This window comes from Calypte anna, chromosome 5A (assembly GCF_003957555.1).
Source record: "Calypte anna isolate BGI_N300 chromosome 5A, bCalAnn1_v1.p, whole genome shotgun sequence".
NCBI lineage: Eukaryota > Metazoa > Chordata > Aves > Apodiformes > Trochilidae > Calypte > Calypte anna.
This window is the reverse complement of record NC_044251.1, coordinates 40,320,772-40,463,445: the sequence shown is the minus strand read 5'-3', so window position 1 is coordinate 40,463,445 and position 142,674 is coordinate 40,320,772. Positions and strand designations below refer to the sequence as shown.

Below are 142,674 nucleotides of genomic sequence, written 5' to 3'. Positions count from 1 at the left end.
GCCTTTCCCCCTTTCTCCCCCTCCCCTCCCCTTAACTCAAACAATAGTATCGTTTACCAACTTTTATACTTAACAAGTTTGAAGATCTTTAGTCAAGTTCTGCTACAATGGCATAAAGGGAAAAAACACAACTCCTGAGAACACCACCATAAAGAGAGAGGGAGGGGAATCTGGCTGCAGGAACGTAATTAAAAAATCCAACTGCCGAAAGATAAATGAAAGGAAGGGGGGGTGGGAATAACAGGAAAGGCTGCATTTTCAGGAGAGATTTAAAGTTATTTGTTCCTGATTGGGGGAACTGCTCATTCTTTTATCCCTTGTTATTTTATCCATGTGATGCCAAAAGAACTTTCTTTGTTAAAATGTTCTCAGAACGGATAAAACTAATTTGCTGGAATGTGAAATAATCCAGAAAGTAAGAGGACTGTGCCTAATGTTCACAGACTGAGAATGGCAAATTAACTGGCCATGGTTTCCAGTCCCTGGGGCACAGGACTGGAATTTAAAGCTTCCGAAGAGAGCCCTGGTGCTAATGGATTTGCATGAAGCTCGGCATGCTAATGGAGATTGTCTCTTGTAATGAGCTTTTAATTAGGTCTGCTTGGTGCTTGACCTTCTTGTAATATGGGGCCACTCCTCAGATGACAGCATTTCTAACCCCCAGGTGTGGATAAACAGGGCTTGTAAACAGACAGGACTTCCCCAGCATTCTCCAAATCTCTCCTTCTTCCCCTCAGGTTGCTGACCTCTTCCTCAGTTCTTATTTTTTCCCTCCTATCAACACCCATGTTTCCTTGATTATTTTTTTGAGAGATAATTTGAGTCCGTTGTTTTCATTTTCTTGTCTGCTTAAAGATAATGTTCCCAGCCAACTGGAAAACAAAACAAAACCAGCAACAGGAGCCTGGTGGTGTGAGCAGACGTGGGCAGCCCCAGCACTGCAGAAGGTTGGGTCACAAGTTCTCAGAATTCACAGAATCCCAGAATCAGCTGGGTTGGAAGGGACCTCAGAGATCATCAAGTCCAACCCTTGATCCACTCCCACTGCAGTTCCCAGCCCATGGCACTCAGTGCCACATCCAGGCTCTTTTGAAATCTCTCCAGACACGGAGAATCCACTACTTCCCTGGGCAGCCCATTCCAATGCCTGATCACCCTCTCTGGAAAGTTTTTTTTCCTAACATCCAAACAAAACCTCCCTTGGCAGAGCTTAAGCTCATGCCCTCTTGTCTTACTGAGAGACAAGTCTCTTACTGAGAGCTGCCTGGGAGCAGAGACCCCCCCCTTGGCTCCAACCTCCTTTCAGGGAGTTGTAGAGAGTGATGAGGTCTCCCTTGAGCCTCCTCTTCCCCAAACTAAAGAGCTCTTCTGATTCCCACTGTCTTTCCAGCAAATAATTCCAGGGAAAAGCCTTACTTTGCTAAACAGGCAGCCAGAACAGCCACCACAGACACAGAAGCCCAGTTACTGAAGGCTGTACCTCCCTTGATAGTCCAAATAGCCCTGAACACAAGAAATAAATGTATTTCTGTGTTTTCATATTCCACCATAAAGGGTTTCTTAGCACTGACTGTGGTTCTCTGAAACATCACTTCTGCCTTTCATGCTTGCAGGGTGCCCTTCAAATGCTGCCAAGATGTGGTAACATGCTGGAAGGCAGTGCCTTTTGGGAGCAGTGTGAATCACTTCTCACAGCATCAAATTCTCACAGTGGAGGCTACCAGTGCCCAGGCTTCCCCAAACACCCCAGCTCCCCTTACAGCCCTTGGAAAACAGGAAAATTTAAGAAAGGAAAGAAGCTGGGTGTGAACCAGCTGAATATGTAGCTAAAAACAATGGATACCAGTGAATAAATTGAAATCCTTCTTTTGAAGCAGCCTCTGCCTATTCCCCTGCTTAGCAATATAATTAGCAGCCAACCTCAGAGGATACATATTCATAGATTCATAGAGTGTGAGGCCAGAAGAAACCATTAGATCATCTGGTGTGATTTCCTATATATCACAGGTCATTAACTTTCACTGGGTTACCCCTGTGCTGAACCCAATAATTTGTGTTTGACCGGAGAGTCACTTGGAGCTGACACAAACCTTTCACACAGCAGCCAGTCCTGGGCTGGTGACATCAAATGATGGAGGATCTATCAGTCCTTTGGCTACAATCTCTGGGTTGCTTTCATGATTAGGAACCCCTTTCAATAAAAAAAAAAAAAGTCTTATTTTCAGTTCCCATGCTAGCAAGCAGGTTTCAGTAGGCATTACCCCAATAGATTAAAACACACAAGTTTGCTAAGGAGTTTAGGTATTTATACTTGGAGGTGATTTACTATCAATCAATTTCATTTTAATTTAATCAAATTACTGTTTTGACAAGCTTATCTAATTGGAATTAGAAGTCCTTGCTTGATTTATACCTATTGGGAAAGACTGCAGAGCTACTTCCCAGCCATGAGAGTGCAAAGGCTCTGAAGAACAAAATTTACCAAACTCCTCCATAATGGAGGAAAGTTATTAAAGTCATTTTAGATACCTACATTGGAGATATCTGCCCCTCAGCTTGCCAGGAAAACACATGGAATGGACAGTTTAGGGAACAAACAGTCCACGTTGCTTCGGGCAGCTGTTATGGGGAGTGACTGATACACCTTAATTCTTTTAATTCATTAGTTTGGAAGTTAGATAAGTAGCTCAGGTGTAGACAACTTGCTGTTAATATCTGCATGTGGCCCCACTGTGGGTATTAGATCCACGTGCAAATGACATCTCTTCATGCAGAAGAAAATTTGTATCAACCAAAGATTGAATAAAACCAGCTTTCCTCTTTAATCTTTATGGAAGAAGGTGGAAAAGCCTGAAGAGCCTTCCTCACTACCCTGGCTCTATCCAAAAGAACTCTTAAAATCTTATTACTGCCCCAATATGGAGCTTCCCTTCTGTTTCTGGAGAAAAGGCTTCAGATGGAAAATCTGAAATTTAATATTATCATTTAAGCAAAAATCAGACACTCCTCTTGGCAAACACTTTGGATGAAGATAAAGGACAAGTATAAGACAAGTTTGTCTTTGTGGAATGAGTCATGGGAAGATCAGCTGTCAAGGCCTACAACTCATTCAGTTCTTCTTACAGATGTTTTTACAATTAAGAAAAGTGACTTGAATGTCAAGTGGGAAAAAGAGCATTCCCCCAAGATTCATCCATTAACTCTGTCAGCAGTACCCCAAGCCTCCACATCAGAGCAGGTTCCTTGACTGTTGACAATACAATAAAGAATGAGGATTTACCACATGGTAATTAGAGTTCAAAATGTGTTGTCCACATGGATTCTACTCCTGCTTCTCATGTATCCATACAGGCAGTTGAGGTCTCTTGGATAGCAGTGCCTACAGAAACATCTTTATGGCTGGATCTGTATTTCTTGTCTCCTCAGGTGAGCAACCATGACCACAAAATACCTGGTGAATGCTCCAGGGCTGGGAAAAGGTCAAAGAGAAAAAGCCATACTAGAATCCTTGTGAGATATCCTTCTGGAGAACCTGAGGTATTTTCTGTAAAGTGAATGATTGAGCAAATGAAAGACAATATCTTGCCACCAACTCTGTAATGAGGTATGAGGGAGGAGTGTTGAAAACACGTGGGAAGTTGTTGAGATATTCAAAACCCAGATGGGGATGGTAAATCTTTTTTGGGGGGAGTGAAAAAATAGCAGGAATGAAAAAAAGAAAAAAAAAAAAGAAAAAAAAAAAAAAAAAAAAAAGAAGAAAGAAAAAGACATAAAGAAAAAGAAAAGGAAAAAACCCAAGACCAAAACAAAACAAAATCCTTATCAGAAACTCCAAGGGAACCTCCTCTAGACCTGTGAGTTATAGTTTAGGGGACTGAGTCCATCATCAGCAAATTTACAGATGACACTAAGCTGGGGGGAGTGTGGATCAGCTGGAAGGCAGGAGGGCTCTGCAGAGGGACCTGGACAGACTGGAGAGTTGGGATGATTCCAATGGGATGAGATTCAACACAGCCAAGTGCCGGGTCCTGCACTTTGGCCACAACAACCCCATGGGGAGCTCCACGCTGGGCACAGAGTGGCAGAAAGGGACCTGGGAGTCTGGATTGCCAGGAAGCTGAACATGAGCAAGCAGTGTGCCCAGGTGGCCAAGAAGGCCAATGGCATCCTGGGCTGGATCAGGAACAGCGTGGCCAGCAGGTCCAGGGAAGGGATTCTGCCCCTGTGCTCAGCCCTGGGGAGGCCACAGCTTGAGTCCTGTGTCCAGTTCTGGGCCCCTCAGCTCAGGAAGGAGATTGAGGTGCTGGAGCAGGTCCAGAGAAGAGCAAGGAGGCTGTGAAGGGATCCAGCACAAGTCCTGTGAGGAAGGGCTGAGGGAGCTGGGGGTGTTGAGGCTGGAGAAGAGGAGGCTCCCTGAAAGGAGGTTGGAGCCAGGGGGGGGTTGGGCTCTTTTCCCAGGCAACTCTCAGCAAGACAAGAGGGCAGGGTCTCAAGTTGTGCCAGGGGAGGTTTAGGTTGGAGATTCGAAAGAATTTCTTTCTGGAGAGGGTGATCAGGCATTGGAATGGGCTGCCCAGGGAAGTAGTGGATTCTCCGTGTCTGGAGATCTTTCCAAAGAGCCTGGATGTGGCACTGAGTGCCATGGGCTGGGAACTGCAGTGGGACTGGATCAAGGGTTGGACTTGATGATCTCTGAGGTCCCTTCCAACCCAGCCAGTTCTATGATTCTGTGATTCTATGATTCTATAGTAGAGTCTACAGTGGAGAGAACTGAGAGCAACCTAAGGAGAGATTTTTGTGTAATTTTGTGTACAGCACACTGTTGGGAGTCACAGTTACTACACAACAAGGAACTGTTTCCTTTTTTGTACCAATGAATCTAAATTACAAATATTCTCCTCTGCATACTCTCAAGCGTTACAGCAGCTGTAAAACTTTCTTCTCTCTCTACAAGTCTGTAGAGTTTGGAGGCTTTGATGATGATATGACATATATAAATGTATTAAAATTGAAAAAATAACAAAACTAGATTTTTTTTTTCAGAATTATTTCCCCAGGTGGCCTTAGTGCTACTGGTGAAACAAGCAGCAATGTTCCCTGGATGTCTGGAAGTCCAACAGGTGACATCCACTCCAGATACATAAGGAAGCCAAAATTGAGATTCTCAGCACTAAAAAAGGCTTGATCTGTCTTATCTTCCAACAAGCAACATGGGCAGGGTCTAAAATGCACAATACAGTTAATTAAAGTGATGGTGTCTCACACATGAAACAGTTTATTAAACTTGCTCCTGTCATCTGTGTTTCAGGAGAAATAGCTGACAAACTTGCTACTTGAATATCTAAGGTGGAAACCTGTTAATTTGTTGGACAGGAATTCAGGATAATTCTTAATAAAATGTTTTCCTTGTTAAAAACCAACATGAAATAGATCTACAGTCTGATTTTCCCTCCACTCTTCCTTGTTACTGCTTAGAGAAAACTTGAATTGCTGGACTGAAGGGGAACAATGTAAAAAAAAAAGGTCTGCTGGGTAGTGTCAGAACTCAGGTAAGGCTCAGAGGAGAACAATTCCTTTGCAGGTAAGTAAGTCCTCTTTAAGCCTTTTATTGACCTTCTTAACAGAGGTGTGAAAATAGTGAGGATTTCTCAAGGACCTGCCAGCTGAGTACTGACTTCACCAAAGGCTCATTACACCTTGAGGTATTCTCAAAAGTTTGGAATCTTCCTTCGAGATGGAAACGACAGATGACAGATGCCTGGATAGGAAATTTTCTTACTTATTTTTAAGATACCTTTCCAGCTGAGGAAGATATTTTATGCACTTGAAAAACAAGCTTACTTGGCCTCAATTGCTATAGTCCCTTGCTGGCTAAACTCTGAAGTAGAAACCTTGCAAACGGGGATGCAAAGCCCAGCTCTGTCAGGGTGATGTGACATCCTCAGAGAAAAGAACCAGCACTAGATGGATTCCCAGGTTCTGCAGAGCAGAAAACTGATACAGTTTTAGCTAATAAAGACCCTCCAAATCTTCTTAGCATGTTCTTGTGCCAGCATTCTGAATTAAGAGGAATAGGAGGGAACATGGATAACATTTCCAGTCTCCATGAGGAGAAGAAATACACTGGTGAAAGCAGCCAGGATGCAAAGGACTTAAAGTTTGATCCTGACACAAAAGCAGAGATATTTTCAGTTAGGTCCCATTGTAAATAAAGGTGCATCAAAAAACTGTTATTTCAAGAATACTGACCATACTGTCCTGTTTAACAGAGATAACATCCTTTGAACTTCCTCATGAGGAAGTTCAATCATATTTATGCACATGTCCACCCTTTTTCACCAATTTGTCCATACAAACACCTGTATTACAGCTCTGTAGTTTCCTGGATAGAGCCTTTTGAAAGACCATTTGACCCATTTATGTTGGAAAAGACTGGTGAAGCTGGAAGTCTCACACAAGTGACCCACAGAGCACTTGTTAAGAGCCTGTCTTGTTTTTACAGCCCTCAGAGATGGCCAGAGCTCAGCGAGACTGCTGAGTTCAGGCACCAGAGGAGTTGATTGCCATGACTGCTGTTGTCACCTGCATTGTGACTTCATTTACAAACACTGTACAACATCCAAACCCAGAAACCCACTGCTTTACCCAGACACTGCCAGTTTACTCCCCAAATTATTTAGATTTTTGTCAAAGCAGACAATGAGGACTTTTTTCCCAGAAAAATACAAGTAAACTAAAAAGTAAACAAGACAAAGAGAAACCCTGGGGACAAACAGTTCAGTTTGGGACATTCAGAGAGTCCTTTCATTTAACAAGCCCAAGTGATGCTGGTGAGGAGGGCAGGAAATGTCCCTGCAGCCACCTCAGTGTGATACAGAGAGCAGTCCCCAAACCCACAAGTCCCTCTAACCCAGGAATTCAAAATAGTGTTCTTGATGAAGTTTTTCCTCAAAAATTAGTTTTTTTCCTGGGGGGTTACATCTCCTGCTCCCCCACTCATTCCCCTCAGTAGATCTCCAGTTCCAACACCCTCTTTTCCTGCCTGCCAAATGTTTTGCAGGAATCACATCTCCCTGCCCCACCTTGTCCATACCTCCACCCCTTTCACCCACAAACCTAAACTACCTCATCCATTTACTTCAGTCCTTCCCAATTAGTTCATCTCCCCAGGGCAGGTACTGCATTCCCTTGGGCTCTCAACACATTAATGGCTGATTCTCTTAACATTTCTTTAATTTATTTTCTTTTCTGTGCATTAGTGATGAAAGGTCAGGTTATTACCACTATTTTACACGTGACACAGAATCAGAGTCTAAGTTACTGAGGTTCACAAAGAAAATCAGTCATACAGCAGAAAACTAAACCCACGTCTCCCAAAGGTCCAGAGGAAATGCCCTACCCATGGACTGGCTCTCCTGCCTCAGGTGCTGAGCCCATTATGGAAGCAGAGATGGCAGATGACAGGAAGAAATGAATTGTACTGAATTCACACACCTCACCCTGGTCCATGTTCAGACCTCTGTAGTGGTCATATCCCAGATCTCTTCAAGGTGCAAAGGTAGGGAAAATGGAGCAGTTGCAACTCCATCCTGAGATGAACTGCTGCCAGGACTCTGTAGCTAAGCTAAATTGTGTTGAGATTGTGTGAGATTCAGCACAGCTCGGTGCTGGGTCCTGCACTTGGGTCACACCAAGCCCAGACAATGCTCCAGGCTGGGGACAGAGTGGCTGGGAAGTGCCCGAGGGAAAAGGACCTGGGGGTGTTGGTCAACAGGAGCTGAACATGAGCCAGGGGGTGGCCAGGGGGCCAAGAAGGCCACCAGCATCCTGGCTGGGACCATCCCTGGTGTGGGCAGCAGGAGCAGGGCAGGGATCATCCCCCTGTGCTGGGCACTGGGGAGGCTGCACCCCAAATCCTGGGCTCAGTTCTGGGCCCCTGAGGCCAAGAAGGACATTGAGGGGCTGGAGTGTGTCCAGACAAGGGAATGGAGCTGGGGAAGGGTCTGGAGCAGAAGTCTGCCCAGGAGCAGCTGAGGGAGCTGGGGGTGTTGATCCTGGAGCAGAGGAGGCTGAGGGGAGACCTTCTGGCTCTCTGCAACCCCCTGAGAGGAGGTTGGAGCCAGGGGGAGTCGGGCTCTGCTCCCAAGGTACAAGGGATGGGAGAAGAGGAACTTTGGGCCTCAAGTTGTGCCAGGGGAGGTTTAGGTTGGAGCTGGGGAAGAATTTCTCCCTGGCAAGGGTTGTCAGGGCCTGGCCCAGCTGCCCAGGGCAGGGCTGGAGTCCCCATCATCCCTGGAGGGGTTTCAAAGCTGTGTAGATGTGGTACTTAGGGATATGGTTTAGTGTTGGCTTTGGCTCTGGCAGGTTAACAGATGGACTCAATGATCTTATAGGTCCTTTCCAACTTAAATGATTTTATGATATACGAAAGCATCCAAAAGAAATACATTTTCCAGCAGAGCAGGGCAGTGATTTTGCTTAAAATAAGTCTCAGCAGTGGGTAGCCCAGCAGCCCTGGCAGCACCAGCCTGTTTGTGCTAATGATGACAGCTGCACAGAAGAACTGGGAAAGTTTTTCACTTTGAATGTTTCCGACTCATCTAGTTGCCCTTTTCAGGAGTGCTGTCCAACTGGAATGGCCCGAGGCCTTGTCTCACCCCTCCCTGAAAATGGAAAGGCAGCTGGTGTATTCCACACTGTGTACCAACAGCCTGTAAAAATTAATGTTCTCCAGCTGGCCACGAACAGGATGATTTTCTATAGCTGGAGTCACACTGGGACTGGTGCTTTTGGCTTTTGCCTCTGCACTGAAGGGAAGATGAGTTTTAGCCTCAGGACTTCCCTCCTGCTCGTGGGTTCCATCCTTGGGCATCACTTGTTGTGCAAGCATTCCCAGACAGATCAGGGAACAGAGTGTCAGGCTTCCTTAGATTACTCACACGAGCCAAAAAAGCAGGATTTGGCCTGAATACAGGAATCAGTCAGCTCTCCACTGCTAAAATATAGTGGATAATTGAAGATGAAAGGCAGCTATAAACAAACAGTAGACCAGAATATTACAATATTTGACAACAGTAGGACTGAGCAGCTCATGGAAAAGTACATTCCTATCCATATGAAATGGCAGGATAAACTTTGATAAACAGGACGTCATTATCAAATTATGAGTGTGCTACATCCTCAGATATAAAGGGCTCAGAGTCTTTATTCATATGGAATCCTTTATCCTCAGATAAAGTGTCCTCTGCCCCACAGATGAGAGAGAATGTTGTCACCCACAGAGCAGAGTATGCCAGGAACTATCCCCTCCTGCCTGGCAACAGAGGTAGAGCTGAAAGGCAGAGAGCAGAGAAAGGGTAAAGAGCTGTGAAGAATTTGGTTTGCTCTTTCTGCAGCTGGGGGAGAAGGACAGCAAGATAGCTGCTGGGAAAGGCCACCTCCTCCATGCACCCCAACTTCTCCTGTGAAGCACCAGCAGAAGACCTGGCTCTCCAGGTATGCACCAAGCAGGTGGCAGGGCCAAGAAGAGCCTGATAATTCCAAGGGAATTTGTTTGTCTAGAACTAGGACCTGCCCTGCTACAATTCAGTACTCAGACAATATCTTTGGTTATGCTGAGGACCAACACACCCTGCCCCTGGTTCTTCCTGTCCCCAGCAGAGAGCCAGAGCCAGCATCAGGTGCTGGGGGATCCTCATCTCTCCACTTGCCCACTCACACCCAGGATATCTCACCCTGTGGTTAAACACAATGTACCTCAGGCAGTCCTTGCCTTTACAGCATGTCCAGGAGCACAGAAATACCTCCTGACATCCCCTGATGACATCCCTGTCCCTTCCTGGGGCACAGAACATCTAAAAACTACCAACCTGCCACACGAGACCAGCAGGTCTGTCTCAGGTCCTGCAGAGTCCTGGTCACAGAGCAGCCAATTTGAACAGGAAAAGAGAAGTGTCAGCTCCATTTACCAGGAATGACACAGCCAGTAGGGTGAGATGGAGTTTTGGCACAAAGCCTTGAGTGTGGTCATTCCTACACCACCCCCAAAGAGCTGAGAGAAGGATGAACCCTTCCCTGCTCACCACCTGTTGCAGAGTTGAGGAGAAACACAGCAGTCCTGTGGCCTGGACAGCTGGCTTTTCCCTCATTCCATAAAATAACCTGAGTTTCTTCATGGCCTTCTCTACCACTTGCTCACTCAGCTCTGGACATCCTCTCCTGTCCCCTCATTTCTGGGTGAAGTGGGGAACCAGAGGCTGAGATTGCTGGGTGGGACATTGCATGTCCTGGGCAGCTGTGCCATGGTGCTGCAGTTCAGCACATACTACAGAGATGATTCAGTCACAACAGACTCACCACAATCTGCCTTTTCCTTTTTAAAACATTATCATCCAGTTTCCAAGAGCAGACCAATAGCTTTTATAAGCCCTACAAAAATACTCACCTTTAAAAATATGCTCCTCCTTTCTTAGAAATTACTTTTATGTCTGGTTTTAAAGTACAAGGCAGTTGTGGTTCTCCATGCAGTTTTGCAGTTTATGGTCCCACACACTTTGCAAACTGTAAAATGTGGATGTTTCCCTCATGGAAAAATTTCACTATAAAAAAATCCTGGAGTTTCCTGTTTTCACATGGGGCTTCAGTATTTTCTCTTTAAAAAACTATCACCCCTATGGAAGAATCTGGGAGAGCTTAATGGCAAAGAAGCAGCATGTTACAGATGTGGTGTTTGTCAAAATGCAATGGAAAATTATAATTTCTGTTAACAAAGCCAGAGAGTAATTCAGAAGTCCCTGTTACTGTTTTCATTTACTGATCTGTACCTTTCCATAGGAGGTTGTTTTTCACTGCAAATTGTCTGGTTTCAACCTTATTAAATCTTGTTTTCCACTGCAGTAGAACAGGGTAATACAGCACAGGACAAAGGGGTGTCTGGGACACTGACATACACATTCCACAGGGACAGAGACTTCACCCTGAAGGCTTTTCTGTACTGGGATCCCAGTGTGTGCAGTACCTGTGATAGTGACTTCAGAGTGGGGTTGACAAGAGGGACCAGGGAAAGGAATCAGCAGTATGGGGAACACTGGAATCACAGCACCTGCTGCATAGGGTCACATTAACAGGAGCATCTTATCCCTTCCTCAGGAAACCTCTCCAGGTTAGTAATGGCTGGAGGAGCCTCTGAGGGGCAAAGGAAAAAAATATGCCACAGGAGAGTAATCAAGGACCTGAGGTCTCCTAGGATGTCTGGGTGGCTGAAGAAACTTAGATATCACTCCTTACCCAGGGCTTCAAGATAAACCCTCACTCTGCTCAGCTGTCACTTCCCACTCTTCACACTTCACTCACACACAAGAGTGGTATTTCCACTTCTGGCTCTCCATAGCCACCCTGTAAGAGCATTTTGTGCAAGGTGAGGTCTGCTCCAACAGCCCAGAGAGAGACACAACAGTCTGCCTGCAGCCCATGGGCAGAACTGGCAGCCTCTCTTCCTCCTGGAAAGCAAAAGCCCAGATGACAGTCATGACACCAACACCAGTCATGCTTAGACCGGGTGTTTGAAGGCCTGCTGGTTTTTTTTTTTCTCTCTCCTAGCTGCCCAAATGGGCCTGTTGACAAATATTACTGCTTCACACTGACTTCCCTTGTATCAGTAAATCACTGAAGCTGCAGCAAAGCTACAAGTATTTGTTTCACAATACAGTCTCAAGCTGAGCCCTCAGAGCAGCCTTTTTCACTCTAGTTATTTTGCTTTCAGCAGTGCAGGGATACCTGTGCAAAGTTATGGCCTTGCTTACCACACAGGGTTTGTCTCATAATGCTTATTAGATAACATTTATCACATAACATTTATCACATAACATTTATCACATAACATTTATCACATAATGCTGTTGTCATTTTCAGTGTAACACATTTGGAAAGCCCACCCACTGGATAAGAAATCTTTTCTAGAACTTTTTGCACTTGGAAGAATATCTTCAAGCCTCTACAAAACCTCTTCTGAAAGGGATTCTTTTGTCACAGAAATAACAATGTTTTGGCCTGACATCTCTGTCATCCCAGGTGGAATTTGCCAAGTCAGAAAATCCAGCACTGCCAGTGGAGACCTTCCCAGTTCATTTCAAGACTTTCCTTCTAGGATCAGTTGTTGGAATCTGCAGAAAATATGAGGCTGCTTGCAGTACCCCAAAGGAACCCAAGCAGCCAAACTCACATATCTCCCTTCCCTATCAAAAAATCCTGGAAATTTAGGTAAGGTGAAAGAGAATTTCAGAGACTTAGTACAGCCACACAGCCAGACAGTGGAGAGACATTAATTGAGTAATCCTTTTCATAGAATCATAGAATTGGCTGGGTTGGAAGGGACCTCAGAGATCATCAAGTCCAACCCTTGATCCACTCCCACTGCAGTTCCCAGCCCATGGCACTCAGTGCCACATCCAGGCTCTTTGGAAAGATCTCCAGACACGGAGAATCCACTACTTCCCTGGGCAGCCCATTCCAATGCCTGATCACCCTCTCCAGAAAGAAATTCTTTCTCATCTCCAACCTAAACCTCCCCTGGCACAACTTGAGACCCTGCCCTCTTGTCTTGCTGAGAGTTGCCTGGGAAAAGAGCCCAACCCCCCCCTGGCTCCAACCTCCTTTCAGGGAGTTGGAGAGAGTGATGAGGTCTCCCCTGAGCCTCCTCTTCTCCAGCCTCAACACCCCCAGCTCCCTCAGCCTCTCCTCATAGGGTCTGTGCTCGAGTCCCTTCACCAGCCTGGTTGCCCTCCTTTCATCCTTTTTTTTTTAAATTTTGAAGTATTCTCTGCATTCCCTCTGCAATTCCCTGCTTTTCCATCCTGTCTCAAAGACTGACCAGGGACAGGCATTTCTCTGAAGGTTCCTCTGTACATACACAGGCTGTCATGGCCAGGCTGAGCTGGAATGTGGTGCATGAGCTGGTAATTGATTTATCCACACCCAAAGCCTCTACAAGGTTTCTCCTTGGGCTGAGACAAGACAGCTTCACAACCCAGAATTCAAACTCAATTCACTTCCTACTCCCCCTCTATATTCCACCTCCTCTTTTTTTTTTCTTTTTCTTCCTTTTCTTTTTTTTTTTTTTTAACTGAATGGCCATAAACTTCACCAACAGATTCCATACGGGTTATGTTACACCACCACCTGACTCCAAATCAATTACAGTCCAAAGGGATAGAGTTGCAGAGCCTCTGTGAAGCCCAGCCCTGGGGTTTCCATGAGGGACAGAGAAACTACAGTGTTAAGAACAGAGCCTGGAGACCCAGCTGAAAGAACTGAGTGATTTCATGATGAAAGCATGGGGCTGGGAGGCAGGAAAGCCAGGTCTGTGTTCTTGCCCTGCTGCAGACTGCCTATGTGAGATGGATCTCTTCATTTCATGTCTCTATCACTCCTGGAGCACCAGAGTCCCCATCCTCAGGGCTTCTCATGCTGTTGTAACACTGATGTTTCATGAGAAAGATGCAGAATGATTCTGGGAGACTAAGGCACTGCAAGGGGCTGAGATTCTGCTTCACCAAAACATCAGAGATTTCCACTGTAGTTCTAAGAAATATGAGCACACTCATCAGTAAGAACTACTGGAATAAACTGTATTCTTCACTGATGTGTGTCAGTAGGAGGGAAATAAAAGGCATTTGGGCCTGGTCCTTAAGGACATGGTTTAGGGGTTGAGTGTGATGTTAGTCAAAGGTTGGACTGGATGAGCTTGGAGGTCTCTTCCAGCCTAAACACTCTGTGATTCTGTGAAAGAAGATGAGGGTGGAAGGGCCTTAATTCACTAAGTTCTCTTTCCTGCTCTTACAAGCAGCCATGTCATGTAATCCTCTTTGTAAGTCCCACGTGTTTGTTTGTCAGGTGCACCACACTGGGCTGAACTGAAGGTGTGGCATAAGAAAGCAAACAACACTTTTTCTGCAAGCCAGGAAGGATCCAGTCACAGAGGTAAGAGATCAGGCAGGTTGCAGCTGCTGAGCATCTCACACATGAAGCCCTCCACCCTCTTCATGGGATGGCAAACTGCTTCACACCACTGCAAAAACACAGGCAGAGCACTGTGGCTCTGGCATTGGGGCTTAGAAATAGGAAAGGCTGAGCATAAGGATTGCTCATCTCTCCTTCCTTCTCAAAGGAGGCTGGAAAAGGGATAGAAAAGACTTTCAGCCCTGGTACACACCATGTATCATGCAGTATCTTGTTGAGATATCAAAGATATCTCTGAGAGAGACACAGGATTTATTTAGCCAAGGCAGAGCCCTTCTGCATTCAAGGCTCTTCACTAGAGGTTCTCTGGGTACTGCACTCTGCAGCAAAGAAATTATTCTGAAGGCTGCTGCCAACAGGGAGGAATAAAGAGCTGCTTTGCAGTGTCTGAAGATGTGCATGTCCTAGACCTGTTGTTTGGGAAAAGATACTTCCAGTACAGAAACTGCAGCTTTTAAGAAGTGTTGTAGACAAGACACACTGTGCAGCAGCTGTGAACAATGTGAATCACTGCTGAAGGCTGCTGCCTGTCAGCTCATGTCTGAAACCTTTGGGGCTCGTGTGCTTTCTGCTGATCTCAGCAGAAGCTGGAACATTTCTAGTGAAATAAAGTTCAGCTCCTTTCCACTGAAGTCCTCTTTGGCTGTGCCAGCTTAAGGCTGAATTCAGCAAATCAGGAAAAATCTCAGAGACTCACAGCTTCATCTATAGATTATCTCACTGAATTGAGGAAAAACAGCAATTACCAGGCACTGCTGTAAGAAAGAAACAGATACAGAGCCTGGTGTGCACCTGTGTGTCCCAGTGGGCCCCAGCCTGAAGTCCTGGCTCAGTTTTTAACTCAGCACAACTTGGAAAGATATTAAAGAATGGGTAACAAAAGAAAGAAGTGAAGATTGCTGGATAAAGCAGTGGAAGATGCTGTTGCTAAGCACCTGTTTGATAAGCTAAATAAAAGAACATGACACACACAGCCCTGAAAGCCCGAAGCCAAATTTCTTTCTGGTGTAACTCTACTAAATCAATCAAATTACAAGAGGAATGAACTTAGTTCAACACACCTCTGCCTAGCAGCCACTCAGGATTTGCCCTTCCCAGTTTTAGCGCTGTTTCTCCAAAAGAATTGTGATGTAGAGCAGGGAGTTCAGTGGGAAGTCAGCCTTTGGAGACCTGAAGTTATTTGGAGGGGGATTACTCTTCCTCTCTTACCTAACCTGCCTTGAACTTTTCTGCAGCAGGAGCTGAGAGACCAGCACATATGTTAGCACCTTGCAGTGCATTCACACTAACAGAAGCACAGAAAGAAAGAAAAAAAAATCATAACCTTCACTCCCCAGCTTTCGATGCAACCTGGAAAACAAACAGCTTGGAAGAGTTCCTTTTTTCCTCAGCAGTGAAAATCGTGGTAAAGCACCATCTTGATAGTTCCCAAAGAGATTCATTTACAAAGATCAGCATAGGAGAGGCTTGTTTGGTCTCCCGAGATGTATCTCATCCTCTGACAATTGACTGAGACCTTTGCTGTATCTAGCTATATGTGTATAATTATCTGCTCTGATACCTGAGCTTCTATGCAACAGTCTTACCCCAAGTAATCCAAACTATCCCCAAGGCATGGCACACACAGAATGGTCAGGGGAGAGAGGGGAGGAGGGGCAGTGGACTTCCCTCCTTTGCCGCTGGAAATCGGAATTTTAGGGCCTTGTAGTCATTTCCTTGCTAGTGTGAGGAAACTTTTTGTACATTTATATAAAATAGGAGGCCAGAAGTGCACACCCCCATCTTACTTCCTAATATATTATGTCCTCCCCTGCCGAGTCCTGGGACTTAGTCTGGATTTGGTAACTGAAGTAATATAAATGTTAGCTAAGAAGTATTCCAGCAATATGGTTCCAATTTAAGCTTGTTTTGAAGTCTAAAGGACTAATATGTCTCTGAGATTCTCCACTGGACGTTCAGCTCTAATGTGATTTGTGCAGGAGTGCACACTGCTCTCTAGAAGCCCTTCTGCCACGCTCCAGAAAACAGGTTCCTTCCCAAGCAGGATGCAGAGCAACCAGGAGCCCCAGCCCTTCCTTACAGCTCACTCTCCTCATCCTAATTTTGGGGCTTCCCTCAGGAAAGCAGTGCTGGATTTCCCAGGCCTTGTGGATAAAAGCAGGCAGGGGGGGCACCGCGTTTCACCGCCACTTTTGCTCCTCTTCTCCTCTAGCAAAGCCACCTCTGATGGAAGCCATGCTCCCTGCAAGCTGTTTGCACTTTCCTTCAAACCATGCTTCTTGCAAGTCTGCCTTTATTTGTGTAGACATGCATTCTCAAGGTTTGCCTGCCCCCTTTTCCTCCCCTCACACCCCTACGGAGCCCCTGCCTGAATCCAAGTAATGAGCTAACCCATGGAACTCATTGCCCTTTATCTTGCTGGGGAACGTGCACCTTTTGAACTGCCATCTGCAGATTGTGTTGATGCACTGACTTGTTAACTGTGCCATACTGTGAAGGAAATGGCATGATTTAGATCAAGTGCTCTGGACGGCTGTTCATAAGAAACACTTGAGCCAAGCTGTTACTGCTCAGGATGTGCCCTGGGGAGAGGGGTTTCGTTTCGGGTCATGCTCTTGCCTTGTATGAGGGCAGGCGCAAAGTACTGAAATCACAGTCCTGCCCTGAAGCTGAGGGGAGGGGGGAGGAGAAACATTATGAAACCATAGAAGCGAAGCTGCCAAATTAACTTCTCACCCTTTCAATCACACTCCAGAGGATAAAAGCCTAACGGTTCTGCCTCAGAAACAGGCTCAGTTTACACCAAACAAGTTATTTCTCTAATTTATCAGACTTGCCAGCTATCATTCTAATTATTGGGAACCTCGGACTTTTTATGAAGTCAGACGGACGGTGTTATTTGTGGGGTTGTAACGTGGCACTAGGTAAAGAGGTTTTGGGGAAAGAAAGGCTTTTGAGAAAGGAATCTGCAGGTTTCTTTACACGGTTAGGGGCTTAAGAGCACCATCACTGGAAAAAAAAATGGTTCTGGATTTAATTTTCTTAAAAAAAAAAAAAAAAAAAAAAAGGCAGCTTCCAACATAGTGTAACATAGCTGAAATCAACAGGAGAGGAGGAGACTGTGATGGAGAGCTCATCAAAAGCCTCCCATTGACTTTCACTGCCTTTGCATCAGCCCTCAGTTCTTTATCTTCCCTTGCACAGGAGTGTAATCAGGGAAACAACCTCACACCCAGCAGTCAGGCCAGGAGGGAGGAGCAGACAGAAAGAGCCATCCAGACAGACTGCTCACCCAGCCTTTCAAAAAGCAAACACTGATTTGTCCATTATATGTAAATGGATGATTAGAGTCATTCTCTAAGACAAATTTACTTTTCTGCACACTCTAAATCTGTTTAGTCACTTTAAAGGTGTCAATTATTGGAGCATGCTAAGACTATGAATTTCTTAGTAATAGCTTTAATAACATTTTGAAATGAAAAGCAGATACCTTGAAGTTGGCTTACTTTGAAAAGACATATGAGTAGATCTGGTTTTAATTTATGTCCTATTCTACATCTGGAATCCCTTATAATTAAAACTAAAAGCTGGACTACTACTTCCACCTGTCAAATGATGAAAAGATGAATGCACTAATAGCTTACTAAATAGCCCAACATGATAGAGTTTACTTTCCCGTTCTATACAGTAAAAAAGGGGTTTGGACAGGAGGCTAAAGGTCTTTGGTCATTACTAATAACACACTTTCAGTATTAACCTACATACCCCACTACCACCACCACCACCACCGAGGCCTTTTAGCACTGAGATCTCTAAACTGCACTTTGCATTTTGGTTGGATCTGTGTATTCATCTCTGCTGCTGCAGCCTTTCAAGCTTCCCCAGTCAACAGGTTGTCTGCCAGGTGGATTCTTTCTCCTATAACTATTTTCAACCACTCCATCTTTCTTCCTCTCATTTGATTCTCTCATTAACTACTTCAATCCATCAAGTTTTCCACCTACATTTCTGAAGCACTCCCAGATGACAGCTTTCCCATTGATGTGAGCAGCTTGGGGCATGTGATAACTTGGACTCTATTTTTCCATGGGGTTTTTTGTGCCATTCCTTTATGATCCCTTCCCCTCCTCTTCCTGTTGATCCACCTGTCTCATCTTACCACACTGCAAGAGATTTTCAGTGCATGCATTTGTAGGGAATCAAACAAAACTGAACCCTCAAAGGATAAGCAGGGCCTTGAGGTACAGACACAGTATAAATAAATTACTCTTGTTGGATTTACAGGTTAAAACACAATAAAAATATTCTCCTAGAGAAATTCTGAATGTTTTTTCCCTAATGTGTTGACACACCACCTCTGAGTCTTTATAGATGCACACTCAGATTATTAATTTTTTATAGGAATCTGTGAGATTCCAGCTCTCCAATGTGAGCATAAAGCCTCTCTTGGCCCTTCAGAGCACTTCTCTCCAGTAGAAGCTTGCCCATTTATACTAAAAACATTATTAAAGATGTAAAAAAAAAAAATATATATATATATAAAAAAACAGCAAAGAGGTGAATCCCTTTGCAACATGATACATTCATTTTAAAAATAAATGAAGCCCAAAACTGTTGGTTTCAATGGAATAACTTTGATTCTGTCCTTGCAGAATCCTCACAACCAGCCAGCTGCGTGGGCAGTCTCTGAAGATTAATTTTCTGATCACCTGCTCGTTTCCTCTGCTCATAGAAATATGAAAATATCCGATCTGGAAAACAGGATTTTACTCTGCTTGAATAATAGTTTGCAATAGTCCAAAATGTGAAGGTGTCTCCTCCAGATGAAGCTGTCTTATTAACTCTGCTATAGATATTATTGCTATCCTCACAGCTGCTGCTATTTCCAGGGAACAAAAAACAAATCAGAAAAAACCCCATCAGTAGTTCTTACAGTTCTGAATATTGCTGAATAAAGTATTTTCATAGGAGTGTGTTTCCTCAAAGGAAAATAGAAGTCTTGTCTCCTGAGTCACTAGACAGCTGCCCAAATACCTCCTTGGCATATTGATGCCAAGAGACATGAATATTCCAGCAAAATGCTTGAGCTCAGAGAGGGAGTTATGGAAAAAGCTGTCCCAAATATTACAAATGCTCAGCACTCAACTTTTTACGTCAAAGCCAAGAGTAATGTGTCGACTGCCCCAGCAAGTAGGAAATGATGCAGGTATTAAACATTATTAGGAGAACAGAGACACATTACTTTCTGCTTATCCAGTAGGACTCTGAATGGAGCTTTTTGTTGTGTAGGATTTTCAGGAGGAAAGTTAATACACTTTGTCCAGAGCATGAGATGGTACAAATCAGTGTAGTTCCATCTAAATCAATGGATCAGTGTTGATTTACAGCAGCTGAGGATCAACCCCCTCTTTTTTTTTTTTTTTTTTTTTTTTTTTTCTTTTTTTTTGTGGCCTGCTGAGGATTGTATAACATATACAGCCTAGAAACACCGATGACAAATTTGAAACTGTGTAGGGATATGCTGAACCCAAAGCCTGATTCAAACCCAAACTGGTTACTCTCCTTTTAAATCACTGGGAGCTGATGTCTTAAACGTTACTGTCAAAGGAGCATTTTTAACCATGGATCAAAATCCAGTGGCTGCACCCTCCAGCCTGTGCCACGCACGCTGCATTCCATACAAACTCAAACCCGCTCAGTGCTGATCCATAAATGATGTGTTGGTTTAATCTATTTTTCACAAGGGGTGTTTCAGAGCAGGAAAATTAGAAACAGGTAGAAGGGACTATTATTACTGTCTCATAGTGTGCTCTTGTACATGAGGATCGGATTAAGATAACATCTGGTCTGTATTTCTTGAACTATTTCCCTTTTATCACAAGAAAATCGGCAACCCATCTCACAACTGCTCCTAATTTAGATCTAAATATCACTGATGAAACATTGTACAACATGCTGTTATCTATTAAAATGATTTCCCTGAAGGAACAGTGGATACTTTTATATTTTCCAGTGAAGCCAACCAGATTCCCCCCTCAGCACTAACCAGTTACCTTATAATCATAGACTCAAATGGTAAAAGCAAAATCACTTTGGAAAAAAACAAATGAGTCCCCACCAAATATTCAGCTGGGGTAAATTAATGCCTGTTCACCCATCTCAGTGCAGCAAGGTCCATTTGGCCCATTCTCCTCATGCCAGTGGCTTTGGTTCACAAACCTGCAAGGTGCTGAGGACCTTCTGCACTCCTGGGTTTTAAGAGGAGCTGATTAAAGCTCAGGTCAGGCTCAAATGCAGAATTTAGCAAAGTTTTGAAGCATGTGCTTCAGGGCTTGATTTTTTTCCACACACAGCAGAGGAACAATGAACAGTCCTGAGGTTTTCTTTGGGAAGCAGAAAGGCAGAGCACAGGGTACTGTCATCCCTCCCATTTGGTTCAAACAGAAAAATTGTCAGTGGAATGCAGTAATCTTTTTTTCAGCACTTTGCAGAGTTCAAGTCCCCAGAAAGCAGCCTATTGAGTTCAGCAAATAAAAACTTCTGTTTTCTTCACGAGTCTATAATTCATTTTCATGGACAGTAAATCAGAAAAGGGGAGGTTAGGAGGGGGGGGAAAGGATTTTACAATCTCAAACTATTTTGCATACCTTCACTGCACATCAGTTTTACCAATTTCCATCATATTCCACCACTTAAAACAGGAGAATTAGATAAGCATACGTTAGCTGTATTAACTGCTTTAATTTAAAAGTAATTTCTACCATCTGGAATGACTATTTACTGTTGTTTGGAGGAGGGGGGGAAAAAAAAAAGTGAAACTGTAGAAAAGATCATCACAATTTCTTTCAAAGAATAACCAGTCTGAAGGAGGGAGAAGCATACAAGGAATGTAATTGATTGTCCACAAATCAACTTGTATTTTTTTGGAGGGAATTCTGAGAATAAAAAGTCTCTAGCAGTTATCAGTGGCCAGACTGGAGCCATTCATTTTTCACCTGCTTGTGTTTGTTGTCTGGCAACCAGTCAAGGGTGCTATTAGCAGAATTAAGCTCCAGAAGAAAAGATTACCCTGTAGGAGGTAAGATAAAGACTGGAAAGTGTGGCTTGTTATCAGTATCACAATAAGGACCAGGTCAGAAAGGATTCAGTGTGGGTTTCATTTCAAACAGGTAATCTCTGCTGACATAATAGAGTAATTGTTGCTTTGAAACTTTTATGTGCTGCAGCATACTACAGCTCATTTGATACAGATTCTGGATTTAATGAAGAACTCCACCAAGCCTGAAACAGACACACAGAAAAAGCAAGAAAAGAACAGTGCACCAGTGGAAAATATCTTTATCCTGTAATTCCGGGTCAATATAGTGAAACATAAAATATTATTCAGGGCAGTTTTATACCTTGATTTATGTCTCCCCTCCTTCTCAGGCTGCTTTCTATCTGTCTATAAAGTTTAGGTCTATAAACATGCAGTAATGTAATACAAAATATTGCAATAGTAATAACATATGCAATTATAGTACATCTCCCAAATCCTGAACACAAGCAATGAATCAAAGCTTTCCAGGACTATTCCTTGAAATACAGCTTTTTCTAGGTTTTACTCAAAGGCTTGGAAGCAGTCACTGGGGCAAGCTGCAGGAGCAAGATGTACATTGCAGATGATGGGCAGATTCTGTTTTTTCTGGCAAATTACCTAAATATTTGTCTTGAAAACTAATTGTTGAGTGAGTTTTTCCTTTTTTTCCTCTATAATGATAATGCACCTTTCTCTCAGTCACCTCCTGTAGAAATGTACATTAACTGTTTGGAGATCAATATACAGTTTGGTTTCTTACTGTCTGCAGGAAGTGTTAACCAGCAAAATAAGTGAACTGCTCAGTTTCCAAGGATGAGGTGGTAAACACTGCCAAATTACCAAGAAAATACAGGAAAGAATTGTCTTATCTATAGTCTCTTACCTTATCTTTGGTTTCCAATCCTTGTAGGCATTTAAAGCTCCATTTTTGTGTGGATTTCATCAGTCTTATGCATAGTCCTTTTCATGCCATGACAGAAGGAGAGAAGCCTGGTAGGAGCAGGTCAGGGCTATGTTGTCTTCTGCTGGAGCCATTTTGAGTTCTGGATGTGAAGTGGAAAACAGCAGATTAAGCAGGGCTGACACACATGGAGGAAGGTCCCTGATCCCCTTTCCATTACCACAGGGCTTCTTATAGTCCCCAAAACAACCTTGAAAGGACAGGCTGTGATTTCAGCCCAGAATCTCAGTGCTGAACCCTCAAACACACCTTGTGGGTATAATCCCCCCTGTTACATGATGTATTGATGGATGTCTGCTCTCTCCCTGGGTGCCTGATAGCACTTCCTATCATCCTGCCCTATGCCTGGGTTCAGATAATTTTCCCTTAAGACTTTATTTAAAGAGTTGTCCAAGGAGCTCTCAGCTTGTGGAGTTATCATTTTTTTTAATCTTGCAAAAGCAGGGGGTTTGCAGAAAATAATTTATTTACCAATACTTCTATAAAAATGGGTAACTACAAAAGGTACAACACACCATCAATTCCAGATAAGATTAATATAGGCTTGTGATAAGGTGCAGTCAGTTATAAAGGCTCACAACCCAGACAGTATCAATCCTCTTGATGAAATGGAATAGAAGTCTTCATGCTTAAAATATTTTCATGCCTATAAGTGTATTTGGTAAAATGTAGTGGGGTGAGAAGAACAAATAAAGAAATAAATACATTTTTGCAGGCTACACTTCACTTAAATTGCCAGTTTTAAACTGGTCCTTTATAAAAACTGATTCAGCACCCAACCTATGGCTTGAACATGACCAAGAAATCACTCCATATGGAAAACCAATTCCAAAAGTGCAAACAACAGAGCCTGGGAGCTCAAAAGCAGAGGTAGGAGTAGCACAAGGATCTCACTGTGGATAGTGCCATTCAGTAAGAGTCCAGAGTTCAGAGAAAGAGACAGTGCTGCTGCTGATAGAGTTTGCAGATGGCAAAAAGCTGGGTGAAGGAATGAATAGCAGCAAGGATTTATCAGTTATTCAGTTTCATCTGGACTAATTGGTAGGTGAAGCTCATCTGGCTATTTATGTATCTTGTAATCCAACCAGATGCAAGGTCATCCATGCTTTTTAGGAGTGAATGCAGATCATTGCTGCACTGGTACAGAAATCACAAAGAATTATTTGAAGGGAACAATACAAACACACAACAGAAGTCAATAGCAGTGATAAACATAGAAAACACTGTCAAATTTGCCCTCCTGGCTTGGCTTTCAGAGCTATTTGATTCCTGCTTGGCATATATGAGCTACAGTTTTGCCTCCTGGGCAAGAGCAGGCACTCCAAACCTGTCCCAGTGGAAGCCTTTACACTGCCCCAAAACTGCACTGCCTACAGATAACACCAACTGGTTCTAAATCCAGAGAGGAGGAAGGAACTACAAATGAAGAAAAATCAGCATCCCAGAGTTTTAAAATAGATTATTGAAGCAATTACTTGCTGATGTCTTCTATTTTGCTAACATATTCCAATTACTCCTTTTGCTTTTGAGATAGAGGCAAGGAAATCAACACAGAGACAAAATCAGAAAAAAAGATGGAAAGCTCCTCCTCAATAACAAAACTTAGGTTTTAAAATGAGCTCCACAGGAGCAATCTCCAGGCTCTCCTGACTCCACTGAAGTCACTGGGGAGCACATGGGTTTGCCTATGGTTGGATCATGGCAGATTTGAGCATATGAGCTGAGGGGGCTGATCCTGCTAACACTTCATACCAGGCAGAGAGCCAGGTGCAGAGAGAGATTCAAACTAAACCCTAATTAAGTGTCTGAATTCCCAGTGAAACCCATGGTAGGTAGATGCCTGAACATCAATGTGGACATTGATCCAGCTGCTTATCACTGTGAGTACAGCACTGATTTCCAGAGCAGATGATGGCATTTGCTTTTTCATTCTACTTTATTGTTTTCTCTTGAATGTCAGAGAAATAAACTCTGAGGATGGTTGCACTATCATTCAATGTACATACACAAGTATTCCATCAAAGGAAAAGAATTAGCCCTATACCTAAATATGAACCTGAGCATGGGCAACATATGGAGGAAATTAGCACAGCACTAGAAAGTACAAGGCTTGCAAGTTGTGGAGAAAATAGATTATAAAGGCTTCCAAAAGAGCTAAAAGATTTAGATCATATGAGATATATCATATAAAGAGATTTCTAACATCATGACCTACATGCTTTTTGCCACATTACCGTGGAAGTTACCAGATAAAATTCTTGGTGAATAAACCAAAAGAAACCCATTCTGATTTCACACACAAGGTATGCTCAGCTTCCAACAGGAAATAAGAACCCCACACCTATTAGATCACATCTTTGCTACCCACTCTGAGTAAATGACTGATGGAACAGACATGTTGAATCAAGATGCTGCTTCATTCTTCTCTTTCCCTACTCAGTCATCCTCAGCCAACAGATTTATTTTTTCCCCTCCAGAATATCTGTGATTCCTGAGATTCTTTGAGGCTATTCCCTTAATACTTGAAGGAGCTGCAGCACAACTCTCAACTCTTTCTCTCTGCTATAAGAGCTCCCTGGGTCAGAGGCATCACAGTCTGGCTGGGCTGCTGCAATCAAACCAGCCCAGCTTGAGAAAGCATAAACAGCGTGGTGGGCAGAGCAGCCTAAAGCAGGGGGCCAGGAGGGAAAAAAAGTTGTGTCACTGGTATTTTATTTAACAGATCCAGGTCCCACTGAAATCAGTGACACAGTTCCTATCAAGTTCAACAGAAATCATTTTTAAGAGTCTATATTCTTGCCAACTGTCTGAGCAGCATGGCTGAGCCCTACAGCAAAGAAAGTCACCTTCCCCAGCTCCACACTTCTTCACAGAAGCAGACAGCCCTTCTTTAGAAGAGCAGCACCTCCAGGAGCTGGGATCCCATTAGGGTAAATACTTCTATCCCCAGTCACCTTCCTCCTCTTTGCCTGTTAGGAGCACAGCAGGGATTTTCAGGATTTTTTCAGCTGTTGACACAGCATTAAAGAAAGCAGCTCCTCTTCTCCCCGTTCTATCTACATGAGCTTTTGCTCTTTCTACTCATACTTGGAGGCAAGAAGAGGGAATCTGTGGAGTTATACCTAGAAAGTTATTTATCTCTGCAGTTTTGCAGATGAAAACAGCTGCACCACACAAACTTCTGCAAACCTCAAGTGGATGCTCCCAAGCCACAGCTTTTTAAGCTTTGGTCAGTGCATCCTCTAACTTCTGGAATCCTTATTCTCCACCACACTGTGCCCAAAGGCAGGAGGCAGTTTCCAAGCTCTTTGCACTTGGCTGTACATTCAATGCATATGTGTGGGAAGTGATTCTGAGCCATTGCTGAGCTAGAGCTCAGAGCACAGGGATGTTCTGAGTTCTGAGCTCATGTTGGTAGCACAGCTGGGAAATGGACATTTTCCACCAAGCAACTTGTCAAAAGGCAGAGGTGAAACCTTACTTCTTATTTTCTTAATTTACTTGGGGTATGAGAAAACTGAGTTCCAAGCCTTTCAATATACAGAACTGCTTCTTCTTGGATGTGTTGCTTTAGATCTGATGGGAAGAAAGGAGATTTCATTGCAATGGAAGTGGAACAGGAATGACACATTTGAGGAAAGAAGTAGCCACATCATTATTATCAGGAAATGTGCTACAATAGGAAGGGAGGAAGAAATTTCTCCATGGTGTAAAAGAGATGTTTGACCAGTTTGGATTAACCCAAGGGGTGTTTGATTCTCACAAGTCTCCAGCAAATTCCTTTCCTCTTTCAACTCCCAAATCAGCATACATTCAGGAAACACCTCCATTTCCCCCACTTACCTACCTCTAACATCTTCTTACCCCAAGACAGAGGAGCTTGCTTTGCCCCTAAAAAGGCAAGAAATCAGGAGGGATTTCTTCTGAATAAATCCTATATTTGGTAGGACTTGGGATGGATGAAAAAGAGTGAGGTAAATAAAGCAGCAGAAACAAAGGCAATCCTGTTCTCTGTTGCATGTTCAGCATTTATTATCAATAACATTTATTCTCAAAAGATTCCTGAAATCAGGCCTTGTACAACCTTCCTACTGCACCAGGTGTTAAACAAATGTCACTCACCTGAGTCTATGCTGAAATTTATGATTTAAGCTGGATTTGTGTGGATGAAGAGATGGATGAAGAGATTTTGAAGGTTTCAAAAAAATGGATGTTGAAGATATTTATTTTTTTTAAGCTAGAAAAATAGTATTTGATCCACAGTATATTTTTGTACACAGACTCATGGTTGAACTAAAAGTAGTTTGCTCTAAGGATGCTGCTTTCTACCACTGTCAGTGTGAAAAGACCAGATCTACAGAATCTGGGCAGAGTTTATTACCAAACTATTCTGAGAAAACAAATCTTAAAAACAATATGTGCAACCCAGCTGTTTAGAAGCTCCCCAGGGCTTACTGGTACTCACTGCCAGCTCTCAGCTCTTTTTGCTTTAAACAGGGAGGGACAATTTCTTTAGATTACCTTATAGAGTATGTACATCTCTCTCCCTTCCATGCTGTCACCCTAGATGGCTCTAAAAAGTTAAGAGCTGCCACATTCTTGTTCTCAGGAAGATCTGTTAACATTTTTGTCCCCTTTTTGATCTCTGGACCCTTCTCCTGACACTTTTCACAGCCTCCTGAAAATGGAATACTTGAAGCTAATAATTTGCTTATTGTCTCTCTAGTGTAAACTTAAACCTTTTTCATCTTAGAAACTATTTCCTTATATTTCTTTTTCTCATTTCCTATTTGATTCAAGTGATCTGGGACTGAATAATCATTCTACCACCTGAAATGAACACAAGCACCTGCCTCCTGCTCAGTAACTAAGCTGCCTCTTAGTGTTTTGGGATTTATATCTGATAGCTCCTTTCCTTTATACTGTTTGATCAGTGTAAGGATATGGAGGTGCCACAGCTGGCAATGGATTTTACATGTGAAGCCACACTTAAGGATGCAACAGCAGAGGAGACCTCTCCTGTTCACAGGGAATCCCACCAGGCCTCTAAGGCTCTGTGCCTTCAGAGCCTGCTGCAGGATGGAAGCCTAAATAAAGCACCTAGCACAGCAAGGAAATAACTTCTCAGTCTGTTCTATCCCTCCCATGCTCCCATGTTCTAACCCCCTCCTATTGGTTAAAATAGCACAGTATTCTGTACCACAAAGGACTGTAATTTGTCTGGAATTCTGAGCCCTTGGAAAGAAGAAGGGGACACTAAGAGTGGGGAAGTCCTACCCCACAGACACTCTGACCCTTTCATAACCATGGGAATACAGGCTGCCTCCCTTCATCCTTAGGAGATGAATCATAGAATCATAGAATTGGCTGGGTTGGAAGGGACCTCAGAGATCATCAAGTCCAACCCTTGATCCACTCCCACTGCAGTTCCCAGCCCATGGCACTCAGTGCCACATCCAGGCTCTTTGGAAATATCTCCAGACACAGAGAATCCACTCCTTCCCTGGGCAGCCCATTCCAATGCCTGATCACCCTCTCCAGAAAGAAATTCTTTCTCATCTCCAACCTAAACCTCCCCTGGCACAACTTGAGACCCTGCCCTCTTGTCTTGCTGAGAGTTGCCTGGGAAAAGAGACCATGAATGGTGTTCTTAGCCTGAAAAAAAAGGAAAAAAAGATGTTTCCAGAAATGCACAGCTCTCCCTTAGCCCAGAATCTTTCCATTACAACAATGAAGCCTTTTATAGGTTGCATACAAAGGAGAAACATGGAAGTTAAGTTCACCTTTGCTTGTCAATGAAATCTGATTATGTAGCAGTGTTCAGCCCTATGGAACTGACAATGTCTTGGCTCTAAAGACATTCAGCCATCACCTCCAATCTACCTACCTGCCATTGAAGAAAGACTTAAGAAATAAAAATGGAAAGAATCTCCAGTTGATAAGGACAGGAACAATCACCACAAGGACCTCTGGTGATTCAGGCATTGTCCTCACCAACATGAGAACCAGCATGCATGTTCCTTTCAGCTTGCTGATGGTTTCCACTTGTCTCAGACTATTGTAACAACTGAACTGGTTTTTAAACAAGCAAAACCAGCTTTACTCAAGACAAAATTCTGATTCAGAAGGCAGGTACTGCATTTGTTTTCTGCTCTTCTGACTGTGGTGACACTGTACATAGAACTTTCCATGGTTCTGCATGGATTTGTCAGTGCCTTGTGCTGATTTTTTTGCTGAATTCCTCCTGCACCCACACTGTTTCAGATCAGTTTCCCCCACTTACACCATCTTCTTCCCATCCTGGAGTGCCAGTGGTGATAGCTAAGCCCCATCACCCATGCTGCTGCTTCTGCTGTGGAGCACTGAGTGCAGCTGAGGTCTTGGATAGACAGCAGAGAATCTGCCTTTTGACTTGCTGAAGGCTGAATACCATGAGACCACCAGTTAGAAGCCTTAGAGAGCCACAAGCAATGATGAGGAGTTAAAAGTTGGATTTAGATTGTACCTAAGTGGCACAACCATAACAGAACTGCATCTTCTTGCATCCCCCAGACACTCTTCTTGCTCACCTGCAAGAAAACCTACAGCTGAGATACTTGTTCCCAGGAGGGAAAAAAATCTCTGGCTTAAAAGGCTCTCAAAAATTAAACCAAGAAAAGTGAAAATATCAACAGAATTAATGATGTCTGCTTTTACTTGTTGTATCTCTCCCTCCTAAGGAAAAAAAATAATGGCACAGTTACTACAGACAGGGCTGAAATCAGTCACAGTACTTTTGAGAAACCCCATCAGTTTCCATGAGCTGTGCAGATCAGGTGGGATCAGGTCAGTATTCCAGGCTCCACCTGACCAAAGCAAAAGGATCCTTTTCTTCCAGACTGGTGAGTTGGTTCAGCTTTTACTATGATGTCAGGCAAGCACCAGAGCTGCAGCAGCAGAGGAAATCAACCCACATCATTGAGAAGGGCAAGGAAGAGGAGGGAGACTGCCCCTTTCACCTGAAGAGAGCTGCTGGATCAGTTCAGTCTCATCATGCAACTTCAATGTTGGATTCTCTAAAGTAGAATCATAGAATCATAGAATTGGCTGGGTTGGAAGGGACCTCAGAGATCATCGAGTAGCTGAGCACACAGATGACCTGAGAAACCACCTCAAGAAACCTCTCTTGAGCAAGAGGAGAGAGCAAGGCAAATACAACAATGTTCCTGACTTTAGGCTGTACCTAAACCTTTTGCCTAATAAGGATGGAATTAAAGCTTCTCCATTAGATGAGGTAAATGTGGGCTGTGGTCTCTGTGCTTTAATTCATTCCTGACAAAAGGTCAGTTTAGATGGACCCAGAGGGAGAGCTGCATTATCCATCTCATTGGAAACAAAATTCCTGCTTTTCCTTCACTACATACTTTTTGCTCTTCTGACCAGACACACCTGTTTTCTCTACTAACTCAAATCCTTGCAGCCACGTGTGCCCAGGGGATGGAGGGGAGTGTAATAAATAGCAGAGGCAAATAATTTCCCCAGTAAAGAGCATTCCATGCTTTCTGTATGCAAATTCTGCAAAAAAATTTCTACATATATGGTGCAGAACTGTTCTGAACTGAACTCTAAAAATGTTTAATGCAAACACAGCTGTTATCAAGTGTTGTTCTTTCCAAGACTCCATTCAGTTTGATAGTTATCACTATGCCAACAGCATTCCCAGTACAAACCTCTCCTTCTGAGACTTAACAACTGCTTTACACACAAGAGAAGTTCACTTCACCCTGAAACTTGGTGCTCTGGATCTCTACCAAATGTGGGTTTCTCCCTTCTAACAGTACCAAGAGAGCCCAAATCAACTCTAACAGGTACTGACCAAAGCCATTCAGATAACTGAGGTTTTTAGGAACTGCAAATATTTTTTATCTAAGGACATGGTTTTTTAACATCCTTGGCCAGAAAAATATTGTAGTGCCTGTGTGTACATACTGAAATCTCACTGGTGTCAAAAGAGGTGTGATATACATGTTTAAAACACAGTACCTAGTAAATGTCACCAAAGTGTTTTGAATTGTAATAGCAACTTATTCAAATATCAGTTTTTGAGGCAGACCAGGGGATTCTGACAAAATGCTAACATAGTATTTTAGATGACTGTTTAGATTTGTTCTTTATATTAGCTTTGAGGAATGGGGCATTTTACATCCAGCTACAGAGGATTTTTTTTTTTTTTAAGAATCAAAAGTTTTTAATATTTAACATTTTACAGAACTAAAGCAGACAGCACTTCACTGACCCTGCTTTCAGGGGGCTGATCACAGGGTCTAGCTGTGCATTGTGCTCTTGAGAAAACATCTAAAATAACTCAGCAGCTGGCATTTTCAAATGTCATAGGGAGAGTAAGGTCAGGTCCCCAGCTGAGGCCTATTTAACTCAAATCAGAACTTGAACTCTTGAATATAGAATATGGTTTCATATTCTATGCATAAATGTGATTTTAAAAATCTGAGCTGGAACATTCTGATTCATTTCAGCACATGCCTACGAGGGAGAGGGGAGCTTATTGCTCCTTTGGAACCTTTGTGTTTCTCCACCCTCATCGAATCGATTCCAGGGGAGGAAGTGGGGCTGAGGGCTGCCTCTCTGCATCCCTTTCAGATGGGTGGATCTTTCAGGATCATCCTTCCCAGCACACCCAGCAGTGCTGCAGAGCTAATGAGGTGGAGCAGGTCATCTGCACACAAAAAAGAAGAATGGGAACAGACCTCCTTCCGCTGGGAAGCAAAGCCAGGCATGTGCTGCTGCAGTGTGTGGCAGGGAAATGTAGCATGTCTAATGTCAGGTCACAAGAGAAGGTGAGTGTCCTGAGAGCACCTCCAAGTGTTATTGTTGCAAACCCCAACCTTACAGCTCAAACTCCGTTTTTAGAGGGAAGTAAACGCTCCCTTAAACAACTTCAAACCACTCAGGAGAGCCTCTTGTTACAGCTTGCTCATTAGCTCACCGAGCAGCACCATTAGAGGCAAGTAGGGGGTTAGTGATGCATTGTAATTACCAACTGATAGTCTGTCACCGGGAAAAGCAGAAGAGAAGTCTCTAATTAAGGAAGGTTACTTTCCTCTCTTAAGGTTTCCTTTGCTGAAGCAGGAGGTGGAGTTATGTTAAGGAAGCTCCATAAAAAGCCTGTTGGCTATTTGCATCTCCGTGACTGGCAGGAGTTTAAACAGGTTTGACTCCATCTGGGCACAAACACAGCTTTGAGAAACACAGAAAAGAAAGGCACATGGGCCTGCCCACTGGAAACCAAGTTATCAGCCCCTGAATCCTGGTGTTGAACAAGGATACACACAAATAGCCACAAAGGAGGAGTCCTGGCCCAAGCTGGCTGCAGTTCCATGATGCCCCTGCCCTCAGCATCACATCTGGAGACTGCACAGAGCCCTCTGGGTCTGTGGGTGTTGGTGTGGTTGCTTTTAGGATTCTTGAGGAGTCTGCATGAGGTACAAGGTTGGGCTGTAGATTCTGACTTTGATTTCCTAACCTTTTTTATGACCCTTTACAAGGGGATGGAAGTGAGGGAAAAGCAAGTGGCTGGCAGTGAAATTTCTGAGAATGCTCACAGAATTGAGAACTTGAGACTTTGTAGAGCAGCTTCCCATCAGCAACACCAATGGACAGGGGATTATCCCTCAAAAGAAACATATTTTTACCTTTACGAAGTACAAGGTAATAGAAAAGATGCAGGAGAAAGTTTGTGGCTGAGAGAAACATCTTTCCTCAACAGAAAAGGTCCCAAACACTCTCCAGGGACTCCCACACCTCTCTCAGAGGAATCACATAAAAAGCATAGATACAGAATACATATTTATGGAAACAATGATGGCTGAAAGCATTTCAGAGCAAGGACAGAGCCTCAAATCTTTTCCCCTGGGTGTATTTAATTGTACTTGACATCACAGGCATATGAAGAGACTGGCTTGCAAGAATAAGCTGGAGAAATCGATTGGAAATTGCCACTGGCTCAGACCAGAGAGACTTCAGAGGTCATCAAAGACACAACCCTCAACTTGCCAAGGTTGGTAACTAGTCCTGCCTGAGAACTCTGGGAAGGAAACTGATAAAGATGATCTGCAAGAGAGAAAAGGCAGACAATGGGAGAGTAGTAGTTTTCCAGGAATTAAGGCAACATATTACTACAATGAACATGGAAGATTCCAAGTTCAGGAAGGACTTCTTCAGTTCCAATCCACATTGACACCCATGACATTGTACCAGGCACTATCCCAGAGCCCTTGACAGAGTGCAGAAAAGGGCTTTTTAATGATCATCTCAGAAAAATTTCCAAGCAAGAAAAAGAAGACTAAATGGAAGTTTAGCTCATTAAGTAAGCAGTGAAGGAAGGGAAATCTGGTTTTGCTGAGCAGTGGAACGACATTTACAGAGGACAGGGTTTGAGTCTCACAGAGAGGGGTAAGAGCCTCTGAAAATCTCTTATCAGATTGTGTAAATGGAGGTTGAAAATTAGATAATCATGATAAGAAATGTCTCACCATGGATGGAACTGGACATACATCAGCAAAGAGCACTGGGATACAAGGGACTGTCTAGTCTAGCATTGTGTCCCTGCTCCTCTGTTCCAGGTTACAAAGCCAGCTCAGCAGCAGATCAGACATTTCCTAACACCAAAGCAGTCAGGTGAGCAGTTCAGACAAGCAATTTTGGGACATGGTCAAATGGTATCTCTAAGCCAATCCAACTGTCACTGAAAAGGCTCTTGGACCCTTCTGCCTTCTCTGTCTGGTGCTCATCTAACTGTAGGTGAGGTGGTTTGGGGTGTAGCTACACGAGACAGCTATTGAGCTGCTGAAAAAAGATGGGAGGACTGTGCAGGGAGGAGCAGAACCACCCCTTCCTACAGAAAGGTGAGATGTTTGGTCAGCTCAGCTCTATCATATAACTTTATCTTCAGATTTTCTAAAAGGAGAGGAAGAAAATCAGAATTTAGGTGGTGTGAATTACTCTCTAGAAATATCTCCTTAAATTATAAAAGGAATCTAACATGTCTGCACCTTAACCCTATGAAAAAGTGAGTAATTATCAACAGCTTTGCCTTCTCCAAGCTGCCTCACTACACAGTCTGATGTCCACTAAAGTTTGTGAGAAGAAGGGAGCAGAAAATGTAGAGGAGAGTGGGATGCTGAGGCAGATATTTTTTAAAGAGACTGAAACTATTTGGGACACACACTCTGATTTAATCTGCCTGATTCTTAAAGAGCTGGGGAAGAAGGAAATGTTACAGCCTAGTGGTGAAGAACAGCTGAAAACCAGTTTATATTTAAAGTAATAATATCTTAAACTGGCACAGCTAGACCTGGAAGATAATGTCTAAGGCACTTGAAGATCAAATCATTCTGTGATTCTATATTGTGATTTGAGAGAAGCTGAGCTTAAAAACCTCTGTGTTGTAATAAGCAGAAGTAGTAAAAAGGAGGTGTTAGAGACCTCCATTTCTTTCCTTCTCTCCCTAAAGAATAAATAATTACATGGCTGAAACCTGAGAATAAATCACTTAAGATGAGTGTCAGAATCAGTGCTTACATCTCCTTCTGCCAAGAGAGAAGAAAACAGAGATCATTTGATATTTTCAGACACTTACCTATTAGGTTGACAGAGATGGCACAGAAACACACAAGCATAAATACTTCCAAAAGTCAAAGTGAGCAGAAATGTGCACCCATTCAGGTTCCCTCAGCATGTTGGATAAGCAGGTTTCAAACCTCTGCAAAGGATAAAAGAAAAGCTGTCCTAACATGGGTGTAGCACTTGGGAATTGCAATTCATACTGAAACATAACATGTAGGTCCTGCCAGCAGGATGGGAGGTTGATTTAGAAAGCAGTAAGGATTCAGTGTGCAATGGACAGAGAAAACTCTGAGATGCTGTGGCAAAGAAATCAGTTATGGGATTGTAAAATGTCTGTGAAGTGGACACAGAGGTGCAATGCTGCCTCTGCAACCAGATGAGGCATTTGTTGGAGTAGCTGCTTAGTTCTGATGCTCATGCTTTGAAGGAGGTTGGAATACTCCTCATGTATTCAAAGACCTACAAAAATATTCAGGTATTGAAAAGGAGAGTTCACTCTAATTAGTTTAACTTATAGAGAAGAGACCTGACAACCAGGAACTTCTTGACCCAATAAAGATACAGCAAAATCCTGTGGAGTGAAGATTGATTCAACTCTAAAATAAAAAGTTATTGCCTTGTAATAGGTATTATTAAATATTAGAACATCTTAGTACAGGATTTGGCTGCCTTTGTTCTTCTTCATGGTCCCTTCCAACCCAAACTATTCTATTCTTAGCATTTAAGCAAGAACCAGAGACAGTTCTAGATTAATGCTTTAATCCAGCTTCCAGAAAACACTGTATGGTTTACAGAAACATGGGGTTGGAAACAGAGCACCAGGAGAATGGTCCCTTCAGCTGTCAGTGCTTTTGTACAGGTAGTAGGTACCGCTTTAAGAAAATAAACAACAAACCTGCTTCAAAAGCCAGGGTGTAAACTGATCTGCCTGATGTGGTCTGGTGCAACAGACTCAGCTTTATTGGATCTACTGGCAAACTTCATCAGCTTCCCAAGAGTCCCAGGGAAACATTCTACTGCTCAGCCTTTCAAGACTGGGGCTTAAAAAGGACTTGAACATGAGCAACTGCAAGAAAGTCGATCAAGAGACCACAGTTCTTAATTAAACTCAAAAAGGTGGTTTGTAGCTAAGTTCTCAAGCATGGAGGTGATGTGGATCCATTTCTAAAACCCTGCTGCTCCTGTGCAAAAGGACAACCTTGGAGTGAATAAACAGCAAGGAGCAACTGCTCTGAAGTGAAGTTTGACTTTACTTCAATACCCAATCTTTTACATCACTGCCTTTCAGCCTGTGAGCAATAGACATTTTTTGAGGAATCTGCAGCCTAACAACAAATGCAACCATTTGCCACAGACTTCAACTCACTGTGCAAGAGTCTACACCTCCTCTGGGAGACTTTTCAGAGTCTGTGAGCCAAAATGTTTGGAAACATCTAGCTTCAATTTTCAAAAGCCAACAAATGCATTTGGATGCCTTTATTTTTAGTAGCATTCTTGTAATTCTTTTTTTTTTCTTTTTCCAGGAGACAGATTAGTAGAAAATGTTCAAAGTTTCCTGAAAACTACAGTTCTCTCAAGAATTCTAAACACATAATTAAACTTTGGGGGAAAAAATCAGGGGTTTTTTTTTGTATTAGCTAACTGCCTCTATGCTTTCCTTTTCTTCTTTTGTTTTTGTTTCTTTTGAGACCTGTGAATAAATCAGAAAAGCTGTCACATCAAATCTGACAAACAAGTTATCTAAGAATGAAAGCATATGGCCCTGAAAAGCAAGGTGCAAAAATCAGTTGTTAGAACAACTGTCTCTCCTCAGGACTGGGATAGCTGCAGTTTCAGCTGTTCTCCAAACAGGCAGGTCTGAAGATTTCTGCATGCACAACACACCATGTGGGCTTCCAGCCCTGAAAGTAGATTTTGATGGGTCAAAGCCATTTTATTGAATTAGCCCTTTATTGTTTACATTAAATCCAAGGGAGCTCACAAATACTGATTTATCCTTCTGAAAGGCTGGATTATACCGCGTGGCTCGGATGCAAAAAAAAGATTAGGGATTTTATACTAATTACTTCCAGCATGAGAAGTGCATGGACCAGAAGAGCACTGACTTTGGAGCACTGACTCTGCTGGACAGAAATATTTGCCACCTTTTCTTGCCTGCTGCTCTGCAATGCAATGTGGAGTGTCCCTGAGAACTGAGAGAGAATTGTCATGCTTGGGACAGAGGGTAGTGACAGCCCCTTCCATGTCTTACTGGTTGTTTTAACCACTCTCCCATCCCACCAGCACTGTTGCTGTGTAGCATCACTGCTTCCTACTCCACATCACTCAGAAAGTAAGAGAATCGATGAAAAATGTCTCATTATTACTGAGCTTTCATTCATTTGTGCTCAGGCAGCTGAGTAATCCACCACTGGAGTTTCCCAGGCTATCCAAGGTGTTTTCTGCAGTCTGGAAAATAGGAGTTGGATGCAGATGGGAATCTATTGGAAACACAGCCTGCTAGATCTTTGTCATTACTGGAAATCAAAAGTGCTGTGGGTCAGACAGGACAGACAGACACACACCTGGCAGGAGGGTCTGTTACATGATTCCCAAAATGAACCTTTTTATTTCTCATAATCCAGTGGGCACCTGCCTGTGCAGAACAGACATTCAGCTTCCAGGCAGCTTTTGTGGCCAAAGATGGAAACCTTTCAAAGACAAATCAAAACTATTGGGGATTTTAATAATTTATGTAATAATTATCAATGTATCAATATAAAAATAGATTATGGGCAAAACAGATGTCCCAGAAGTGCACATGGCTTTCACTGAAGGACTTTGCTCACAGTGACTTCAGATCTTCTCAGTACACAGATTACTCCTTGGGGCCTGGGGTGTGTTGGTATTTGTTTGTGATGATACTCAGTGTAGGTTGTGAAACAGAACAACCAGGAGGCTTAAATGAGCCTCAAGATTTGCAGACTGCTGATCCTCCAGTAAGGACACCCTGTATTGCTTTTGCAACCAGCAGTACCCAGTGCAGCCTGGGCTTTTTAATGATTGGCGTTGTTTGGAAAAATATTATAAGGAAAATATAATAAGGAAAATGTTTGTGCTCATACTCTCAAGTTCCAGAAAGGAAATATACCGATCTTTATGCTCACACAAGCCCTGATGTGGAAGGTAAAGCTCACAAAAGGGTCTTGTTTTAAATCTTGCATTCAATAAACTGCTAGAAGAACAAAATGAAAACAAGCTATTGTGTTAATCTCCAGATTAGCCCTCATAGTCTGTCAATTTAATACTGATTAGTAAACAATGTCCATAATTAAGCTGTTGTTGGAGACACAAATGCCCCACGAGCACGAAGTAATGCGTAGTATTCAATCCTTTTACAAAGGATGGCAGATACAATTCCAGGAATGTTAATGCTGTCAAGTATCCATGATGTACATAACAAAAGAGAAGGCAGAGAGTTGGGGTAATTAAGCTCACACTGGACCCCCTCTCCAACCCGTACGTGTTTATTGACTAAACGTTATTAGGTGCAGTAAATAAAATGCCACTGAGTCGTGGGAGCTGGGACCATAACTGGTATGAAGTTTATGGGGCCGTGAAACCCTGGATTCCCCTGGCATCAAAGCACACACATACCCTTTGCTAAGGCTGGTGACATTAATGTGCATGACAGGGGTCCATGGGGCCGTGGTCGCCTAATTGTTTAGGAGACCTTTTAGTCTGGTTGCAGACTGCATGTCTTGGTATTTGTGGAGCTAATTGCACTAAAATCCACCGGCCCAGTGTTTGCAGTGATGGGTTAACTCATTTATCCTCGGGATAATACTCAGCTCTTTGTCAACTTGGGCTCCTTCATTCTCTCCTAGACTGTCACCCCCGCTGCAGAGGAGGAGGAAGCCGGGACCCGGTGGTGCTGCCGATGGAAACTCACTGCCCGCACATGTGCCAGAACATAAACATTTCAATAGGAAACCATCCCGGTTTTTCGAGTGTTTTCATTACTGGTAACCTTTTCTGCTTTTCTCATGCGGGTCACAGAGATCAGTCGGAAGTTTAATCCCTGACAAGCTCCAACACTTGGGCCAAGCAGAGGTGCTCAGCCTGGGCTCCTCTTATCAGTTTATTTTCTATCCTGAATCTCATGGATCACAGAATCCTAGAATTGGCTGGGTTGGAAGGGACCTCAGAGATCATCAAGTCCAACCCTTGATCCACTCCCACTGCAGTTCCCAGCCCATGGCACTCAGTGCCACATCCAGGCTCTTTGGAAATATCTCCAGACACGGAGAATCCACTACTTCCCTGGGCAGCCCATTCCAATGCCTGATCACCCTCTCCAGAAAGAAATTCTTTCTCATCTCCAACCTAAACCTCCCCTGGCACAACTTGAGACCCTGCCCTCTTGTCTTGCTGAGAGTTGCCTGGGAAAAGAGCCCAACCCCCCCCTGGCTCCAACCTCCTTTCAGGGAGTTGGAGAGAGTGATGAGGTCTCCCCTGAGCCTCCTCTTCTCCAGCCTCAACACCCCCAGCTCCCTCAGCCCTTCCTCACAGGGTCTGTGTTTGGGTCCCTTCACCAGCCTGGTTGCCCTCCTTGAGTTCTGAACCAGCCCTGCACAGCACAGACCCAACAGGCTAATGCTGTGGGCTCCCTGTAATGTGGTTTTTTTCCCCCCTCACTTCAGAAAATAATAGATAAAGGTGGACAATAGTTATAAGAAATCTTGTATTGGGATCTCAATATTTTATTTTACATGGGGACAGAGCTGGCACTAGTTATAGTCTGAAAAGTGACATAATGCAGAAAAATATTTCTTCCTAATATGGGCTCTTAAGATTTACAAACTTCAGAGTGAGAGGAACTGAATAATCATTTTTATATTTTTCCAGAGTTTTTGATTTATGGTATTTTCTCAAACTTCTTAATCCACATTTATATGTAAGTAACTGACAAAATCATAATCACAGCAACTCAGTTAAGTGGAGCACTTGCTGTCCAAGGATCTCAAATACCTTGCCCCCCACAGAAGGGCACTATGCAAGATTCCTATGGGATCAAATGTATTGGTAGCCCCATTGGACAGTTTGGACATCAGCAAATCAAATTGTTTTGGCAAAGGTCAGAAAGAGTGTAAATTAGTGGTAGAACTAGGAAAAATATTCAACAGTATCATCCCCACTCCCCATCCTGGACTACCCATGTAAATGCAGGACAGCAGAGAGTGGCTTCCTGTTTGGAAATGTGGATTTGATTAAGGAAGGTCATAAGTTCCCAGAATTTTTGGCCAGGTGGGGACTTTGCTTCTCGGGTGTTCCAGAAACACAGCACCTCTGCCATTCCTTCCTGCCAGAGTGCAGGGAGCAGCCCTGCCTGGTTCACAGCTACAGGCTTGCTAGAGGAGATGGGAGTGGGAATGTGCAAGTAGAGGTAAGGGGTAGTCCTAGACCCCAGCACATGGATTTCTTGTGGCTTAAACTGCTGGGGAATCAGAGGCTCAGTGGAAAATGCTCCTTCTAGAAATAGTGCCAATAAACCAGTATCCCCATCCTTTGAATAGACTGGTAACTAATGGTACTGAGAAGCAGGGTTTTCTCCCATGTATCAAACTCCCCTCCAACACCCAAAACCGCTTTTTTTTCCTTTATAAAGAGTAGGGTTTTCTTTACCTTCACAAAACTTTAAAAAAAAAATAGCTGTAGGTTTCTGCAGCAAGTTGCTTGGGGTGGATTGCATACAACAGGCTGGAGGTAGAAAGTGTCAGTGTCCCCATCCCTCAAACATACCCCCCAGCAGTGACCCAGCCCCTGGGGAAACGTGGCCATGCCAAGGAGCTCAGCTGAGCAGCACTGCAGGTTTCCCAAGTCTGAGCTTTTCCAGAAATCTGCCTCTCTGCCTCATTTGCCCATTTTGAGCTGTCAAAACAAGAGCAGGTGAGACAACAAAGCCCAAATAGGCAGCTCAGATCTCACTGGATCACATAATGGTACATCAGAGGGAACACAGACAGCAGCTGGCAGAAGGAAATTTGGGGCTGGGGCTGAAGAAGTGAGAATTAAAATGTATAAAGTTGTTTCCCATTTGATGGAGGAGAGTCACACAAGAGACTGGAAGAGTTTTTACTGAGTCTTATAGGAGATTAATAGAAGAATAATATCCCTCTCCACTTACTGTCCTGCTGAGATGGGGAAAGGCTATTTAGGTGAAGGGTGCTGAAGAAAGGATATTTGCCAGATAAATCCTATTTTGAGCACATAAGCAGCAAAACAGGAGCATGGATAAACTGTCATTCTACTTCATGTTTCAAGTGCATCAGAATAAAACAAGAAGTTCTCATTGCTCAGCAGGAATGGAATATTTGCTTGTTTCTGGACTCGTAGAAGTATCTGAAACTGATCTCACATTTCCTAATATTCTTTAAATTGTCTTTTTGTGGAACATGCAATCAATTTGATTACAGTTCTCTCTCTCTGGAGGTATTCAGATGAGAAGTACAACAGAAGCACCCAGGCAGTGTATTTTAGAAAAATATTACCCCCTTTCTATACAAGAATATAGACTATGAAAATTGCTGTTGCTTTTTCCTAATGGCCACAGCCAAAGCTAATGGTTCAGATGGAAAAGCAAAAATGTCATAATGCACTTAGCCAGATGTGAAGACCTGAAAATGGAAGTGTTGGTGGACAGCTGTCCTTAGCTCCTTACTCTTGCAGTCATCTCTTTCCTAAAGACCTGAAGTGGAAGGGTTTCTAACTTCTCCATGCCAAACAAAGCTGCTCCTCTTGGTAAGAGAATCACACTTTTCAAAAATAAACTGTTAGCTGGGATATTCTCTAGACTACCTGTGTGCTGGTTGAAAAGCTGCTCTTTAACACTCACATAGCCCAGAGGAGCTTTTGCACCAGGAGGCAAATAGTTCCACACTTAACCAATGAGTGCCACTGAGCTCCTCAAGCAAAGCCTCAGCACGAGCAAATTCTGCCACCAGAAGGTTTTTCTTGACTCTTCACCCACAGAGAGGTAAAGGGAGGCTCAGGCAGAATGGAAATGTGCAAAGTTCCTGACTCCACAGCTTCTCCCAGCTCCAGCAATACCTTGGAAAAAGGGATAAACTTCAGCCCTGTCAAAATTGCACGTCCAAAATTAGTGAAAGCCCTGCTATTGCCATCCTTTAAACTCACCTTGCTCCTTTGGCCTGAAACGGGGCTCACAGGAGCACCCTGGCTGGCACAGCTGGGGGGGCTGTGGGAGTAGCTGGAGCAGGCAGGTTGGCACCAACCTCCATGCCCAGCTCAGCCTCCTGTCAGCATCTCTCTGCATCCAGAGGAAGGCAGCCCATGGACCAGAGTGCAGCCAGGTGTAGGGAAGCCAAACCTCAGCTACACATTTTCAGTGGGATCTTGGGCAAACTGCTTGGCTTCAGATCCAAGCCTTAAGTTTTTAACTCTAAGTTTTTCTACAGAGCATTAAATTACTACTAGGAATTATACATTCTGTCACCTCAGTCAAAACTTCTGTGTTCCAGTTGTTCAAGTGAAAAATAAGACAGCAATCTCTCCTTGCTTCCCAGGAACAGGAGAGGCACAAAGACAATTCTCTGAGGTGCTAGGGTTGGTAACTACAGGCAGAGCCATTTCATGAACTTATCAGCCTGTCTTCAAACATCATTTGAAAACAGAGTTTAGTCCAGTTTTCTTTCTGATCACACAGTGGCTGTTTGTCTGTCCCCACTGGCCAGTTTCAGCTATGTGATTAGACTGAGAGGTGGAGGTTTCTGAGGAATTAAAGACTTTTTTTTAAAGCAGATATCTCTTCTCCATGATAGGAGAGAGAGCAGTGTATCCCACCACTCAGGAACACGCTGTGTGACAGCTCAGCCCTCACCAGGCATCAGGAACCCAAAGAGCAAAGAACCTTTACCCCTGACCCAAACACAGAAAAACTTCAGTCCGAGAATCCAGCTGTGAGACACATCAACACAGAGATCATGATTAATTGTTCCACTTTTTGCTGAGCTGCTTCTTTAAAAACCCTTTTCACTGTTTCAGCCTTTAGCATTTTCCCTGGTGCTCACCTCTCTTTTGTGAACCCCTACATTTCATCTACATTTCATACAGGGTTATCAGGTTGCAGAGATAAATCTCCCCTTTTTCTGGATCCACCCAGCAGTAACAAGGAAGCTGAACTATTGAGTGTCTGCAGTCCCACGTTTGCTCTGTGCTTGTCCCTGGCTCCTTGCCTGGTACCACCCAGATCTGAAATCCCCAGGGGCTCTCCCATCCTGGCTGACAAGAGGTTCCTACCCTGTGGTCTGTAATCTGTGAAGAGTCCCTACAGCCCTTCCTGGTGAGCTCTAGAGGCCATCTGGCTATGCTGTGCTGCTGAGGCTTCTTGCTCCAGCTGGATGGGAACAATCCTGCTGGATTCTTATTTTTAAAAAAATTAAAGTGTGTTTTGGCACCTTCTAGTATTGCTCCACTTGAGGAGCCAAGGACACAGGTGCTGCAGTTACTATTTCAATAATCTGTTGCAAAATGGAGAGGAAATGGTTTCTGTGGCTGTCCAATGGAGAGGGTATGGTCCGTGGGACTGGGAATGGAAGAGTGTTTTGGAACTCATGCTTCCAAAACCTAAACCAGTTTAATAGCCATCGATTAAGATTCAGGATAAGCAGCTCAGCAGTTAAGCAGACAAAGAGCATAGAAACTGCCCACTGGGTCAGACCTAAAATCCACCAAGTTCAGCCTTCTGCCTCAGAGAGGAGGAAGGGGAGAGTAGCAGGAAGAGGAACAGAAGACACAAGGTTATATATCAAGTAAAATTCTTCTGACTGAATTCCACCATCTTACAGCTAGCAAAGGGACATGGGCTTTCTGAGCCAGGTTTGCACAAACATCACACCTGAAAGTCAACAAAGATCTTTAGGAGTCTCTATAATCTCTTCTTCAACTCCATTTTCACTTTTTCCTTTCTGAAGTTGTTGGAAGGGTTGCTGGGATAAAATATTCTGGAACAACTCACAATTATGTTATTACTAAGAAAAAAGTAAATTGCCCTATTTCACAGAATCCAGTAATTTCCACAGAGTGTTATCTACATATTTATTGACTGCATTGAATCCTTGGTTTTCACACAGTTAAGCCAAACCCATTTGAATAAATTTTGAATAATTTAGTTCTCCCTTTACAAATTAAGATTCAGCCTTGCTCCATCTCCTGACCTGTAAGTTCCCAAGAACAGTGCTGGGGTTTCCTGTAGGTCCAATCCCCTGGTAAATCTGTTACCATTTCTCCTGCAACTGCAGAGGCAGAATTCCCACCCTGCTCAGGAGAAGTCTGCTCATCCTTCAGATCTGACTGTTCCTCATTCCCCAGGCCCATGGTAGATGCCCTGAAGCAGAAGGAAACAGGAAACACATTACCTGTAACTTTAAGCCACTTACTTAGAATTAAGAAATTGCAGGATATTTTTCTGTAAGCAGAGGTCCAGTCAAAATTTCCTTCATGCCAGTGAGTTTTTTGAACAACTTCAAGGGACCTTGGATCATTTTACAGATGAAATGAGCTGAAGCTTTTTTGCCAGTTCTCATTTACCAGGCAACAATCATAACAGAGGCAGCAGATACACCCTGGAAGGGTGGAGGATAGTGGTGACAGAGCAGAGGATTCACAGCAAGTGTCAGCTATCACCCATCACCTCTGCTGGGGGCTCCAACTATCAGGAAGCAAACATGGAAAATCATACTGCATTTGTTCCTGAAGGCATTGCCTGCAGCAAAAGGAAAGCATGATATAATTTGCTGCAAGAAAACTGGGTATTACTTCATCAAGAGAGGAAAAAAAGAAGTGGGATTTAAAAATAAGATTATGAAATCAGATGCCATCTTGTGGCCAAACCCCATGACACTGCTATGGTAGATACAATACAATACAATACACAAAACACACAATAAATACACAGATACAAGAGAAGAAATAAGGACTTGGTCCCTTCCAACCACAACTATTCTGTGATTCTCTGTGACTTAAAATACTGGTGAACTACCATGGAGACTTCTAAACTCCAAGTCTGTAGTTCTCTGCTTAGTACATTTCTGTCCCCAGGTGTAGAACCAACTCCTCCATGCTCTGACACTTAAAATCCATTAAAAGAAAGCTGTAATTGTTGAATTTTCCCCACACACAAAAGTTTTCTGTGCAGAAAAGTTCTGACTGGAGTGAAGCAGGAGGAAATGCAGGAGACCATAAACAAGGCCATCAAGTGCTGTTACTGCCTTTCCCATCAGACAACTGCTCCCATCAGGACATACCTGGGGACTCTCAGACCTCAGTGCTTATTTGTTCACAAACATGAGTGCTGAGAAAATGGCTGCACAGAGGAAACCAGGATAGTGATGATAGCAAAAGAGCTGGAGGAGAATGAGAAGATTTATGTAAAAATACCTAAAAGTATGCTGCAGAGGTTGTGGGAGGGATGGGAAGGAGGAATGTCTTCAAGGTCCCTCTTGTGTTACACCATCAAGGGCACAGTCAGTAGCACTGTCCCAGCCCTTCTCCTGTTGAACAATCTTTTTTCAGACCCATCCTCCATGTTTCCTTTCTCTTTCCTTCCCCAGCTGCCAACCTGCCCAAATCTCTGATGAGGATCATTCACTCCCACAGCAGGGAGAACTTCACACTCTGCTCACACCTTACACAACAGGTTTACACCACTGCTAGGGAATAACACAAAAATTTGATGTTAGCTCCTTCAGAACTTGAACATGGTCACTTATCTCTGCATAGAAAAGCTGCTTTTGGCCTTTTAGATTATTTCAGCTCACCTTCCATGTGGCTGGCTGTAACTAAGCTTTGTGCAGAACATCCCACCAGGTGCTCAGGTAAGGCCTTTAGTGACTCTGATTCCTGTTTCATTGTTTTTCTAACCAGAAATCATGCATAAAGCAGTGGGAGGACCCCAGTTCCTGACTGTGTTTAGCACAAATATAGAAGTAAGTTTCTAACATAAACACAGGCATCTACTGACACTGCAAATACCTTACATGACCAAAGACACCTTCTCAGTGCTGGTGGATGTAACTGAAGACCTACAGGAGACCCCTCCCTACTCCAAAGTGACAGCTGGAGACCACATGGGCCACCTCACACCATGGAAAATGGTTCTGGATGCCCATGTTTAGGCAAATGAACTGTTCCCACCCCATGGAAAGACACAGGACTGTCCATTGGAACATAGAAAGCGGTGCACTGGAGTGAGTAACAGCAGAAGCTGTGAGTAAGGGGTTAACTAGCAGCCATTATTATATTGAGGAAATTGCCCCAACAGAAGAATAATCCACATGGTAGAAGACAAGTGTTATTCACAAGTTATTAATAAAAGAGACCAAAAAGAAGGCAATGGTATAGTGTTCTGTTAATCTCATAAGCCCAGATGTTCATGAAATGAAAAACAGCCCAAGTGCATGACCTTTTGTACTGATGTAAAGGAATGTTTAAGATATGATGGGATGTTATATATCACAGAATGTTAAAAAAACATCATGGAAAAAACATACAATATGGATAGCAAAAATGTGAAGAATTGAATACTTACCAAAAAGATACAGCTGATAAGATGCAAAGAAATCAAATCTGATTATACTTTTCCACAATGATAATTTACACACTTTTACAGACACCAGTGCCAAGCAGTGCCATAATTCACTAATGACAGAGATCACCATGGCATGGGATTGTTACAGTTTCTCACATGGCTCCTCTTAGTGTGGAAGAAACTACTCATTCTTGGGAAGAAGTTCCATATTCTGTTCTTAAGCACAATAAAATATTATGCAGAAAGCATCCTATGTGCAAAAAAAAAAAAAAAAATGTCTATTGACATTATTGCAGCCTGATCTTGGGGTCAGGTTTTGAAGTAATCAATTCATTTGGAAGGAAACTCATTTGGGGAAGTGAGGTTCTGAAGTAAAGTTTTACCTGAATGCTGCCCACCCTGGAGTGTAAATGTAGAACCAGTGATACTGTGGGAGAGGAGGAGGAAAATTCTATGTGTGCAGACAGCAAAGAATTCAGACATCACCTCTTGGTCTTCCCCCTTGTTTCTTTTCCTTTCAGATGCTCCAGTGCAAAACATGTGGTTTACACTCATCTTTGTGTAAACTTCTCAGGAGTGTGTTCCAGACAGAGGGCAGTCCCTCTGTAAACAAGGTGGACAAAGCTGAGACTCAGAATGTGTGGGAACATGTGTCCATTGGAGCTTTTTAGGAATAACACCACCTGGCTGTGTGGGTTCTGCAACTGTGGACCAGGCCAGGACTATTGGAAGCCAAAGGAATAAAGGAAAACAAACTCACCAAAATCAAAAACGTTGTCCCCCACTCTCTCCACTCCCTGCATCCCCATCCTTGCTGACACTAAAACAAGTTTGGGAGGTCAGTTTACACACGGGTCAGCTTATACGTGAGTGTATACAGTATCAGGGTCTGTTTTCTATTTGCTTGTCAAATACCAACACCATAAAGAAAGGAACAGTACTAAATCCACCATTTTAACCTTACACATACCCACAATTACAGCTGAAATAACTCAGCAATTTTTGAGTTATATGAGTGCAAAGAAAGCATCTGTAACCAATCACCTATTTTTTGTTGCTCTTTTTTTTTCTTTTTTTGGCAATTCTATATCTTAAAAATTGTGAATGCACTTCTAGTATTTTTTTTTTTAAGAAAAAAAACTTGTTAAAAAAAACAACACATGTGCTCTCAGGCTGAAAACACAGATGCCAAATTCAGCCTGGAGAGAATTTTTACGGCTGAGTTATAAAACCCTGAAAATAGGGATTTATAATGGAAATGCTGACAGACCATTAACTACAATAATAACATAAACGGAGCAATAGAATTTCCAAGTTATCTCCTTTTTGTTTGTGTCAGCATTCCTGTACCAAGAGCCTGTGCAATGCAAATGCAGCATTAGCAGCACATCACATCTCTCCTACAGTGTTCACAGAATTCCAGACTGGTTTGGGTTGGAAGGGACCTTAAAGATCACCCAGTTGCACCTCCTCTGCCATGGTCAGGGACACCTCCCACCAGCCCAGGTTGCTCCAAGCCCCATCCAACCTGGGCTGAGACACTGCCAGGGATGGGGCAGCCACAACTTCTCTGGGAAACCTGGCACAGGGGCTCAGCACTCTCACAACAAACTATTTCTTCCTCACAACTCCTCTCCATCTCCCCTCATGCAGCTGGAAACCCTTCCCCCTGGTCCCATCCCTCCCTGCCCTTGTCCCCAGTCCCTCCCCAGCTTTCCTGGAGCCCCTTCAGGCACTGGAAGGTGCTCTAAGGTCTCCCCATTGCAGCCTTCTCTTCTCCAGCCTCAACACCCCCAACTCTCTTAGCCTGGCTCCAGAGCAGAGCTGCTCCAGCCCTCCCAGCAGCTCCAGGGCCTCCTCTGGACTCCAGGCCCTTGTCCAAAGCACCACTCTTGCAAGACTCAAAAGGTTTCATGGACTCTCAGACTGGTTTGGGTTGGGAGGGACCTTAAAGATCACCCAGCTGCACCCTCTCTGCCATGGTCAGGGACACCTCCCACCAGCCCAGGTTGCTCCAAGCCCCATCCAACCTGGGCTGAGACACTGCCAGGGATGGGGCAGCCACAGCTTCTCTGGGAAACCTGGCACAGGGGCTCAGCACCCGCACACCAAACTATTTCTTCCTAATGTATGACCTGAATCTTCCCTCTTCCAGTTTAGAGCCATTGCCCCTCGTCCTATCACTACATGCCCATGTAAAAGATCCCTCCCCAGCTTTCTTGTAGGAGGAATACAGAGGAAGACCCAGCAGAGGAAGCAGCAAGGCACAATGGATGCAATGGATGCCTCTGGGTGCACCACATCCCTTCAATCAACTCTGCTGGTGAGCTTTTTGAATATATATTTTGTGGGGAATATCTAAGCAAAGGCAAGTAGCAGGACACCAGCTCACCTGTTTTGCTGCCTGCTCTATCAACAGGAGGGGAAGTAGCTGCTTGCTGATCCTACACAAAAACTTTCCCTGCCCAGCACGAGCTTTGCTTTGAGATCTCTGGGCAACTCACAAAAGAAAGAGGGAGATGATAACTCCTAATGGTGGTGCACTAAAGCAGGGCACAGGAGGACTGTTAAGATTATAACTACACATTGTATGCTCTTGCTTTAAAGGCTCAAGCTATGTCTTCTCTGGAAAGATGAATATACTGAAAATATGCAAACTGTCATGCTGCTCAAGATAATTTGTCCCCTGTTACAGACAGGGATGAGTTGTTTAAAAGAAGTGACAGCTCATGCTACAGAATCTGTACATTCTTTGCCCTGACAAAGCACTTACTGGTGAAGATGTTTTTAGCCTGAGTATGTTGCTAGTTCATAACAAAAGACACATTCTTAATGAAGAAAGAATTTCAAATTATTCTTCATAGGGCTGAGACAGGGAATGAAAGAGGATGGTAAATGCTGGTACAGTTTGGATTTTGTCAAATTCAGGGGTTTGACAGATACTCCACTGCAATCAGCTTCTGACTCTTTCCCTGATTCGTTTGCCCTCTGCATCCTAAAACACCTGACATAACAGAGCCAGTATCATTATTCCCATTTTACAGAGGGTTAAAGAAAGGCACAGTGGTGAAATAAATTCCTAAATATTACATATCAGATTTCTTCCAAAACACAGGAAAAGTTTTCTCCTTGTTTTAGCGAAGTCTGCTGTACAAAACACAGATTTCAATCTTTTTCATTTTAAGGGCAAAAAGGCCAAATACTACCCATAACCTGACATAACTCATCTGCTTCAGAGAAGCCCTGGTTCACTCCAGAAGCAGATAGCAAGTTCCAACATCACAAAACCTAAGATTTTTTTGTTTGCTTGTTTTCTTTTTTCTTCACAAAAATCCTGAATTTTATAGAAGAGTAAGTTTAAACAAAAGAACAGCACAAAGCAGCAGAAGGCTTTTTCTGCTCCCACTGTCACTGCCTCCTGACAATCCCTCCCTGCTCCGAGTCACTTCTGACACTCACCACCTCCCTAAAGGGGATCCATTCCCTCCAAAAACGTTATTCTCTTTACTTATCATCCAAAGAAACAAAACTACCAGTGGCTGAAATGACTCAAGCTGCTTTCCTAAGTACTTCTGCCACTATTGCTCTGCTTTTGTCCAACACACGTGTCTAAACCTCATCTGTGCTGCAGAGACTTGGCATGCTCACCACCCTTTGTCCCCCTTGCATGCCGAACACGCTACAAAAATGCTCCCAAGGGTGCAGAGGCACTCACACCACTGTTTGGATCAGAGTGCTTGGAGATGACACATGGCTTTGTCTGTTGTTTACAGCCCAGGATCATACAACAGACATTCAGTTGTCCCAGTGTCTCGCCAAGATTAGCACGTGGAAGAGCAGGAGCTGGCTGAAGCTAAGGCTCAGCAGGAGAGGTTAGGCTTGTGGGCAGAGGGAAATGCTCCAAGGAGCACTGAGGTTCCCTCAGAGTAAGGACTCTGCTCACAGGCTATCAAGAGGATCCGTGTTCTGGAAGCTTTCTTGACTTCTTACTGATGCTGTGCTCTCACACAGCAACCACTGACAAGCCAAAAGTCTGCATTACATCCATGTGATGAGCCAGCCTCTGGGATAAATGCCTTCCTCACTTCCCACCTGGCTATGGTGCTACAATCCATTGGGGTTCTGAGTTTTAGCACCAAGAATTCTACAGGTGGTACCAAAAGTTGTGACACAGCCTTCTACTCACAGTAACTACAGGCAGAATGCTTCCTTGCTATTACACTGGCCAACCAGAAAACTCTCTGAAGTCCTCATCCTTCTTTTCAAGAGACCAAATGGCCCAAAGAGAAATGGTCTAAAAGACCTTTGTCCCCTCCAGATCTCCTTTCTCAAGCACCCTGCAATGGCTGAGATTTAAACAAATACTATTCCTCTGGAGATAGACTTGCCAGGCTCTAGATCATTTTTTGCTGTATCCAAGGCTGCCACAAGCATTTCCACCTTCCTGTCCAAGCCCATCCTAAACCTTCCTTTCCATAGGAACAGTGCACAGCTCAAGCCACCCAAGAAACATAGCAGAGGGAGCCATCCATCCACCATAAATCCTCCCTCCTTGTTTACACAGTCAATGCACTACATGCCTTGAAACTGGAGAGATGCACTTTGGAGGTTGTTATTTTTTGCAGAAAAACATCAGAAGGGATGCAGTTAAGTTGCCTACAGTGTGCTAACCTGGTGAGCTGATTGCACTGAGAAACAGCAGTGGGGTGGCTGTTCCCAGAGGGGAAACTGACCTCAGCAGTCCCCAGCCTTGCACTGAAAAGGTTGGCATCCTGGAGCTCAATACTATGCTATTAATCACATTCTTGTCCTCATCACCAAAATCAAAGAGAAAAAAAGTAGAGAAGCAGGAAACACTGTGTTAAGGTAACACTTCCCCCCTACAAACCACCACACAGTCCTAATGCTCTCCCTGCAGCAATGCCAACCCTTGTAAATTAGACTTCTCAAGCTGTTTGAAGTCCTGAGCAGCCAGCTCCAAAAGTGAGGAGTAAGTACATGGCTCCCAGCCACAACTCCAATACCTCCCTGCCAATTCCTGCCTTGTACTTCATCCTCCCCAGATGCAAGGTTCATGAGCCATGACAAAATTTGGGGGCAAAGTGGAACAGATGCACAGAATCGTTTCTCCTGGGTTGAGGTTTCAAGAGGAATGCTCCAGGCAGCTTTGGTCAGGGTTGAAGGGAACAGGCAGTGCTGGGTGGTGATCAGAGCTCAGCACCTGCCCTCAGCCCACTGTGCACTGTGGTTTCACTGTGTCATGTTGAGAAGAACAAACATTCACTATGTGCAAGCCTGGCTTTTAAAGTTACAGAACTCTTTCTAAGTGATTTATAAGGTGCTATTATAAGGTTGTTCGAATTTCTGAAAAATAGAGGGGATAGTATATATGTATTTTTTATTATTATTTAGTGCTTAAATTGGTTTGGTTATTTATTTCATTACAGAAGATCAAAAATATTCAAAATGAGCAGTAGAGGCTGTTCAAATATGTTGGAATAACTTTAAAAGCAGGTGGCTACCTTATTAAGTATTAAATATTCAGAGCTGAAATACAAGTCTGTTTCCATCGAGGGCATGCAGTAAATGGCTTCCACATCTGCATAACAGCCCATTAGCACAATTTTTTAAAAAAGAAAAATTAGTTATCCAGTTGAAATTAGAGCAAATCTGTCCAAAATGCAAGAATGTCAAAGGATCAGTTCTATTTTATGGGTAGCCACAGTTCCCTTAATCAAAACAAATATCTCAAAATAGAAATTATTCTTTAGAATTCTTGCACCTACTGCCCAGTGGCTGTAGGAAGGATGTTAGGTGGGACAGAGGGGTTTGGACTCATCAGGTGCATGGCAGAGAACCTTCAGATTTTCATTTCCTCAAGAGTTCAGAGATTCCATGGGCAGCAAAGCAGCTTTCCAGGCCCAGGTGCTTTGTTGAGGCTGTAATGACAATATAACTCACTCCTGAAACCCAGCTGACTGAAGCCAACTCAGCTCTCAGCATTTTGATGGCATATTTGCAGGTCCCACCTCTGTGTGAGCAACCCACTACAAAATTAATTTGTTAAACTTTAACTGATTCTTTTGGAGTGAAATACTCCTTGGCAGGTGGGCTCTAAAGGGCCAAGTATCCAGGCTTAATAAACATGCAGTCTATCAGCTTGTGTGTGCTTTAATAACTATAACAATTTGGTAGGTATTCAAAAAAACCAAAATAATTTGATTTTTATACCAACCTGTGGCAAGTCAAATAGGGAATAGGGAAGTCTAATGCTGAAGTAAATGTCCATAAACTTTGAGCCATATATGCAAAAAATAAAATTGCAACAGTAAAAGCAGTTTAGTAGTCCCCATGCATACATTTCACCTGCAGGTAACTGTTTCTGTCACATGTTCTTTTTCTCTTCACAGTTATGTTTGGTATTTTACACTAAATTCTGGCATTATTTTGCACTTGTTAATTGGAAACCACAAACTACAGTGCTTTGCTCTGCTTTCTATACCTGTGATTTGCACTCAACTGTTAAATCTTTAATGGTGGAGAAAAACCAAGTCTAAAGTTCAGGCAGATAATCACAGGACTGTAGGACACCAGGTTGGAAGGGACCTCAGGGATCATCTGGTTCAACCTTTCTGGGCAAAAGAACAGTCTAGGTAAGACAGCCAAGCACCCTGTCCAGCCAAATCCTAAGTGTCCTATACTGGGGAATCCACCACTTCCCTGAGGAAGATTATTCCTGCAACTTGCACTCTTTACATCTTGTCTTCTCCATGTGACCCCCTGGAAAATGGAGACTCCATCTTCATAATCACCCTTGAAGTACTGGAACATGTTGATGAGGTGTCTCCAAAGCCTTCTTTTCCCCAGGGTGAACAAACCCAGTTCTCTCAGCCTTTCCAGCCAGGCTTCCCAGTCCTCTGATCATCTTTGTGGTCCTTCTGTGGACCCTCTAAAGCCTGTCCACATCTTTTTTATATAGTAGAGACCAAATCTGAGCACAGCACTCCAGAGGTGGCCTGAGAGACACTGAGCAGGGTGGGATAATGACTTCTTTATCTCTGCTGGTGATGCTGGTGATCTGGGCACAGAGTGGTTGGAGAACAGCCAGACAGAGAGGGACCTTTGAGTTTGGATTGACAGGAAGCTGAACAGGAGCCAGCAGTGTGCCCAGGTAGCCAAGAAGGCCAATGGCATCCTGGCCTGGATCAGGAACAGTGTGGCCAGCAGGTCCAGGGAAGGGATTCTGCCCCTGTACTCAGCCCTGGGGAGGCCACAGCTTGAGTCCTGTGTCCAGTTCTGGGCCCCTCAGCTCAGAAAGGAGACTGAGGTGCTGGAGCAGGTCCAAAGGAGGGCAACCAGGCTGGTGAAGGGACCCGAGCACAGACCCTATGAGGAGAGGCTGAGAGAGCTGGGGGTGTTCAGCCTGGAGAAGAGGAGGCTCAGGGGAGACCTCATCACTCTCTCCAACTCCCTGAAAGGAGGTTGGAGCCAGGGGGGGGTTGGGCTCTTTTCCCAGGCAACTCTCAGCAAGACAAGAGGGCAGGGTCTCAAGTTGTGCCAGGGGAGGTTTAGGTTGGAGATGAGAAAGAATTTCTTTCTGGAGAGGGTGATCAGGCATTGGAATGGGCTGCCCAGGGAAGTAGTGGATTCTCCGTGTCTGGAGATCTTTCCAAAGAGCCTGGATGTGGCACTGAGTGCCATGGGCTGGGAACTGCAGTGGGAGTGGATCAAGGGTTGGACTTGATGATCTCCGAGGTCCCTTCCAACGCAGTCGATTCTATGATTCTGTGATTCTATGATTCTATGATTCTATGATTCTATGCTCCTGTTGATGCAGACAGCTCCTGGTGGCTTTCTTTGCCACTGCAGCACACCATTCACTTGTACTGAGCATATTTCCCACCAAGACAATATTGTGGTACTCATCTCCAAGTGATGAACCTTCAATTTTAAATACCACCACTATATAATTGGAATATTTATCACTGGGGAGGAGGCTGAGCCACCAATGCTTTGCCAAACCATGTCTGTCTGCATCAACCAGTCCAGTAAGCAGCTCCTCAAAAGTTTCCATGATCAAATAGAATTTTCATTCTGTGGTGAAACTACAGTCCCTTCCAGCACCACCTCCCCCACCATTTGAGTGCACACAAAAATCATAAAATCTCCTTAACCAGGGGAGCTTCCTAAATCCCCTCAAGGAATCTGCAGAGCTTTGGTTTGGGGTTTACCCTTCTTATTTACCAGACACCACACCCTGGCAGTTACTCCGACAGCGTGCAGGGACATCTAGTGACCACAGGAGATATCGCAAAGAAATACATCGGCACATCCACTCACTGCACCATTTTGTTAAAAATCTACAGAACAAAATGAACCGCTTGAAAACTAGGAAAAAACACACTCTCTTTTTTTTGTTGTTATTGTTGAATAAAGCAGCCAAGACCACGGCTAGTCATCCACTGTCTTCACTTGGCTAAATCGTCACCAGGGAAGAAGTGAAGGCAAATCTCTTCTTTTTTTTTTTTCTTTCACTTCAGAAAAGAATTTCTTTTCCTTGAATAAGATCTCAACAGAAGATTGTTTAACAAAAAGAGTTTTCTTCTTTGCACTGAACGACCAGAACTCTGACCTCATTAAGAGGACATTCAGAAGCTTTGTTTCATGACACATTGCATTTGCTTCAAGTAAGACTTAAAGCAACATTCTACACCATTAGCATCCTTCTTTCTCCTCCACATCTCATGGCACTGGTAAGTAAACTCCTATTTCTGACCTGCTGCATGTCTAACATTTCTTTAATAACTCCAGGAGCATGGCAGGCTCTTCCTATGAACTCCATTACATCATCATTATCAAAGAGGAAAGGAAATTAATTTTGTTTTCCAAAGACTTGGCACTAAGTCGGCTCTTTACTTCATCAGACATCTGCTGTTTTTCTACGTATGTCATTTGTGAAGCAGAGTTTTCCTTATGACTTGATTCTCCTCACAGTTTATCAGGCAACACTTTTCCCCACCGAAACCAAGCAGAGCAGGATTTCTCATCTGCCCTGGAAAAGTGCAAAGCTAATTGAAAGCCAATATTGGAATCTTTCTCTGGTTTAAAATAAAGCTCAGCAAAGACTGTCATACAAAAATAACCTCTCCTGGTCTTCGCCTGAAATTTATTACTAGTGCTGCAGCACTTTGTTTTAACAGATGGGACTTTATCAGCAAATTACATGGGCAGGCCACCAACTTCCCTCAGGAATGGAGGAGTGCTAGTATTTACTTGGGCTCTTATCTTGGCACTTGAAGCCATATTCTAACCACAAAATTCTATTTTCATTGATTGATATAAAAGTCAGAACACAGGGAATCTGCTGTTCTAAAGCACACAGCATTCCTAACCTTTGTCTTCCTCGTGCACATGATGGGTACCTGCTGTCAGATATTTCACGAGGAAAATGTTTTCTTTTTTCCTTTTTTAAAGTCAAATGGGCTTTTGTTTTCCTGGTCACCATACAACTGCATTGCTGCTGCACAGAAGGGAACAACTTTGATCACTTTTCAAATTATTTATTTCACTGAATTGTTGTGATCCCGCTTGGAGATTTTCCCTATTTAACTCCACTGTAATTCATCCTATAAGTAGTACACTAAAATTCTAATTTTACTCATGGCAAATACTTCTAAACCACAGCCACCAACACACCAGGCACTGGAAGGTTTAGTGAATGTATCCAGAGTGGAGCAGCTCCCATTCCACCCCTCACGTTTCCCCCCTTTCTGCTATTTCAGCAGCACTGAAGAGCTCTAAACCAAAAATAATCTGTCTGTTGTGAGTAGGCAGGAGAGGGTGCAGGACCACCAGAGCTCTAAACACACCCCTGGCCAGGCAGGCAGAAGAGGGGGGGAACAGAAGCATGGTGCAAAGGCAATCACCCCCTACCAGCCTGGCTCCCACCTGTTCCCTGGTGTTCCGTGGCTGGGAGCCCCTGCTGATGGTCTGCATAAGCAGCAGGAGAGGGAGAAAAACTAAATAAATAATAACTCCAAGGAAAGAAAGAAACAGTGATAAGCACAGAGTGTCACACTAGCTGCCAGCTGCTATGTCCCATTACAGAACCTGATATTTAATCTTCCTTCTAATCAAGATCTAAATAAATTGTTTTTGAAGGGGTTTTGAGCAAGTGTTTTTATCTAACAAGCCCCTTGCAGTGCTCTCTGAAAGATATGGTATTCTTATATATAACACATCTTATTTAAGGCTTTCTGACTGAAACACTGCTTCACAACAGTTTGAATTATTAGCAAGGATGCCAAAAAATGTGTGTTAAATGGGAAAGACAATTTTAATAGAAAACCGTGTAAAAAATCCACTAAAACTTTTTAAGTGCTGTGTTCCAAATTATTGAAGATATCATTAAAACTAAACTATGCTTTCCTGTTCAATGTAATTCCTTCAACATAGTTTTTTTTTATATGTCTGCTATAGATTCTATACTGCAGGGCCAGATCCTGTAATGACTCCCAGGTTTATTTAATATGGTGCTCTACCTCCTGTCCACTTTTAGCCTTTCATTTTGATCTTTGTTTCCACAAAGATGCTTTTACTTCCTTTTTTTAAAAGTAATAAATAAAATATCCTCTATATGTACCTATTAATAAAAGAAATAAAATAATTCTGAAAATATATTGGTCTATATAGGACTGCTGGATCTTTTCATGAAACCCACCTATGAATATTAGAACAGTCCATTTAAGACTCATCATTCAGCCAGATGAGGCTCTGTGTGAGTAGAAAGACTCCAAGGTCATTGTCAGCTCTGAAATTCAGAATCCAGCATGGAAAAAATCTACATCACTCTGAGAAACAGTTCAACAAACTGTTTAACTACAGATAAATACCATTTGTCTTCAATCTTCCTCTTGATGACTCCTTTGTCCTATTCTTCCACCTCATATGAAGCCCAGATGAGCAATGAGAGACCTCCACTGTACTCGGTGGGTATTGGATCAGATCTTGATGGCCAAAGTCTGCTTCTTTTATCCCCAGAATGAATAGCTCCTATTCCAGGGGGAAAATCCCCACAAAACCTGGTGTTACTTACTGCAAGAAAACGTATCAGAAACTGGGCCTCAGAGAATAACTTAATACACTCCTAGCTGAGGAAGTTGAAAAATAACACTCACTACAAAAGGAAGAAGATTCGTAAAACAACACTGTGAAAATCTGGTAATGGTTCTGGCCCAAGAAGCTGTATTGGAATTTCAAATACTCCAGAGCTTGCAGATAGAGATATAAGCCCATTAATGTGGTGTGGACCACCATAAGGATAAGGTTATTTGCTAAACAATAGCTAATATCATGCTTAGAGGCAATAAAGAATTGCCAGAGCTGTAACTCTTGTGAGAGCAGTTAAATAAAGGCAAATTCCAAGGTATTTAAACTGAAAATTGCATTCAAATTCTGACATATATGGATAGGAACTTATGTGAAAAGTGGAGTTGGATTTAAATTTTAAACTTCTTGCCATTAAAGTTCAGGGTATATTTGGGTCACACAGCTCACTGTGGGTTTAGATCTCTACAGAATATCAGGTTTTTAAAGATACTTTTTATTTTCAGATGTGACAGTTAAAAAATCCTGGGTGCAATAAACCATTTGACTTGGGGAAAAAAAAAGTTGAGCTATAAACTGAAACAAAAGTAGCTCAACTTGGGAGTGTCCCAGCTGCAGAAAACTCTTAATTTTAAAACACTTTGATTGATCCCCAATCTCTTCAAGTTACACTCTGCACCCTTCTGAAATCAGGCTATGCTTCAATTACTTCATCTGCGTATAAATTTCATTGTTATTTGAAACATATGCAAAACACAGATACCAGTCTACCCTAAAATTGATTAAATATCTACCTCATTAAAGTACAAAACCTACAGTATGAGAGGCCCTACTATGAGGGTTCACTTTGCATTAAGAATGCTGAACCTTGCCAGTGAAATACCATGCTGGATCAATCCAGTTGAGCTGCACAACATCTGCATTTTAGCAGCTGGACACTTAAACTGCAAACTTAAACTGCAAACACCCTCACCTAAGGTTTTCACAGAGTTTCTGCTAACAGAATAGATGCAAACTGGCTCCTGCAACAAGAGTATGCTCACCTGATCCACTCAGGCTACCCACATGAGAAAGGCAAAGAGAAGTCAGCCTTAGGTAAAAACTTGGAGTGAGAAGTTTAATCCCACAGGATGATGTTTTTGAGATCTAAATTTGGACCAGAGGGTTTTAGAATATTTTTTTAATTCAAAAGTGAGATTCTGGGAGAATATTACCTTCCAAACAATAATTTTCAATATATGATTCTGAGGTTTAGAAAACCTTTGTGCCATTTCCCATGAGGGTTCACAACCTGTTGGCCAAATGTGTCTCTGCAGTGTGATCCTTACACCATACACAGTAAAAGTGTGTTTGCTGCCACTGACACAACACTCCAGGAAGCACTTTTAGACAGGAGGAAAACTCCATACCTTTGTTCTCAGGTGCTATTAATAATAATTTTTAAACTTGTATAAACACAAAAGTGTCAGGGAAAATATAGGCATAGTTGGTAAGGAGGTAGACTAGATGAGCAGTATTCATTCTGGCTGGATGTATCATTTTTTCCTGTCATTTCCCTACAAGGTCTGGAGAGCCCAAACAGCAGGAGTGCTACTTGCTGGGGTCTCTCAATTTTCCATGCATGCATCTCCAAGCAGGAAAGCCTCTCTAGGCATCCCAGCTTACACTTGGAAAAAACAAAGTCAGGTGTGTGCTGCTTGCTCAGTTTGAACAGCCTGTTCCCAGATGCTGCTTTCTTTTCAGGACAATCAGGAGGATGCAGACTGCAAACCAGAATAACTGCTCCAGAGGTGGTAGCCTGTGTTTCACTGGTGTTCTTCACAGGAGCTCACTTCTGGTGCCATGCACCTCATGGAATGCAAGTCCAGGAACACCACGAAGTAAACAGGGCTCCCAATCATGGAGTTTCCCCCATCAAACAACTCCAAAGCCAACAGTCTGTGCTTTTTGTCATCCCAGGTTACCACCTGAAAAGAAGCAGCGTGTTGCAAATTGGTTTAATACTTTTGAGTGAGCAGTATGTCCAGTATGGCTCACGGGCTGAGCACTCGTGAAGCCAAGAGCCTCTCTAGGTGTCCTTCAGCCCTATTTTGCTGCTACAATTCAGTGGAAAGCAGCACAGCTCCACATTGCTGCTGCTCAAAGCAATGTCTAAAAGGTGTAAACCAGCCCTTTTTTGGGGGGATTTGAATGGGTACTTGGTCAACAGGATGAGTTACAGAGTTGTATCAGGTTTAAATCAAACCCTTTTCAACAAACCATTTAAGTTTGTGATTAGCTCCAAAGATTTATGTTCCTCATTAAGTTGGTGGGGTAAGTATGCCCTTAATGATATGAGAAATATAAGAATATGTTAAACTCTTTTACAGATGGCAAGCTTCTCTGAACCAGGGCCCTCATTAGTGTGCCCACAGAACTGACCAGGGGACTGGACACTTGTACTGCAAGGGGAAATGGGATGGGTTCTTTTGTAGTATTTCAAACATTAAATGCAAAAGCAGCCTCCAGAAGAAAGCCTCTCAAATCCACACGGACACCTTAGCTATAGTACTGTAATCTTACTGAGCTCTGCAGGAAAATGTCTTGTCAGTGTGCAAGTGGCTGCTCACAAAGCTACAGGGACAAGATGGAAAACCTGCACTCTTGGAAGAACACTTGAAACTTGGCATGAGGTTTGTTTTCTAAAACCTTGCTGTCAATGATTTGCCATTGACTTGAAGTTTGACAAACAAACCCCTTTAGGGTCATTCAGAGAAATATTAGAAATGTCTCTCTGGAGCTAAGGATGAAATACAGGCTTTGAAGGCAACACTTCTACTTATGATATCCAAAAACTCTGATAAAAATAACATCAACAATGTAATGCCAAGAATCCAGTAGTTAGGACATGCAAAAATTAAGGTTGCCTGTACACATTTCATTCAGGTCTTTTCTGAGTGCACTCCATTATACAGGTTTTCATTATGTGCATTATTTCAAAATGCATCATTTTTTTCCACTAAACCACTGCCTCCTTCACTGAGAGGTGAGGAGCAGCTTGAGGAAAGAAGTAAAGCTGTCAAGGAGATAGCTGTCTGCAGAAGCACTGGCTCATACAGCAAACTAGCAGTTCCTCCAGACTTTTTTCCATTCTTCCATTCAATATGTAGGCCCAGGCTTTATCTTATATACAACCTTTAAACTCCACATTTAATACAGAATTACTCATTTCCTTACAGGCATTCTTATGGTCCTGCTGGCATAGTGTCCAGGTGCTTCAGATGAGGTAAAAAGTTTGTCTTCACACCAGATCTGTGAGGATGGGATTTGTGGCCTCCACTCAGACCATTTTCTATTTCCTGCTGCCTATTCTTTCTACTTCCCTCCCATTTTCTCTACTGAAATTCCTATCAGGTGCTTCTTCCTTTTATTCCTCCTTCAGAGACAACACTAGCAGCAAAGGAATTATGAGAAGTCTGAATTTATTCAGTTCAAATGGAAACTTCAGAGAATTTAGCTGCCAGACTGTAACAAGCCTTTACTAAACATCTGTGAACAGAAACCTTTAGAGAGCCATAGAGCTTGGCCAGATTTGGGAAAAATTTTATAGGGATGCCAAGAGATCTCACTCTGATATCAGAACAACTCCAACTTCAACATCAGATTTCAACTCTTTGTCCAAAGCATAATTAAAAAAATATTTTTCATTTTAGCAACAAACAAAAATGAATTTTTCACTAATCTCATCAATAAGGCAGCTGGGTTTGGCTGTTCCATTCAAATAGCTGGAGAGTGACAGTGATAACACCAGATGGCAACACGGTGTTATAGTGTAAAGCTCCAATTAACACCATAAACAGTGTTACTTACTTTGCATGTAATCAAGACTAGAATCACTGGCAAGGACAATTTTGATACTTTTTGGATATTTTTAATAACACACGAATTCAAAGACAAGAAGAATTGTTTGCTTACTGACAGAGAGTAACTATTACCAGAGATAAATGCTGTCACCACTAAGAGCAGAGCTCAGTACAGCACATACTGTGCAAAAGCTGAGCCCTGTGGAAAACTCATCAGATGCCACATGATGCACCAGGTTAAATTGTAGAGAAGATGCCACGGTGCTACCCTGTGGCTGAGGAATGTGGCTTCTTTCTAGGAGAGCCTCTTGAAGCACAGCACCCTGTGTGACCCTAAGGCCAAGTCCTACAGCTTCCCAACCCATGCAATGGGATAAAGGCCAGCCAGACATGCCTTATTACTATGAAATGAAGTATGGAAAACACCAACAAGATACTCAGTTTTCCTCCTCTGGAGCATAATTCTGAGAATCAGACCATGTTAGGTGTCTTTCTCAAATTAGTGCATGGTTATGTTCACCTTTTCTCATTCTGTCAAGAAAAGATTGGCCCGGGCTGATGAGGAGAAGGAACAAACCTCTGGGTTGTTGGAGGGTTTTGGGGGGGTTGTTTGTTTGATTTAAACATTTATCTTCTGAATGCATTTCTGTTACAGTGGAAGGAGAGTTACTAATGAAAAACTGTTAAAAATTTGGAACAGGTACCTGTGCAATAAGTACTTAAAGCATTTGGGTTCTTCTGGAACCCAAATATTAATTCAGATTTAAACATACAAAAGTTTAGGAGTAAGATTTCATTAATTTAAGGGTAAATAATATAGACAAGCAGGCTAAGGTAGACCTTGCAGTGACTCCTGGAGCAGAGGCTTTAAGAGCCATATTAAATAATATGTGCCTTGTCATACCAAGAGTCTGTCTCCTCAGGTTTGCACAGAGAAAACTAGGGAAATTCACCAATAGTTTTCACCTTCAGCCTTTTGCCTCTGCAGAACTTTTATTAAAAAATAAAGAAGGCAAAACAGTCTCATCAGAGGACTGTGACTCCAAGACCTCAGCAGTCTTAATTTTCTTTCATATTTAATTTTTTTTTTTGCCACCTAAATTTCTTTTCCCATTTTAGCATCTGAAGTTAATCAGGACATTGCTGGAGCTAAACTTATGAGGGATACTTTGGCAGAATTCATTAGATATTTGAGAAATGGAAATTTTGAGCAACAAAAGGAGACAAATAAGAGATGGTTTGGATTGATGGGACAAATTTTGGTTTAATGCAGAAGAGTAGTATATGGTTAACAAAAACTGGGCTCCACTGTCTACTAGAAGGTTAGATCCCTAAAATGGTGTCAAGCTGACCTGGAAAAGAGAGGGGAATATTGGTGTAAAACACTGTCACCCATAAGAGAAGGGTGCTGTTAGCAGGCTGGCATCATCACTGTCCCTGATGGAGGCAGGGTACTTGGTGCTTTCCTTTGGGCACCTTCCAGGTGTAAAATTTCTGTGGAGCAGCAAAGAGCTCTGACAACCACTTCCTGGCAGCTGGGATTTGACTCCATTCAGCTCAGTAACTTCACAAAGGAAACCCCACGATAGAGCTTTTTTTTTCTGTCCCTTTTACTTATTTGAGTGTTTGGCTCCTTACCTCCCATCCCAAATTTCTGGGTCACAAGTAAAATATGAAAGCCAAGAAGTGCTGAATACACCAGGAAATTATTAAATGCTTATTAAAGCCACTGGCAGAATGGTTACTGCTTTTCCCCTTCCTGAAAATAGCCATTTAAATAGCCATTTCTGACAAATTTCTAGGTGAAAATAATGCCTCTCAATTAAAACCTCCCACATGATACAAAAAATAGATTTTCCTCCTAAAATGTGTCTTTTTAGGATTTAGTCAAAAATTTTCATGAAAGTAGATATTTTCTATGTTTAAAAAAAAAAAACCAAAACCTACATGTTTTATCAAAAAGAGTCAACAGCAAATTTATGATCACTAGCTACTTTTTAAGCACCTGTTTATATCAACATTTCTTTAAAGTTTCCTTACTGCTGCTTTTCTGAGTAAATCCTCAGGGCTGCACAGAACAGCACTTTGGTGACTGCTTTCACAGCCCTGCATAGAGTGATGCTGTTGGAGGGCAGCAAGCAGGCCAGAAGGATACATGGAAGTTGTCCTAATTCCTTAGGGCTCTGTGGATTTGTTATGGGAGATTTCTGTCCACTGACACCTCCACCCAGGATGTGTGCCTTTAGGACAGATGCACACAGAGGTAAGTGAAAGACTATTTTAAATGCCAGGGAAGATGAAGAACATAAAGCAGTGCTTTTAAGGATGCTTATTAACTTAACATTTCCTTTTCAAATTAAAATGGCTTTTTTTCTTATGCTTTCTTAGAAATGAACGTTTGTAGGGAGGACTATAGCTGAGAGACAATAAAGACAGACGTTGCTACTTAAACATATAAATCACTAAATGCTACAAAGTACCTTTTAGAATCACAGAATCATAGAATTGGCTGGGTTGGAAGGGACCTCAGAGATCATCAAGTCCAACCCTTGATCCACTCCCACTGCAGTTCCCAGTCCATGGCACTCAGTGCCACATCCAGGCTCTTTGGAAATATCTCCAGACACGGAGAATCCACTACTTCCCTGGGCAGCCCATTCCAATGCCTGATCACCCTCTCCAGAAAGAAATTCTTTCTCATCTCCAACCTAAACCTCCCCTGGCACAACTTGAGACCCTGCCCTCTTGTCTTGCTGAGAGTTGCCTGGGAAAAGAGCCCAACCCCCCCCTGGCTCCCACCTCCTTTCAGGGAGTTGGAGAGAGTGATGAGGTCTCCCCTGAGCCTCCTCTTCTCCAGCCTCAACACCCCCAGCTCCCTCAGCCCTTCCTCACAGGAATTCTGCTGGATCCCTTCACAGCCTCCTTGCTCTTCTCTGGACCTGCTCCAGCACCTCAATCTCCTTCCTGAGCTGAGGGGCCCAGAACTGGACACAGGACTCAAGCTGTGGCCTCCCCAGGGCTGAGCACAGGGGCAGAATCCCTTCCCTGGACCTGCTGGCCACGCTGTTCCTGATTCAGGCAAGGATGCCATTGGCCTTCTTGGCCACCTGGGCACACTGCTGGCTCATGTTCAGCTTCCTGGCAATCCAGACTCCCAGGTCCCTTTCTGTTTGGCTGCTCTCCAACCACTCTGTCCCCACTCTTTTCCCTCTCCTCTTTTAAATTGTGCCATCCAATTAATTTCACTTTGGTTTATAGATCAGTCCAAGTAAGCACAAGATTCCTCCCTTTCTTTCACATTCACTCCTTGGGCCAGGAATAAGTTCCTGCACCCATGGCCACACATGGGACAGGATTTACATTGCAAGGCCTCAGTGGTAAACTGTGGGAAAAAGTCTTTCAGCAGCAAGAGCAGCATCTGGCTGCTTGGCTTGCTCCACACACAGCTACACTGACACATCTAGAGTTGCCTTTTAGGGTGTCATACAACCAGGCTGCTAATGCAGTGTCTCTCCCTGCTGTCCTCCTCCATGTCATTTTTCTTCTTTGCCTCATTTTTGGCTCTAAGGAAGCTGTGTGCATTCATCCCCACAGACTGATGGGCCTGTCCCCTCTCCATGCTTTACATCCAGCCAAATACCTGGAAGAAGCCTAAGCATTCCTTTGTGGGATTTCCTTAAGAGGCTTCTGGTACTCATCCAAAACCCAACCCAAAAAAGCAATGGGCTTTCCTCCACACCTTCATATCAGAGGACCTTCATTCCAGCCCAGAGTCACTACCACTTCATTAAGCAAACAACTGAAGTGCCAAGAAAGTGGGATTCCACCCCAGAAAAATCCAGTTGGTCACCACCTCAATGTGAGTCAGTGCCATGTTGTGTTTTATTTCCACAGACCTCTGGTGGGGGAATCTGCAGCATGGGCCATAAACATCATTCATGAAGCAAGCTGAAGACAAAGAAGATAAAGGAGATAAAGAAGATAAAGTATTTTTCTTACTCATTTAAACATTCCACACAGCAAATATATAAAATATCTTGTACCTCTTCTTGTCTGGACAGATCCAGTCTAGAGAATTAGCCTATTTTCTTCATGTCAGGTGAATGACAATCTCATGTGGATCCATTTATCCTGATTTATTGAAGCATGGGACTCTACTTTCTAGACTTTGTTGGTCTAATCCAACTGAAAGTCTGACTTTTCTGATAGATTTCATAATGTTGCTGCTTGGTCTGTAGATAACTACTTCATCAAAAAGGAAAAAGAAGTCAAATTGCCAAATGGTGTAAAGATTTCCTGACCAAATCTCTGCAGCATGTCTCTAATGTTGCAGCTTGGCATGAAGAAACTTCCATGGGGCAAGACTCTGGTGAGCTATTTAGAAACGAGCAACCATAATTCCACTGCATCTGAAACAATTTTTTTCTAGAAGAACTCAAGCAATGGGAGCTCAGCAGATTGCAATGAGCATCTTACAGGCATGATGCTGCAAGATAGAAAGCATGCTGGCAGCTTTCCAACAAGGAACTTGAGCATGTGCTTATCTTTCAGCTCATGAGCAGTCACACTGAAGCCCTGTGCTTCATGCCTGAAATTAAACATTAGCTCAAGTATTTTGCTGGCTCGGGGCCAATGCAATTTAAAAAAATGTCAACTCCAAAAGCAAGGATTGTTTTGGGAACAGTTGCTCAGGTGCAAATAGCATGAGCTCAGCTGACAGTTGCAGGAAGGGATAAAAGCACTGCTGCCTTCCTGCTTTCCAGTAATGTCAGGGCCTGTCAGTCTGTCATTTAACCCCTGGTATGAATTAGAGCAGATTCAGCACTATATGAGTTTATGCTGGATAAAATTCCTGCTGGTTTGCCACTTACTCTTATGAACAACCCTGATAAGGCAGCTGGTTGCCTCTATCCCACATATGCCTAAGTGCCAGGGAATCCTCAACTGCAGAGATTTTTTTTCAGAGCACGACAGAGATCTTCATCTCTGTGAGTACCCAGCAAACACCAGTCAGTCACTAGATATTCTGGATATGTACAGAAGCCTCAACACACATGGTGTTAACCACTCATCAGAAAACAGAGAGAACCACAGCTGCCTACAAATCAGGGAAAAAGAATTACTGTTTTTGCTATTTTCAGGGTTTTCAAGTCGTGGTTTAATAAAGGGAATGTTTTCAAGTTACTAAACACTTATTAACATTAGAAAAGAATGTAAAATGAACCTTATACAATGCCTTGCAAAATGTAAAATATGCATCCCTTTACCTCATCCATCCAAAATAAAAATAGAGAAAGTTCTAAAAAACTGGTACAAAGCTTTAAAGCAATTGTTGTGTCAATAACTGAGTATTTTGTAGCATTAACATGCAACTTTGGATATTAAACTAAATCAAAGAGACCAGAAATAGAGATGGGAATCAGAAAGAAGAATAAAAGCTGCAAAATGAAACTGTTCTGTTTTGCATGTGAAATTCAGTATAAAATACTTCCCTATAAATAGTTGTCAATAAACACAACTGCTGCAAATGTATTTGGTAAATGTTGAGGTCAAAGGCCTCAGCTGTTTATTGCCTTGTAAACTCAAAGGCAAGTAAATTTATTGCCTGAACGAGTTTCAGAGTATTGGCCATCATAAAAACTCTGCATCCAAGGTACAAAATAGCCCATCAGCCAGCACTGCAGCTATTCCACACAGAGCTGAGGGGCCACCGTGTGTATCATAACCCAAAGGATCAGAAAGCCCTCTGGTGCCACTCTGAACAGACACTGCCATGGGCTGGTGCTGAGCTGCCTGTCATTGCTGTCACCACTGCCACTTGGTGAAGTTACAAATCACTGTGCTTTAAAAAGAATGCAGCAGTGGGTTGTCTGGCATCCTTGTGCAGGAATACATTTCCAGAAGTCCCTACTTGAAGCTGGAGCAGCAGTGTAGAAAAAGCTCTGCAAACACAGCAAGCATCAGTGTTTACCCCAAATGTATGCAATCTAAGTGAAAGCTTTCGGGCAGATCATGGGGAAAGAAAGTATTTTCCTCTTCAGTTCTCAACTGCAAGAATAAATCTCAGAATGTATATGATTTAGGCCTTGCAGACAGGAATACTACAATAATGTACTTCTTTTCCTTAATTTTATGAAGGTTTAATTGGTTCTGTAACATTCTAGAAAATCATTAGAACCATGGTTAGTGTGTAGTGCTGAATCCAATCCTCAGATCCATTATTCATGACCACACTTCTGTGATTAATGTGTTGAGAATCTTATTTTCTTCTAGCTCCAACACTTAAAGGTCCTATACAGAAAATAAAGTGCAGGTGTTTGGTTTGTTTTTTTTTAACAGGGTTCTATTTAGAAAACAAGTTTCTGTCCTCCAGAGTTAGAGCTCAAGAACTGAATGTCTTTGGTGTCCTTCCTCACATGTTCTTTTCTCAAGGACTATGTGACTCTGAATTGGTATAAACGAACAGAGAACAGGTATGAATCTGTACAAACTGCCTCAAGAGAAAATTCCATGCTCAAGCTAATATTGCATACAGTATAAAATACGACACAATCAGACCTTGCAATCTAGACTGTAAACTCCTCTAGGCAAAGACTGATGGTCTCTCTGTGTCATGGAACACATAGCCAGTGCTAATATTGTTGGGGATAGTTCAAATTTTTTCTCCTCTTCAGTTGTGTGGTCAAAAGGGAACTGTCTGGCTGCCCAAAACTCTGTTTGCCAATTGAAATGGAACTGCATCCTGCCTTTGCTCTTTGAGTCCATTCTTGAGGGGCTGATAGTATCTGCAGATAAAGTTTTGCAGGGTGTTATTTGAGAATGAAACTGCTGTCAGAGAATGAAGCACCTGACTGCATCTGCCTGTCAGCAGCCTAAGTCTCTGCACACTTCAGCTGAGAATACTGAAGTGTAGGCAGGCACATATTGAGACGTGCTGTACCCCACACACAGACAAGAACCCAGCACACAATAAAACCCAAATAGAAGCCACATTAAAAAAAAATCTATTTCCACAGCTTTGCAAGCTCAAGTAAATCAGAGATTTAAATACAAAACATTCAGAAACATGCATCTCATTTCCTAAAGAACTGTGGCAGCAGTAAAGTAAGGCACGTAGAGTTTTGTTTTTACTCCTGACAGATCTAACTGTTTTCCAGTATTGTTCCCTTCAAAGAAAACTGTCTCAGCTTTCTTCCAGCCATTCCTCTGAAATGTTATATGATAAAAAACACCGCTACATCTGAGAAATCTACCCCAGTGAATTCCATTTGCTGCACAACCTAAATCGAAGCCACAAACATCTTGTCAAATTCAGCAACCCAAAACTTGAAATGAAATGGAATGAATATACAAGGTGCTGTCATGCTGACCCTCCTTTTTCTGTTTATAGCTTTTATGAATACATGATTAATACAAAACACACACAGCATATGACAGGTATAACACTGTAATGTGGTTATACATGAGTGGGCAAATCAGAAACTTTAATAATTTTTTCTATGTTACTAAACAGCTTTATTTTGTGATGCTGTTCTGAAATGCAGAAGCCTTCACTGGAGTGAAATATTTCCATCTCCAAGAAATCCAGTGGGAACTCTGCCCCTCTGAGGACAAAAGAAAATGAAAACAGAAGAGATGTCTTCAAGATCTAACAAATAGCATCTCATTGTCTGTCACTAAAGAAGGCAAAATACAAAGATAGAAACGAGTCTTCCAGACTCTGTGCAGGAAACCCAAATAGAGAGAGAAATGTTTGCTCTGCTCTTTGCAGCTGGACAGGTGGTTGCCCTCAATCCTAGCCCATCAGCTCATGTTTGCATGGCAGCATCCAGCACAAATAGCAGCCTTGAATTAGAGAATCCATCTGTAGGATGTGATGAAAACAGTTCCATAGATTTGCTGTTCTTGCACCTTTCCACACCACAGCCATCTAACTGTCCTACTGCTGACAATTTATCTTCCAGGCACTGGGTTCTTGGGGGAAAGGCAAAGAAAGCAGTACCTCCTCTCTTCCTTAGGATTACCTAACAGGGGCATTACCCAGCACAGAGCACATTCTTTGGGTTACAGGGCAAAGGCACAGTCAGAGGGCAGAACATTGTCCCCACTGCAGCCAGATCCAGCCTTGAACTGTAACTCCTTAATAGACCCCACTGTCCTCAGTCACAAGTGCCTCACCCACCTCTCTGCCTTCACCTTCCCTAAAAAGAGTAACAGCCCCACACCCACACAAAACAGGCTTTTTTTTAGTTTGTTATGAAAAGAAGCCTTTTTGAAAATACACTGGTTTTTTTAAATTATTTTCCTGGATGAAATTCCCCATTAATTTGTGCTGTATTGTCCAGCAGGCACCAAGATTTTCTACAAATGAATTTATTCTCCTGTCTGCCCTTGGTGTTTAGTGCCAAATGATGAATTAGTGTCTTGGCATCAATCTCTTCATTCCAAATAATGAGCTGAAAATAACAGATGATAGGAACAATAGCAGAACAATTATAGTAGTTCCACTAAGGTTAATGGGACTATTCAGTAGAATGACTGAGTTGAAGGAGAAATAGAGTCCAAATTACCACGGGGACAAAACAAGCCAAACAATAACAATGCAGGAATGCTAAACACTAAACACTTTTGGATACTTGTATCCTGTAAGTCTATTTAATAATAGTTAATGGAATAAAAAATAATATTACATTACCCACCCAGCACACTTTCATTCAAGAATCAGTGCAGCCATGGACTTTTCTCAGCATAACACGGGATATGAATGGGGTACTGTTGCTTAATCATTCTCCTAAATGTTTATAGGATGGAAATAAGATCTTAATATAGCTAGAGGGGCCACAGGAGAGATACTTTAAAGGCTGCACTACCATGTGTGTCAATACCAAGAGCTTGGCAACATCTGGTTTAATTCATTTTTTGAACTGTTTACTAACTGAAGACCAGGTGTTATTTCCTCCTTGAGATGGGAAATGCCCTTAATTAATGCTGGTGCATCTCTCTCATGCCAGACTGGCACCCACGAGGCACCAGGAAAACCAGCTCAGCAGCTGTGGTAGAAATAGGGGCTGGGATTTACCTCTGGTGTCTCTTTAGATTAACAGGCTGTTGGAACAAGGGTTGTGTCTCAGTGTGCTTGTCAGTATAGCATTTGGTCCTGCAGAGCTCCAACTCAGGAAAGGGTTCTTGATGCTTCTGGAACAGAAGGTTGCTATTTCCAAAATCTATATCCTCCCTTGAACAAACAAAATCCCTTTAGCATGATATTTTCCAAAACACTCTCCAGGACAAGGAACAGCCTTTGAGGAACTCTACCCACTGAATCATTCTTAGAAAGGCAATTTTTAAAAACAGCCACCTGTTAGTTATATTGTTTTGGTGAGACCTTTTGATCAGTCAGACTCAGTTTGTTTCCCCCAGATTAGTCAAACATTGGCAAATCTGCTCATTAATAATTTTTCAAAAGAAATGGGTTTGGTTTTTTTCACACCCATGTTTGGCTTTGTGATCATAAAAAGAGAAAGCAAGAAACAATTTGGGGCTGTTGTTGGAGAAAAATCATACTTTCCTCAAATACTCTGAATCACCAGAGAGGTTTGAAGTGTAGGTGCAGATGGGCTGTGTGGACAGGCTCCTTGTGCCTTCTCCCAGAACTTCTGACCACATTAAGAGCCATGAGAAGATGCCAGAAGAGGTCATTTGAAAACCATTATACATTCATTTCTAACAGCCACACCATGTCAGAAATGGTTTTTTGGAAGTGTGACACTGGAATCACAGCAATATTTTTGTTAAGAAAAATTTCAGATTCTGCAGCAGGTCCTCGAAACCAAGCAGAGTAATGCAAGTCTTTGGATTTTTATCATTTGCAACTCAATTTCTATTTTGCCTTACATCCCAATAAAATTGCTTCAAAGCTAATTTCAGGCTGGTCCCAAGAGAGCATTTGCCCATATCATGAAAACCAGTATTTAATTTAACACAATTACATACACATGCTAGTGCAGTTGGATGCCCGGGTGGAATAGCAGAGTTAAGACAGTTCAGGATGAAGGTGCACTGGTGGGGCTTGGCAGGGAACCTGCTTTTACTGCTTTTGGCTCTTGATGAGAACATCAGTTTCTCGTTGGTGAGTTCTGAAAACAAAGTGCTTTCCAAAGTAAAAAGAAAAGAAAGAAATCCCTTCACAAATTCTACTTTGTGCAACTGTGTATTGGTCTCATAACTTAAAATCAACAAACCATACGAAGGAGGTGAATCAAAGTTAAACACATCTGTGGACATTACATTCTTTGATTTTATTTCTTACACCTACTTTTGAAAACAGACTTCTGATACATCAGACTCAGCTGGCAGAAGCATTTTATTCAAGTTCTCCCAGCCAGTGCTCCTCCACAGGTACTAACTCCCCCTGGGGAATGCAGGCACAGAGGTAATAAACATATTCGTTTCATTACAACATCTTAAAAAATGTAAAAATTCTAAAAAACCAACTGTAAGCTGACCTCCAGCCAAAGTACACATTAATTATACAGCTTAAGTCAGGCGGATGCTCAAGGAAAAGAGATATAATGTTACACCCAGCTGGATACTTTGTAGTTAGCATAAATGTAATATAAAGCGTACCAGAGTTTGTCAAGTGTCTGTCTGGATTTTCAGTTTTCATTAGTACTATAATTAAAGCCACATTTTCAGCTATATTACCTATAACAAGAAAGGAATGAGAAATGAGGTTGTCAAGGTCAGTCTCTTTCTGCTCTTTATACTGAGTATCTGCAGGCCACAAGTTGTTGAATTTGGTGTAAACCAGAGTAATAGGATGGAATGTCACGTTGCAACCAAAGCTTTGTGGTTGAAAAGGCAAACTTATGAGGTCACTTCCTTTTAATCACCAATGGAGCATATTTATCAACAGCCGTATAAGTCAGGAAGACAGGCAGGGAGATGACAGACAGACTGACAGATCTATGGAAACACCAACACCCTAAACACAGATAGGACACAGCTGATGCATGGAACCTTCCTGCAGATCTGTCCTTCATCTTAGTCTGTCATGGTCCTCCTCCTTTAGAAATGACACAACAAATGCTTTTGATGCCTTTCCTGTGGCTTGTCACAGAGGACACAGCAAAGATTAGGAAAATATGAACAACTGATAACTTGGACAAGAACAAGCTAAGAAGATTAAGATGCAGATTCTTATTTTTAAATCTTAGAGGGAATTCTCTGTTTCACTTAGGGCCTACAAGGTAAAGTGACCAGGTAGCATCCAGGAAGCTTCCTAGCAGAGGAACTTATTGTTCCCATCACTATAGTGGGTGCCTTAATTGATTGGAGGAGGGTGGTGAAAAGCAGCATAGCTTCATTGAACTCAGCAGGTTAATGTCTTACTGAGGATCTGATCCCAAATTTCACTATTAAAACTGCAATTTTTTTTTTCATATTCAAGTGCAAATAAGTACTTGAGGCAACCAAATCACCAGTGAATGCAAATGGGATTCCCTAGATGAGGATGGGGTCTTGAAACAAATATGTTTTAGCTTTCAGATCCCAGAAAAGCAACAAAAAGCAAAGCAGCTGATCCATCATGTTGAATGTATAAATAAATAAATCTATTTTTTGTGAAAACAGAAAGGGATTTTAGCTTCATTTTAAAAAAAGGGGGGAAAAAACCTGCTATGAAGGAGATGAGTGAACTATTACAACACTGAAAAACTAAAAAATGATACCCCAAGAGATAACATTCTGAGAATAAAGTGAAAGAGCTCATATAAAATACAAAAGGTGTGTTGTAAAGAAGGATCAGAAGGGCAGACTTTGAGCTTCATCTAGTCATAAATCAAAAGCTTGTTCTCCATCCTTCTTGCCTATGAGGTCAGCTTTGATTCCCAAGCTACAATTCCCAAAGGATGGAGGTATTTCTATTGACAAGTACGTGTCTGTCTTCCCCCAGGCTGGCTCTGCCAGCCCTGCTGTCACCATGGACTGTCATTATCTCAATCTCTTTACTGCCCAGGATTGTTCCATCCTGGAGCCATTGAGAACTATCACAGGGCTGTGAGAGGAAAACCCAGTTGGAAGACGAAGGACATTTGCAACAGGTTAATTGACAGAGAAGTTTATCAAGATGGGCCATCTACAATAGTTCAGTTATCCTCCTTGGTAGTGACCAAAGGTTTTTAGCACACCAGTCACCAGGTGACACATTAGAAACACAAAATGTTATATAAAATAAAAACAAAGTGTTCGAAACAACAACACAGTTTCAAACCCACCAAAAATATTTCGAAGTAAAACTCTACCCAGTCACGTCTGGGTTTTGGGTTGGTATTTTTTGTTTGGTTGCAGGGATTTTGGGGGTTTCTGTTTGTTTGTTTGTTTTTTCTCTGAGTAACTTAAGCATTAATCTTTTAGCCTTTACTCACTCAGGCTGTCCATATGGATAAGAATACTTGAACACTAGAGGTTGGTGTAGAACCTCAATTTGCAGTCAGCCATCTTCTTGTATACTGATAGAGGTCAGGCACTTCCCATACAGAAACCTTTAGAAAATACATTTTAAATGTGTTTTCCTTGGGTTTCATGTAATATAATAAATGGACTCATAACTCACTTTATTCCACATTTCACTAATCAAATTGCTTATTTTTAAAATCCTAAATCTAAAAAAAAAAAAAATTAAAATAAATGTAAATGTCAGAATAATTCCTCGGTATCACCCAATCATCAGAGACTTCTAAAGTGTTCTTGCAGAGTGGATTCTATTATTTGCTCCATTAGTGTTATAATGGGTTTACTTCAGCAATTCTCACTTAATATTGAGTAATGCTGCTGTGCAGTGTAAAACCTGATAGTCACTGCAAGTATCTTTAACAAAGATAACATTTACAAAGAATAATACAGACATCTGATCCTGTGTGTTTGCAGAGATAAAACCCCTCATTCTTTCGGCGATTTGTAAAGGAAAGGTATTGAGAGGTGTGAAGTTCAAATTTTTAAGACAAGATCGCCCTCTACTGCTTAGGAGAGAGTAAAACTCGGGAGGATCATCCCATAACTGAGCTGGGAACTTCCTGGCCCTGAGACGTTTGCAAACCTCGGTAGGTTCCCAGCCTGGGAGTTGTTCCCTCACTGCCGATCGAGCTGCGGAATCAGCGCAGTGACTGCAGAGACAAAACCAAGATGCTGCCAAGAAAGGGAGATGATTATTTACACACCCTCTCCTCTCGGAAATTTGGGCACAATTCCAAGGGAACAAGCAGGGAAGCTGATGCAGCCTCGTTCACACGATGTACTTGCCCTTTGCTGCCCATAAGCCTGTTAAGGCTTTTTTTTTCCCCTTTCCTCAAGCTGGCATTCAATGCCTTCCAGACATACAGAAAAAGTATGGATCACTCCACAGGATAATATCCTTAAAAATAAGTATCAGCATACATTGCAAAGCATCTTTACTTGAAGTCTTCTAAGGCTCCTTACAAAAAAATAAGCCCTAAATTTTAAATCATATGGAGAAGTAAGAAGACACTTCTTCAGCCTGAAGAAGAGGAGGCTCAGGGGAGACCTCATTGCTGTCTACAACTACCTGAAAGGAGGCTGTAGCGAGGTGGGAACTGGACTCTTTTCACAGACGACCCTCAACAAGACAAGAGGACACAGTCTTAAGTTGTGCCAGGGGAGGTTTAGGTTAGATATTAGAAAGAATTTCTTCACGGAGAGGGTGATCAGGCTATGGAATGGACTGCCCGGTGAGGTGGTAGATTCTCCGTCCCTGGAGACATTTAAAAAAAGACTGGATGTGGCACTCAGTGCCATGGTCTAGCAACTGCTCCGGTGGGTCAAGGGTTGGACTCGATGATCTCTGAGGTCCCTTCCAACCCGGCTAATTCTATGATTCTATGATTCTATGACAAAATCATTCCTGTAACCAATACCACTGCACCAAAAAAATGAAATTTCTTGATATTTTTTTTTTTTTAATAAATTAACAGATCTTTGAGGCCTGATTTTCCTCTATGAAAGCAGTGTCTTTACCACTATAACTTACTTATCCAGGTGCTTATTACTTCTATTTTCTATCAGAGCTTTGACCAGTTCCATGTGGCAGTCAGACCAAGTTTCTTGGATCTTTGTCAGGATACTCCCAAAAGCCAGCTTAGTGTTTGCCACCTGTCATTCCAGTTATCTCCATTCCATGTCAAGTATTCATGAAAAATGATTCAAATAATTGATCTAGTCTTCAACTTCAACCTTATCTTCAAGGATTCCTCTTACACCACTCTCAATAGGACATAAAAATTCCCTGGCAAGTTCTGCTTCCAATGTGACCAGGAAAAGCATATTCATAGTTTTGTCTCTCCAGACAGTTTACTCCTCAAAATATTTTTAGCTGTGTCACTATCACTTTACGTTTAACTTCATTTTTTATTCCCTTATTATTCTGCTCCTCCAGAGGCCCTTGGACAAAAAAGAACAAAATTTACCTGGCCACATATAATTTGGAGTAAAAAAAAGCACTCAACAGTTTGTCAAGCCAAAGACCAGATTTTGATGCTCAGCTCCACAGGCAACATCATATTTGCTGCAGATACAACTTTAACTCTTGTAAATCAAGTAACTGAACAGGCAAGTATGCTACTGCTCACAGTGTGACATAGACACCCACAAATAACCTGTTTTGGAGCAGTAGGAAGCAACTCCTGCAGACTCATCTCTGGGCTGTTGATATTCACTGTGATCATTGCTTGTATTCTGGTGGGGCTCATACATTCCAGATATAATCACACCAGCCTGTGCTAAAAGCTGCATTAAAAATATGTTACTTTTTTACTCCATTTAACAGGTAATTTCAGTTTGAAATACAAAAGGAGTGATACAGTAGAGAAAATCTTGCTTTTAAATAATAATTTCCACTGAAATAGTTTAGACGATTTCTACAACAGATGATGGTAGAAAATAAGAGGTCATGGAAACTAAATAAAACAAAAAGTACTGTTACAGAGGCTTTCTTTACCACATATTGTATAATTTTTTTTGTATTTAATGCAATCAAAAGTCATTTTATGTATATGTCAGTGAGATGACTGTGATAAAAGAAGGGCAGTCAGGAAAATGGCACCATCTCAGGTCAGCTGCAGAGGATGGCACAATGCTGGAGTCCAAATAACATCAGAGCTTCTTTGTATCTATAGAAGACTTCACATTTTAATTTGAACAGGGTTTGCTGAAGACTGCAACTCTAATTATGCTGATCCCAGTGACATTTACCTCATTCCTCTCAATAAAAGCAGGGTTGCACCCCACCTATAAATGTAAAAGTTCATCTCCACTAACAACTACTAACGTAAAACTGCACAGAATACAATTTTATTTACCTGTGTCCTCAGCAGTTTCTCTACACCACTGTTTTTCATCACCTGCTTTAGGACCAAATCAGAGTTCTGGTTTTAATTCAATAGACAAGGAGGATTTATAGTACTAGACAGAGCTTAAGCCCCTCTGTCTTTCTTTCAACACATAACTCCATGGTACTATCCTGGTGAAACAATCCATAAATCCAATCCTATGGCAGCAGCAGCAGTACATAACACCCTATTCACAAGAAAATCCCTCCCCAAGCCAGCAGCTGCTCTTAGTAGGCAAGGTGGTTTTGTTCAGAGCTGCAGAGAAATTGCAGTTTTGAAGCTTTTATTGACAAAAAAAAAATAGGCAACCCATGAGTTTTATGTTTCCAGGCAGATGTCTGCCACAAACACATTTGGGTTGTGGTGGAGATCGATGAAAAAACACATGGAAAGGAAGAAAAAGAAAAAAGGTTCCCTCCAAAAATTTGGAGTAGGAAGGTAGTTGCTTGTTGTTCTGAAATAACATAGCTTGCATATAATCTGCCTTCAGCAAACACTTTGGTTTGGAACACACAAGCACCATCCACAAATATTTCTGTCAGTGTTTTATTGGCAGAGCTTTAGAACACAGCATTACCAAAACAAACCTAAGCACAGCTGAAGAACTAAGTAATGATGTGGAAAACAGAGAATCTCCCAAAACTGTTCTTGCAATTCTAAAATTGTCCTTTTTGCCTCAAGTTAGAACTGTTTCTCCAAACATTACACAATTTCATCTCACATTACAAGAATTTTCCTTTCGTGCCCACATAGCAGTTGTAAGGTGCAATGTAAAACTACAATGTAGTGGTGTTCAGTTTTCTGTAAATATAAAATTTAATGTCAAAGGGGAGGGAGGGAGGATGGGAAGCAAAGATGCATGAAAATATTGAAACCCTGTTCTTTTCATTATTTTTTACCCCCTAAAGGAACAATCTGAAAATTGAAATTGAAAATCTGAAATGAAGTCCTCTATGAACACCAGTGGAGAGCTCCTAAAGACATTACAGTGCATCTCTTGGAACTCTGCAGTGTTAATTAGTGTCACTCAACCCCAACCTCCAGAAACCAAGATATGAAATGAGAGGTAACCAACGAGTCTTTGACATTACATATGGTTGTTGGAATAATCTGCTATTTACTAATGATCTCCAAAATTATTTTGATGGATTGGACACTCCAGACCTCATCCGGGCTCCTTGCAGGAAAAGAACATAACTTGCTCATCAGAGATTTATCTTTGAACAAGACATCTGTTAAGACTTCAGTGCCATCCAGTTTGTTCACTCCTTGTCTCACACTCATCCCTGGCTGTCTCCACTGCACACACACACACTTGTTCACTCCCAGGCTTCTACCTGAAGTAAATCAATTTTTTATTTTGCCCAGGATACATGAGAGCAGAATAGAAGATAGAAGACATTACGGATATGAGCCAGTCTGCTGTCCACAGGGCTGAGGGCTTGTCCCTTGGCCCAAGAACAGCAGAACCAGGACAGGTTTAACCTTAGTTGTCTGGAAATCAGAATTTTAAGATTTTGCCTCTATGAGAAGCTATGAACTCGGGGTGTAAAGATTTGAAGGCCAGCTGGCTCTCAGGAGTTCACTGAGGAATGAGAAATAAAAATAACCTGAAACCCAGAGAGGTTTGAATAGGATTCAAACTGGGTCATAGGATTCAAATTCTGGGTCCATAAGAAAATTCTTTGCTAACTCTACCAGACCTGTCTGGATTTTCAAACACCCTTTTCTTACATTACAAATTTTGTATTCAGATTTTGCTGCCAGACCACAAACCCATTCTATATCCATGTATTTAAAACCTGGGCTCTAGGGCTCCTTGGAAAATCCTGCTGTTAGACTCACCTCACTGTAAACTATTTTTAATACCCCTTGGAGGGTATTTATTACTGCATTACAGGTACCAGTGTCTTATGCCATGTAACAAATGCATTATTATCTCTCTCAAAGAAAAAAGCCAACCAAAAAAAAAAACGTAACTCCAAAAACAGCCACCATGTAAGCACAAAGCTACTACTCAGAGTGTTATTGTTGTCACCACTTGCAGGAAGCAATTCTTACATGGAATAGAGAGTTCCTATGTCCTAACTTTTGTCCACTGTCTCTCCCCTTTCTGCTCCAAACCTCTAAGAAGAGTCTGGCTCCCTCTTTTCCAGATGACTCCCTGTTAGGTATTTGTATACAGCAGTTCCTGGACCAGCCATGTATCCAAAAGTCCAAATAAAATTCTGGTTAAATCATACATTTTTCATCACCAAAGAAATAAATCTTCCAAACTATGTATTTCAGCACATTCCTGTGACTATTTTTCTTTACTTTGCACAGACCTCTACTCTCTAAACTGCCAAAAATTTCAGGAAGGTAAAGCCTTGATGTTGAGGCATTCTATTTGTGTATATGCTAAAAGGACACCTTCTTGCAGACCAGCTCCTGTTAGTCTTCCCTATAAAACACACCCCAAACAAGCTGATCTAGATGCTTTAGGACATTACAGTTTGATGTCCTGGGCTACAGCTCAATGTAAGAAATAAAGAGACAACCCTAAAATGTAGTCAGTCAATAAATATCATAAATATAAATATACAATATCAGTATATATCAATAAATATAAGATTTGCCATTTCATGCTTTGAGATACCGAGGCTAATAAGGAATCTCACATGACTTCCCCCAGGTTTGTGAGGTTTGGGTTTTGGTTTTTGTTTTCTCAATCTTTTTTGCTACATTTACTTCAGATTTCACATTTACATACAAGACCTTTCGTGCCACAACAGAACCCAAGCTCCAGCCTCACCTTTTGCAGGATCCTCGGCGTTACCAGCTGCTGTTACCATTTTAGATCCTCACTTCTGCCACATGAAGGCACCCAAACCCCAGAGAACTCCTTTGATCTCTTCAAAGAAGAACCCAGGAGCACTATCACCACTGTGCTTTTTTGTTTGTTTTTTTTTTATTAACCAGTTCCATGTCACTACTTCCATAAAGATATAATCCTTCAGACTTAAAATCTGCAATACATTTCACATGAATAGGCAAAACCAATCAGAATGGGGAAAAATACAGCAAATTTCACATCTATATCAAACAGTTCCAGTGTTGCACGTAATCTCTAAGGGAATCAGAGCTAAAAAGACACTGAACAAAAGCAATCAACATACCTATTTCTTCACAGAGTGGCTGCTGGAGTTATTAAAATGATGTTTGCAGCAATGGTGGCTCAATGTCCTCACGTTGCCTCAGCTCTTAGGATGTATTTCTTCCCATTTCTCATCACAGTCATCAACATCTGTATTGTTTTAACTTTGCATTACGCTCAGCAATGTAATGTTTGTACATGTGGTATCATTTTCCAGGTTTTAATAAACTGATCTTCTTCCTTGAGCCCCTCATCATCTGTTTCTTCATTCCTTGAACCTACCCTAAACCTTGCAATACCAAGCAATTTGCTTCTACAATCCTTCTCAGGCAGGTTTCATTAAAACTTCCAGCTGTGGAATTGATGTTTCTAATGTAGCACTAAAATCTAAAGAACCTCCACACCTGGAGAACTTGCTGGGAATGCCATCAAACTCAGAGCTCTTAAGGAATTTGTACATAATCATACTTTTTACTTCAAATAACATCTTGGAAAGCCCCCGTGACCAAACATTTTCCTCCAGATTGATGGCAAAAATCACTGTTCCTGCACATGATTCTCCACATCTAAGCACGGACTGTAGAAAAGTCTTAATAGAATTTTTAAAAGCAAAATGCCACGCTATCAATTTGTGCGTTTCTTCCTATTAAACAGTGGCCAGTTACTGGCAAAATAAAACAGAAATACTCCAAAACGAGGTCTACTAAAACGCCCTAATCATGGGCAGCATCTCAGCCCTTCAGGCAGCCAGAATATTTTTCCCTCTCTCCTGGAGACGCCTTTTATTACTTTGGCTAAGAAAAAAAAACCCCATGCAATATCCCTGAAGACTATTAGCCCAAAACAGCGCAAAAGGGATGAGCAAGGATGTAGACAAGGGCAAGGGCAGGATGTAGACACGTCTAATTGTGTGTGGAACCACAGGAGTCTCGGAAAGTACCCTAACTCCCAGATCATAGAATCACAGAATCATTGAACTGGCTGGGTTGGAAGGGACCTCAGAGATCATCAAGTCCAGCCCTTGATCCACTCCCACTGCAGTTCCCAGCCCATGGCACTCAGTGCCACATCCAGGCTCTTTGGAAAGATCTCCAGACACGGAGAATCCACTACTTCCCTGGGCAGCCCATTCCCATGCCTGATCACCCTCTCCAGAAAGAAATTCTTTCTAATCTCCAACCTAAATATGAAAGATGGAAAGGTCTGAGGCAGTTTGGGAGCAACTCACAATAAATCAGTGATAAACCTCATTTTTTTTCCACACAAAACGCCTTTAAATAAGGGACCAAGGGAGACGAGAGCCGCGGCCGCCGCCCTCCCCTGACAGAACCCTCACAACCGCCCTCCCCAACGGCCGCCGGGGGCTCGAGCCACAGCCCCTTCCCGCCACACCGCCCCAGCCAATCAGCGCGCAGTCATTCACCTCCACCGCCTGTTTGTTTCTCTTAGAGCCCGCCTCTCCTCCGCTGCCAACCAATCAGAGCTGCTCCTTCTCGTGACGCCACTCACGCTGCAGCCAATCCGCTGGGCGGCGCCGGTTCAAACCGGCGGCGGCCGCCGAGCAGCGCGATGGTGAAGCCGGTGAGGGCCGGGGTGAGGGTCCTGGCGACCCGGGATGGGGATCCCCGCGGTCCCCTCAGGGCAAGGCGGGCTCCGGCCCCCAGGTGAGTTCCTCGCTCTCCTCCCGCCGCAGCCCTGCACCATGCAAGCGGGTGATTTCGACTCCTCGGACGACGAGGCCGCTGAGGAGGACCTGAGGCCGCTTCACATCTCCTGGTGAGACCCTGCCCGCCCCTCCGTGTCCCTCCCCGGGTGTCTTTTCCCTCGGTAATTACGCGGGGTGTGTGTGTGTGTTCTCCTGCAAAACTGAGTTTTTCCCTGTAAAAATAAAAAATAATAAGCTGTGTCCGGTTCTGATGACCCACTGGAAGCAAGACTGAGAGTGTGGTTGGCCTCTGGGAAAGGGTTGAACAGGGAACTGTCAGGGGGTGTGAGCCAGGGCGACTTTTGGGAAGCGTTTGGTGGTGCAAGCCCGGTGCCAAGGGGGGGAATTTGCCAGCAGTTTCACCCCTCCTCTTGGGCAGGGGTATGTGATGCATCCCAATACCCAATGTCTGTGTCCCTTGCCCCAAATTGCAGACATAATACTGTGGTAACTTCCCTTTTATTGTTAAAATGTAGGGAGGAAACCTCTCACAGTCCCACAGAAAAGAAATGTCTCATAGCAAGTTATCTCTGTTCAAATAATCAAAATGTCCTGCTCTCCTTTATTTTTTTTTTTTAATTTTATCTTTTATTTCCTGGTAGGCTGTCTTTGTCTCCTGTCTACTCCTCTGAGTTTCTGGGATTATGTTCCCTTCCAGGTAAGATATATTCACTGAATTTTTCAGGCAGGCTTGAAGCTAAAGAGAAAGGAAATCTCATACTCCAAAATCTGGTGTTCTGTTTATTTAGTTGGATGACTTGGTTTGTAATCTACCACTGGAACAGTTGTTTGAGAAGTACTAAGACTAATGAAGAGGTTATCTGGCAGAGTGGTACAGCAGTGACTGGCATCCACTGGTGGTTAAGATATTTGGCTTTTTAGCCACTAATTGTGGCTAAACAACAGTGAAACAAGACTACTTTGACAAATAATTCCTTTATAAGGTACATTTGGCCCAAATCACAGTCTCCTGCTGAGCTCACAGTTCTGTATTGCTCTCCCTTAACATGACCATGGCATAAAAATAAACATATGTGCTTTCACTGTATTTTTAACTACCAAAACTGCAACCATGGGGAATCTGCTGCAGTCATGAACTTCTTGCTGGTGGCAATGTGAATTTTCCTGACTTCATTTAAAGCAATTACTCAACTTTCATTACCCAGATCTGAGAAAAAAAAGCTTGGGACTAAGACTACACCAAAGAACTGGAAAACAACTGTTGAATAATGTTTGAATTTAAGGGATCTTGTCTGGGGCTGTTAAGAATCCCAGTAACAGTTAGGCCAAAAAAACAGCTGCATTTTATTTTCAGTTACCTGAGCTGTTGATGTAATAACTCTTTAACCCTTGGATGCTCTTGCTCTGCAGGATTCTACTCTCTTGCTTTTATTGCAGTGCAGGGGCTGCAAAAATGCCTTGGTAGCATGATAAAGTTAAAAATGAAGTGGTGATGGGCTGAAGTTTGACAATAAGGAGAATGTGTAATGTGATTTGTACTGTTACAGAACAGGGAGCTTGTTGATTAGACAACTTATAAGTGATCCTTTTTTTGTGTTTTGGTTTGGTTTGGTTTTTCTTTTCTATCTTTTGTGTTGCTGTGGGCTTTTTTTCCAAGCTATTCCCTGATTTATAACATGCAAACCTTTTCATCTGGAAAACACACAGCAGCTTCAAGCCTTGGGCAGATTTTGTTTAATGCTATTACTGTACAGCATTAAGCAGATAATGGTGTTTAAACCATCTTCTGTGCTAGTGATCTCTTTGCAAAAAGAACAGCTGTGTTTTCTTTGGGCTTTGGCTTTGTTTCTGCCTTTGGTGTTGGGGATGGAGGTGTTGCCTCTGCTCTGTTCTTCAGCTGTAGCAGCCATTCCATAAATGCCATTTACCTGGAGCAGTAATTGTCATTCATCATTTGTTACAGGTTGCAGGTTTAAGGATATCAGGAGAAATCTCCAGAAAGATCTTGGTGAGTCTTCTGGCCAGTGCCCAACTGCCTCTGTAATTTATCAGCTTTTACCAGACATTGCAACTCTCTTTTTCAATAATTAATTAATTTCTTGAGATTTAGCATCTAGAATTTCATGAATGCTCCATCAGTGATGGACCTTTACATAAGATACATTCTTATATACAAGAACCCTCTGGATTGCAGCTCAAGAAAATTGACCAATATGGAATTAGTATTAGCTACTTCAATGTATTCCTCCCCCACCCTTAAGAAAAAAGTCATAGTTTTACAGTAATAATTTAAAAAATAATAAGGAGGACAAAGGCTACACCTAATTTTAATTCTGTTGTGACATCCCTTTTAGAAAGTTTTCTCCAGACCATTTGGAAATCAGCATCCCCAAGGCTGTCTGTAGGAACATGGAACTCCTAGATCACTCTGAGATGTCCCAGAGCCAATAAACCCAGGCACTGCTCCTTGTTCTTTGGAACTGAGCACTGCTAGAAGGCTGGCAAAAAAACAGGGACAGAAGTTATCAATTTCAGTCAAGGTGCAGTAGATATCTCAGCACAGTCCCTGTTAGGAGTCCTAGATGTCACTTGCAGTGTGCAGTGACACTTTTTCTGTGGATTCTTACCAAATTTTGCAGCAGTACCCGGGCATTTCCAGGCTGGAGCTCTGCAGGCATCTACTTATTTTTCCCAGGAAGTAAGAGCCCTGCAGGGGAAGGCACCTTAAAAGCTGCTCAGGTAGTTAGGCCAAGCTGAATTATGAACTTGTAGTCTGTTCTTCCCAGAGAAAAGTGAGATTGGGGAGAAAAGATGAAATTCTGTCAGGATTTTTGCTGATTATTCATCTCTAAACACTGGAAGGGCAGAGACCAATAGGAAAACCAAAGCCCAGTGTGAGGATGGAACAGAACCAGCCAGAAGTTGGCAGCAGTGAGCAGACTCTGGCCACAACAACCCCATGGGGAGCTCCAGGCTGGGCACGGAGTGGCAGAAAGGGACCTGGGAGTCTGGATTGCCAGGAAGCTGAACAGGAGCCAGCAGTGTGCCCAGGTGGCCAAGAAGGCCAATGGCATCCTGGGCTGGCTCAGGAACAGCGTGGCCAGCAGGTCCAGGGAAGGGATTCTGCCCCTGTGCTCAGCCCTGGGGAGGCCACAGCTTGAGTCCTGTGTCCAGTTCTGGGCCCCTCAGCTCAGGAAGGAGATTGAGGTGCTGGAGCAGGTCCAGAGAAGAGCAAGGAGGCTGTGAAGGGATCCAGCAGAATTGCTGTGAGGAAGGGCTGAGGGAGCTGGGGGTGTTGAGGCTGGAGAAGAGGAGGCTCAGGGGAGACCTCATCACTCTCTCCAACTCCCTGAAAGGAGGTTGGAGCCAGGGGGGGGTTGGGCTCTTTTCCCAGGCAACTCTCAGCAAGACAAGAGGGCAGGGTCTCAAGTTGTGCCAGGGGAGGTTTAGGTTGGAGATGAGAAAGAATTTCTTTCTGGAGAGGGTGATCAGGCATTGGAATGGGCTGCCCAGGGAAGTAGTGGATTCTCCGTGTCTGGAGATATTTCCAAAGAGCCTGGATGTGGCACTGAGTGCCATGGGCTGGGAACTGCAGTGGGAGTGGATCAAGGGTTGGACTTGATGATCTCTGAGGTCCCTTCCAACCCAGCCAATTCTGTGATTCTATGACTGTTGTGTGAGTGTGCTCCCTGGTGAGGTTCATCTCAAGGCTCCCTCAGCCCAAGAGCTGCCTCTGAAGGCAAAAGTGGGAGACACCCAGCAGAAATAAACCCTGCTGCAAGCACAACTGCTGACTCCTGTTGTCTTAACCTCCAAGGTTAAACAGGAGTCTCAATACCAAGCAGCTTATCTGTTTACCCCTAACCTTGAGGAGCTTTTGTTTATTTGCAAGTGTTTTAATCTCTTGGCAGAGGAACTCAAGAGCCATGGGACCCAAGATGTGTTTGTGCTTTGTACCAGAGGAGAGCTCTTAAAATACCGAGTGCCAAACCTTCTAGATGCTTACCAACAGCATGGGATCTGTGTGCACCACCACCCTATTCCTGATGGGGATGCTCCTGACATTGCCCAGTGCTGCAAAATCCTGGAAGAGCTCAGGAGCTGCCTGGAAAGTAACCGGAAAACAATCATTCAGTAGGTGCTGGTTTGCTTCCCTGTCACCCCACACTCCTGTAAAAGAGAACAGCTTCTCTCTAGCTGTGACCAGCTGCAACAGAATCCTCTCCAGTGACAACTAGAGGTTTAGTTTGAGCTGTAGCAAGCTGCTTCTTTCTCCTCATACACCCTTTTGGAGCTGACTTGTCCTCTGTAAGACCTGAATTTCCCCTCGCTCACTCCAGCAAAGGTGTTGAATGGCACGACACAACTCCTGGCTGCTTACCTAGCTGGATGCCAGGTATGCAGGATGAGTTGTAAGAAAAGCAGCTGTTTTCAGAGGATAACACCTCCCAGGGCTGTTTATCAGGGTCTCAGTGGGTTCCAGAAGTGCAAAATTCACTCTTAAATTACATGAAACTGATTGAAAGTTATTTCTTTACATATATGTGGCTGAGCTCAGGGTGGAGGGGAAAAGCTTTCCAAGTTCCATGTTCCTTGAATGATCCTGCTGACAGCTCCCCACAGACATCCACTGAGGCAGAGCCCTGCTGCTGTCCCTGGCTCACCACTGCCATCAGAGCCTGAATCTAGAGTAGGATTTACAGAAAATGGAGACTCCTTTTTCATTCCTTTTTCTGCCCTCCTGTGCCTCTGGGACTTATCCCCATCAGTGAAGGGGAACTTTGACATTGCAGTTGCTCTAGAAAGACACCACTTAAGGAAACTGAAGAATAACTGGGAGATAGTCTCGTAGGGATATTCTAACTTTCTTGCACCACTGTTCCTCTTGATTATATCAATGTGAGAATTGTTTCTGTACACTTAGGTACTGGGGGGCTCTGTACTGCACCTTGTTACACCCAAATATTTTCCTCTTTTTCAGCTGTTATGGTGGCCTCGGACGCTCATGTCTCAGTAAGCAGCTGCCTTCCTCCTCTTAATGCTCAACTAACCAACCAACCAACCCATCTGTCTTAGTGTCTGACTAACTAACCCACCCTGACTAACTAACTCCTCCTGAAACAGCACTAAGGGAGCTGAATTCTGCTTGAAGCTTACCTGTGGTCACCTAGCAAACTAGTTGGGATATTTGGGGCTGTTTTTTGGGAAAGGTGTTACCAGATGGGAGCAGAAACAGATGAAACTGTGATGAGTGACATAAATATGTCATAGTGTATCTCTAGTATGTAGGGGAGAGGACAGAGGGTCAGGCAGAGTCAGTCTTTCAGTGAGGTTGATGGAAAGTTCTCACTTTCTTTTCTTTTTTCACTGGACACTTTTTTCTTTTTTCAGTCTTGTCTGACTGAGGGGATTGCAGTTTCCCCTCTTCCCTGATCCTCTCAGTGCAAGATGAACTTATCCATCTGCATCTTTCTTCAGCCTGATGTCTCCCCATAAGCTTTCAGGCTGTTAGTTACTGCATGTGCCCTGGAAGGAAAGGCTGGTGAGATTGCTGAAAAGGCAAGAGGGGAATTAGCTGGTTAAACTGGGAATAATTCTTGAAAAGCCTAAAATTTGCCTCCTAAATGCTTCTGGAAAGGCAAAGGGAAACAGTGGGAGGGTTTCTTGGGCAGAAACAGCAGGCAGATGCAGCCAGTGCCAAGAAATAGTGTTCAGCAAAAGACCCAATAGATCTGTGACCCTGATAGGATAAGTCTGAGTTTTCCTAGAGGGGTTTTCATGGCCCAGAGCTGTTCCTGTGCACAGTGGGAGGTGCTCAGCAGCATCCCTGTGGATAAACCTTTCCCTTACAGTAGCTGCGTGTCTCCTGCTTCAGCTTTCGGATGCTCTGGCACCCCAGGAAGCAATAGAGAGACTGAGGAACCTGAGAGGCTCTGGGGCCATACAGACCATCAAGGTAATGAGGTAACATCTGGGTGGGAACACAACTGGGGAGCTCACACACTCCCTCTGCTTCCTCACAAAAGGATTCCTCCATCTTCCTCTGCTCTCCACAGCTGGTGCCCCTGATGCTCCCTTGGCTGTGAGCCAACCATCTTCTGCCTCTACTGAACTCCAGAGCACTTCTCCCTGCCTGCTCCTCACCACTGTAACTTGTTACTTTCTCCCTCTTCTTCCTTGCTCACTAAGCTGTTGTCCCTTTTTTCTTTTTTTCTTTTGTTATTCACATTCCCCTCACAGCTCAGACATCTGCCTGGGTTTTCTCTCTTGGTTCTGTTCCATCTCCCTAACCCAGCTCACCACGTTCAATCCTTTGTAGCTATCACATCAAGACACTCCTCCTCCCTAAGCTCTTTGTCTCCATCTCCTAAGTTAGTGACCATCATGGGCTGTTCTTTCTTTGGTGGATTTCTCAGCTACTTTGTGTACATATTTCTGTTGATACAAGTCCTTGATGTTAGGTGTAAAAGTTAGGTGTAGAGGAAAGAGGAGCTGACTTTTAAGAAGTTCAAAAGAGTTTCTGAGGAGGGAGAGTTGCTTAAACACAGTTCCTCTGTTAGCCCCAAGCCTCTCTGGAAGGCAAATCTGGTTTAAACTACTTGTTAAAATGAGTTTTCCACAAACCAAAGTGGGGTGAGTGGGGAGCAGCTGACATCCCTGGTGGAAGGAGTGTGGAAGGATATGAACAAATGTTATAATTAGAAACCTTCGCAGCCTCTTGGGGGGTGTGATCTGTCCTTCAGCCTCTGCTGACCAACATCTGTATCTCATCTTGAACACCTGGGCATTAACACTCCACACAATCTATGAGCTGACCCAAGAACTCCACCTCCTCAGGCTGTAATCTGCACCATGGAGAGAGGTGACCCAAACAGAGTGACCCAAACAAAGCAGCTTTGAGTTCTGACATGAAGCTGCTGAGGGCCATGGTTTGTGTGAAGCTTGAGCTTCCTCCTAATGAAGTTCCTTCCTTCATTAGGAACCACAAGAGCCAAGCCAGGATCCATGTAATCCATGGTGAAAACTCCCAGAATATTGGGAGTAAGCACAACAACAGATAGAGAGCACAGGCTTCATCCTGGGGTATCAAACAGCTTTGTAAGATGGGTGGTGGCTTTTCTGAGGGTAGAGAGCACTGACTACAAATCTGGTTGTGCTTTTCCAGCAGTACAATTACCTCCATGACTTCAGGGACACCCTCACTGCCCACCTGGCCACCAAGGACAGGATATTGAGATCTGTATCCCGGTAACTAAAGGTGCTCTGGAGCACCTGGGTCTCCACAGACACCTGGATGAGATGGCTCCTTCCTGACCTTTCCAGTTTCTCACTTTCACATCTATGTGTAAAAATATTGGGGTGGGGGAAAGAAATCCTCCAGGGCCAGCAGCATCAGGCTGGCAGGTTTAATACTCACTGCCTTAAAATTACATGAAAGTGTCTTTCTGTGGGTTAATGTTCTGTGCAATGAGCTTGGCTTAAATAGAAGAATGACTCTTACACAATGTCTACCTCGTGTTTCACATCAAAGAGCTCTTGGCAAAAACAAAAAGGGGTCAACAAAGTGTTGCTGTGGGAGTGCTTGCCCCTTGTGAACTGGTAAAAACTTGTTCTAAAATGTCCCAGGTTCACACAGAACCAGAGTTTTATCAGAGTTGGAAGGGACACAATTCTCTGTAGTGATATTTAGGAATAATTTAGTGTATCCAGTGGTATTTAGGAATAAGAGCCCCTTCTAACAGAAGGTTTTCTACTGAAGCTGGGTGACAAAGTAGGTGGGGTTTTGTATGGCTGTGGTAGGAAAAGAGAGTGCTGAAGCTGTGTGGGTGAGACTTTGGCACAGCACTTGTGTGTTCTAACACCAGGGAAAATAAATAATCATCTGTGGGCTGGTGAGAAGCTCACAGACACCTCTGACAGGAATCTTGTGTCTCGTAAGGACCAGAGAAGAGGGAGAGACAGCTGAAAAAAACATTTAAATTTGTTCTGTCCTGTTCTGAGGAAGTGAGGATCATCTGCTTCAGTGCCCAGGTGTCCTCTGGTGCCCTGGGAGGCAGGGAAAGAAGCCCATGTCACTTTTGTCACCCAGGCTGTACCTCTGGCTGGTAAGACAAACCAGTGGAGCAGGAGGAATTGTTGCCTCTGGGCTGCAGGGGCTGTGCAGCTGCTGTCAGCTGTGGCACCATCCTGACTGTGCCTCATCACCAGCTCCTCTTCCCTTCCAGTTAATTCTCTCAGTGCTTTTTTATTCTCCCCAAGTGCTCCAAGACACCAGCTGGGTACCCATCCAGTACCAGTGCTGTTCCCAGGGTCACTTTGTGCTCCCCAAAGCTGCAGCTCACAGATGCTTATTGTGTATTCTGATAAAGTTGTAGCAACTTTTTAAGTTAGGACTTGTGACACTGCCCCAGCACTGGTGGGTTTAAGCTGAACTCCCCCCTTTGCTAACTTTAAAAATGTTTAATAACATCTTGTTGGAACCCAGACACTGGGACTCATTTAAAGATGATTTCTACACATGATATTTAACTTGTACTTCTCCACCCTTCCTAAGGCAGACCAGGAATGCTCCCAGCTTCCAGAGCATGGAATTACAGAGAGCACTTTGCTCCTTGCCTACAACAACTGCAATGCTCAAATACAGAAGTGTCTGTCCCTCCTTCAGTGCTGAATTCCTTATAACTGATGGTTCCTGGATATCAGGTACCTAGCAGGTGGTTTTTAGGATAGCTTAGCAAGAAACTCAGTGCTAGAGACAGAAATGTTCTTTATTTTCCCCATAACTTTTCACCTGTTACTGCCAGGTCCATGTTTTGGCTGCACAAGGGTGGGTGTGCAGCTCCAGAGGCAGCAGCTGCTTTGGCAGGGACCACTGGTGCACCTCAGAGCTGGTGACAACACTGACACCACCTTGCAGCTGGGCAGGTGCTGGCAGACACTACCCAGTTTCTTTTCTTAAAAAAATACAGCACTGAAACCAGTTTATAACAGCAGTCTCTGCTGGGCAGCCCTCACATTTGACACAGCATTCTCACTGGACTTTTAGATTCTGATGCACTTCTGACCTTTGTTTTGAGTTTCAAGACCTTTGAAATGAAGTTATTTAAGTTCATCAGTTCTGGGTTTGACCCCTGGGGGAAGGCAGGACAGACTCCAAGTGTTTGCTCTCAGCAGCAGAGCAGGGAGCTGCTGCACTGCTCCCACCTCTGAATTCCTCTGCTCAGGAACCCTCAGGTGTATCCATGGGGCAGCCTGAGTGCTGCAGACATTCTGCTGAAGATTCCTGACTTGAGCTGCTCCACAGCTGGAGGGGTTTTTAAAAGACTTCTTGTCAAATGGACTCAGTAAATCCTGCACTGTTTATTCTGCTCTGTGACTCAGCTTCCAGCAGCCCAAGTCCCAGGGGAGTGAGAGATTTGTTTAGAAGGCTGAAAAGAGTCAGGGGCTGTGAGCCAGGAAGTCATTTCCCTAACAGAGTAATGAAGCAACATGCAAAAGGGTTAATTGGTTTTGCTCATGCAGGCTGCGGTCTCTCTTACAGCAGTCTCTGAGGGAGCCATGCAGCAGGAAAAGAAACATGAGCTAACAACCAATATTCCTCAGTTTCCAAAAAGCCTTTCAGAAATTCTAAAAGCTCCAAATGCTGATTGCATAAAGAAGAAAATCCTCTTGCCAGCTACTAACTGATCCAAAGAGATTTCAGCAGAGATGGAATGAGTTTTCAATGAGGAGAGACTCAGCTGGGCAGGCTGGAACTCCTCCCTGCCCCTGCACAGAAAACAAGGGCTGTGGGGTAAATCCTGCAACAGTTGGAAACGTTTTGGGACAGCCAGGAATAAAAATAAATCTGTTCTGTATTGCTGAATGCTTGGGTAGTAACAGGATGTGAGATTAAAAGTCAATAAATGCAAAGAAGAAATGTGAGAAAAACAACAATACACACAATAACAAGGTACCAGGTAAAGAGAAGGTGAAGTTATCAGAGCCTCAATCCTCATAACTCCCATACCTTATAAAAAGAGAAGAGGAATTCAGAAGGAAGGCAACTGCCACTCTAAATCCCCTGGGCACCCAAATCTCGTGTGATCACAACAGTTCTGGGCTCTTCCAGCTTAGAAAAAGAACAATTATGAGAAAAAAGGATCAGCACAAAGCTACAAGGTCTTCAAGAGGTGAGTCCTCTGCTCTGACAGGTGACATGAGGGTCTCCTTAATCACGTCCAGCACAAAGAAAGTGAAGAGGGGAACATTTTCAATATGCCTTAAAAAATAAGAATTTGGTTGAACCAAATGAAGTTCAGCAGAACTTTTAAAGAAAGGGATTTTTAAAAACTGAGTAATTCCACTGCAGACCTCATTGGCTGAGGGTATTTTACACCCCAGGCTATCAAAGTGCTCAAAAAGAAACCAAGTCAATGGGAGAAAAGCTCTTCAAGGGCTGTTTAAGGGCCAGACCTCTGGCTCAGGACATCCTCAAGACAATCAGGACATTCCCATCCTCCCCCTGTTCAGGCAGAGCTGTTCAATAGCTGCCCTGCTCATACTTTTTTTTTTTTTCCCCTCAACCATTGCCCAAGACCAGAGGATTAAGGTTTCAGGTTGAAGCTCCTGTCACTTTCATTGCATCTGACACCCAAGAGACCCAAAGTGAACACAAAACACTTCACTAGAACTGGGAAACTTCATTATTCTCCAGCACAGGTAAATGGAAAAGATTCCTAATTATTAATTCTAAATGAAGCAGCAGCTGCAGTAACAATTTACAGTGCAGTGTTATCAGTTTAGCTGAAACACTTTCCCCTGCCCCATCTGTTTACCTGATCCATGAAAAAAAGGAGAGAAAAAAAGCAGGAAACCAGCTTGCCTTTTCCAGACATAATTGGATTCAGTGTTCTATTTCTACAAGATAATGCAATTACCCCCCATAAAACCAACAGATGAATACAGCAAGGATCTGTTCAATTTAAAAACAAAACAAGGCACCAGGTAAAAATGTTTCTGTATATTCTGTTTCTGAGATTTTTTTTTTGTTTTATTTATTGCACTAAGGAACAGCAGGGCAGTTTCACAATCTCACTTTCTGCTTTGAAAAGGTCTGTAGTATCACTCTGAAAGAGGATTTTCATCATTGGACTTGAACGTTGTAGTTTCATTTGGTAATAAGACAGCACGGACATTAAAAAAAAAATATTAAAAAAATCATCATTTAAATTCATTGCTTTGTGGACAATTCAACTTCTATCACAATGACACACACTTGAGATTAAAGCAAGGTGGAAATACACAAGTCTCTGCCCCATGCACATAGCAGGGAAAAGATGAACCAGATAGAAAAAAAAAACCGTATTAAAAAAAACCCAGAACTGCTCTTTTTGCATTTGTGTCCATGAAGTCATCACTTAAAACCAACGTCACCTACAGGTAAACCACGTGGCACTTCAGCTCCTGCCATGCCCTTGGCAGCTACAGCTGGGCTATGGTGAGAGTGGGGTGCATGAGTCCAAATGAGGTGCTACAAAGCCCAGCCTAAAGCAGAGCCCTAGCACTACAGCTACTCCCAACACCTACTTGAAGATGACGGCTGTTCCTTATGCTGTGCAAAGTCAAAACTTTCCATAATCCTGTGATTTTTTACATTAGCTTACATGTAATTCTTTAATTTCAGTGTCCCAGTAAAATATAAGAAAACAGTCTTTCCACAAGTATAAAGTGTGGAAATTATTTTTTTAAAAAGAGGGGGGACTCGTCGTTTCCTAACGCGAATGTGACCATCGGGTTCCGGATTGAATCTTGGAAAGAGGTTCTCCTTGGAAAGAATCCATGATCTGTGGCTTTTGCATGCACTTAACTGGAGCAAAGCTTGCAGAATTGTCTTCTTAAGAGCTCACCAGGACATAAATCATGCTGGAAAATAGAATAAAGATATTAAGCTTCACCATTTGATTGCTGTTATACATCTAATTGGACAGATCTGTGTGAGGTGCATGGACTGACTGGAGATTTCACACAGACACCTGAAGGGCTCTATAAAGCATGACAGGAACTGCTGCAACACCAGTTCTTTACTCTAAAAATATCACAGTTCCAGTAATATTTGTAATATGTTTATAATAATCCAGAAAATGCTGTGGGTGGATTATGATCTTTTGCTGAAAAGAACAAGCTGGAGCTTCCAGGTCTTCAAATCAGCAATTCCAACCAAACTAAGACTTGTGTTTTAAAACAGAACAAATGAAGTTTGTGGAATCCATTTCAGGAAAGGTGGGACTATATAAATATATACATTGCTATGTACAACATTTCTCTTTTGCATTGAGCCCACGACTTCAGACAGGAGACAGAGGGGAAAAACTTACCCATATAGGTAGTAAAAAAATGATAGAAGGTAGAATGCTAATTTGCACCATCCTTCTTTCTGGCAATAGGCTAAAATATCTGCATTCATGATGGTTGTAGGATCATATAGCCCAGGGCCACTCATCACAGGTCTACTCATGTACCTGCAAGTGATGCACAGTTCAGTTTTGTGGTGATGTTGGTGGGAAAGATCAGTTCCTGCCCCCCCACCCCTCAGGTAATACCAGAACTGAGATGTGGGATCACAGCCCTCACAGTGGGGTCTCTCAGCTCTGTGTAGCAACACAGAGCTCCAAACCTCACTCACAGGTGCTGCCCTGACAGCTTACCTGGGCCTAAAACCCCAATCAACTCCTGTGCACCAAACAGAACTGGACAAATTAATACATAAATGAAAAACTGGGATTCTGCATGGCTGGAAAAGTTGGGGAAGAGACCAGCACATAACCCTGTGTAACCCACAGCCTCTGGGCATGCACACAACACGCTGCCTGCCCTGCTGCAGCTCTCACAGCTCAATACAGAACGATCCTGGAACTGTGGTTTTAACACCAGCAGCAGGAGCAGTGCCCCTCCTCCTCCTCCTCTTCCTCCCCATCACACCAGGACCAGCACCCACACAGCCCTGCAGTGACAGCTGGGTCACCTTCCAGCACCTCCCAGCACAGGGAGAGGTGGAGCCCACCACTTGGTGCCATTTCTGCTGCCACTCCTCACCGTGTGCACCTCTGACCCATCAGATACCTCCAGCACACCCACAGCCTGGGGCTGGCATGAGAGAGAATAAAATAATAAAAAGTGGCAGAGAAAGCAAAGGGATGGCTCTTATTTTACAGCCATGACATAAACTTTCTCAGCATCACCTCAGAAAGCATCTTTAGTTGCCAAAGACACAGGACACTGAACAAGAAGAATGAGAAGATGAGCACAGAGACACCAGACTCATCAATATTACCTCCAAATATGATAAGCCAACAAAGGCATATTGAGACCCAGTGTCAGCCACTCTGCTGCACAGAGAAACATAACACAGAAGAATGCATGGATGAGGTACTCTGGAAGTACAAGCTGGAAAAGAAAAAGATGAGTTAGAAGTTTTGATTATTGGAAGCAAAAATGTGTGGTGTTTTATTTAGTTTGGAGGTAAGCTATTGTTTAATAAAACATTACTAGAAACAACACTAACAAGAACAAGACTGCAGCAAGTGAAAGCAGCAACCAGCAGTACCTGCCTTGCTGTTTTCATGTTGATATTCATAAACCAAGAAGAAAACTTTATAAAAGTAAATGCTCAGGTGGCTATTTATTTTTTTTTTATTGCTTCTATTAAACTCGAGTGCACTGCTAACAGATTCCACACATGATACACAACCTTCAGAACAGGAGAGATCACTGAGATATTTCTGCTCATGCACTGGAGAAATATCAGTAGGACACATGCTCCATTGGACAGTTTGTAGGCAAAAAAGATGTTTTGTGCTTTCCTATTTTACAGCTTTGTTTTGTTATTAACACATTACACAATTTTTCACACTCTTGCCAAAACACTCCAGGCAGAGCTTTACCAGGAGGGGCAGCAGCCAGCTCTGTGTGTCCTTCACAAGGGCCCCATATTCATGCTTTAGAGCACCATGCTTTCCAGCAGAAGCCCCCAGAGTTAATCATCAGTTGACTATGAAATCACATGAAGCATGAAATGCCAGGTAATATCTGTGTTATTAACAGCAGTAACAGGTTCAATGCATGCAAAGAGCCACCAAAATCTCACACCCACCCCAAGAGTACAAATTTGCTCAAGATCACCTTCAAGTGACATCATTTACTCCTTTAGCACACGATTCAGAAAGAAATAAATCAGAAAGAAATCTCGAAGCTTTTCAGCTCACCACTCAGAACCACTGAAACATCTCCTCATGCAAAACACTCCAATTCTACCTGGAGCAGAATGTGCACACACACCTGACAGATTCTGCCCCTCTCCTGTGCTGTGACAGATCTGAGGGATGACAACACTGAAGTTTCAGTGGTTTGTACTTTTTTTTTTTTTTCTCTCTATTCAGAGTTTTCTTTTAGACCCTCAAAGTCACAGAATCGTTGGACTTGGAGGGACCTCTGGAGATCATCTAGTCCAAACCCCCTGCCAAAGCAGGACTGCCTGGAGCATATTCCCCAGGACTGCATCCAGTGGGTTTGGAAAGTCTCCAGAGGAGGCTCCCTGGACAGCCAGGGCTCTGCCACCCTCACAGTAAGGTTTTTCCTCATGTTTAGGTGGAATTTCCTGTGTTTCAGCTTGTGCCCTTTGCCCCTTGTCCTGTCCCTGGGCACTACTGAAGAGTGGCTCCATCCTCCTGACACAAACATATATTTACAAACATAGATATTTACAGACACTGATAAAGTCTCCTCTCAGTCTCCTCATCTCCAAGCTGAACAGTTCCAGCTTCTCAACCTTTCCTTCTAAGAAAAATGCTCCACTCCCCCAATCATCTTTGTTGCCCTCTGCCGGGCTCTCTCCACCAGTTCCCTGCCTCTCTTGAACTGGGGAGCCCGGAGTTGGACACAGTATTCCAGCCGTGGGCAGAATGGGGGTAGACCACACTCTTACACCCCAGAGCACCCTTTGCCTTCTCAGCCATGAGGGCACAATGCTGGCTGGTGGTTAAATTGTTGTCTACTGGGACTCCAAGATCCTTCTCCTCAAGGCTGCTCTCCAGCAGGTCAGACACTGACCTGTCCTGGTGCTTCAGGTTGTTCCTCCCCAGGTGCAGGACCCTAAACTTGCCCTTGTTCAACCTCATCAGGTTCCTCTCTGCCCAACTCTCCAGGTCCCACTGGATGGCAGCACAACCCTCTGGTGTTCCAGCCCCTCCTCTCAGTTTGTATCATCAGCCAAGGTGCTGAGGACACACTCTGTCCCCTCTGTCCAGGTCAGCAGTGAACATAGAAATCATAGAATTGGCTGGGTTGGAAGGGACCTCAGAGCTCATCAAGTCCAACCCTTGATCCACTCCCACTGCAGTTCCCAGCCCATGGCACTCAGTGCCACATCCAGGCTCTTTGGAAATAGCTCCAGACACGGAGAATCCACTACTTCCCTGGGCAGCCCATTCCAATGCCTGATCACCCTCTCCAGAAAGAAATTCTTTCTCATCTCCAACCTAAACCTCCCCTGGCACAACTTGAGACCCTGCCCTCTTGTCTTGTCGAACATGTTGAACAAGACCAAGAGTGCTGACCCCTGGGGACACTGCTGCTTCCAGGCCTCCACTGATCACCCCCCCTGAGCTCTGTCACTCCCCCAGCTCTCCATCCACTCATCTAACCCACACTTCCAGAGCTCCCTAATGAAAAGAGAGACCAAAGCCTTGCTGAAGTCAAGGGAGATAATATCCCCTGCTCTGCCTTTATCTAACCAAGTCTGGAAGACAGCACAGAAGGCAACCAAGTTGGTCAAGCATGATTTCCCCTTGGTGAATCCATGTTCACCACTCCCACAAAATATATTCCTAGAAATCTAAATACTACCAACCAACAGACATTCTCACTACCTGCTTTGTTATAACATTCTGCTTCTCTAAATTAACAACATATATTAAAAAAAAAGCAAACTTGGATCAACAACAACAAAAATAAGCTGTCACACATGGAATGTTTCAAGTCAGTATTTCTGTCCAGATCCTTCTTTGTATACTTACCATTGACAAATTGGTAATTTTTTAGAGAAGAAGAAGAACCACCCTATCCAAAACACAATGGGTTTGGCAGCCTGCTGGAACAGATTTACAGGCTCTGACAACCTGTAGTTTGTTTAAACACACCTCTCAAAAGACATTTTCCTTTATCTTTTTGTTACACCCTACTCCCACACCAAAATACCTGTCTGTCTCTAACCTACCACACTTTATCCTCCCGGGCTGACTAAAGGAAAAGGAACCACTTCATTTTCTACCCTGATACTTAGCAGAGAAGTGAGGGAGGGAGAATCACGTTGCTGAGAAGAGGCACTGCTATAATGGGAGCAGAGAAGAAAAGGCATCAACCATGTACTAAGCAGTTACTATTTTGGGCTCAATTCCTACCAGAATCTGTGATTTTTATTTCTTTTTACAGAAAAACAACTCTTCAGTGTGTCTGTGCAGCACCATTTACCAGATCCCCTCAAGAGTCTGGCCCTTAACTTCACTTTTAATCTGCTTTCAGAAGAACAGCAAGCATGAGGTGATTAATTATTATCAATTCACAAAGCTATCATATAAATACACACTACATGCACGTGGGTTAACAGGAGGTTAAGGTCAGAGTTCAACATGCTCATCAGAACACCCCAAAGGTTGTGGCAAGGTCATAATGCACAAATGGCATGAGAATTTGCCCTTCCCATACTGCAGCAGAAATGACTGTAGGACAAACCAAGCAAGGGAAACTGTTAGATGCACAGCAGGACACCTCCCTCCCCAGGGTGCAAACCTCTGCCTGTCACCTCTGCTCCTCACCCCTCCTACCATTCTCAAGCTGTAACACTCACTGCAAATTGATGTCATGTCTAACACACACTGCCCCCCATCCCCAGTCTGTCAATTTGGGGTTTTTTTGCAAAATTTACTCAACTCTCCAAATCACAATAAATTTGCAGTCCAGGCACGTGTTCCACCTCAGCCTGGGCACCCCAAGCCAAAGGAAAAACCATGAGAAACACACCAAAAAATCCTGTTATATCAAACTATTGCTCTATAACAAGCACCCCTTTTATTACTGGCCTGTTACAAGTAAATAGTTTGTCTCTTTCACAGAGCAAGGAGTGTCGGAGTTGCATCCAAGAGGGGACACCAAGATACACCCCCTGAACCTGGAACATACAACAAAGTAGTAAGATAATGCCTAACACTTTATGCCCACCTAAATCCTCAAGCAAGATGAGAATTTACTTGGTCAGTGCTTAAAAAACCAACTGGTCTCCTGTCATCTCAGAGCTCAGTAGCTTTTGCTTGCAAAATACTATTTATTTCTCTCTAAAGTTACTTCAGCTAGTAGAGAGGACATGTAGAACAGGCATGTAACAGTTTTCCCCACTTCACTGGGTAAGCAAGCAGAATTGTTTTGCAGGGAATATGGAAACCCATGAAGTTGTTACCAACCCCAGCAAACAAATAATGAGCAGATGAACAGGCACACTAAACAGAACAGCTTAATAGTATTACAAATGTTCCTAACAAAATGAAAGGGAAGTGGCATTAAAAACATTAAACTGAAAAGCAGTACACACCTTCATTGCAATTTTGACTCTTTTAATCTTTTTGACCTTTTCAACTGTCTTTGTGCCGAAAATGTGGAAAGCAGATTGAAAAAATGTTAGTATGACAGCTGACAAGATCACCAGCAGATTAATAACAGTCAGAATACTCAAGTTGAAAGCAAAGAATCAGACAAATGATTTTTCCTAGCCCTTCTACTGAACAGCCAGGTTTTGTCCACCCAGATGCAACTCCATTGCCTAATTTGGGTATACCAAGATAACATCAAAACCAAGCAATTTACAGACATCTATTAAAAAAAAATGTTCAGCATGCAACTTACAGGGTTGAGTGTGTTACATTGGTCTATGGGATTCTTATAATCCGTTTTCAGCTCATCAAATGCTATAATCTAGAAAAAAAAAAGAAATAGTTGTGATCCTTCAGTCTAGCAGCAACAATTTGTTTTATCCATTAAAAGATACAGTGCCATAATTTCTCCTGAGTACATTCAAAAGTCATAGCCCCACAGGTAAAACATCTGCAATAAAAGGTTATACAAACAAGAAAGCAGAAGATACTTCAGGCATTCACCAAACCTCTGCCCACACTCTTGCTTTTTTACCTCCCCACCAGCAACAAATTCCTAACATCTCTTTCAGCAGTTTTTAACCCAGCTCGCTGAGTAGAGACACCTTGAAGTGACTCTTTTGTTGTCAGCAAGAACCTGAGGATGGGTTTGCTAATGAAGAAAAACAACAGTGACCTTAAGAAGCCAAATGTTTTGTCTCATTACTCTCAGAATAAATGCTGATGCTGTGTATATGTCCAAAAGGGGCATCTATTAAAAAGAACATACAAAAAACCTCTGCTTTTTAATACCATAAAAATCAAAGATGCAGCATGAAACACAGACAAAAAGCCACACCTACATATATCATACCAAACATTCAAAAAGTCTTAAAACAGAACAAGTTATTATCAGGATGAGATTCATTGCTATTCATATCAGCCCCAATATGCTCAGAGAACGGGGCTGAGATTACAACAGAGCAGTTTTTGCTAAGGGTAACTACAAAGCCTGAAACAGAGCCAAGAACAACATCCTCTGCAGTCCTCTCCCAGAGCAGTATCTCCCAGCTGATCCAGGGCAGGGTCCTGGCTCTCCCTGTGGCAGGTTCAAGAGAGAAAACTCTCAAAGACAGAACAAAGGGGAAGAAATCTCAAAGATGAAGTCTTAATTTAATGCATGAAAAGAATGGCACACTTCAACTCATTATTTCTGTCACAGAAGCAGCCAAACCGACTCCAGACTAAAACACTTGCAACCTCTGTGTCAAAATCCTTGCACTTGTTCCAAACACCCCTCCATGCATGGCTGTATTTTCCATCAGCATTTGAGAACCCATTTCCTCCACAGACAAACACTTCCAGACTTCCACCTCAACATGAAGGGTGGGCACCAACTGTGCTGCCTCAGGTCCCACCTCACCCGGGTCAGAGATCATAGAATCATAGAATTGGCTGGGTTGGAAGGGACCTCAGAGATCATCAAGTCCAACCCTTGATCCACTCCCACTGCAGTTCCCAGCCCATGGCACTCAGTGCCACATCCAGGCTCTTTGGAAAGATCTCCAGACACGGAGAATCCACTACTTCCCTGGGCAGCTCATTCCAATGACTGATCACCCTCTCCAGAAAGAAATTCTTTCTCATCTCCAACCTAAACCTCCCCTGGCACAACTTGAGACCCTGCCCTCGTCTTGCTGAGAGTTGCCTGGGAAAAGAGCCCAAACCCCCCCTGGCTCCAACCTCCTTTCAGGGAGTTGGAGAGAGTGATGAGGTCTCCCCTGAGCCTCCTCTTCTCCAGCCTCAACACCCCCAGCTCCCTCAGCCTCTCCTCATAGGGTCTGTGCTCGAGTCCCTTCAACAGCCTGGTTGCCCTCCTTTGGACCTGCTCCAGCACCTCAATCTCCTTCCTGAGCTGAGGGGCCCAGAACTGGACACAGGACTCAAGCTGTGGCCTCACCAGAGCTGAGTACAGAGATGCCTCTGGGCACCCCACAGCCTCTGAGCTGGGAGGAGAAGCCCTCCAGGAGCCTCCAGGCTGGGAGGAGATCTTTGGAAGCCTCCCGAAAGGAGGAAGAGATCTCCGGGAGCCTCCAACCCTCTTCTCCCGGTGGGTTTCTCACAGGGGCTCCCCCCGCCCGCCGCCCATCGCGGTTTCACAGCCGCTTCCAGAGCGGCCGTGCCGTCTCCTCCTCCTCCCCCTGTGCTCCCGGAGGTGTCCCGGGGGCGGTGATCGGTTTGGGAACCGCCCCGGCACCCACACAAAGAGCGGGCATGGAGCCCTTCCAGGCACCGGCCCGTTGTCCCCCGCGGGAGAGACGGACCGGGGAGCGGGAAGAGCGGGAAGGAAGGGCGGCTCCTGAGGGAAGGGCAGCACCGGCAGCACCCGGGTGATGGACACGGAACCAACCGCCCCTCAGGCGGCGGAGGAGGTGCAGGAGGAGGATGAGCAGGAGGAAGGGAAAGAGCCCAAGAGCCCCGCACTCACATGCCAGATGGCGAAGAAGATGAGTGCGGCGGTGAGGAGCAGCGCCAGCATGTAGCAGAAGGCGGCGAAGGTGAAGGCCATGGCGGCGGGGCCCGGGGAGCCGCGGCGGGGCGGGAGCGGAGCGGGGGCTGCCGGGAGCGAACCCTTCACCCCCGGAACCGCCGCCAGAGCGCTCCCTGCCGGGGACCGCCGGAACGGCGACAGCTTCCACAGGGCTGAGGGAAGTGGTGGGTTCCATCCCAGGAAACGCCGGGGCTCCGTGAGGGCATCCAACCCCCAAGGGAGCGAAGAGTGAGGAAACGGGAGCAGGAGTAGATTTGGAAGTGGAGTTTGTCCTGAAGGTAGATGTTTACCAGGTGAATATGGGGGAGGCAGGCGCGCAATCATAGTAAATCGTTCAAGGGACCTTAAAAATTATCCAGTTCCCACCCCTGCCATGGTTAGGGACACTTCCCACCAGCCCAGGTTGCTCCAAGCCCCATCCAACCTGGGCTGAGACACTGCCAGGGATGGGGCAGCCACAGCTTCTCTGGGAAACCTGGCACAGGGGCTCAGCACCCTCACAACAAACTATTCCTTCCTCACATCTCATCTCTCTTCCATCTGGAAACTCTTCCCCCTCATCCCATCCCTCCCTGTCCTTGTCCCAAGTCCCTCCCCAGCTTTCCTGGAGCCCCTTCAGGCACTGGAAGGTGCTCTAAGGTCTCCCCATTGCAGCCTTCTCTTCTCCAGCCTCAACACCCCCAACTCTCTCAGCCTGGCTCCAGAGCAGAGCTGCTCCAGCCCTCCCAGCAGCTCCAGGGCCTCCTCTGGACTCACTCCAACACCTCCATCTCCTTCTGGGCTTGGGGACCCCAGAACTGGACCCAGCATGCAGGGGGGGTCTGAACAGAATCCCCTCCCTGGCCCTGCAGCTGACCCAGTTTGCCTTTCAGGTTTCCCAGCACACAGCACCAGCTCACACTGAGCTTCTCACCAACCAACCCCCCAGGGCAGTGTTGTTTTGGGAGGGATTGGCCGGTGAGAATGAGAATGGCTGGAGAAAAGGGAGATGGCAAATTTCTCTTAGGAAGAAATAGCACAGAAGGGTGTGCTGGGTGTGCCCTAGGGAAGGGGGTAACAAGTTTACATCACCCCAAATTGATAAAAAAAACAAACAAATAAATAAATAAAACCCCCAGTAAGAAAACAAATACTTGGAGAATTGGAGGAGAGCATCACATATTTTCCTTTCACAAGTTCATATAAAAGTCATTTCAGTTTTAAGCAATGATACCTTTAAATGAAGTCTGGGTGGTATTTCTGCAAGCATTTCCTCCAGACACACAGCATAAGTTATGACTTCCATCAAACTAACAGTTGCCAAATCATAAATAATATTTTCCAATGATATCTGCCAGAAAGCTTTACACAGAGCTGAGTGTTACAATGAGAGATGAGCAGAAATTTTCTCTCCTTCCCCAAAACAAGAGGGCAAACTTTAGCAAATGAGCTGCCCTTTGGAAATCAGTTTTTGCAAACATCAAGTTGAGCTTTTGTTATAAAATCACTCATCCACGAAGTACTCCCATAAAACCACTGCAGTGTCATGAAGAATGAAACTTCAGTGAGAAACTTAGAACCCAGATTGAAAAATTAACCTTAGTGAACATTAATTCAAAGGTAAGAAAACAAAAGAAAGGGTGAGTGTACGGCAAGCACTGCCCCAGAAATTCTCCCATCCCTTTCCAAGATGCCCACTGGGCAATAAGAACACCAGTAAGAGCTGAGCCTGTTGTTTCCTTCCACCTTGGGATACAGGATGGATCAGGAAGAGGTCATCCAATGTTCCTGTTGTGTGGAAGGCAATGTGTACAGTGAGGGGCAGCCCTCCAGAAACAGAGGGTTCAGTTGTGCCAAAGCTGAAACTCTTGAGCTGTGGCCATCTGACCACCTCATCCCTCACCCCTGAGGTGTTAGAAACAACTGCAAGTTACTTGTCTACACAGGACTTGTTTCATGCTTCATTAGGCTTTAATTATTAGCATGCTGTTAATTTCTTACCCTGAGCATCCTCAAGCCATACAGAGGCACTTTTTCCCAAGGCCATTTGACTGGACTTTGCTGGGTGAGCTGCTGCTCAGGGTTCCAGGTCCCTGTTTCATGTTTTTCCAAAGCCATCTAGAAAGGTTACTTGCCTTAAAAAACCTGTGGGAGGTACAGAAACAGAGGATGTGTGAGAGATGCTGTTAAAACCTTGGGACTGGGGAATGCTGGTTCTTGACAGCAACATGGAAAAGAGCAGTTTGATCCCTTTGAGGTAGATATGAGCTCTAAAAGGCAGCCAGAGATAGTGGAGCATCCCTGCTTTAACTCTGTGCTTACAGCCTTGAGACAAAACCCTGCAGAATCACAGAAGCCTTGGCACTAAGTCTGTTAACATTGTTCATGAAGAAGCTCTCTGGCTCCCTGCAGGAGGCTCACCCATTACACAGGAAGACCCATTACACAGGTGCTTCAAGACATAAATAAGCACTAAGGTCTAAGCAACTGTTCCTGTGTGCCTGGGCTGGCCACCACAATGCTGTCAGCAACATCACAGCTGCTTGAATACCTGAGATATTGAAGTGGTGAGATTTCCTTCAGAGCTGGAACAGATGCTGATGGGTTTGGACTGAGATGCATCATCTGTGGTGGCTGAAACACAGGGAAAGACAAGAAAAACAAATGATCTGTTCTGCACCCAAATAATCAGTGGTGTTGCTATGCTGCTGATTATATTCTGTGTTCTTGTACACCAGAATGCTGTGCAACAGGGAGGTGTGGTGCCAGAAATCAAAAGGTGTGTCAGCCATGTCCTTGCATTTGCAATTAATACTGGTCCTGCTTCGAGGGATGCAATGTTTTATTTCCTCTGATGCTTCCATGCCACTGAGGTGCAATTATCTTGTCAGGAAAAGTGGAAGGCAGCTGTAATCTTGTGCAACAAAGATTTGTTCATTGCAGGATTTCTTGTATTACAGATTGTCTTTTTAAGATAACACAAAAGGAAATGAAAAGCAAATTCTGCAGAGAAGGGTCTAATCAAGTCTCATTCCATTAAGGTATTTGGGATCTCAAATCAAACAACTACTGAATATCTTCTTAGAATTTTCTCCAATTAAATTTTGTAAACAATGTAAGAAGGACACAGTAGAGATCTGGAGATGGCCTGCAGCTTTTAATACACTTTCCTTTGAGCCTGGACTCACTGAGCTTAATCCTGATTGGAATCCCAAGGGAAAATGTCTGTTCAGTTCATCTTAAATCCCTCTCAAGTATTTGTCCTTATCAGAAAGCAGTCATATAATCAGTCATAATTCAGAGAGTTACAGGCTGTTCATAAGGAAGATTTAGCTGAAGAAAGATGTCTCTGGCAGGTCATTACACCAGTGCTTTGGCAGAGAGCTGGGAGGGAAGATTACAGAGCAATTTCTCTGAATTATCATGGGCTAATGTAAATCTTCAACATTACAAATAATATCCCTGGAAAAAAAAAAAACACAGTCATTTCAGTTATGGATTTCAGGGAAGAATTTCTTCCTATTGCACTCAGTAATAGAAGTCCTGGTGACTTCAATAAAAACTTCACTTACTGGGTTTTCAGGAGAGGAAAATGAATATTTCCAAGTAGCTTTAATGTAGCTTAGCAGAGGTCACCTTCCTGCACAGCTTTTAAATACCTGTCAGAAGAAGCAAAAGCACAACATCTCTGCATGCACTTACCTCACTTACATGCTAACAGACATCAGGATGGAGGATGTTGTTACACTGCTCAATCTTTGATCAACAGGATGAAAAGATCCTTGGACTTGTCAGTGCACCAACTTCCCCTCCAAAGCAACAAATACTCTTTCCTGTCCTGCTGATAAACTCATCTTTAGAACCCCTGTTTAGCCTCTACCATTAGGTTTGTAAGCACAGATACAAATTAAGGTTATAAATTCCTTTGTACATGGGAAGGGAGAAAAAAAAAGCTGAAGGGAAACAAGAATCTTGTTTAAAAACCCATTTCAAAACTCAGGCACTGTCAGTCATCTCACCACATCTCAGTACAGAATCCACTCATGGCCTCAATCCCTCCAACATTTACTGTCAGATGGCAACAGTTTTGATTTAATAGGCTAAATACTGAATAATTAACTGTCCTTTTAATAACAGGGTTTGTTTTTCTCTTGCTGTGCTCCTGTTCGTGGCTATCTGTACAATCCTGACCCTATACCTTAATTCCAGCATGTGATGAGGCAAAGGGGCCAATAATTTTTTTCAAGAAACTCATTTATATCATGTTTCAGGATTCATCTGCTCATTGACAACCTAACAGATTAGGGATTTTCCAAAACATCATCCATTAGCCTCACTGCAGCAGTGATGACTCTGAAAATGTCATCCTTAGTCCTTAGCTCTTCAAAGAGTAACATCAAATGCTGATCAAACATAAACCAGTGCCACAATATAAATAAACTAATAATAAACTGAATAAATTAAATATAAAATATAATATAATGATATAGGTTGATTATTATATTATATAACTATATTAATGTAATTTATTAAATGTATATTATTAAATTTATTATATTTATCATTATAGACTGTTATTGTATTAATGTATTAAATATTATATTATAGAATTATATTGATTATATATAATACATAAATATAAGAATATAATATAATTAAATATTAAATATTAAATATTCATTAAGTAAGTAAATAAATAAACTAAATAAACTGATGCTCAAACCATGGTAGTAGCATTTGAGGATGGCATCACTCCTGGTACTGAATGGCAGCACCTAATGAAGGTTCCCTTGTTAATTATTTCACTGCTAATCATTTTAGCAGAAACACCATCACCACTGGATATGGTGGGAAGATGTCATCAAGATGGAGTCAGAGCAGCTACTCCTTGAGGCAAATGAGGAATTCACTCTTCCACCAGCTGTTTTATCATTATTATTTCTGCCCTAAACTAGGGAAGATACCTGTAACTTCTGCTTGGTATCAAAACCAAAAGCTGATAAGCACTCAGTGTCTTGTTAACACCCAGGAGACACCAAGCCTGCTTATCACAACCTTGAGCAGCTCTTGCAGTCCCCTGCAGATCAGCAGCATGCTTGAAAATTTGGGAGAAAAACCAGAGAAGGATGGGACATGGTAGACTTTGGTCTGTCCCATGGTGCCTCAAGTATGGCACCTTCAGGCCCAGTGTGTATTTACAGACTTGAATCACACTAAATAAAACTTCAAAAGCCTTCATCTACATCTAAATTCCTTTACAAATCTTGCTTTTGATTTCTCCAGCCATATCCAGGCTATTAAATCAGCTCAAGGCTCTTCCAGTGCTAGAAATCCACCCCTTCTTGGTTGTTCTTAAATCAAGTCCTGTCCCATGCTGCCTCTGGGTCAGTACCAGTTCCCCATCAGGAACCTCAGGCCCAGAGATGAGGGTGGGGGTGGCTGTGTCACACTCCACATCTGCCTTCCCAGGCTGTGGGGACAGGGTCACAGAGCCAACAGCTCCAAGATCCTGAGATTAAACTGCAGCAAGGAGAGTCAAGAGCAGCAGTGTACAGAATAAAGATACAAAAGTTCTCTGTAAAAATGAATACAGGTCTGCTCCAGAGACAGGGAAAGGAGGCTTATATCAGACTGAACTTCCAGACCTTGGAATGAGGCCATCCAAGAAAAAAAGTGATGTTGAGTGGATGCATCTATTTTTCTATTCTCCCATTAATACAGCTACACAAGGTTTTGTACTTGTGAACCAAACAATTGCACATTCACAGCTGGAGGTAGGGTATGAATATTGTCTCTATCTGATCCCTGCTGGTCACAGAGCCAACAGCTCCAAGATCTTGAGACTAAACTGCAGCAAGGAGAGTCAAGAGCAGCAGTGTACAGAATAAAGATACAAAAGTTCTCTGTAAAAATGAATACAGGTCTGCTCCAGAGACAGGGAAAGGAGGCTTATATCAGACTGAACTTCCAGACCTTGGAATGAGGCCATCCAAGAAAAAAAGTGATGTTGAGTGGATGCATCTATTTTTCTGTTCTCCCATTAATACAGCTACACAAGGTTTTGTACTTGTGAACCAAACAATTGCACATTCACAGCTGGAGGTAGGGTATAAATATTGTCCCTAGCTGATCCCTGTTGGTCACAGAGCCAACAGCTCCAAGATCCTGAGATTAAACTGCAGCAAGGAGAGTCAAGAGCAGCAGTGTACAGAATAAAGATACAAAAGTTCTCTGAGTACAGGTCTGCTTCAGGGCAGAGACAGGGAAAGCAGTATCAGACTGTACTTCCAGACCTTGGAATGAGGCCATCCAAGAAAAAAAAAACAAAAAAAAAAGGCTTTGAGTGGATGCATCTATTTATCTATTCTCCCATTAATACAGCTATACAAGGTTTTGTACTTCTGAACCAAACAATTGCACATTCACAGTTGGAGGTAGGGTATAAGTATTGTCTGTAGCTGATCCCTGTTGGTCACAGAGCCAACAGCTCCAAGATCTTGAGACTAAACTGCAGCAAGGAGAGTCAAGACCAGCAGTGTACAGAATAAAGATACAAAAGTTCTCTGTAAAATGAGTACAGCTCTTCTCCAGAAACAGGGAAAGGAGGCTTATATCAGACTGAACTTCCAGACCTTGGAATGAGGCCATCCAAGAAAAAAAGTGATGTTGAGTGGATGCATCTATTTTTCTATTCTCCCATTAATACAGCTACACAAGGTTTTGTACTTGTGAACCAAACAATTGCACATTCACAGCTGGAGGTAGGGTATAAATATTGTCTCTATCTGATCCCTGCTGGTCACAGAGCCAACAGCTCCAAGATCTTGAGACTAAACTGCAGCAAGGAGAGTCAAGAGCAGCAGTGTACAGAGTAAAGATACAAAAGTTCTCTGTAAAATGAGTACAGCTCTTCTCCAGAAACAGGGAAAGGAGGCTTATATCAGACTGAACTTCCAGACCTTGGAATGAGGCCATCCAAGAGAAAAAGTGATGTTGAGTGGATGCATCTATTTTTCTATTCTCCCATTAATACAGCTACACAAGGTTTTGTACTTGTGAACCAAACAATTGCACATTCACAGTTGGAGGTAGGGTATAAGTATTGTCTGTAGCTGATCCCTTGATCCAGTTGTCCTAGCTGAATTAATCACACTCACAAGTCAATCCAGGATTTGTTGCTGGCAGAGCAGATGGCCAGGCAGACTGCACTGGATGTGAGCAAGGCACATCCTCCTTCCAATTATCCAGCAGAATTTTCCAGTGGCGGTTATTTAAAATTAGACATCATTTTGAAGAAAAGCTAAATCCCCCTCATTCACCTCAATAAGGGCACTGACCCCAAACTTTCTGCTCTAATTCTGTCCTCCAAGGCCAGTGCAGGATGGTTGGTGCCCCTTCCCTTTTCAACTGCCTATTTTCTGCCCTATTTTCTTCAGCTGTCTTCTCATTTCCTGCAGAGAAGAGGTGACAACAGCAGCTGCTGGTGGAGCAGGGATTTCTCTGGTGCTTTGTGTTACTTGTAGAGCTGAGCACTGCAGAAAGGGGAAGAGAAGCTTCATGCTCCAAGCTGCCTGCCATGGCACGTAGCAGAAGGAATGGTTAACAGAGCACCTTTCAAAAAGCCTTGATGGGGCTTCCCCACTGCAGTAGTAAATTTGCTGTGCAAGACAGTCCTGCTGTTTTCCCTGTGTTCACATCTGTTCTGCATTCAGAGTCTTTCTGCCTGGTAATTGCTCTCTTCTCCCCTCTTTGTCTCCTGCTGAGGAACTGCTGGAGCTGTCAGGGGAGTTTCAGCTGAGCTCAATCTGTCTGAGATGTCTCACTTAGCAGCAAAGGTGAAGGAGGTTAACCAAGAGTGTGTTTGCAGGCCCTGAAAGAATGAAACATGACAAAAGAGCCCAGAGGAGACAATCCCCCTGTGGTTTGACAAAATGGACCGTGCTGATGAACTACATCTATGCAAAGGGATTAAAATCATCTGCTTCACTTTATAGGTGCAGTACAGAGAAGACACAAAGCCTCATCAAACCAAGGTGAGGCTGTACAAGGCACTGGGTTTGGGGACTGCCTGTTATCTCCACAAAGCACACAATCCTACTGTCACCAAAAGGAAAAGCAGATAAGGTAGAAAGCCCGTGGGAACTCAGAGGGAACTGGTGGTTGAGTTTACATTGACAGGAATACAACAACTTCCCATGCCAGCAGTGTTCTAACCACAACTGGGAGACAATTCAAGAGCTTTGCCTGCAAGGAGCAGGTAAGGGGCTTGGGGGAGCCCATTATCACCAGACCCTTTATAGAATCACAGAATTGGCTGGGTTGGAAGGGACCTCAGAGATCATCAAGTCCAACCCTTGATCCACTCCCACTGCAGTTCCCAGCCCATGGCACTCAGTGCCACATCCAGGCTCTTTGGAAATATCTCCAGACATGGAGAATCCACTACTTCCCTGGGCAGCCCATTCCAATGCCTGAGCACCCTCTCCAGAAAGAAATTCTTTCTCATCTCCAACCTAAACCTCCCCTGGCACAACTTGAGACCCTGCCCTCTTGTCTTGCTGAGAGTTGCCTGGGAAAAGAGCCCAACCCCCCCCCCCCGGCCCCAACCTCCTTTCAGGGAGTTGGAGAGAGTGATGAGGTCTCCCCTGAGCCTCCTCTTCTCCAGCCTCAACACCCCCAGCTCCCTCAGCCCTTCCTCACAGGAATTCTGCTGGATCCCTTCACAGCCTCCTTGCTCTTCTCTGGACCTGCTCCAGCACCTCAATCTCCTTCCTGAGCTGAGGGGCCCAGAACTGGACACAGGACTCAAGCTGTGGCCTCCCCAGGGCTGAGCACAGGGGCAGAATCCCTTCCCTGGACCTGCTGGCCATGCTGTTCCTGTTCACTTGCTGTCCCTCTCACCACCAGGAGATGCTGACAGCTGGGCAGTTCCAGCTCCTCTAGAAACAACTACATTTCTCTTTTTCTCTGCACCATCCCCAAAGACCCTGCCAAGTCAAGAGATCTCAGCAAACTCTTCCTAGCCCTGTCTGAGCCCTCTATTCACATCCCCAGAAGGAAAAGCAGCAGCTGTGGCGTACATCAAGATTTACAGTGCACCAGAGGTTTTCCATTTTCCATCTTATTCCCTTCTCTAGCTTTGACTTTCATGCCCTTTCCATAGATTACAAGTCAATGACCTTTCCTGAATGAAAGCAGCTGCTTTCCACTTGGTTTCTTTAGAACTCCTTGCACTTTTTAGTCAGCTTTTGTTTTTACCATCTCAGTGATGTAGCACCACCACATCTATCAGTAAGCTATCACCTCCTATTGCTCATTAGACACACTGCATGAACACCAGGGGTGCCAGGGGGCTCCACAGGTGACCTCCCTCTCCTGTGAGAGCTGTTTATTTCCTTTTTCCCCCTCCTGCCCTCTCATCAGCTGTTCCTGAGAACCACTCTTCACCCACTACCTCTCTCAGCTGTTTTATTTCAGAGCTTTTTGGCAGCAGATTTTGTCACTGGGTCACCTCAGTGACCAAGATGTCATCCAAGAGCCAGATGTGCTGAAGCTGTGAGGTATTTTCTCCTTCACAGAGCTCTCACCTGAGAGAAAAAGGATTTACTTCCATTCTTTCACCAGCAGCCCATTCATCCTGCTTTTCAGCATTGGTAGAAACAATCTGGGTCAGCTACCACAGCTGAATTCCTTGGATTATCTTCAGCAGCTTTTCCAAAAATACAGCAAAAAAGAAATCTCCAGGAAAGTAAGAAAGTCATCAAGAAGGAGGAAAGGGAGTGCTTTGATCAGCTAAGCTTGGTGGTCCCCTGGGCAGTAGAAGAGATGAGCCAACAAGTGTGAGAAGGAAAAGGTGCTAGATAGAAATTTGGACTAGATGACCTTTAAAGGTCCCTTCCAACCCAAATTATTCCATTCTAATCTATGATACAACTAAGATCCTTTGATCCCTTCAGTCTCTAAGGTCTCAATCACTTAATTGCTCAGTTAGCACCTGCACTCTATATTATTGTGACCCACAGCTCCAGGTTATGTGATCCTGTGGGAGAGCTGTACTGTGGAAGTCCACGGGGACTCACAAGTGTTTGCATTTTGTGACACAAAGGTGCAAAGCAGGAGGACTGAAGTTATCCCCCCCTGCTCCATCACCTGCAGTGCTCTCCTCTCCTTGCTGCCAACCTTGACAGCAGATGGAAAGAGGAATTATTTTAGGTAGAGGGAGCACATTCAAGCCTGAAGACCAGGCTACAAGTCCAAAGCAAACTCCAGGAAGCTGAGAAAAGGAGGAATGTCATACCCCATTTTAATAGCTTTTCCCTGTCACCCATGTTAGATGTACAACTGCAATTAAAACACAGCACCAGAACCTCTTAATTAAACGTTTTATTTAAACCAATACAAGCACCATGCTTAGCAAAAAAAAAAAAAAACAACAAAATTTGGTTTAAAGTAAACATGCAATGTGAACTAGCAGAGACTAAACAGCACATGGAAGTTGTACTGGTTACTGAGATTTTTCATGGAATTGCCAGATTCTCAGAACTGGCTGTGAACACCTGCAGCACTGGTGCCAACCCTGACATGTACACAAGTCACACCAAGTCTGAATCATGTAACAAAAGCAAGAGTTCCTCTCCCCCCTTCTCATGTCCCAGCACACCTCCATTTCCCCAGTTGCTAGATGTACCTAAGGAAGGAAAAATACCTTGCACATTTCTGTTTTGAGAGTGCTGAAGGGAGTAACTGAACTTCCCTGCTTTTGGGTGTTTGATTCAGACCCTGTTACCAGTTTAGGGTTGTTTCTGGACTAGCTAGTTTACAGGTAAAAACACAAAAATGGAATCCTGGTACAAATGCCTAAGATGTTCCTTTGGAGAAGTGAAAAGGTGTCAAGACCCACATTATTGCCTCTTTGACAGATACACACAGCTTTCATGAGACTAGAAACACAATTAAACCATCAAATACCACCATTTACTTTTTGTTGTTGTTGTTAAAAATATTCAAACAATACAAGTAATTTATGGGCTGACATGCAAACTCATGCTTTAACTCATCTTACCATCAATTAGCAGGATTACAAGAGCTGTATCCCAGCCATCTAGTTAATATTTAAAGCAAACCAGATTAATTGTGGTAGAAGTCTCCCTTTATGAGAGACCTTTAACTCTAGGCCAAAAATTTTATGGCCAACCTACTAACTCCTGAAAAATAGGAGCTCCTAAAGGAAAATGCTCAGACCTTTAGCTACAAAGGCTCCCATAGGTGGCATTTATTAATTAATTGATGTTGCCCTTTAGCTTGAACCTTCTTTAGATCTGAAAATGCAAAACAAATGGATGGTTGCAGATGGGAACCTCACTAGTAAAGCACAGAACATCCTGGCCTCCTGAACACAGACACATCTGCTTCCCACTGATCTTAAATGGGAAGCAGCAGGGAAAATACAGTTCTAATGATAAGGTGAGAAAAGGTCAGTATGAAAACCATTATTATTTGTGCAGGAAAGATTTTGACATAATTAATGTCTTGGTTTAATCAAGTAGTAGCACTAACAGTATCTCAAGAGCCTAGAGCAGTAAGCAGCAGGCAGTTGTGTCAAAACACTGCAGGAGAAACAAGGAAACCATAAACAAGCCCAGAACAGCAAACATCTTCTGTGTGCTCCTTCTCCAAGCTCTCCCAGCTGCTTCCTCACTTCCACAGCTCTGAGCAGGAGGAGGCAGAGCTACCAGACAAAGCTGTTTGAAGAATAACACCAGTGGGCTGAGCAGCAGCAGCATCTTTCACAAAAAAGTGAGCTTCACCAAAATGAAGTGAGCTTCACCAAAATGAAGTGAGCTTCACCAAAATGAAGTGAGCTTCACCAAAATGAAGTGAGCTTCACCAAAATGAAGTGAGCTTCACCAAAATGAAGTGAGCTTCACCAAAATGAAGTGAGCTTCACCAGAATAAAGTGAGCTTCACCAAAATGAAGTGAGCTTCACCAAAATGAAGTGAGCTTCACCAAAATGAAGTGAGCTTCACCAAAATGAAGTGAGCTTCACCAAAATGAAGTGAGCTTCACCAAAATAAAGTGAGCTTCACCAAAATAAAGTGAGCTTCACCAAAATAAAGTGAGCTTCACCAAAATAAAGTGAGCTTCACCAAAATAAAGTGAGCTTCAACACTGGCATCAGGATTTGTCTGCTTCCTGCAAGGCTCTGAGTGCAGCACCCGAGGCAGCAAGAACAAGTGAAAAAGAACTGAGACTGAAGATTTAACAAAAGCAGCAACATTTTCTTGGCAGAAGGTGGAGTGGTCCAGAGATGAAGAATCAAAATTAAACCATTTGACTGCAGCAGCTCTTCCCTTCTCCTCCCAAGAGAGACAGGCACCTTTTCACTGTTGTTTTGACAAGACCTGTGCAAGCAGCAGTTGGATGCTGGCAGCCCACCAGTGTACAAAGTACAATGCCAATGATTAATCCAGTTTTCCCCACTGCAAATCAAGCTGAGTGTTGCAAGAAGCAGCAGCCTCCCTCTCCCCCAGGCTGTCCTTACCTTCAGCACAACAAAACAAGCTCCTTGCTGTTTCAAGGCTGATGCTTAGAATGACACTATCCTTTCACAGTCTTATTTGTACAATGTTTGTCACAAAAGACATTGTTTTATTGATTTGCAGTACAGCATGATCATAAGCAACAGTTTCACAACTCTTTTTTTTTTTTTTGTCCAGGGAAATGAAATTGGTTTTCCAGTTCACCACCTTAACACAAAAATGTAATTGTAATTACAAGCATTTCTTCCCCACACTGAAAGATCAATTTAATTGGATGATTCTAACATGTATTTTGAAAAGCTCCTCTCGAGTCAGATCTGTGTGCAAATAAATGAGCAGTAACATCAAACTGAGAAGACATTTACCAACACTGAGGACTTTTGCAAATGAATTCCTTGTGATCTTGGAAGAATTAGTGTTTTAACACTAACACCTATCTTTACAAAGGAAAAAATAAACCTTTCAGCAAAGGTTTCACAGCATGAAATACTGGCCTCCAAATTGAACACTGCATTCCTTCCCACCCAACAGGTTTGTCAGGGCAGCTGTATTTTGAGGTTGTTATCAACAGGAAGATGCTCTTACACTGATACTTCTTCAGTAGCACAACAAACACTCGTGAGCAAGATAGTGAAATACTGTCACAAGTGCTCCTTTTGCCACTGCATGGACATGTCCCATATCAGACAACTACTCTAGTCAATATAAAACAGACCTGTAAAAAGACTGGTCATTTATAAAAGTTAAATACTATTTTCACATTAGAATATTTGCTGTTTCAAAGAGATGAATGGTATGGAAACAAAACCCAAATTATCACTTATGCAAAAGCTTTATCTGGAATGTAATTCTGACCAACAAGGAGATAAGAAAGAGACTGTAATTAAAGTACTCAAAAGCTACATGTGGCCAACTTTTATAACAAGAGATATAAATCATTCATTAGCATGAAAAGCTTTAACCTCCTGACTCCTACAAATGGAGTAGATGACTGGAATTTCAAAGAAAAAAGTTAGCTTTTTTGTTTGTTTTTTCACAGATGTCACCTGCAACAATAGGCACTAGGAAAAAAAATGTTACTTGGATCCTTTATGAAAGTTTTCACCAAATTCATAGTAAGTGGCAGTGTAAAATTCTCAAGTCATTTTAAAGCTAACAAATTAAAGGCACACAGTATTAACAGGTGTTCATGTAACAGGAAATGAGCAAAGAGGTAAACTTCTGAACAGTGTAATAAGTTATATATGCCAGACATCTGGTAGGAGAGTAACCAGAGTTGTAATTCAGCCCTTAGTTATCATCTAGTTCCTGTAAGACTGCATCAGCATGAGGACTGGACAGTCAAAGCTTTGCCCTGAAATTTAGTAAGACTGATTCAGTCAACTGAGGAATTACTGAAATGGCAACAATTAGCTCCAAGAATATGAAACAGTTCACATGGTCTTGATGGAAAGATAAAGGGATGGATCTGCTGTAAAAGGATTTGGTCTTTTTAAGACTAAATGCTTCCAGGGAGTAGTTTGCAAAACTGAGAAGACATGAAGTCAAAAATCTGAACAGTAAGTGACAGAAAGTACACAATTTCTGCATATAAATGGCTAGTATGTATCATAAGGATGCATTTGTAGCTCAGAAAAAGTTAGCTTCAGCTTCCAAATTATGTTTGTAGATAATTAGAAATCCAGAATTATTTTAGTTATAGAAATATTAGTCACAAGAGTGCAAAAGGAGTCCCTGCAGAGGAGTATTCCCTTTTAACAGGTACAAATAAGGAAACACCTGCAAAGATTTGTTACTTGGAGGAGACAGACCTGCTATTCTTTGCACAAACTTTGCACAAGAGAGATACTGCAGGAGACAGGTTTAAATACAGTGCATTTTTTAGATGTAAGTATTCATGTCTGGTTCCAGTATCATCAGGATGGTACATAAATACTCATGACAAAAGTTTTCTTAATGGAAGAAGCCCAGTTTCTCACGCAGCCACTCTTCAGTTAGGTCTTCTGTATTTCTTATTTCAAATACCTAAACAAAATTGCATTGGGTAAATTCCTGAGGTGATGGTTCTTGAAAGGGATAAGCACACAATCCAATCAATATCTTCCCACACAAGCTGCTTGTTCTGTAATAAACCAGTAACCAACCTAAAGCTCTCATGTGCTTGCTTGAAAGGATAAGTTTTTATTCCAAAGTAACATCAGTGGACAGGAGACTGAGAGGTGAGGAATATTACTAACTTGAACAAGATTCCTGCAGTTCTGTTTCTACACTCAATTCTTCTTCAAAAACGTGAGAGCAGGACATGTGCTACATCTCTGCACCATCTCACGTGCAGTATCTGAGCTAGGAGATTGCCTGTTTGAGAAATACAAATTAATCTAACTCCTGGGGTGAACTAAGCCCAAAGTCCAGGAATTTTGCTCAGCCTAAAATAGTTATTCCTTCTCTGAACTGAAATAAATCCATAGTATCCAGCAGCATATTGTTTTCCCTGTAAGAAACAAGCTGGGGATACTTCAGAATAGAAAGCTTGCCAAAAAACCCCAAAAAATAAACAACCCCAAAAACCACTGACCCAAAGTTTGTGGAAGTCTTAAACTTTTAACAAAGCCTTGAAGCAGAAAAGACCAAACAATACACATTTTACATTCTATATGGTGGAGTAACTGCTTTGGCTGTGGTTTTAATACCCTTGAAGTGAGGCTAATTAATTCTGCACTGCTAACTAACTGAAGCCTTGGAGATGCTCACAAATCTGCTCAGTCAGGTAAGTGAATCTTACAAATGCACAGGACATCAAAAAGGTTCTTCTAGGTAATGACACAAAGAAAAATATTTTAACTGGAAACTGCTGTTACTGTCCTGACAGCACTGAACATAAAGCTGTGTCAGCATTAAATCAGTTCTGGGTTATGCAGGTGCAAAAAGTACACCCAGGCCAAGAGAATGGATGAGAGTTTCCAAGAGTCCCAGAACAAGCTTCTCTGTGAAGCTGCTGCTTGGAATGAACTTCCCATTTAGTCCTGTCCTCAGCCATTTCAGCATTTTCATCTTCCTCAGGAAACAATTCAAGTTTTGTATCTTTTCTTCCTCATTTCTCATCTCTGCTGGAGAAGAGCTCTGGACACTGCTTCTCATATTTAGACAGTAATTCCCTACTATCAACTAACATAGATTTTTTTTTTTTTAAGATGGAAGAAACCCCAGATTTCTGTAAGAAGAACAGATCAGCTTATCAGAAATCAAGCTAATATGCAAGTCACTAAAGAAGTAAGAGGACTCTTGAGTCACATGCTGAAATCACACCAGGAGGAAGTCACAGCATGAGCTAAAATGAAACATGGCTCAGTGAGTGGCAAGAATGAAGCACATTTGAAGAGCAAGCAAGCAACTCAAACTGGACACAGGCTCTCTTCCCCAGCTTCAGAAGGAAAATGATCACAGACCTCGTTATCCACTCCTAGGCTTTCACTCAAAAGCCTTTCAGACAGAATTTATCCCACTTGACAGGTGAGAATAACTCCAACAGAGACAGTTCCCAGGCTTTCAGCCTCTTCTCATCAACTGTTCTCCCTCACTCCCTGCAAACTGCCTTCCTCCTCAAGGAATTTTTCTTTTCTACCAAAGCTGCTGGAGTTCCCAGGCATCTAAAATGCAGTCCCAACAGACCTGAAAAGTGATTTCTTGAACCTGTTGCTAATTGCTTCCACCATCTTCTGCTTCCCTACTTACTCCTCTCAACTTGGTGTCTAAATTAAAATAGAGAGGTTCTTTCTGACAAGGGACAGCTGAAGAAGCAGAAGCTCACCACTCCCTTGTTGACCCAATTTTTACTGGGATGTTAAAGGACTCAGTCAGGATAAGGAAGCCCAAAAGCAATGGTTCTGCTGGAGAACAGTGAAGTCATTTCACATTCTATGAAAAACCTGAAGTGACCACTGACTTCATTCAGCATTAATGGCTGAAAGGAAAACTGTAAGAAATCTAGTAATTTCTTTTTCTAATTTTTAATTTCTAATCAATTAAGCAGAAATTTCAAAGATCTCCAAAATTACAATTAAGTGGCTTTTTTTTTTTTAATGTATACACACACATACTTAGGCCTAGTGAATGCAGTGATTTCTTCTGGCCTCAGTACCACAGGAAGCAGACATGGAAGATGTAGAATTATCCAGCACTTAGCACATCTTAGTTATTCTGAAGGCTCTGTTCTGAAAGCATTCAACCCCAGCAACCATGCAGCACAGCAAAACTACACCACACTATGACCTAAGTCTCCTCTTCCCATCAGTAAATCAATTCCCCAGGAACACCCATCTGCAGGTTTTAGAGAACACTGCTCTCCCTGTACCCTGAAACTCCAAAAATTCCCACAACATCCCTCTCTTCAGCCTTCCTCAAACAGAATCTCTTCACAGTAATTACAAAGTCTCCTAGCCACAAGTGCAAGCAAGACTCAAAACAACTTCTGCAGCCTGCATTTAAGAGGTACTCAGTTATTTCAACTTTTCAATTATACCTTAGTGAGTTCAGCTGTCTGTACAAGTTTATTCTTGCTTCCAGCATACATCATCTGCTGTTCAGGTTTACATCCTGTAGTTGTTTGGAAAAAAAAAAAATTTAGTTGTTTTGACTGAAACACTTAAAGCTTTTTTTTTTTTAAAGAATATCAATTGAAAGCTCAAGTCTCCATTCAGAGAAGTAACCTATTTTTTATATATTATCATCCTTGCTCTTACTTTCCTATCTAATACTTTAAAGTGGAAGACAGACAGAGGCAAGACAGAGGCAAGACAGAGGCAAGACAGAGGCAAGACAGAGGCAAGACAGAGGCAAGACAGAGGCAAGACAGAGGCAAGACAGAGGCAAGACAGAGGCAAGACAGAGGCAAGACAGAGGCAAGACAGAGGCAAGACAGAGGCAAGACAGAGGCAAGACAGAGGCAAGACAGAGGCAAGACAGAGGCAAGACAGAGGCAAGACAGAGGCAAGACAGAGGCAAGACAGAGGCAAGACAGAGGCAAGACAGAGGCAAGACAGAGGCAAGACAGAGGCAAGACAGAGGCAAGACAGAGGCAAGACAGAGGCAAGACAGAGGCAAGACAGAGGCAAGACAGAGGCAAGACAGAGGCAAGACAGAGGCAAGACAGAGGCAAGACAGAGGCAAGACAGAGGCAAGACAGAGGCAAGACAGAGGCAAGACAGAGGCAAGACAGAGGCAAGACAGAGGCAAGACAGAGGCAAGACAGAGGCAAGACAGAGGCAAGACAGAGGCAAGACAGAGGCAAGACAGAGGCAAGACAGAGGCAAGACAGAGGCAAGACAGAGGCAAGACAGAGGCAAGACAGAGGCAAGACAGAGGCAAGACAGAGGCAAGACAGAGGCAAGACAGAGGCAAGACAGAGGCAAGACAGAGGCAAGACAGAGGCAAGACAGAGGCAAGACAGAGGCAAGACAGAGGCAAGACAGAGGCAAGACAGAGGCAAGACAGAGGGAAGACAGAGGGAAGACAGAGGGAAGACAGAGGGAAGACAGAGGGAAGACAGAGGGAAGACAGAGGGAAGACAGAGGGAAGACAGAGGGAAGACAGAGGGAAGACAGAGGGAAGACAGAGGGAAGACAGAGGGAAGACAGAGGGAAGACAGAGGCAAGACAGAGGGAAGACAGAGGGAAGACAGAGGGAAGACAGAGGGAAGACAGAGGGAAGACAGAGGGAAGACAGAGGGAAGACAGAGGGAAGACAGAGGGAAGACAGAGGGAAGACAGAGGGAAGACAGAGGGAAGACAGAGGGAAGACAGAGGGAAGACAGAGGGAAGACAGAGGGAAGACAGAGGGAAGACAGAGGGAAGACAGAGGGAAGACAGAGGGAAGACAGAGGGAAGACAGAGGGAAGACAGAGGGAAGACAGAGGGAAGACAGAGGGAAGACAGAGGGAAGACAGAGGGAAGACAGAGGGAAGACAGAGGGAAGACAGAGATAGTGGAGCCAGAAACAATGAATCAATCAGTGGTCTCCTCATGCACCTGTGTTTCTGCCCACAGCAAACATCAAACAGCAGCCAGACCCGAGTCACAACAGCCAACAGAGCAGCACCTCCTGCCACTGCAGCAGGGAGCTCATTACAACACATCCAAATTTTTTTGACCTCTTGCTATTCCTGGAAGATTTCCATGTCTCTGCTAGTTACACTTACACAGCTCTTTATAGCTTATGCCTTTCAGCTGGAGACAAACCAAGAACAATTCAAGTCAGTTTGAATTTGTTTTTTCTCCTAATCCCTCCCTAAATTCTGAATTAGCAGATCAAGGTGATCCCCTCCCCACCCCCAAACACAGCACAACTTCAGTTAACTGCTATTTAGTGTCCCAACTAATTGATTCATTGTTTCTGGCTCCACTAACCACTAACTTCTTTGCAGAATTTTTTTTTTTGAAACACAAAACCTCAAGGAAAAGGCTTTTCTGCAGAAGTTTTCTTAGAAGTTCCTAGATGTGAATGTAATTTTAAACCTTGCCACTCAAAAAGAACATGGTCTGAGCTCTCTTTCTCCTACCAAACACTAAAAGTCTGCCTGCTTTCCTATTTCAGAGTCTCTCAGCAAGTTTCTTACTCCTGTTGTAACTCACAAACTACCATCCCTTCAAAAGAGAAGTAACACCCAGAACACTCATGCAGAGATGTTCGGGTAACTTCAGAAGAGTATGCTCAGTAGTAGCTAAACTTTTACTAATTCTGAGTAATGAAGGGTAAAACAATGCAATTTTTTATCTCCTAGAATATAACAAGGATAATTCAGTAAAACCAGCACCCTGTCCTGTTACAAAACAGAGATGGAAGCTACAGGAACAATTCAACTCTGCAAGTCCAAGTCAAGTCACAAACTATTTCACTTCATTAAAATTAGAGTTTCCTATGCAAGGAAACCCTGTCCCTAACATCCAAATAGCCAGATGTACAGAGGTAAACAGAAAGCCTCAGAAACAGAGTTGTTACCTTCCAGTCCTCTCCTCATTAAGCTCCTGAGCCTTATCAGGTCATATTTTGAGGATTCCCCAAGATATATGAGGACAGGGAGACAAGAGATACACAAGATTAAACCTTGCATGACTAGCTGCAGAGTGCTCCAGGCTCCTTTCCCTCACAGGAGGGTGTTGCTGAGCACATCCCTGAGAACACATTTAATCAGACACACCTTTTGGCCAGTTATGCAGGAAACTGAAACTTCTGGTCAGCCTTCAGAAACAGAAAAAAAAAAAAAGAATCTCTTGTCTCATACATCCCAAGTGCCCGGAGAGTGAACCCCAAAGGCAGCAAAAACCTGGAGCAATTAAGGAGGTGAAGGCAGCTGGAAAAGTTGAGACTTGTCAAGAACTGATGGTGAGCTAATACACCAGAGATTCCTCTCTGCCAAAGAGATAATGTCTCCAGATAATGGATAATGCCACTGCTTTACAGCACTTTGCTTCCTGCAGTAACATAAGCAAATCTAGAACCATGACTTGAGCACTGAGCACTCATTCCATCTTCCAGAGCAAAGAACACTCCCATATTTACAGCAGAGCAGCAACCAACCATTAAGTGTTCACTTACCAACTGGACTGGAGAAGATAAAGCACAGTGGATAAGAAACTCTTCCATCATCATGCTGATATTTGTAACTATACACAATGAATGTTTTTTCTGAGGTTAAAGAAAATAATTGTATATAAACATCAGCTATCAGAGGCACAAGTCAGCTGTATTTTAGAAGATGTTTTAAATTTGATAAGCAGCCTCACTGTTCTGTTTTCACTTCCATATTTGACTTTCAGGACTGGCCCCCCTCCTGCCTTCACCAACCTCTACCACAGCTGTCAGGGCTCTCTCTGTTTCACAGAGAGCTAAAAATCACCCTTTTCATCAAACATTCACCTCCCAGCTTTGGAAAAAGCCTCCCACACCCACACGGTGTTTCTGCCTTAATGAAAACCAAATTCATTCTTTTTTTGCAGACTAAGCACTTCATTGTTTCAGGTATTTAACTGAATTTGACCTCAAGTTTTAGCTAGGACTCCTACTTGATAGCCTCCTACTGCAAAGCCTCAGAACAGCATGTGGAATTGTGCCAGGTAGCTTTTGAGGCTAATGGAAGCAGGTATTTTCTTCACCTATAAGTAACCCTCTCCTTTCACCTAGTTAGAAAATAATTGACTTGCCCCTCTTTTTATCATAAACCTGAGGGACTCTGAGTCAGTAACTGCAGCAAAATAGCAAGGGCCACATTCTGAGAAAAACCCAAAATGGATCCTAAGCTACACAGCACTTTTCTATACGTACAGGTGGTCACACACAAAAGCTTCACTCCTTTACATTAACAGCAGCACAGCTTTGCTTTACTTTCCCCAACATTATATAGTCTCAAGGGAAGTAATATCTCAGGAAAGGCTTAAATGTGGCAGTCAGTGTTTCAACAAAGGGGACAACTACTCAGTTGCACCATGAGAGCTGATCCCTGAGTTACCTCACCAATAAAATGTCAGTAAAGTCACTCGACAGGCAAGTGTTGGTCTAAAAATGTGAAGTCCAACTTCACCCATTTTGAAAAGCTTCCAGGAGTGAGACCAAATGTCAGCAGCACAAGAAGGATATCGAGGTTGTCTCTCAGGCAGCTCATCTTTTAGCTCATCAGGAGAAATGCCCTGGTGACATGAAACACAAGCAATATCTGAACAAATCATCTTGCACGTGAAGGTATATTATGAAGGCTAAAGCACAGTAATGGCACAGTGAAACAGCTGTGAGTTAGAGAATACATCTACCCTTGAACCAATAACCAGCTCTCACAAATCACCAGAGCTGTTTAGAAAAACCTGTGTGCTAATAGATTCCTATGACTAAACATAGAATTAATGTTAGCATGAATAATCATCCCTATTTTAGGCATAATGAGATTAGAAAACATTTCTGGCTCCAGCTGAACACTCTGGCAGCCACCATGCTTTCCTAACTCTAGTGCTAAGCAGAAGTAAGCAAGCACACACCAGAGGAGCTCTTAAAGGCAGCCACATAAATGGTGCTGTTAAAAATTTACTCCTTCCCATGAGCAAGCAAAGAAGTCTCCATTCTATTTAAATGTTACCTTCTACATTCTAGGGAATGAGAGCTACAGTTAATGCTTAAATCTCTGGGAAGGGCTTAATTTTGCCCTGTGTACCATTAAGAAACACTACATGCTGGGCTGACCTTATTATGCCATCTATCACATTTAGAGTCTGCAAAGGATTAACAATCCTTGCTTCTAATTGATGGTGGATCAGCTCAGAGTCAAATATGCAGATCTACAGAGAAACATAGCAGGGTTCTCTTCAAAAAAGTCAGCAGGTGCCAAAGATGCTTTTCACACAGTCAGATCCTAACAGCTTTAACACAATTTTTTTTTTTGTGCAATTAATTAGTCAACCCAATTGCTTCTGCACAGTTCCACTATTAATAGTGCTGTGATTTACATGCAGAGTGACCATGCATTTAAATAAGCTCATGACCCAAATTAGATTAAGAGTTTGATAACAGTTTGAAACTAAGGCAGTACCTTAGAGACAACAATACATTGCAGGCTGAAGATACTCTTATTTACAATTCATTTAACAAACCTCATGCTCCTCATCCAGCACCACCAACTGCTTATCCTTGTCGATTTTCACTATAAATCAAAACAAAACACAGATCAAGGGTTTTTCAAGCCATTTATCCAACATATGCATGAAGCTTTTTAACATCTCCCCACAATTATGTTCCTTGTGATCCATTCTGCTGCTTCACTCTATCCCATGACCTCACAAAATCCCTGCAGAGAAGCGTGCAGTCTGAGTGCTGTGCATTGCAATGCACTCCTCTCAAATGCCAGGGACAGAAATGTCAAACTCACCCATTAAAGGCTACAAAACGCTCAACATGACTGTGCCATTTTGGTTGTACTATCATTTTACAGGGGTAGATTGAGCTGCAATTAAGTGTAAATTCTCTATGAACAGCAGATGAAGTCTTGCACTGCAAGAACAGTGTTGCTTTACTGTTAAAACTACAGGCAGAATTGGAAGTGGTGTCCAGACAAGAAACAGCCCTTTGGCTCAAATTTACCTTCTGCAGCAACATGAGAAGGAAAAGAGGAGACAGAGTTTTCCTGCCATTTCTGACAGCCATGGTTTTAACTTACTGATAATGGCAGCATTGTTGGTTTCTTTACGAAACCGGAATTTTCTCAGTTTCTCCACCAGGTCTTCAGCAACATCACAAACCACCAGAGATTCACTCTACAAAAAGGAAGATGACAGAGGGGGAGGGACAGGATAAATCTTTCTAGTAAACCAACAAAAAATCCCCATGTCCTATCCATGTGTGTGTGCAAGCTCTACTAAATGAACTACAGGCAGCCTGTCCAAAGTTTCAGGACATAAAGATAAAAAAAACAACAACCAAAAAAACCCCAACACTGCTGAAAGCAGCTTTTAAAAACAAAACCAGAACACTCATCTGTTTCAACATCCCTCCTCAAAGTCACACGGTTAGCTAGAAATATTTTCTTAGCTGTTCCTGAAGTGGGATTATTCTCACAGCTCTTCAAAGTAAACAAATTTTACAGTTCATTTGCCCAGATAAGAGCTGAAATAAGGAAGCCCTACAGAGTGGCAGCAAAATGCCTAAAGTAATTTAAGTTTTTGGAGCTTAAATAGGAGCTAGTATAGGTATTTAAAAAAAACCCAAAACACTATGGGGAGAAAGCAAAGGTCACTGCTTATTTATAACAATTTTTAAGATTTACACACCTAGAAAACATTTAGGATATTTAAAGAAAAAAGCACACATGGGCTTCCACATCACTAACTCCAAGTTTTCAGAAGCAATGTTCAGATCACAGAATCACAGAATTGGCTGGGTTGGAAGGGACCTCAGAGATCATCAAGTCCAACCCTTGATCCACTCCCACTGCAGTTCCCAGCCCATGGCACTCAGTGCCACATCCAGGCTCTTTGGAAAGATCTCCAGACACGGAGAATCCACTACTTCCCTGGGCAGCCCATTCCAATGTCTGATCACCCTCTCCAGAAAGAAATTCTTTCTCATCTCCAACCTAAACCTCCCCTGGCACAACTTGAGACCCTGCCCTCTTGTCTTGCTGAGAGTTGCCTGGGAAAAGAGCCCAACCCCCCCCCTGGCTCCAACCTCCTTTCAGGGAGTTGGAGAGAGTGATGAGGTCTCCCCTGGGCCTCCTCTTCTCCAGCCTCAACACCCCCAGCTCCCTCAGCCTCTCCTCATAGGATCTGTGCTCGAACATCAGGGGGATGACTGATAACACGTCAGTCATCACCCTGAAGATGGGGAAGGAAACCATTATTTCACAAGCAACCCTGCAGGTTGTCTCTCATTACACACCCCAGTTTTAAACTGTACCAAGCCAACCACTGCCATTTCCTGAGCAACATCTTGTACACACAACCTCTTATGGCCACAGCCAAGATGCAAGCCAGGCAGCTGCTATTTATCTCCTCAATCTTGTTCATGCTACAGCACTTGTGAGTTCCTAAACCATCAAGGCTTTCATGCAGAAACAACAGTAACTCAAGACTTATTTACCAAAATTGCTCCAACAGCACAAATAGTTGCAAGATTACCTATCACAAGCTCTACTGGAGAGCTATTTCACCAAGCTAAATCACTGCTCATAATTCAGAACTATAATTCAGTACTATCTAAACTCCCAGTTCTGCCTCCTCACATTCAATGTTGGATTCTTTAGGAGCTTTTCCTCAAAAAGCAGAGCAGTGTTCTTCCTTCCCCACTTCCAAAAATCAACTAGCAACTATCCCGTGTTTGCTGTTTCTCTTAAAAAGATTTCCACCTTGACCAAATGCTGGAACAAGTCTCATGCCTCTGCTTCCTTTTCACAGCTGGAAAGGAAATCAGGCTCTCCTGTCACAGGACAGGTCAGGCACTGCATGTGCAGCCTTTATTATTTTGCTTGTTCCCCCTAAATTTTAAAGATTTTTGGCTCCCTCTGATATACAAATGTTATTAATACCCTCCCGCATTATTTCAGGAAGTCTCTACTTAAAAAGAAACAACTCAAAACAACAGAATTCAGGGCTGCCTTTCCAAGCTGAAGTTACATTCTGCATCAGACCCTGGTTTCTGAAGGAAGCATTTCTCCCAGTCCTCTGGGGTCAGCAGTTTCCAGCCATCTTCCAGCAGACACTGCAGGGGAAGCACTGCTCTTGTTTTTCCCCAAACAATAAATCATGGAATGGTTTGGGTTGGGAGGGAGGTTAAAGATCATCTAGTTCCAACCCCCAGGGACAGCTTCCCCCTGTGCAACCACATAAACACAAACCCTTAAAAGTTAAAGGCTGTGCCAGCACGGCCACATCGGATTGGGATCTGCTGGGGGCTAAGATGACACTTTAGTGGTTGGTTTAAGAAAAAATTAAAGGAAGACAACAGAAAGGACTGCAGAGACACGGGGCACACCTGCCAACCCGCAGAGCAGGGGGGTTCCTGTGGGTTAACCTCAGCCACCCTACACTACACTCCAGTATTTATCCGGATAGAGCCCAACAGCTCACAGGTTACTTCAAACAGCTCCTTCACTACTCTCCCATCCCTCAGCACCCAGCAGGAAAACCACCCAGGAGGTGCTTTAACCAGGTGAGCGCGGAGCAGCCCCCGGGGAGGTGAGGGCACCGAAAGGCAGCGGCTGGCCCTGAGGAGAACGGCTCCCGCGCTCTCCCCTCCGGAGGCACCTGCTCTGCCCTCACACCTTCCACACCACAGAGACCCCCCCTCCCCTATCACAGCCGGACCGACCCTTCCCGTTTCTCCCTTTCCCTCCCCTCACACCCCGGCTGCTGCCCCCCCCCCCCCCCTTCCTCCTCCTCCTCCTCTCCCTCAGGCAGCGCGTGCTCCCCTCACCATCTTGCGCGCGCGCAGCACCCGCCCAACCGCCGCCGCTCGCGCGCCCGCAACGGAAGCCGCCGCCGCCCGCCGCCTCCTTGACTGAGCTACCCCCCCCCTCACACTGCGCCTGCGTGCAGCTGGCCCCGCCTCTTTAACCATTCTAGCCAATCAGCATCGCTGTTCCCGCCGAGGGGAGGAGGGCGCGCCACCCGCCTACGGGGAGCGGGAAGGCTCAATGGGTTTTGAGTGAGGGAGATTGGGGGGGAGGTGGAGCGGCCGCCGTTGCTGGGCGCGGCCCGCGTTCTGCCGCCATTTGCCCCGCCTGGTTGCCATGGCGCCGAGGCCACGCCCCCTCGTCATGGCAACGCGAGGGGCCGTGTGCAAAGGGCGCTGAGTGCTCGGGACTCGGCAGTGCCAAGGGGGGGGGGGAATGGGAAGTTGGGGTTTTCCCGTTTTTTCTGAGGTTATTGTGCCTCCAAAGAGAGGATATTTAAATCCCGACCCGCAGAGGATCCGCCCGGTGCCTGGTCAGGGTAGGGTAAGGAGCAGGCTGTGGGGTGGGGACACACAACAGTGTTAATTGAGGCCTGGAAGGCCTGTGAGGAGCTGCACGGCCTGTGCTGGAATGCTGGAGAATGCACACAGGAAAACGAGTGTTTAAAATGCTGGGGTGTCTCATTAAACATGACGAAATTCAGGTATTGCTCAGGTTTTGTAAGCTCTGCTGCTCGTGGTACTTGTTTATTCAAGGGCCTTTAGCTTCTAAGCTGCCATTGGATGATTCCCAGCTGAGCCCCATTCTGGAAGTAAACCAGAATTCGGAGCTCAAACGAACAGACACTTCCCTAATGGGCTGTTGTTGGAGAGCTGCCTCGATGCTGGAGGAAATATCTGCCCTTCTTTGTGCTGCTGGGAATTTAAGCTCCTGGGACAGAAAGAAAAGGCCTTCCCAGTCATCCCTTGAGAGTACAAGTATAGAATATCATCACTTTGCTCACTCGGAGAGAATGTATGGGAGAAGACTTCGTATCTCAGGTACAGCCCAGTGCAGATTGTATTCATGACTTAGATGCCAGATCTCTCAGATTGCAGATTTTCAACAAGAGCTTCAGGAAAACGAGGGATGTGCAGGATTGCTGAGCAGCTGTTGGAGCATCACTTCATCTCTGCACACTCCTCACTACTACTATTTCCTCCCACGGCACGGCACAGGAAGGTCGGTTGTTTGTTTCGGTATAGCAAAGCCTGTTTGTGTGGTGCTCTCTTTGGGTTTAAAACTAAACATTTAACTTTAAATCTAAACAGATTCAGTTCAGAGGAGTTTGGCAGCATCCCATCGTCACTCGAGGTCAGGTTTCCAAGCGCCAAGGCTGTCAGGGTGAAGGCAGGGAGGCGTTTGTTGGCGGGAAAGCCGTGTTCACACTTTGTTATTGTAACGCTTGGTGCCAACCCGGGCGGCGGGGGAACCCCCGGGCTGTTGCTAGGCAACGAGGCCCCGCCCACCTCCGGGCAAGCTGCGGGCTGTGACTTCACTCCGCTACTGCGCATGCGCCTGCACTGCAGCAGTCAATAGGATGCGGCGCTAGGACAGCAGCAGGGAAATCCCCGGCGCATTGCTAAGCAACGAGGCCCCGCCCACCTGCGGGCAAGCTGCGGGCAGCGGCTTCGCTTAAAAGCGCTGCGCATGCGCCATATGGGGACGGGGGAGGAACCGGCGGGCTCGCTGTGGTGAGGCGGGCGGAGCGGCCTGGTTCGGGGCGGCCCGGTTCGGCCCCATGGCTGCTGTGTTCCTCGTCACGCTCTACGAGTACTTGCCGCTGTTTTACATCACCGTGGTGTTTGTCTGCTTCCTCGTCACCAGCGGCCTGGTGCTGGGTTGGTGAGTGCGGTGTGGGGGGGGGGTGGGGGAAGCGTTGCTGTGGTGACAGCGCGATGGGTTCTGGTGACAGATCGATGGGGCCTGGTGACAGATCGATGGGCCTTGGTGACAGATCGATGGGTCTTGGTGATAAATCGATGGGTCTTGGTGGCCTGGAGGGGTCATGGGGTGGCATTTCGTGGGGTGATAGGAGTTGGCACCCCGTGGGGGGTGAGCTCTGGGGGGGGTGGGTGGGACAGCACCGGGGCTGTCACTGGGTTTGGGGGGGTATTGAAGAAAGGAGGGAGGGGATGTAAATAGGGGTAGAGGGGCTGCTCCAGAGGGAGAAAAGGAGGAGGAAAGGTACTGTTGGAGATGTCCCATCTGCAAAATCTTGGAGGTTGATAAAATGAGCAGATAAATGAGTAAGGTGCCAGGTGTTAGGTCCCGTAGCAGCTAAATCTGCCAGGCTTTGAGGCAGGTAGGTTGCTGTGGAATGGGGTACCCAGGGCTGCTGATGGGGCAGCAGTTTGTTCCAGTGCTGGAGCTCAGAGGAGAAGGGGATGTTTCAGGTGAAACAAACAGGATACTGGGATGGGGAGAAACCTTAAACAATTGATAGAATCATGGAATCATAGAATCATAGAATTGGCTGGGTTGGAAGGGACCTCAGAGATCATCAAGTCCAACCCTTGATCCACTCTCACTGCAGGTCCCAGCCCATGGCACTCAGTGCCACATCCAGGCTCTTTGGAAAGATCTCCAGACACGGAGAATCCACTACTTCCCTGGGCAGCCCATTCCAATGCCTGATCACCCTCTCCAGAAAGAAATTCTTTCTAATCTCCAACCTAAACCTCCCCTGGCACAACTTGAGACCCTGCCCTCTTGTCTTGCTGAGAGTTGCCTGGGAAAAGAGCCCAACCCCCCCCTGGCTCCAACCTCCTTTCAGGGAGTTGGAGAGAGTGATGAGGTCTCCCCTGAGCCTCCTCTTCTCCAGCCTCAACACCCCCAGCTCCCTCAGCCTCTCCTCATAGGGTCTGTGCTCGAGTCCCTTCACCAGCCCAGTTGCCTCCTTTGGACCTGCTCCAGCACCTCAATCTCCTTCCTGAACTGGGGGGCCTAGAACTGTACTGGATGTGATAAAGTGTAAAGAGAGGAGGTGAGTGGAAGACCCAGACCTACTCATGTTTGAAAGGGCACAGCAAAGGTGCCACTGTTGCCTTTTTCAGCAACAGGTCCCTTGAATGTCTGTAGCACAGTTTGGTTTCTGTTCTGTTTGTTTCCCACTAGGGAGTGTCTGTAAATATAAATACTGATACTTGCCAAGCATTGATTAGCCATAAAAATGTTTTATGGAGAACTGAATACACCACACTTGTGTTCTTTCTGGAGAGAATAAAATTGAGTTATTGCATTGCCCTCACTGGATTAACATTAATATCACTGTAGTGCTCTGCTTCAGTGTTTTCCTCCCTTTGTGTCTCTGTGAATTACAGACCTTTCAGCTGTTTGTTCTTTTGGCAGCTTATAAATATTCTGCTTGACTTTTCCTTTAGTGCAAAGCCTTTCCCCCATGTACAGCACTGTGTTAGCTGGTCTGGCTCACACAAATGCCCTCTATTGCTTTCACTGTGATTGAAGCTTATCTTCTGATCTTTCAGACACACTTTGGAAAGGTTTTATTCCTGTTTTGCATTGCCTCCCCTAGTGCTGGGTCGATGGTAGTGAAGGCAAGGTTGGTCTTTTTGTAGCCCTTCTACAGGGTGAAGCTGCACCTCTTTCTTTACCTGGGAAGAGGGGTAGTAGAAATTCTTTTCCTACTTCTCTCAGTCCCACTGCACACTGGCAGCATTACATGGCCATCCACATCCACTTTTGCCCCTGTGCTCAGCCCTGGGGAGGCCACAGCTTGAGTCCTGTGTCCAGTTCTGGGCCCCTCAGCTCAGGAAGGAGATGGAGGTGCTGGAGCAGGTCCAGAGAAGAGCAAGGAGGCTGTGAAGGGATCCAGCACAAGTGCTGTGAGGAAGGGCTGAGGGAGCTGGGGGTGTTGAGGCTGGAGAAGAGGAGGCTCAGGGGAGACCTCATCACTCTCTCCAACTCCCTGAAAGGAGGTTGGAGCCAGGGGGGGGTTGGGCTCTTTTCCCAGGCAACTCTCAGCAAGACAAGAGGGCAGGGTCTCAAGTTGTGCCAGGGGAGGTTTAGGTTGGAGATGAGAAAGAATTTCTTTCTGGAGAGGGTGATCAGGCATTGGAATGGGCTGCCCAGGGAAGTAGTGGATTCTCCGTGTCTGGAGATATTTCCAAAGAGCCTGGATGTGGCACTGAGTGCCATGGGCTGGGAACTGCAGTGGGAGTGGATCAAGGGTTGGACTTGATGATCTCTGAGCTCCCTTCCAACCCAGCCAATTCTATGATTCTATGATTCCCTCTCCCTTTTTTGCTTCACCAGTTCTTTACATTCTCTTCACAAGGAACTGATACTGAATCATGAATCAAATAAATCTCCTGCACGTACATTCCAAACCAATTATCAATTTAATCATAATTTATCTGCTTTTAATTAAATGCTTTGCAGTCTCCTGTTGTTGAACATCTAAAATAGGTGTGCCAGAAGATCTCTACCTCTCCACCCATGCCTATTGATCCTTTTTGGGCTACAGGATGTGCAGCAGGGGCTGTCCAGATGGGGGTTTATTTCAGGATCAGGGATTCCTAGGTGCAGATATTATTGCACTGTATGTAAATAGATAACAAACTGTCTTCAGACTGTTTTTTTAACAACTTTTAGTCCAGTAGAAGCAGCAGGCAGGAGCTCAGCATGTATGAGTGTGGTCAACTTCTACCTTTAGAGCCTCCAAGCAACTTCAGGGTGTCTGCAGCTGCAGTTCAAGTGCTCTTGAACTTACTTTGAAAACAACTTCATCCTTTATTTGCTCCAAAAAAAGAGTACTACAAATGTACATGCTGTCACATGAGGACATAAGAATTGATATATTGCTGTAATGACAATTTCTTCCCTTCCTCCCCTCCCCCTTTGTTTTCAGCATGAATGATCAGCTTGTTTTATGAACCTGTTTGTGCTGGTGTTGGACAGCCTGAAAACCACCAGCTGCTGAGGAATGTTCATGTTTCCATTTGCAAAATCCTGCACTGCTGGATTGAGCAGCTGCTTTTATGGCCAGCCCTGGATTCTTGTGGCTCTGCTCAGAAAGTCTAAGTAGGTTAATGCACAGGTAGCTGTGCTGCTAGAGCCAGCCCTTGAGATGGGCAACAAGAAAGGAGTGGGATTGAATCATAGAATCATAGAACTGGCTGTGTTGGAAGGGACCTCAGAGATCATCAAGTCCAACCCTTGATCCACTCCCACTGCAGTTCCCAGCCCATGGCACTCAGTGCCACATCCAGGCTCTTTGGAAAGATCTCCAGACACGGAGAATCCACTACTTCCCTGGGCAGCCCATTCCAATGCCTGATCACCCTCTCCAGAAAGAAATTCTTTCTAATCTCCAACCTAAACCTCCCCTGGCACAACTTGAGACCCTGCCCTCTTGTCTTGAGATCAGCTGCATATGATCCTGGGCATTGTTTGGTTTTTTTCAGCTGGAGATGGATGCTCCTGTTAGGAGGAGCTTTTGAAGAATTTAATTAATGAATGAAATAATTGATAACTCCTGCCCTCCTGCCTGTTCTAAACTACCATTGCTCTGAAGGAATTAGTTTCCCCCTATACCAGCAAATAGGCTGATAGAATGTCAAATCATAAAATAAAACCAATAATTTCTTTAATCCTTAATACTTAGAGAAACACTGTACCTTGTTGTTAAACAGAAAAGGCCTTTCTGCCTTCAGCTGCTGCTAGAACTGTACTGGAGCCTTTTTTCTGTGCCTGCTTTACAGGGTGATTAGCCTGGTGCTTCCAACCAGTGAAGAGATTTGCCAGAGAACAGGGTTTGGGGTTTTTTTGGTGTTTTTCTTTTTTCTTTTTTTTCTTTTTTTCCTTTTTTTTTTTCTTTTTCCTTTTTTTTTCTTTTTCCTTTTTTTCTTTTTCCCTTTTTCCCTTTCCCTTTTCCCTTTTTCCCTTTTTCCCTTTTTCCCTTTTTCCCTTTTTCCCTTTTTTCCCTTTTTTCCTTTTTTCCCTTTTTTCCCTTTTTTCCCTTTTTTCCCTTTTTTCCCTTTTTTCCCTTTTTTCCCTTTTTTCCCTTTTTTCCCTTTTTTCCTTTTTTTCCTTTTTTTCCTGTTTTCCTTGTTTTCCTTGTTTTCCTTGTTTTTTTTTTTTTTTTTTTTTTTTTTTTTTTTTTTTTTTTTTGTTTTTGTGATTTTTTACTTTGGATTCAGCCAGATGGCATAAAAACAGGAGGCATTTTTATGTGTGGCTGGAGAGATGAGCTCCATTGAGTTTTGGATGCTGGATCAGTGAAGCAGCTGCTGCACCTGGTTCCTTTGTGAGAGGTTTCACTGGGAAGCCAGCATGGATGTGATTCCTTGCAATCACCCAGAGATTTGGCTCTCCATGTGCATCAGGATGGCTGAGCACCCTTTATTTTATTTATTTTTATTTATTTAAAAAGAGCCTGGATGTGGCACTGAGTGCCATGGGCTGGGAACTGCAGTGGGAGTGGATCAAGGGTTGGACTTGATGATCTCTGAGGTCCCTTCCAACCCAGCCAATTCTATGATTCTATGATCATGGCATGGAAGAAATGGCAATGAAATTCAGGGCAAACCCAAGGGATTTCTCAAGGATGGAGTTCTAAACAGAGTGTGTTTTCCACCAGCTTCATTCTCTGTTCTATCTGTCACACTCAGGCATGAAAAAGGCACAAAACAGCAGAGATTTGTTAGACTGCCAGGAACAGGTTGTTGCTGTTGAAAATGACTTTGAGAATTGATGTTGGGTTTGGGTTTTTTTTTTTTAAAGTGATTTCTTCAGCTTGAAAATCACTTTTGAGTGATGTTTTCCCCTGTTAGCCTTCCAAAGGGCACCCCTCCAACACCCCTCAGTAGAAAGGAGGCCCTGTTTTTCTTCTTCCTCTTACACCCAGGAGTTGGAGAAGATTCTTAAACCCAGGATAAAAAGCAGCAGTTAAGCCACAGAATTGTTTGGCTTGGAGCTGTTTTCCCTGCACAAAGTGACTTGGAGCAGTTTTCAGCCTGATTACATTGAAGTTGGCAGTGTCCTGTTCAGCTTGAGTTATCAATCTGAGCCCCATCTTCCTGGAACAGCTGCTATTTTGGTCTGCTAAATGGACACAACTGATGGAGGGAAGAGCCCATGCTTCATGCCATTCAGAGTTTTCTAGCACCCAATATGCTGATGGCTGCAAAATCCCAAATTCAAAGCCATTAAGCAGGCCATGCTCTCAGCTGTACAGGTGGCAGCACAAATTCAAGTGCAGCCTGAGCTAATTAATAATTCCTTTCTCAAATGCATTCACAAAAGCCTCCCCACAGCTTTTCCCTGGTGCCTCACTAATGAGATGGGGCTGGATTAATGCAGTTAAGAAAAGCTCTTCAGTGTCCAAAGTAGTCTCCTGATTGCATATCTGGGACAGTTTCTCTAAGCAGCTTTTGGTTATTGAAAGTTATTTGCTGTCACCTTAAAGTGAATTATTTTTAGCCAGGTGTAAAAGGAAGTCTGTTCTGGAGCTTGTACATCCTGATCTTCTGCAATGGTTCTTGTAACAGCCCCAGGCAATGTGAAAATCTTGGGGTTTTTAACTGATGTAGAAATAATATCAAAATATTCTGGTTCACTTGCTTTAAAAGTTTTATGGACAGAGTGCTGGAACCCTGAGAAGCCAGGCTGAGGGATTGGGGTTGTTCAGCCTGGAGAAGAGGAGGCTCCCAGGTGAGCTCAGAGCAACCTTCCAATATCTGAAGGGGCTACAAGAAAGCTGGGGGAGGGCTTTGGACATGGGGGGGTAGGGAGAGGACAAGGGAAATGGGTTAAAACTTGGAGAGAAAGGGGAGATTGAGGTTGGACATGAGGAAGTTGAGAGAGTTGGGGGTGTTGAGGCTGGAGAAGAGAAGGCTGCAATGGGGAGACCTTAGAGCACCTTCCAGTGCCTGAAGGGGCTCCAGGAAAGCTGAGGAGGGACTGGGGACAAGGGCAGGGAGGGATGGGATGAGGGGGAAGGGTTTCCAGATGGAAGAGAGATGAGAGGTGAGGAAGAAATAGTTTGGTGTGAGGGTGCTGAGCCCCTGTGCCAGGTTTCCCAGAAAAGCTGTGGCTGCCCCATCCCTGGCAGTGTCCCAGCCCAGGTTGGATGGGGCTTGGAGCAACCTGGGCTGGTGGGAGGTGTCCCTGACCATGGCAGGGGGTGGGAATGGATGAGCTTTAAGGTCCTTTCTGAGCCAAAGCATTCTTTGATTTATTTTGATTCATAGGGTGTTTAAACTTTTAAACTTTAGCTTCATTATTCTTTTAGGGTCAGACTGTCACTGGGACAGGGTGCTGGCTTCCACTTTGAGGGGTCTTGGAGTCTCAGCTTTGATTCAGAGTCTTGACTTTTGCACCTGATTACTGACTCCAAAGCAGAGGCTTCATGGCCTCTGATTTAATATCAAGATAGGGTTATAATTGAGGTTTACATAGGAAATGGGGATCTTAGTCTCCCCTAACAGCATTTGTCTGGCTGTAGTTACAGCTAGAAATATCCCAGGCCTGAATGACTGACTCTAAGGTCTTCCTTGGGAGCACACAGTGCATTGAGGCTGTTCCATCTTTGCAAATAGTTTGGGTTTTTTGGTTTTGTTTTTTTTTTAGGGGTTCCTGTGCTGGGAATGTGCAAGCAATGTCATTTGGGAGAAAGCTCAGGGCACCACTAGAGGGCAGTGACCATTGTCATTAATTTTAGTCTCTTTCTACAGAGGCAGGACTGAAGTATTCCCTCTGTAGAGATTTTCTGCATCACTGTGAAGACTCCCACCTTCTGCCACGAGAACTGGAGTCAGATTGGGAGGCTGTATTGTGCAGGCATCCTGGCAGATACTCTGCAAAGCCAGGCTAGCTCTGTTTGTTGTGCTGCTTGCTATTTAGAGCTGAAGGCAAAATTAAATGTGTCAACACTAACACTTAACCCACTTGTTCTTCTTGTTTCATGTCTCATAGGTTTGGGTTGGGTGTTCCTGTTATTTTGAGAAACTCAGAAGAAACAGAATCCAGCACCAGAGTGCTGAAAAAGCAGATGAGACAAGTGAAGAATCCTTTTGGGTTAGAAATCCTTCATCCTGCTACAGCTTCAGTAACAAGTCAGTGGGGTTCTGATGTGCTTGATTTTTTGGTCACTTTGGATTCCTGAATTTAGTGCTTCCTGTATTCTTCCTCTGCCCTTTTCCTTTCTCAGAACTCCTCAGAAACGTTTCCTCCCATCATTACAACAGAAATATTTTTGATACAGCTTCTAAATGTGGTGCTCTTAAATATAAAATGTTTGGGTATTTAAGTACAGTTAATTCCTGTTAATGAAACACTTCCTGCTGTAACAGATTTTAAAGAAACAAACACGTGCAGGTTGCCAGCTACTCTGAGCTGTTTTGTAAACTTAACAAAACTATGGAATTCTGTAGAATTTATTATGAAATTTATGCCACCCACTTAAATTAAAACCAGACTTCCAGTGGTGTTTCTGTTACTTGTAATGTATAAATAAAACTCCCTCTCTTTCTATCCATTCTGAATTCAAATATCTGAATATCAAATATCTGAATAAAAACTGAATTCAAATATCTCTTTGGATCAGAGTTCAGGTAATCCCTGACACCCTTGAAATCACCCACACAGAAATGAAATCCATGCCCTTTGGCATCACTGGGGAACAGGAAGCAAAGCTGGGCATCTCCCACCAGCACAGATGTGGAGCTTTGCTATGAATGAGAAAAGGGTGGCAGCAATTTTACCCCTCCCTCAACATAAAAAAACCCAAACCAACAATTTTTAGTCTTGTAACTTGGATTTTCCAGGAGATTTGAGTGCTTGAATTTGGTGCTGATCCTGTAACTAAATGTCTGAATGTTAGTAGGTTGGATACTTGATTTTTAGAGAAGAAATGGAGCACGTGGATGTTCTTTTTATCCCCTCTGCATAATCAAAAGGGCTTTGTTTGTTGAGAGCAGAGAGGTTGCTGTAGGCCAGTGATCCAATTAATACCATTATCTAAAGAGGGAATGGACTTTGGACTCAGGGCTGTGCTCCTGGCTCTGCCAGTGAGTCTGGAAGTGTTACCAGAAGTTTAAAATTTACCTTCTGTGAAATGCACATGCTGCTTTTGTTGGCTTCATCAGCCATTTTATCTCCTCACACCCACTTCCTCATCTCCATGGGTTTTGATGAGCACTAAACCTAGACTAAACTCTTAGGAGATTTTCATCACTATAATAATCTGAGACACTGGAGCTGTTTTCTGCCCTCTTAGAACCTCTACTTAGTAGTTCCAGAATTCCTGCATGTTGAGTTGATGAAATCCTTATCTCCTTTCTACCAGAGGGGCTCACACTGACACCAGATTGTCTGGAAGACTGTATCCTTACCTGCTACTGGGGCTGCAGTGTCCAAAAACTCCATGAAGCCTTGCAGAAACATGTCTACTGCTTCAGAATAAAGACTCCTCAGGCCTTAGAGGATGCTCTCTACAGCCAATACCTCTATAAACAGCAGTACTTGTATCCTTTTTTTATAAACTGTTTTGACAGAATATGCTAATTTGTTGGCAAAGCCCAGACTTGCCAACACTCCTTCTTGGCACAAGGTATTTGTGTACAAATCCCACGAAAAACACTCTTCAGGCAAACATCAGGTGGATACACAATTGCAGCCACACTGGTTGTTTTCCTTGACAGGCACCAAGCATTAAAAAAAACGAGAAGGAAGAAAAATATTGTCAGTTACCAGAAGATGCTCAAGTTGTGGATTTTGGCCCCGTGCCCAGATCTCGCTATCCCTTGGTAGCATTGCTGACGTTAGCAGATGAAGAAGACAGGGAAATATATGATATTGTAAGTCATATAAGATATTGTAAGTAATATAAAAAAGCATTTTAGGGTCACTCTGTTGCAGAGCTGAATGTTTCAGGTGACAGGCTTCAATGAAACAGCTGCCTTTCCCTGTGCTCCAGAATTTGGTCCCTAATTTTGTCACTGGTGACTCCCAGGGGAGGGTGGCAGGGAAGTAAGGGTAATTATTATGTAAAAATGATGTGTGCCATTCAAAACATGCTCCTGGTTTTCACAATGCTCATATCTGTGGTAAGCCCTGTGGTCAGGTGAAGTAGGGTTGGGATAGGCTGGGAAACTTCTGATTTTTCTGGTCACATAAAGCTGCAGTAGAGTTCTTGTGCTGATCTGAGCTTTTGGATTGCTCTTGGCAGAGTAGCAGGATTTTTTTTTTAAGTGTCTGGCACAGATATCCAAGCTGATTGGTGACCTAACTGCTAGGAACACAGAAATTACCTTTCCATGACAGACCCAAGTTTGTGTAATGCAGTACATTGTGTCTCTGCCTCAGCTTCAAGTCATTTATAGGAAAGTGTGAAGGTCCTGCAGGAGACTGATACAAGATACCTCCCCAAAAAGGTCTCCTCCTGATTTCTTACCATTAAAGCAGCTTCAGCCTTGTCACATGCAGTTCAATATTCCTTCTGAGCACTTAACTCCTACTCAGAATTGACTGATTCTTCTGGAGACACACTTATTTTTTCATTTGGTTGATAATCTGATAGCACTCACTGCTTGAATAATAATACAAATAAGCTCAGGAGTAAATTGCCTTAAATCCACTGAAATATTTTCTAGGTGTTCATTTGGAAATTGTGATCACACCAGTGCCAAAGAAATCTGTTTCTTTTCCAAGTAATGCCTCTCCTTGGCTTCTTGTCACTTGACCTTAAGGTCTGCCTTCCTCCCTCTTGTCCCCACATGAGATTTTCCCAGATTAGTACATCTCTGTTTAGAGCTCAGATGAGTTTAATACAAGGAGACTCTAAATTTCATATCTGAATGTGTTTGACATCAGCATTTGTAAGACATCTCTTTTTTTTCCCCATAATGTAGAAGAAAGGGCTGGAAGGAGAGTTGGGGATGTATTTTTCACCTGGTTTTGGATAAAAGAAACACAACTAGAGTCTCCTAATTGTCCAGTCAAAAGGGTAACTCCACCTGAACTGCTTCCCAGATGAATGTCAGAATTGCTGCTTTGTTGTTGTTGAAACAAACGTGTGAAACATAAATCAATGTGGATGAAACTATTACAGAAATTATTTGAATACTGGCAGGGCTGAAGTGGAGGAAGATTCAGATCTCAGGCCTGTGTGTAAAACAGAAGATTGAGAAGTAACTTGGTCGTGGTGTACAAGTGTTTACAGTGAGAAAATAACTCCAGGGGAAGGAATTCTATAATCAAACAGCTCACCATTTCCTCTAGATCACAGCAGAATATATTTCTGTGCATAATTCTCTGCCACAGGACAGTGTAACAGGGGAGACAACAGCTTGAAGACAGAGATCCTTGCATGAGGAACCACTCACAGCTAAAAAGTTGCCTGGGGGTGTGAACAAATGGAACCAAGAACATGCATTGTCCTGGGAAATCACTTGTGCTGTAGTGGGGAACATCACACAAAGAAACTGAGAACTGTTTAGTGTTAAAATTGTATGAAAACACAAAAGTTGTCACTTTTTGGCTTTCAGATTCCAAAGCAAAGCAAATAATGGTGTGGCTTTTTTTTTTTTCTGAGGCATTGGGATTTAGAAAAAAAAAAAGACCCTATTGCCAAATTATACTAAATTCAGTTACTGTAAATACACATATATAGGCATATAGGGTACATATATATATTTAAACCCTGCATGTAGTTAGCCATGTAGTGGATTTTTGAAGTGCAAGTTTGATTTGCCTTCAATTTTATTTTTTTTTAAACAAAGCATCTTCTGTAATTCATTTCTCTCTTGACAACTTCTGGGAACTACAATATTATTGAATTTCACTTTCTTTTCCCTCTAGCTTTTTAGAGGCTATTATGTCATTTGGGCAGGGTGAGGAGTATTAGGCACAGCATGAAAGCTATGTCCTTTCATTTTCAGAAAAGTGACTCTAAAGTCCTTTAATCCTTTCCAGTGAAACTTGTCTTTTGCCTGCTCAGTTTACAAGCCAGTCAGCCCCACTTCTAAATACTTTTTGGAGTCTAAAAAACTGCTACCTGTGCATTTGTGAGGGAAGTGGGAGAAAGTAAGGAAGACTTTGCCTTTAACAAAGGCAATTCCCCTGTAATTCCACACTCAGATTTCAGCTGGCAGCCTCATCTCTTGTGGTGGAGACAGCCTGGGTTGTGGGTGCTGTACAGGAGTTAATGTGCATGAACTCACTTGGGGCTTGGTTGCTGTGGAGAAACTCCTTGAGTCTCTCAACTTCTCTCCCACCTAGAAGGAGTTTCAACATGGTTGAAGTTCTGGTTGTCTAAGGAAATGTCAGAGGTTGTAACAAAGTATGCAGACTTCCAAACAAACTCTTCTTTATGAGCATGTAATGACAACTAGTCATTAAATCTAGGTGTTTTTCTTTGTGCAGATTTCAATGGTGGCTGTAATTCACATTCCTGATGAGAGCTACAGACTTTCCTGCAGAATATTGTATCAGTATCTACTTCTAGCTCAAGGTCAATACCATGATCTGAAGGTAAGCTGAATATTTTGAGTCTTCTTTCATTTGGGTGACAGCATTAAGTCTAGTTTGTGTAGGCTTTCAGGAGCCTAAAATTTGTATAATGCTTTTATTGTCACTCAAAGAACTGAATAATAGCTGAAACTGAGTAGTTCCATCCAAAGTTACTGTAGAGAAATATTTTATATTAAAATATTCAAGATTTCCTGGAGAAATTACTTGCTTCTAGTCCAGGAGGCTTAGGTCTTGTCCACTTATTAAAGCAGCAGTAAGACAGCAACTACCTGTAAAATGCTTCCTCTCTACAGAATGTTTATTACCTCCTTGCTAGTCTCTCAAACCAGCATTTTCTCCAGTGCTGCACATCCTTTGGGAAAGCCTCAGAAAACATTTATTTTTTCTAATTTCTTTTTACCTCACTGCAAGCACAGGGGTGAGGAACCTGCCTGGCAAATAAGTTAAACCAGTGCTCCCATTATTCCAGTCCAGTTCCCCTTATCTCTGCACGTTGTGGGACCATCTTCATGCTGTGTGCCTGTCAGGCAGTTGATGAAGTCATTCTTTGTGATTTATATTACTATAATTAAAAAAATAATATATGCTATTGATAAGTTAGAAACTGGGCTAAATTAATTCCATTGAATCAATTAGCATTCATTCAGAACTAGATTTGTCCAAAGAAATGTTTGTTCAGGCCCTTTTTTTCTGACATAATTGATCTATGTAAACTTCTTCTATTGATTCCCTGAAGCTTTCTTTTTTTACTGTTGTAAAAACACTCCTTAAACTGAACATAAATAACAGTGCAGCTGCATTTTCTGCAGTTGTATCGTGTGTTCTCTGTGGGCATCTTTGCCTGGGTTGTAGTTTACAGGCTTTATTAAGACATCATGCCTGGAAGAATTTGCACTCCACATAAAATATGAGAAAAGAGTAGGAGGAGGTTGTAATATAAGCAAGATTGGAATAGCTTGAGTGAAGTAGACTTGACAGCTTGGTGGTTGTATTTTTGGTAGGAATGGATGATGGAAGTGTCCCTCTAGGCAGACAGAATGAAACACCAGAAACAGAAACCTGAACTGCTCAAAACCTGGGCAGTTCTGTTAAAATTCCTGTATGTACCTTGCTTTGATTCTGCTAAGGTTTGATGATCTATCCTGCATATTTTCCCAGTGCTTTATGTAATTTTATGCTTCTCAAATATCTTCAATTAAAGGCAACTCTCAGGACTCAGGCCAAGAGGGAATCTTGGCACTGTTTGACCCAGTGGAAACCAGAGACTCTGCCCCAGTGGGACTTGCATCGCAGGGGTGTGTTCAGGTACCAGGGGAGAGTTAGTTGCCTTCTAAATCTTTGTGTCTGTGTGTATTTTAGCAACTCTTCATGTCTGCAAACAGCACTGCACCACCTTCAAGCAACACATCCCCTGGGGAGAGCAGCACTGACAGAAGCTTGCTAGAAAAGGTCGGGCTGGCTGAGGATGAAGCAGAAGTGCATGAAGAAAACAGCAAGGACTGTGTTGTTTGCCAGAATGGCACAGTGAACTGGGTACTCCTGCCCTGCAGGCATGCCTGCTTGTGTGATGCCTGCATTAGGTATTTTCAGCAGTGTCCAATGTGCAGGCAGTTTGTTCAAGAGTCTTTTCCACTTTGCAGTAAGAAGGAGCAAGATGAAGATGCAACAACCCATGTCATTCAAGACGTCCATTCTGGAAGAGGTTTTTAATGGTGGGGGAAAAAAAAAAGAAGTGGTTGTATGCACCAAAACTGAATGCAGAAAACAGACTGTTTATGGGAGGATCTTAGTAGCATTAACTTGGAGGGTTTTGCCTTTTATTGCTAGGTAATTTTCTGCTTCCTTATTTGTCTTTGCTCCATATGCTCGCAGGAACACTACACTTATCCTTGCTGTGTGGACAGGAGAAGTGTGTAGGATGTCTTAGAAGGATGGGATTTTATTTATAACTTCTTACTAGTTTTTCAGGGAGTACTATCAGTGGTTATCTTGATTACTAAATTTAGTATATCTACTAAAAAAAAGAGTAAAACTTAGCAGTGAAGTTGCACACAGCTCATTCTATATTTATTGTCTTTAAAAGACTAGAATGATAGATCATTTTAACTCAGTGTAATTTAAAAACATAGCACTTTACAGAATGCATCAAATGAAGGAAAGTAAATATTCTTCATTATTAAACCCACATGTATTTATTTTGTAGGTGAGGGCTGGAGCATGGCAGAAGCTGAGAGATGAAGGTGTGATTCTGGACACTGTTTCTGGCTGCTTTGAAAGATCTGTGTGTGTGTGCATGTTTGTGTGCAGGGAGGGACTTAGAATGAGTGCTTTTTGTTGCTTGGTTTTGGATTGAACAAATCATTGCTGGCACTTTCAGGCCTGAGCCTCTGCAATGTCATCTTGAGACACAGACTTTGAATCTTGTTAGTAGTGGCTTTAAGAACTTGTTCTCCATGCAAACGTTCATTAATTGCTCTGCAGAGTGGTTATTTGGGCAGTTTTGGGGAGCTATTCTTACAGGAGTAGCCTGCTTTGGGGCATTTCCAACTCCTTTTACTTGGGTTGTCAGCCTGGTTGCAGACTTAACCATTTACCTTTTATCAATAGCCCAAGAGAATCTACTTTAATTAATTAAGAAAGAAGCTAACAAGCAGCAGAAAATTATTTCTTTTTCCTTCCAATAGTGTTTTGTCAAAAGCAATAAAAGTGGCTGTTGAGAAGTGAAATTGTTGGCTTGCTTCTTGAGAGAGCTGAATTCTCCTGAAGACAGGCTGGGTTTCATGTCTCTTCATATAAAGCAAAAATACAAAAGCTTGTTAGAACCTGTAGGAAATGGGGAGTAGCTTTCTGTCCTCCCTCTTGTTCCCTTCCAGCTTTGCTCCACATCCAATTCCAGCACAGCTGCTCAGTCTCAGGAAGAGAAAGATATGCTCCAAGCTATTCAGCTGCACTCCCCTGCAGCTCCTTAAACTGTGCTGCTGACACAAGGTGCTGCACACCTCCAAGCCAAGGAAAGAAGCTTCCCCTACATAGAGGTATCTTCATTTTTCCATATTTATGTGGGTTTTTTGTTTTTT

At 43.4% G+C, this 142,674-nt stretch overlaps 4 protein-coding genes across 13 annotated transcripts; 2 read left to right on the top strand and 2 right to left on the bottom strand.

Moving 5' to 3' along the window:
- The first annotated feature begins 80,289 nt into the window (after positions 1 to 80,289).
- On the top strand, positions 80,290 to 87,910 carry CDKN3 (cyclin dependent kinase inhibitor 3). Of its 6 annotated transcripts, XM_030452215.1 has the most exons (8): positions 80,290 to 80,330; positions 80,443 to 80,525; positions 81,057 to 81,112; positions 82,379 to 82,423; positions 84,327 to 84,549; positions 85,397 to 85,428; positions 86,268 to 86,371; positions 87,581 to 87,910. In XM_030452215.1, the coding sequence occupies exons 1-8, from the start codon at positions 80,319 to 80,321 to the stop codon at positions 87,665 to 87,667; spliced, it is 642 nt and encodes a 213-aa protein (XP_030308075.1). In that variant the 5' UTR covers positions 80,290 to 80,318; the 3' UTR covers positions 87,668 to 87,910. The 6 variants fall into 6 exon arrangements, with proteins under 6 accessions (XP_030308075.1, XP_030308073.1, XP_030308072.1 ...); XM_030452213.1 differs by lacking the exon at positions 80,290 to 80,330 and having other exon boundaries at positions 80,346 to 80,525; positions 86,271 to 86,371; XM_030452212.1 differs by lacking the exon at positions 80,290 to 80,330 and having other exon boundaries at positions 80,346 to 80,525; positions 87,584 to 87,910.
- A 3,504-nt stretch (positions 87,911 to 91,414) lies between these two features.
- On the bottom strand, positions 91,415 to 100,720 carry CNIH1 (cornichon family AMPA receptor auxiliary protein 1). Its single transcript, XM_030452558.1, has 5 exons — positions 100,561 to 100,720; positions 98,347 to 98,415; positions 93,728 to 93,840; positions 92,772 to 92,915; positions 91,415 to 92,319 (listed from the first exon to the last, which is right to left on the bottom strand). Exons 1-5 carry the CDS (start codon positions 100,639 to 100,641, stop codon positions 92,292 to 92,294), a joined length of 435 nt encoding a protein of 144 aa, XP_030308418.1. The 5' UTR covers positions 100,642 to 100,720; the 3' UTR covers positions 91,415 to 92,291.
- A 1,568-nt stretch (positions 100,721 to 102,288) lies between these two features.
- On the bottom strand, positions 102,289 to 126,164 carry GMFB (glia maturation factor beta). 3 transcript variants are annotated; one of them, XR_003987657.1, is made up of 8 exons: positions 126,085 to 126,141; positions 123,335 to 123,431; positions 122,772 to 122,821; positions 121,771 to 121,820; positions 120,733 to 120,815; positions 117,662 to 117,735; positions 102,604 to 102,747; positions 102,289 to 102,390 (listed from the first exon to the last, which is right to left on the bottom strand). XR_003987657.1 is itself a non-coding variant. In XM_030452094.1 (7 exons), the coding sequence occupies exons 1-7, from the start codon at positions 126,085 to 126,087 to the stop codon at positions 115,096 to 115,098; spliced, it is 429 nt and encodes a 142-aa protein (XP_030307954.1). In that variant the 5' UTR covers positions 126,088 to 126,164; the 3' UTR covers positions 113,231 to 115,095. The 3 variants fall into 3 exon arrangements, 2 of the variants coding, with proteins under 2 accessions (XP_030307954.1, XP_030307955.1); XM_030452094.1 differs by lacking the exons at positions 102,289 to 102,390; positions 102,604 to 102,747 and adding an exon at positions 113,231 to 115,167 and having other exon boundaries at positions 126,085 to 126,164; XM_030452095.1 differs by lacking the exons at positions 102,289 to 102,390; positions 102,604 to 102,747 and adding an exon at positions 116,752 to 117,029.
- On the top strand, positions 125,774 to 142,392 carry CGRRF1 (cell growth regulator with ring finger domain 1). Of its 3 annotated transcripts, XM_030452092.1 has the most exons (7): positions 127,787 to 127,948; positions 135,041 to 135,180; positions 136,413 to 136,590; positions 136,776 to 136,923; positions 139,490 to 139,597; positions 140,957 to 141,130; positions 141,238 to 141,258. In XM_030452092.1, exons 1-7 carry the CDS (start codon positions 127,845 to 127,847, stop codon positions 141,238 to 141,240), a joined length of 855 nt encoding a protein of 284 aa, XP_030307952.1. In that variant the 5' UTR covers positions 127,787 to 127,844; the 3' UTR covers positions 141,241 to 141,258. The 3 variants fall into 3 exon arrangements, with proteins under 3 accessions (XP_030307953.1, XP_008499242.1, XP_030307952.1); XM_030452093.1 differs by lacking the exon at positions 127,787 to 127,948 and adding an exon at positions 125,774 to 125,820 and having other exon boundaries at positions 140,957 to 142,392; XM_008501020.2 differs by having other exon boundaries at positions 127,754 to 127,948; positions 140,957 to 142,392.
- The last annotated feature ends 282 nt before the right edge of the window (positions 142,393 to 142,674 follow it).

What these genes read in the sequence shown, in the direction of transcription:
- CDKN3 (XM_008501019.2), top strand. Translation starts at nt 80,365, where the DNA reads ATGGGGATCCCCGCGGTCCCCTCAGGGCAAGGCGGGCTCCGGCCCCCA. An exon ending in AAATCTCCAGAAAGATCTTG is followed by an intron (nt 82,424 to 84,326) that starts GTGAGTCTTCTG and finishes ATCTCTTGGCAG; the next exon opens with AGGAACTCAAGAGCCATGGG. An exon ending in CCTCGGACGCTCATGTCTCA is followed by an intron (nt 85,429 to 86,267) that starts GTAAGCAGCTGC and finishes TTTCCCTTACAG; the next exon opens with TAGCTGCGTGTCTCCTGCTT.
- CNIH1 (XM_030452558.1), bottom strand. Translation starts at nt 100,641, where the DNA reads ATGGCCTTCACCTTCGCCGCCTTCTGCTACATGCTGGCGCTGCTCCTC. An exon ending in TCTTCTTCGCCATCTGGCAT is followed by an intron (nt 98,416 to 100,560) that starts GTGAGTGCGGGG and finishes TTTTTTTTCTAG; the next exon opens with ATTATAGCATTTGATGAGCT. An exon ending in TTGGCTTATCATATTTGGAG is followed by an intron (nt 92,916 to 93,727) that starts GTAATATTGATG and finishes CATCACTTGCAG; the next exon opens with GTACATGAGTAGACCTGTGA.
- GMFB (XM_030452094.1), bottom strand. An exon ending in CAACAATGCTGCCATTATCA is followed by an intron (nt 122,822 to 123,334) that starts GTAAGTTAAAAC and finishes TTTGATTTATAG; the next exon opens with TGAAAATCGACAAGGATAAG. An exon ending in AGACAGCTGAACTCACTAAG is followed by an intron (nt 115,168 to 117,661) that starts GTATAATTGAAA and finishes AATTTTGTTTAG; the next exon opens with GTATTTGAAATAAGAAATAC.
- CGRRF1 (XM_008501020.2), top strand. Translation starts at nt 127,845, where the DNA reads ATGGCTGCTGTGTTCCTCGTCACGCTCTACGAGTACTTGCCGCTGTTT. An exon ending in AGCGGCCTGGTGCTGGGTTG is followed by an intron (nt 127,949 to 135,040) that starts GTGAGTGCGGTG and finishes CATGTCTCATAG; the next exon opens with GTTTGGGTTGGGTGTTCCTG. An exon ending in TGCTACAGCTTCAGTAACAA is followed by an intron (nt 135,181 to 136,412) that starts GTCAGTGGGGTT and finishes CCTTTCTACCAG; the next exon opens with AGGGGCTCACACTGACACCA.